This window comes from Oncorhynchus masou, chromosome 13, assembly GCF_036934945.1.
Source record: "Oncorhynchus masou masou isolate Uvic2021 chromosome 13, UVic_Omas_1.1, whole genome shotgun sequence".
NCBI classification, from domain to species: domain Eukaryota; kingdom Metazoa; phylum Chordata; class Actinopteri; order Salmoniformes; family Salmonidae; genus Oncorhynchus; species Oncorhynchus masou.
Window position 1 is genome coordinate 64,403,844 of NC_088224.1, and position 134,966 is coordinate 64,538,809.

General features: G+C 43.7%; 10 protein-coding genes, 1 non-coding gene and 1 pseudogene across 27 annotated transcripts in view; 6 read left to right on the plus strand and 6 right to left on the minus strand.

The window, feature by feature from the left end:
- Window positions 1–7,398: 7,398 nt before the first annotated feature.
- On the minus strand, window positions 7,399–11,757 carry ilkap (integrin-linked kinase-associated serine/threonine phosphatase). 2 transcript variants are annotated; one of them, XM_064982730.1, is made up of 10 exons: window positions 11,515–11,757; window positions 10,939–11,067; window positions 10,661–10,778; window positions 10,327–10,433; window positions 9,812–9,902; window positions 9,102–9,189; window positions 8,725–8,858; window positions 8,445–8,564; window positions 8,117–8,198; window positions 7,399–8,020 (listed from the first exon to the last, which is right to left on the minus strand). In XM_064982730.1, the coding sequence occupies exons 1-10, from the start codon at window positions 11,555–11,557 to the stop codon at window positions 7,880–7,882; spliced, it is 1,053 nt and encodes a 350-aa protein (XP_064838802.1). In that variant the 5' UTR covers window positions 11,558–11,757; the 3' UTR covers window positions 7,399–7,879. The 2 variants fall into 2 exon arrangements, with proteins under 2 accessions (XP_064838802.1, XP_064838801.1); XM_064982729.1 differs by having other exon boundaries at window positions 9,812–9,905; window positions 11,515–11,756.
- A 75-nt stretch (window positions 11,758–11,832) lies between these two features.
- Window positions 11,833–11,904, plus strand: trnag-ucc (transfer RNA glycine (anticodon UCC)). The gene has a single exon. It is a non-coding gene; the product is annotated as a tRNA-Gly (tRNA).
- An 8,611-nt stretch (window positions 11,905–20,515) lies between these two features.
- Window positions 20,516–23,029, minus strand: LOC135552823 (DNA-directed RNA polymerase II subunit RPB4). Its single transcript, XM_064984698.1, has 4 exons — window positions 22,714–23,029; window positions 22,076–22,256; window positions 21,844–21,939; window positions 20,516–20,924 (listed from the first exon to the last, which is right to left on the minus strand). The coding sequence occupies exons 1-4, from the start codon at window positions 22,787–22,789 to the stop codon at window positions 20,846–20,848; spliced, it is 432 nt and encodes a 143-aa protein (XP_064840770.1). The 5' UTR covers window positions 22,790–23,029; the 3' UTR covers window positions 20,516–20,845.
- A 526-nt stretch (window positions 23,030–23,555) lies between these two features.
- Window positions 23,556–31,327, plus strand: LOC135552825 (uncharacterized). Of its 4 annotated transcripts, none has more exons than XM_064984700.1 (5): window positions 23,556–23,829; window positions 25,430–25,550; window positions 28,603–29,494; window positions 29,605–29,860; window positions 30,109–31,327. In XM_064984700.1, the coding sequence occupies exons 3-5, from the start codon at window positions 28,632–28,634 to the stop codon at window positions 30,343–30,345; spliced, it is 1,356 nt and encodes a 451-aa protein (XP_064840772.1). In that variant the 5' UTR covers window positions 23,556–23,829; window positions 25,430–25,550; window positions 28,603–28,631; the 3' UTR covers window positions 30,346–31,327. The 4 variants fall into 4 exon arrangements, with proteins under 4 accessions (XP_064840772.1, XP_064840771.1, XP_064840773.1 ...); XM_064984701.1 differs by having other exon boundaries at window positions 23,558–23,829; window positions 29,177–29,494; XM_064984699.1 differs by lacking the exon at window positions 25,430–25,550 and having other exon boundaries at window positions 23,557–23,829.
- A 424-nt stretch (window positions 31,328–31,751) lies between these two features.
- Window positions 31,752–39,274, minus strand: LOC135552826 (PHD finger protein 13-like). Its single transcript, XM_064984704.1, has 4 exons — window positions 38,847–39,274; window positions 35,814–35,900; window positions 33,787–34,696; window positions 31,752–33,518 (listed from the first exon to the last, which is right to left on the minus strand). Exons 1-4 carry the CDS (start codon window positions 38,856–38,858, stop codon window positions 33,289–33,291), a joined length of 1,239 nt encoding a protein of 412 aa, XP_064840776.1. The 5' UTR covers window positions 38,859–39,274; the 3' UTR covers window positions 31,752–33,288.
- A 581-nt stretch (window positions 39,275–39,855) lies between these two features.
- Window positions 39,856–43,948, minus strand: LOC135553392 (kelch repeat and BTB domain-containing protein 3-like; annotated as a pseudogene).
- Window positions 43,949–47,146: 3,198 nt separating this feature from the next.
- LOC135553393 (solute carrier family 35 member F2-like) lies at window positions 47,147–51,196 on the minus strand. The gene is made up of 8 exons (XM_064985530.1): window positions 51,081–51,196; window positions 50,536–50,711; window positions 50,237–50,364; window positions 49,929–50,088; window positions 49,627–49,783; window positions 49,451–49,503; window positions 47,868–48,022; window positions 47,147–47,407 (listed from the first exon to the last, which is right to left on the minus strand). The coding sequence occupies exons 1-8, from the start codon at window positions 51,194–51,196 to the stop codon at window positions 47,147–47,149; spliced, it is 1,206 nt and encodes a 401-aa protein (XP_064841602.1).
- A 728-nt stretch (window positions 51,197–51,924) lies between these two features.
- LOC135552827 (cullin-5) lies at window positions 51,925–67,780 on the plus strand. The gene is made up of 19 exons (XM_064984705.1): window positions 51,925–51,973; window positions 53,053–53,162; window positions 53,270–53,369; window positions 53,590–53,766; window positions 53,962–54,103; window positions 54,222–54,367; window positions 54,453–54,533; window positions 54,644–54,737; window positions 54,838–54,968; window positions 56,771–56,878; window positions 60,678–60,742; window positions 61,051–61,183; window positions 61,419–61,550; window positions 61,689–61,812; window positions 61,936–62,111; window positions 62,252–62,413; window positions 62,585–62,703; window positions 63,164–63,287; window positions 63,489–67,780. The coding sequence occupies exons 1-19, from the start codon at window positions 51,950–51,952 to the stop codon at window positions 63,681–63,683; spliced, it is 2,343 nt and encodes a 780-aa protein (XP_064840777.1). The 5' UTR covers window positions 51,925–51,949; the 3' UTR covers window positions 63,684–67,780.
- Window positions 67,781–70,388: 2,608 nt separating this feature from the next.
- LOC135552828 (DCN1-like protein 5) lies at window positions 70,389–81,304 on the plus strand. Of its 12 annotated transcripts, none has more exons than XM_064984708.1 (11): window positions 70,393–70,663; window positions 73,284–73,354; window positions 73,566–73,608; window positions 73,734–73,836; window positions 75,001–75,092; window positions 78,046–78,116; window positions 78,212–78,303; window positions 78,809–78,917; window positions 80,330–80,434; window positions 80,570–80,672; window positions 80,771–81,304. In XM_064984708.1, the coding sequence occupies exons 4-11, from the start codon at window positions 73,766–73,768 to the stop codon at window positions 80,827–80,829; spliced, it is 702 nt and encodes a 233-aa protein (XP_064840780.1). In that variant the 5' UTR covers window positions 70,393–70,663; window positions 73,284–73,354; window positions 73,566–73,608; window positions 73,734–73,765; the 3' UTR covers window positions 80,830–81,304. The 12 variants fall into 12 exon arrangements, with proteins under 12 accessions (XP_064840779.1, XP_064840785.1, XP_064840786.1 ...); XM_064984710.1 differs by lacking the exon at window positions 70,393–70,663 and adding an exon at window positions 71,108–71,312; XM_064984714.1 differs by lacking the exon at window positions 75,001–75,092 and having other exon boundaries at window positions 70,392–70,663.
- Window positions 81,305–85,429: 4,125 nt separating this feature from the next.
- Window positions 85,430–112,281, plus strand: LOC135552830 (calpain-5-like). Of its 2 annotated transcripts, XM_064984719.1 has the most exons (13): window positions 85,430–85,892; window positions 92,528–92,687; window positions 99,009–99,140; window positions 105,054–105,262; window positions 105,396–105,588; window positions 105,676–105,869; window positions 109,366–109,443; window positions 109,582–109,777; window positions 109,864–109,986; window positions 110,086–110,282; window positions 110,389–110,510; window positions 110,627–110,763; window positions 110,888–112,281. In XM_064984719.1, exons 2-13 carry the CDS (start codon window positions 92,532–92,534, stop codon window positions 111,065–111,067), a joined length of 1,917 nt encoding a protein of 638 aa, XP_064840791.1. In that variant the 5' UTR covers window positions 85,430–85,892; window positions 92,528–92,531; the 3' UTR covers window positions 111,068–112,281. The 2 variants fall into 2 exon arrangements, with proteins under 2 accessions (XP_064840791.1, XP_064840792.1); XM_064984720.1 differs by lacking the exons at window positions 85,430–85,892; window positions 92,528–92,687; window positions 99,009–99,140 and adding an exon at window positions 100,194–100,309.
- On the minus strand, window positions 101,136–104,519 carry LOC135552831 (olfactory marker protein-like). The gene is made up of 2 exons (XM_064984721.1): window positions 104,267–104,519; window positions 101,136–102,657 (listed from the first exon to the last, which is right to left on the minus strand). Exons 1-2 carry the CDS (start codon window positions 104,357–104,359, stop codon window positions 102,229–102,231), a joined length of 522 nt encoding a protein of 173 aa, XP_064840793.1. The 5' UTR covers window positions 104,360–104,519; the 3' UTR covers window positions 101,136–102,228.
- A 4,552-nt stretch (window positions 112,282–116,833) lies between the features above and the next one.
- The window catches only part of myo7aa (myosin VIIAa), a 62,764-nt gene continuing 44,631 nt past the window's right edge, over window positions 116,834–134,966 (plus strand). The window contains exon 1 of the mRNA XM_064984726.1: window positions 116,834–117,106. Coding sequence (XP_064840798.1) covers window positions 117,008–117,106 — 99 coding nt within the window. The 5' untranslated portion in view covers window positions 116,834–117,007. The remainder of the gene's footprint in view (window positions 117,107–134,966) is intronic.

Below are 134,966 nucleotides of genomic sequence, written 5' to 3' on the forward strand. Positions count from 1 at the left end.
CTCCAGCTCTCCTCTCCCTCTCCCTCCCCTCTCTCTCTCCCTCCATCCACTCCCTTCCTCAAGCCCTCCACTCCCTCAACTCTTCCTCTCCCTCCCTCATCTCCTCCCCTCCCTCCATCTCTACCTCCCTCCTGCCCTCCACTCATCCTCCCATCGTTCTCATCGTTCACTCCTAGGCCGTCATTGACAATAAGAATTTGTTCTTAACTCAAATCAAATCAAATTTAATTATATAGCCCTTCGTATATCAGCTGATATCTCAAAGTGCTGTATAGAAACCCAGCCTAAAACCCCAAACAGCAAGCAATGCAGGTGTAGAAGCATGGTGGCTAGAAAAAACTCCATAGAAAGGCCAAAACCTAGGAAGAAACCTAGAGAGGAACCAGGCTATGTGGGGTGGCCAGTCCTCTTCTGGCTGTGTCGGGTGGAGATTATAACAGAACATGGCCAAGATGTTCATAAATGACCAGCATGGTCAAATAATAATAATCACAGGCAGAACAGTTGAAACTGGAGCAGCAACACGGCCAGGTGGACTGGGGACAGCAAGGAGTCACCATGTCAGGTAGTCCTGAGGCATGGTCCTAGGGCTCAGGTCCTCCGAGAGAGAGAAAGAAAGAGAGAAAGCGAGAATTAGAGAGAGGATACTTAAATTCACACAGGACACCGGATAGGACAGGAGAAGTACTCCAGGTATAACAAACTGACCCTAGCTCCCCGACACATAAACTACTGCAGCATAAATACTGGAGGCTGAGACAGGAGGGGTCAGGAGACACTGTGGCCCCATCAGAGGACACCAAACAGGAAGGATATAACCCCACCCACTTTGTCAAAGCACAGCCCCCACACCACTAGAGGGATATCTTCAACCACCAACTTACCATCCTGAGACAAGGCCGAGCATAGCCCACAAATATCTCCGCCACGGCACAACCCAAGGGGGGCGCCAACCCAGACAGGAAGATCACATCAGTGACTCAACCCACTCAATTGACGCACCCCTCCTAGGGACGGTATGAAAGAGCCCTAGTAAGCCAGTGACTCAGCCCCTGTAATAGGGTTAGAGGCAGAGAATCCCAGTGGAATGAGGGGACCCGGCCAGGCAGAGACAGCAAGGGCGGTTCGTTGCTCCAGAGCCTTTCCGTTCACCTTCACACTCCTGGGCCAGACTACACTCAATCATATGACACACTGAAGAGATGAGTCTTCAGTAAAGACTTAAAGGTTGAGACCGAGTTTGCGTCTCTCACATGGGTAGGCAGACCATTCCATAAAAATGGAGCTCTATAGGAGAAAGCCCTGCCTCCAGCTGTTTGCTTAGAAATTCTAGGGACAATTAGGAGGCCTTCGTCTTGTGACCATAGCGTAAGTGTAGGTATGTACGGCAGGACCAAATCAGAGAGATACAGTGCCAATGTGCAAAACTGATAGAGACATACCCCAAGCGACTTACAGCTGTAATCGCAGCAAATGGTGGCGCTACAAAGTATTAACTTAAGGGGGCTGAATAATTTTGCACGCCCAATTTTTCAGTTTTTGATTTGTTAAAAAAGTTTGAAATATCCAATAAATGTCGTTCCACTTCATGACTGTGTCCCACTTGTTGTTGATTCTTCACAAAAAAATACAGTTTTATATCTTTATGTTTGAAGCCTGAAATGTGGCAAAAGGTCGCAAAGTTCAAGGGGGCCGAATACTTTCGCAAGGCACTGTAGGTAGGAGCAAGCCCATGTAATGCTTTGTAGGTTAGCAGTAAAACCTTGAAATCTGCCCTTGCCTTGACAGGAAGTCAGTGTAGGGAGGCTAGCACTGGAGTAATATGATCAAATTCTTTGGTTCTAGTCAGGATTCTAACAGCCGTATCTAGCACTAACTGAAGTTTATTTAGTGCTTTATCCGGGTAGCCGGAAAGTAGAGCATTGCAGTAGTCTAACCTAGAAGTGACAAAAGCATGGATTAATTTTTCTGCATCATTTTTGGACAGGAAGTTTCAGATTTCTGCAATGTTACGTAGATGGAAAAAAGCTGTCCTTGAAACAGTCTTGATATGTTCTTCAAAAGAGAGATCAGGGTCCAGAGTAACGCCGAGGTCCTTCACAGTTTTATTTGAGACGACTGTACAACCATTAAGATTAATTGTCAGATTCAACAGAAGATCTCTTTGTTTCTTGGGACCTAGAACAAGCATCTCTGTTTTGTCCGAGTTTAAAAGTAGAACGTTTGCAGCCATCCACTTCCTTATGTCTGAAACACATGCCTCTAGCGAGGGCAATTTTGGGGCTTCACCATGTTTCATTGAAATGTACAGCTGTGTGTCATCCGCATAGCAGTGAAAGTTAACATTATGTTTTCGAATGACATCCCCAAGAGGTAAAATATATAGTGAAAACAATAGTGGTCCTAAAACGGAACCTTGAGGAACACCAAAATTTACAGTTGATTTGTCAGAGGACAAACCATTCACAGAGACAAACTGATATCTTTCTGACAGATAAGATCTAAACCAGGCCAGAACTTGTCCATGTAGACCAATTTGGGTTTCCAAACTCTCCAAAAGAATGTGGTGATCAATGGTATCAAAAGCAGCACAAAGGTCTAGGAGCACTTAACTGACTTGCCTAGTGAAATAAAAGGAAAATAAATAATAAATAAATAAAGCATACTATTACTACCAGGCTATGTACCCGCATACTATTACTACCAGGCTATGTACCAGCATACTATTACTACCAGGCTATGTACCAGCATACTATTACTACCAGGCCATGCACCAGCATACTATTACTACCAGGATATGTACCAGCATACTATTACTACCAGGATATGTACCAGCATACTATTACTACCAGGCTATGTACCAGCATACTATTACTACCAGGCAGCATACTATTACTAATATTTTATGTTTACTACTGCAAGACATACAGTACTTTGTGGTGGTGAGATTATATATCTCTCTGTCTGCTATATCAGTCAGATTGTCTTAGTCAGGTTGGTCCCAATGATGTGTGACTCCTATTGGTTGTGTGATGCTGCACATTCTGATGGATTCTATATTATTGGATCAATTAGAAACCTCAGTGTTAGTTAGTCAACACAGCAGGAGTCAACCTTTCATATAACCAGGAATAGGGAGATAGAGAGGGGGGGTTGAGATAGAGAGATGGGAATCCTGCAGCCTGCTCTAACAGATGCAGCTCTCAGTTAGTCTGGCTGGCTGGTGATGATATAAGAGCAGAGTTATCTGAAGAATGATATGGTTATTTAATTCAACAGCCTGAGGCAAGCTATTAGAACATTCAGCGTCTTCCATAAACACAACACTGATTCAGGAGGAACACAGATAACAGAAAAAACAACTGTTCTGTCAGGATCTGTGCACAGAACAGTTTGGGTAGGGACGTCCCAAGGATCCCAGATAGCACAGAACATTCTGTCAGGGTACGCACCATGGATACACTGTCTGCAAACCTTGGATAACCTGTCTGCAAACCTACACATATTCGCAAATACTCTAAAATATGGAATAATTGCCAATGGGCTAACTGAACAGGCTATAGGTCTATAATACGACTGGGGGTGGCAAGAAGTGACCTGACTGTTGACTTGTTCCCCCCCTGGATCTGAACATTGTTTCCCCCTGCTCAACCCTTCATCTGGTCCGCAATCCTTCATCTGGGCCTCAAACCTTCATCTGGACCTCAAACCTTCATCTGGGACTCAAACCTTCATCTGGTCCTCAACCCTTCATCTGGGCCTCAAACCTTCATCTGGGACTCAAACCTTCATCTGGGCCTCAAACCTTCATCTGGGACTCAAACCTTCATCTGGGACTCAAACCTTCATCTGGGACTCAAACTTTCATTTCGGCCTCAGTATGAAGAGACGTGGACGGACGGGTGAGGAAGGTGCTCATGGGGAGTGGATCAGACACAGGATGTGACCTGTTGGTCTTGCACTTGCCTCTGTGGATGACCATGGAAGAATTGTCAATAGGCTAACGGAAATGTTTTGTTTTGTTGTTTTAAGAGCAACTCTGACATTCTTGCTATAATGAAAAGTGATATACAAGTTAAATATATCATTATTAGAATGACCGGTCATTCGTTCTATACCAAATAAATATTATGAACTCAATGTGGAGAAAAAGTAGAAGGCCTACATATATACTGAACAAAAATATAAACGCAACATGCAACAATTTCTAAGATTTTACTGAGCTACAGTTCATATAAGGAAATCAGTCAATTGAAACAAATTAATTATGCCCTAATCTATAGATTTCACATGAGTGGGAATACAGATATGCATCTGTTATTCACAGATACCTTAATAATGGATAATAAAACCAGTCAGTATCAGCGAGACACATCTCCTTTGCATAGAGTTGGTCGGGCTGTTGATTGTGGCCTGTGGAATGTTGTCCCACTCCTATTCAATGGTTGTGCAAATTTACTGGATATTGGCGGAAACTGGAACACGCTGTCGTACACGTCGATCCGGAGCATCTCAAACTTGCTCAATGGGTGACATGTCTGGTGAGTATGCAGGCCATGGAAGAACTGGGACATTTTCAGCTTCCAGGAGTTGTTTACAGATCCTTGCGACATGGGGTCGTGCAATATGCATTATGCTGAAACATGAGGTTGATGGCAGCAGATGAGTGGCATGACAATGGGCCTCAGGATCTCTTCACGGTATCTCTGTGCATTCCAATTCCATTGGTAAAATGCAATTTTATTCATTTTCCAAAGCTTAGAGTACCATAACCCCACCGCCACCATAGGGCACTCTGTTCACAACGTTGACAGCAAAACGCTCACCCACACAACCCATACACGTGGTCTGCTGTTGTAAGACTTGTTGGACATACTGCCAATTTTTCTAAAACGACATTGGAGGCAGCTTATGGTAGAGAAATTAACATTAAATTCACTGGCAACAGCTCCAGTGGACATTCCTGCAGTCTGCATGCCGACTGCACACTCCCTCAAAATCTGACATATCTGTGGCATTGCGTTGTGACAAAACTGCACATTTTAGAGTGGCCTTTTATTGTCCCCAGCACAAGGCTGTGTAATGATCATGCTGTTCCATCAGCTTCTTTTTGTGCCACACCTCTCAAGTGGATGGATTATCTTGGCAAATGAGAAATGCTCACTAAAAAGGGCTGTAAACAAATTTGTGCACAGAATTTGAGAGAAATAAGCTTTTTGTGCGTATGGAAAACTTCTGGGATCCTTTATTTCAGCTCGTGAAACATGGGACCAACACTTTACATGTTGCATTTATATTTTTTTGTCGTGTAAATCTCCTGAGGCATACCTACCAAGAGAAGCTGTAGATGTGTAACTCTGTCTGATAGCATGTCTGTCTCGCCCATTACAGGCCGTCATCATGAGTAAGGTTGAGAAACGGTGTGATAGCACCATCTAATGGCTTGATATGAACTTGTAGGAAACAGAAAGGGAAGGGACAGACATTCAGCACCAGTAAGAGGTTTGGACACACATACTCATTCTTTGGACACTGTGCTTACAAACCTCCAAACGAGCTTCAACGCCATGCAACACTCCTTCCATGGCCTCCAACTGCTTTTAAATGCTAGTAAAACTAAGTGCATGCTCTTCAACTGATTGCTGCCTGTACCCTCCCGCACGACGAGCATCACTACTCTGGACAGTTCTGACCTAGAATATGTGGAAAACTACAAATAACTAGGTGTCTGGTTAGACCTTAAACTCTCCTTCCAGACTCACATTAAGCATCTCCAATCCAAAATGAAATCTAGAATCGGTTTCCAACAAAGCATCCTTCACTCATGCTGCCAAACATACCCTCGTAAAACTAACTATCCTACCGATCCTTGACTTCGGCGATGTCATTTACAAAATAGCCTCCAACACGAATTGCAAAAACCCCTGAAGCTGGAGTCATATCTCCCTCTCTAACTTCAAGCATCCGCTTTCAGAGCAGTTTACCGATCACTGTACCTGTACACAGCCCATCTGTAAATAGCGCACCCAACCACCTCATCCCCATATTATTACTTACCCTCTTTTCTCTTTTGCACCCCAGTATCTCTACTTGCATATCGTCTGCACATCTATCACTCCACTGTTAATGCTAAATTGTAATTATTTCACTTCTATGGCCTATTTATTGCCCATCTCCCTACTCTTCTACATTTGCACACACTGTACACAGATTTTTCTATTGTGTTATTGACTGTACGTTTGTTTATGTGTAACTCTCTGTTGTTGTTTTTGTCACACTGCTTTGCTTTATCTTGGCCAGGTCGCAGTTGTAAATGAGAACTTGTTATCAACTGGCTTACCTGGTTAAATAAAGGTGAAATAAATTAAATAAAAATTAAATATGTTTTCTTTACTTTTTATATGTTCTATATTTTCTGTAGAATAATAGTGAATACATCAAAACTATACAATAACACATAGAGTCATGTAGTAACCAAAGGTGTTAAGCAAATCCAATCTATTTTATATTTAAGATTCTTCAAAGTAGCCACAAGAATGCATTTCAATTAACAGGTATGCCTTGTTAAAAGTTAATTTGTGGTATTTCTTTCCTTCTTAATGCATTTGGGCCATTCAGTTGTGTTGTGACAAGGTAGGGTTGGTATACAGAAGATAGCCCTATTTGGTAAAAGACCAAGTCCATATTATGGCAAGATTTGACCAAGGAGAGTGATGGAGTGCTGCATCAGATGATCTGTGATTTGGCCTCCACAATCACCCGACCTCAACCCAATTGAGATGGTTTGGGATGAGTTGGACCGCAGAGTGAAGGAAAACCAACAAGTGCTCAGCATATATGGGAACTCCTTCAGGACTGTTGGAAAAGTATTCTAGGTGACTACCTCATGAAGCTGGTTGAGAGAATGCCAAGAGTGTGCAAAGCTGTCATAGAGGCTGTCATGGGGTGGCAGGCAGCGTAGTGGTTAGTGTGTTGGGCCAGTAACCGGAAGGTTGCTATATCGAATCCCTGAGGTGACAAGGTAAAAATCTGTTGTTCTGTCCCTGAACAAGCTATTAACCCACTGTTCCTAGGCTGTCATTGTAAATAAGAATTTGTTCTTAACTGACTTGCGTAGTTAAATAAAGGTTAAGTTGAAAAAAGGCAGGTACTTCGAAGAATCTCAGACATATTTAACACTTTTTTGGTTACTACGTCATTCCATGTGTTATTTCATAGTTTTGATGTCTTCCCTATTATTCTACAATGTAGAACATAGCAAAAATAAAGAAAAACCCTTGAATGAGTAGGTGTGTCCAAACTTTTGACTGGTACTGTACATCTGTATTATCCAGGGGGAGTCGGCTTGGAGGAAGACATGAGTCCGTTAAATCTAGACCAGCTTCAGATTGGATCATACAGGGTTGTATACATTTTTTTTTTAATTCTGGGGGACAATCTCTGAAATTATGTTCTGAAATAGTTTCTTAAAAGTACATCAAAGAAAATGTAACATTGAGGGCAATAAAACAAATGAGATAAGACAAGGTATTGATCAGAAACCATAAAGACCATTTAAATCATTAGTAGTCATCAGGATAAGCAGTACAGGGCATTAAGCCTAATTTACACCCTATCCAAGTACACAACACAAGCCATTAGAAATTTTCGTTCTTGCATTGTGTGCATGCGTAGGGTATACAGTTCACATTGAGTTAGAGATTAGAACACCTCCTTTATAATGAACGGTTGACCAACATGTTTCTGATGTTCGTCTGTTGGTGGCAGCGGTGGGATGTGTTCATGTGTTTTTAGGTCTGGAGCCACAGTGGACATAGCACTCAGAGGCACTGAGGCACGCAATGAGACACATCAATGATGGGCCAGATCAGGTGTCTGTTCAGAAGCTAACAGACACCAGTATGACGGTAACATTGTCAGCACATCCTCTTCTCACTGCCTCGTTGGCCAGTCTCTGACATGCTGCTTCATAGTGGCCTTCTTCCTCAGTCTGTCCCTCCTTCCTCTCAACACTCCCATTCTGAAAATACCCGCAAAACAGTGTCACACACCGCAGCAAACACACATCATGAGACCTCTTTTATCCATAAACACACATTGTGAGCATGATGTATACCTGCAAGACGTTGAGAACGTATTTAACAGCATCCTCTGCAGAAAACACTTTAAACAGACCATCACAGCCCAGGATAATGAACCTGAGAGAGAGAGAAAAAAGAGAAAGAGAGAGAGTTCACCCATCAGTCAGCCAACAAATTCAATTAGCTTTTCCAAGCCCACATCATGTCAGTTCAGTGACTACTTCAAGGAAGGGAGTAAAAGAAAATGCATTTACAAAGTATTGGAACGGGGCTCGGCTGGGAGTACCTGGCATAGTGTTACCTGTCATTGGTTAAAACCGTACATGTCTTACTGATCATTGGTTGAAAGAGTCAGTGTCTTACCTGTCATTGGGTGTAAGCTGACAGCGTCTGAGGTCAGGTGTGGATATGACTCCAATGCGTTTGTACTGTCCATCTCCTATAGACCTGGACACTTCCAGCACCCCAAGAACTCTCCCATCCCTGCAGCAACATACACAGCAGCAACCATGGATAAAGAGTTGATTAAATAGTTATTCCTCCTCACAGAGCAGGTCAAGGACATCACCAGTACTTGTTGATGGTTTTTTCCAGGCACAGATTTACAGAGAAAAGATATGAAAGCCCAGTGAAAGCCCAGTACCTCACGGTGCCCCCCGCCCGCTGGATCCTCATGCGCTCCTCGTAGATGGTGGGGTTGTGTTCCTTACTCAGTGCCAGAGTGACACACTTCCTATCTCCGCCCAGCATTTCCTGTTCCATCCGACAAAGAACCGCCTACAGAAAGAACAGAGACACAATGTTACAGGTGAGGAAATGTACTACAACGCAACAGAATAAAAAAAGCCACTTCCTATGGCAATATCATCATAGATGATGGCTAAATAAACAGGTTAAAACTAAGGTTATGTATAAAATTGCACCCTATTCCCTAGTGCATTACTTTAGCCAAGGGTCAATAGGGCACTGGTCAAAAGTGGTGCACTATATACGGAATGTGTGAGCAGAGGAGCACCTTACCCTGCTGTCTCCCAGGTTGGCTACATACACCATGTCATCCACCACTAACATACAGGTGGCTGTAGAGCCATCCTTCCAGGCAGGCTTCCTGTGGGACCAGACCAAAAACACTGTACACATCACTTCATACATTCATTCATGTAGGACAGATTAGCTCATCAATTTATAAGGCTTTGAAAATACTCCCAAATGGCACCCTATCCCCTACATAGTGCACTACTTTTGATCAGGGCCCATTGGGAAACAAAGCTATATAAGGAATAGGTTGTAATTTGGTTGAATTTCGGACTCAACCATAGTAATGCACAGACATTCAAAGCACTTACTAGACATCCGTGTTGCCTCCCATAATGTTTCATTGTTCCGGCTTAACACGTCTGTACGTAATAAAATGTCAGTCTGGTAAAGAGGAACTCCGATCACTACCTACATCACTGCCTTATCCGCTTGAATAAAATACCAAATAGTAGAAAAAATTACAGAGATTTTTAATGAGTGCATTTTGCAAGTGGCTAGTTTACATCAACTACCAACTCACTGAAACCACAAATTTCGGTTTTGAATAAAGACGTTCTGGCATGTTTGCCTCGTGATTTGTTGGGAGAGTTGTCCGTCTTCCCTTATCGTAGTTACCAAGAGAGTGTGTCATATCTACCAGAACCTAGTCACTGCTGTTGCCTAGGGTCGGGTTTACAAGACTAAGCACTTACTGGCTGGAGGCTTTTTTCAGGAAGTCTTCATCTGTTTGTCGGAAGGTGTCTAGTAGGCACTTCTTCACGAGTTTGTCCAGGTTCTCAGTTTCTACTGTGGGAGGAGACACACAATATGCATTAGATATTGATGAATCTTCTAGAATATTGTGAAGAGATAATACCACTAGAAATGAAAGCCATGTTTATTGAGGATGAATAAGCATGTGATCTGAGTCATTTTTGAAATGATTTAACCAGGCAAGTCTGTTAAGAACACATTCTTATTTACCATGACAGCCTATCCCGGCCAAACCCAGACAATGCCGAGCCAAACACGGCTGGTTGTGATACAGCCTGGAATCGAACCAGGGTCTGTAGTGACGCCTCTAACACTGAGATGCAGTGCTGCGCCACTCAGGAGCCAAATCTCAAGAATTAACTCATATATATTGAATATGTGAAGAGATAACACAACAAATAAATCCGGCCCAGTATTTTGACAGTGAAGAGGAGATCTGAGTCTTTCCATTCACCTTTAGGGAACTTCAGGGCCAGAGTGTGGTGAAGATGTTCTGCAGCGAAGCGAGAGGCTCTAGCTCCTCCATGGCCGTCGAACACAGCGAAGTAGGCCAGACGAGACCTTCAACACAGACAGTAGTGTACGTCACTTCACTGGAGCACACCATCGCACCTTCCAGGTCCTAACAGACTGACACTCCCCTATGTTATAGAGAAGGGGGCTTAGGATGTCTCCCAAAAGACATTCTTACCTATATAGTGTACTACTTTTGGAGGGTCTGTTCAAAAGTAGGAAACTACATATGACTGGCAATAGGGTGCACTTTGGGACTCATCCTTGGGACTTACACTGTAGTTGGAAGGGTGGACAGGCAGGTTTTCATGTCAGATAGGAGAATGTGAGCGTCCTGCATCTCCTCTCTCTCTCCCCTCCGAGCGGCTACATACCCCTTCAGTATAGGCACACCTGGGGACACAGAGAGTGATCACTTTCACTCAGAGATTGATCATCTGGGGACACAGAGTGATCTCTCATAGCTAGTAGTAACTTTACACCCAGACACAGACAGACAAGACAAACATAAAATAAGTGGCATACTGCACATTCATGTGGAAATGTCGAAAACCTTTACAAACTTTCTTTTCTTCTAGTTTTTGTTCTTCCAACACCTCATTATCATCAGGTGCGTCTCTTTTCCTCTTGGACCCCCTGTCCTCCAGGGGTGATGGACATGTCTTCTGTACCGAGGCTTCACCTGATGCAGGACGAACCGGGACAGACAATGAAGGGAAAAGATAGCTATTCAGTCATCCACGACTAACTGTCAACTACCCAGTTTAGCAGTTCCAGCTTAGCTAACAAGTAACGTTTGATAGCTAGTCGGGAAGCCCACTGCACTGGGCCTATCAAATTAATGACTAGCTATTCTTATAAAAAATAAACTGTTAGGTGATATTTGTTCAAGTAACGTTAGCTCGATAGCTAGATTTGGTTGCTCTCTGTGTGCTACATAGCAGTTGACTTGCTAACCCAAACAAGGCTCGCTAACGTCACATAATTGACTAATGTAATGTTAGCAAACACGTTATAGTAGAGGCTGGTTTAGCATTAGCAAGCTAACGTTATTTGATTACGACACCTTGAAACATGTTAAATGTGTAATTCGTGAAACATGTTTAAAGTGACATATCAAGTTATCTACCTGCGGTTTGGGTTGGTTCTGGAAGATCGTCAAATAAATCCATATTGAAGAAGGCGCTTTCGCTGGTTTGCTGCTTCTGGCTTCATTCAGGGGCGCTCGCAAATAGTAGCTAATGAAAATGTAGCAAATGAACAACATTAGCACATCTGTATTATTTCATTGTGACGTATTTTCAAAAAGTTTTCCTATTTTCTATGAACATTTAGCTAATTGGCTAGTCCGATATGTATATGGTCTAATAAAAAATATAAATGAAACTTTTCGAATTACGGAAAACATCAGCTATTACTTCAAATATCAATATGATTCACTATGTCAGCGTTGGTGGTATAGTGGTGAGCATAGCTGCCTTCCAAGCAGTTGACCCGGGTTCGATTCCCGGCCAACGCAAATTTTTTTGTAATACTGTCTGATCTCGCATGCTTTGTGAAAATCATTTGGCTGTAAGCTATATACAAACCATTTTCTACATATTTTTCCCCAATCAATAACCGACACAAAAGTGCCAACAATGCAACATTGAATGAAGATGCTCAAAAAGGGTTGTGATATAGCCTTCAACCACCTGGCGACGCCCGACGATTTTGGTCTCTCGTCGAACTCGAAAGTTATGTCAAGCTTTGCTTTAATAGCATCACGGCAGCAAGGTTAAGACATCCGGTTTTCGTATTATGCCTTCAAAATAAATGTCCGCGGTGAAGACGCTATGTGTCTGATACAAAATCAATATTATTTGCAGATTTGCATAGTGTTCAAATTATATCAAAACAATGTATAACAACATGGGGCGAACATTTTTACCAAAGATAATTACTACATTATATACGACAAATAATATTATAAAGTGGAGTACATGGAGAAATGGTTGGAGATTAAGTAAATGAATGTAAAGAACATACAGTAGTAATAGCCTACCGGTAAAACAAATAATATAGGCCTAAAATGACCATTTTAAAAAATGTAACATTATTTTGATTGTATGATTATTGATCATTTATTGCTGCTATTGTTCAAGGTTGCAATTTAGAAATCTAATGTTTAAGGTCTTAGTTTATGTTTGTTGTGTTGCACAAACAAATTGCACATCACAGAAAACAGCAATGGCATAAATACTTTTTAAGGCTACTATTATATTATAAATAGTTCGGTGAGAACTTGGTTGATTAACAATATTGGTTTGTTAAACTGTTTGTTTTGTTATATAAATAATTGTGGGACACAAAAAAGGAAGTGTAGAACACCATTGCCCAAAATGCATTGCTCCAATAACTTTCAAAAGATTGTTCTGAAGCCAAAAAACGTATTTTCCTATGAATGAAGTCCACAAATCTTTTTATGTTTTCCTATTAATTTAGTTGCAAAAAAATGTGTGTATTTTCACACAAATTAAGCCACACAAAAACACATGAAATGTGCTGAAATACTTTTTTTTCTACATATTTGCAGGAATTGAGTGTGAGATTATGTTGAACATATATATAGCATTCTGTTGGTGGCAAGAATGTTGTATAATAATTTAAATAGAAAAACTGGAAGTGTTCAATCAAGTGTTTTCATATCAGTTCATACAGTGCCTTAAGAAAGTATTCAGGCCCCTTGACTTTTTATACATTTTGTTACGTTACAGCCTTATTCTAAAAACTATTAAATCATTTTTTCCCCCTCATCAATCTACACACAATACCCCATAATGATAAAGCAAAAACAGGTTTTTAGAAAGGTTTGGCACACCTGTATTTGGGGAGTTTCTCCCATTCTTCTCTGCCATTCCTCTCAATCTCTGTCAGGTTGGACGGGGAGCGTCACTGCACAGCTATTTTCAGGTCTCTCCAGAGATGTTCGATCGGGTTCAAGGTCAGGCTCTGGCTGGGCCACTCAAGGGCATTGAGAGACTTGTCCCGAAGCCATTCCTGCGTTGTCTTGGCTGTGTGCTTAGGGTCCTGTTGGAAGGGGAACCTTCACCCCAGTCTGAGGTCCTGAGTACTCTGGAGCAGGTTTTCATTAAAGAGCTCTCTGTACTTTGCTTTGTTCATCTTTGCCTCAATCCTGACTAGTCTCCCAGTCCCTGCAGCTGAAAAACTTCTCCACAGCATGATGCTGCCACCACAATGCTTCACTGTAAGGATGGTGCCATGTTTCTTCCAGACATGACTCTTGGCTTTCAGGCCAAAGAGCTCATTCTTGGCTACATCAGACCAGAAAATCTTGTTTCTCATATGGTCTGAGAGTCTTTAGGTGCCACACTGTGACGAGATAGCCGAGGCCTACGCTACTGCTGAAATGTGCTGAATTAATTAAGGAACATGATAACGCTCTGAATTTATGAATGGCCTGTTTTGCAATTCACAACAATGTCATTGGCGATCAAAGTTAGGACTAATCTATTATTACTTAATATCAGTGTCACTTTCCGTGAAATCTTGACATGATGGTGCAGCCTCAATGTGGCCCAGCGACAATCTTATTTTGGGAGAACCGTGACATATTTCCAGGGGATCTCTGGATAAATGGGAATTATTCCTGGTATTGAAACTTGGTACATTTTTGGGTAAATCTTCCAAAATGTACCATATAGTGTCCAGGCACCCCATTTTAAGCTGTTTGGCCACGGTAAAAGGCCAGCAACACACCGTACTATTCAGAGCCCCATGAAATGACACCACATTTTTTTCCCCTCACCTTTATTTAACCAGGTAGGCCACTTGAGAACAAGTTCTCATTTACAACCGCGACCTGGCTAAGATTAAGCAGTGTGACACAAAGAACACAGAGTTACACATGGGATCAATAAACACACAGTAAATAACACAATAGAAAAATCCATATACAGTGTGTGCAAATCTAGTAAGATTAGGGAGGTTAGGCAATAAATAGGGCATAGTCGCAAAATAATTACAATTTAGCAATAAAATTAAACACTGGATTGATAGATGTGCAGAAGAAGAATGTGCAAGTAGAGATACTGATGTGCAAAGGAGGAAAAAAAAGAACAATATGGGCATGAGGGAATGGGGTGGGCTATTTACAGATGGGCTATGTACAGGTGTAATGATCGGTAAGCTACACTGACAGCTGATGCTTGAAGTTAGTGAGGGAGATATAAGACTCCAGCTTCAGTGATTTTTGCAATTCGTTCCAGTCATTGGCAGCAGAGAACTGGAAGAAAAGGTGGCCAAACGAGGAGTTGGCTTTGGGGGTGACCAGTGAAATATACCTGCTGGAGTGTGTGCTACGGGTGGGTGCTGCTATGGTGACCAGTGAGCTGAGATAAGGCGGGGCTTTACCTAGCGAATACTTATAGATGACCTGGAGCCAGTGGGTTTGGCGACAAATATGAAGCGAGGGCCAGCCAACGAGAACATACAGGTCGCAGTGGGGGGTAGTATATGGGGCTTTGGTGACAAATGGATGACACTGTGATAAGACTACATCCAATTTGCTGAGTAGAGTGTTGGAGGCTGTTTTGTAAATGGCATCGCCGAAGTCGAGGATCGGTAGGATAGTCAGTTTTACGAGGGTATGTTTGGAAGCATGAGTGAAGGATGCTTTGCTGCGAAATATCAAGCCAATACTAGATTTCATTTTGGATTGGAGATGCTTATTGTGAGTCTGGAAGGAGAGTTTACAGTCTAACCAGACACCTAGGTATTTGTAGTTGTCCACATATTCTAAGTCAGAACCATCCAGAGCAGTAATGCTAGTTGGGCGGGCGGGTGCAGGCAGCGATCGGTTGAAAAGTATGCCTTTAGTTTTACTAGCATTTAAGAGCAGTTGGAGGCCACGGAATAAGTGTTGTATGGCATTGAAGCTCGTCTGGAGGTTTGTTACAAAGTGTCCAAAGAAGGGCCAGAAGTATACAGAATGGTGTCGTCTACGTAGAGAGAATCACCAGCAGCAAGAGCAAGATCATTGATGTATACAGAGAAAAGAGTCGGCCCGAGAATTGAACCCTGCGGCACACCCATAGAGACTGCCAGAGGTCTGGACAACAGTCCCTCCGATTTGACACACCGGACTCTATCTGAGATGTAGTTGGTGAACCAGGCGAGGCAGTCATTTGAATAACCAAGGCAGTTGAGTCTGCCGATAAGAATGCGATGATTGACAGAGTCGAAAGCCTTGGCCAGGTCGATGAATACGGCTGCACGGTATTGTCTTTTATTGATGGCGGTTATGATATTGTTTAGGACCTTGAGCGTGGGCTGAGGTGCACCCATGACCAGCTCGGAAACCAGATTGCATAGCGGAGAATGTACGGTGGGATTCGAAATGGCCGGTGATCTGTTTGTTAACTTGGCTTTTGAAGACTTTAGAAAGACAGGGTAGGATAGATATAGGTTTTTAACAGTTTAGGTCTAGAGTGTCTCCCCCTTTGAAGAGGGGGATGACCGCGGCAGGTTTCCAATCGTTTGAACAGGCTCGTAATAGGGCTTGCAACAATTGTGGCGGATAATTTTAGAAAGAGAGGGTCTAGAATGTTCAATTGAACATAAACGTTGCTATACTGAACAACCAGTTGGAGGGATTTGGTTGTGGGCAGATCACTTTTGTCAAGTCAGTGGTCACCGCCTTTCAAAGTGTGTTGCATTCTGGGGATAACATTTTTCCAGCTTGCCTACATGTCAACTGCTTGAACTTTACAAAAATCATGTGATCAAAGTTCATGAAGTTTTGACTGAGGTCAACTGCTAGTTTCTGTAGTTGCTTTTCACCAACATTATCCTGCTGCATTGTGGGAGGCTATTGTCAACAATCATTAGGATGTTTTAGTTTGATCCACGCGAACATGACCAAAACATGAACCAATTTGTTGTGATTCATGTGTACAGTGGATATACAGTATACCGATAAATGTGATATTTGAGACTCTCAGTAATTGATTGTACACTGTGTAGCCTACACATACACACATATTATTATATTATGATTTCAGTTTGTGAGTGTGTGATATGGGGGTTAGATATGCCTACATATTTATCTCGACATTATAAAGAAAACCTTTTATAATAAATTGGGAACATTGCCATGTTGATATGAGCCTTGCTGTTGGAAATCCACATTAGTGTCCGACTTTCAGCTGTCACAGATGCACTTCCCTCCACTTCACTCCTCGACTTTTGTCCACTGTCAGTTGCTTTGGCCTTACCACTCAAATGCGCTCATAGGTTGTGAGTTGGGGAATGCCATTAGCTTTCCAATGACCTTTAAAATACAGAATTAATTTCTTCAAGCCACACCTCGTCACACCCACCAAAAGGGAGCAAACGTACCTCAAAGTCTGTTCAAGAACGTACAACTACAGTTCATCCATGTAGTTATGGGCCTAGCTACATTTCTTATTCCCCCCTCTATACGTCCGGTTGAACATGCAACAAGGGAGAGTTTGTTGTTTTGAAAAGTTTGTGACAAAGTTTGCTGTTTTGGAAAGTTTTGAAAGTCTGGTTAATAGAAAGCTACCTTTTGAGTTTGGATCCGGCGATGCGGTTGGCATCAGTTGATGGAACCGCTACTATCTGTCCAGTGATCCTGCCGACCAATGCCGGGTATGAGGAGTTGCTTGTTGTAGCTGCTAGCTAGTTAGATGCCTATGAAGTGTGGTGGAATATTCTATTCAAGTGAGAGAGACTTTGTCATTTCTTCAAACAATCATCTTTATTCAATATCGACTAATTATTGCAATAATGAAACCATCGACCCAACAGTCTTGACATTTGGGCCGAGAGCCTTACTGATAATGATAAAACAGAGACCTTATATAGGACTTAAAAATGCTAAGTCAGACTGGTTTCAACTCCCATAAGCCACCGTGGTTGTCTACACAGGATGGTGATTCACTCCCAACCCGGCTTAGTTTCCCAGATGCCAGGTAGGTGAGACAATGAGGCATTGTTTTAAACTCTTCCAGGCTATCTCTATCTCGGGTCACACACCACATCTTGTCTACAGAATGCCAGCTTTTAGGTTTTTATCACCAAGCCATTGTCAGCTCAAGCTATCTCTAGCAGACTAACTGCAAGAAGCTAGAGTGGAAACCATCTCTTTACAGCAATACCGAATTAAACAGAACATAAATGTTCTATTTGTTAAGTATTAATTGCTAACTATTAATACCAAACTAAGCAGGTAAATAGGTCATTTTCCTATCACACAAGCTAGCTGAGTTTTCTTGAGGGCTTGAAAGCAGCCCGCGACAGGGTTAGCCATTGTGTCGAGGACCGCGGATTGTCCCAGGCTTGTGGCTGTCCAGATCTCTGCTGTTTGTTGTTGTTTCCAGGCTTCCGTGTGACATGTCATGTCTTGAACTGTGAGAAGTAACAGTGTAACCTACGTTGATACCATGACAAAGACCACAGGACTGGAAAACCCACCACAAGACCAGATGACAGGCCCAGGCAGATAGTGGTCAAGTTCCTGAGGTTCAAGGACTAGGTAGCTGTTCTGGAAAGAGCCAAGAACTTGAGAGGAATGTACGTCTTCCTGAACAAGGACTATCCTGAAGCTGTGCGCCAGAAGAGGAAATAACGTATCCCAGCCATGAAAGCTGGCAGAGTGTGTGGGGACATTGCTTACATCTGTTATGACAGGCTCATTGTCCACCCTCCCTCCCAAAAACCTGGAAGTGATAAGAGAGCCAAGCCTATGGGTTCGTAGCCTCAACACCGCAGCACACACACCAACTGATTAATGGACTCCAGAATGCATATGTTTTATCTAGCTTTGTTTGCTCTTTTCCATATGATGTCTATCTTTGATAAGCTACCCAGGAAAGAGCTGAAAATAGCCCATATTAATATACAGTTGAAGTCAGAAGTTTATATACACCTTGGCCAAATACATTTAAACTCAGTTTCACAATTCCTGACATTTAATCCTAGTAAAAATTCCCTGTCTTAGGTCAGTTACGATCACCACTTGATTTTAAGAATGTGAAATGTCAGAATAATAGTAGAGAGAATGATCTATTTCAGCTTTTATTTCTTTCATCACATTCCCAGTGGGTCAGACGTTTACATACACTCAGTTAGTGTTTGGTAGCATTGCTTTTAAATTGGTTAATTGTTTAACTTCCACAAGCTTCCCACAAGAAGTTGGGTGAATTTTGGCCCATTCCTCCTGACAGAACTGGTGTAACCGAGTCAGGTTTGTAGGCCTCCTTGCTCACACACACTTTTTCAGTTCTGCCCACACATTTTCTATAGGATTGAGATCAGGTCTTTGTGATGGCCACTCCAATACCTTGACTTTATTGTCCTTAAGCCATTTTGCCACAACTTTGGAAGTATGCTTGAGGTCATTGTCCAATTGGAAGACATTTGGAAGACATTTCCAACCAAGCCTAAACTTCCTGACTGATGTCATGAGATGTTGCTTCAATATATCCACATAATTTTCCATCCTCATGATGCCTTGTTTTGTGAAGTGCACCAGTCCCTCCTGCAGCAAAGCACCCCCACAACATGACGCAGTCACCCCCGTGCTCCACGGTTGGGATGGTGTTTTTTCGGCTTGCAAGCCTCCCCTTTTTCCCTCCAAACATAACAATAACAATGGTCATTATGGGTACAGTTCTATTTTTGTTTCATCAGACCAGAGGACATTTTTCCAAAAAGTACAATCTTTGTCCCCATGTGCTGTTGCAAACTGTAGTCTGGCTTTTTTATGGTGGTTTTGGAGCAGTGGCTTCTTCCTTGCTGAGTGGTCTTTCAGGTTATGTTGATATAGGTCTCCTTTTACTGTGGATATAGATACTTTTGTACCGGTTTCCTCCAGCATCTTCACAAGGTCCTTTGCTGTTGTTCTGGGATTGATTTGCACTTTTCACACCAAAGTACATTCATCTCTAGGAGACAGAACGCACATCTCCTTCCTGAGTGGTATGATGGCTGCGTGGTCCCATGGTGTTTATACTTGCATACTATCGTTTGTACAGATGAACGTGGTACCTTCAGGCATTTGGAAATTGCTCCCAAGGATGAACCAGACTTGTGGTCTACAATTATTTTTCTGAGGTCTTGGCAGATTTCTTTTGATTTTCCCATGATGTCAAGCAAAAAGGCACTGAGTTTAAAGGTAGGCCTTGAAATACATCCACAGGTGCACTCAGATTATGTCAATGAGCCTATCAGACGCTTCTCAAGCCATGACATAATTTCCTGGAATTTTCCAAGCTGTTTAAAGGCAGTCAATTTAGTGTATGTAAACTTCTGACCCACTGCAATTGTGATACAGTGAAATAATCTGTCTGTAAACAATTGTTCGAAAAATTACTTGTCATGCACAAAGTAGATCTCAAGTAGATCTCCTAAACGACTTGCCAAAACTCTTTGTTCACAAGAAATTTGTGGAGTGGTTGAAAAACAAGTTTTAATGACGCGTGTATGTAAGTGTATGTGTATGTAAACGTGTATGTAAACGTCCGACTTCAACTGTACAATAGCGCTTCATTTCTGGTAAGTCTAAGTCAAATCGCAATTACATAAAGATATTCACGTTTGTGCTGTACTTAACTAAAGACTTGTGTTTGCATCTTTTTACAATTGAATCTGGTTTCTCTGTTGCAGTGAGCCAGCCAGGAAGCGGTCAATGTCCATTTCCCATGTCAGTCTTCCAGATCACCCCGTCTTTGTGTCCGAGTGGTGTGGATGCAGTCTTCAAGCCCACCAGTCTCTCCAGGAGGAACATATATCTGATAGTCAGCACCACAGCAGAGCACCCTGGCTTCTGTACAGGGGGGGGGGGGGGGGCAGTGTCTCCAGGTACCTATTGTGGACCAGCCTCACGCCCTTTTGGCCTGACACTTCACTGTTGTCCCAGAGTGTATCCATAACCAGTCAGGTAGTACACTGGTCTAGTATACTGCAGGCTGGAGCAGTACTCCTACCCTAATATCATGGCTTACCGATGAGGTATGGGGGGGGGGGGGTAATCACTGCACCAGGCCCATGAGTAGGTCCTGAAATTGTATAGGAGCTAAATGAAAATAAAACAAATTGCTATGAAAAGTATTTCAGATGTTTATTTGAAAAGTATTTACATCTAGGAATGTATATATTCATCCTAGCTTGGTATGGCCATCAAAATGGATAATGAATGTACATCTGTGGTGCCTGATGCACATCTATAAACCCCCCCCCCACACACACACACACACAAAAATAAAAAGTCTGAGCTGGAGATACCCATCCTGGGGAGAACGGTCAAAAGCAGTGCACTATATAGTGAATAGGGTGTCATTTGGGACTCAATGTCCTTCTGGGTGAGTAGCGACGACCAGTATATTCTGACATAATGGGTTTAGGGTTAGAATAGGCCAGATGAGGAGGAATTGTCCTCAGTACTGGAAACTTCTCTTGGTCTGAATGTCATCAAGGATTTGCTGCAGCTCCTCATCCTCAAACCGCCCCTCCACACTGCAGAGAGAACAAGCAGGTTTCAGAACAAAACAGCACAACTCCAGTCACTAAATGTAACATTTATTTAACTAGGCAAATCAGTTAAGAACAAATTCTTATTTACAATGACGGCCTACCGGGGAGCACTGGGTTAACTGCCTTGTTCAGGGGTAGAACGACAGATTTTTACCTTGTCAGCTCTGGGATTTTATCAAGCCACTTCAGTTTCTGGCCAAATGTTCTAACCACGAGGCTACCTGCCACACAGTTTGGTTATACCAAACGCTTAAGCCCGATTTCCTGGTCAAGAGCCGACTGCTACCCAATATGAGACGAGGCTTAAGAGTCTAGGTTAGAGCAGGGGTTTCTAAAGTTTCTCACTCAGGCCCTCCTTCCAGCATTGTGGAACATCCCACGCCCCCCTGCATAAGCACCACATCTATTTCTATGGGCACAAGTTCTGTTCATGACACAAACGGTTCACAACCTACTTGTTGGCAGAGAGAACAAGGTTTAAAGCTTAATTCCTGCAATTGTACACATTTTGTCATGGGGTGCAGAGAATGTTGCTGTTTTAAAGTTAATCTTTTTCAAATTCTTTACATTTTGCCCTGTCTAATGTGTGTTGATGTGATATGAGTGACAAACATGATATTTAGGCAAATAAAAATAGCTTTAAAAAGTTAACTGACATGGGATAGTTGATCTGGACATTCTTGACAAGTTATAAATGGCTCTCTAAGGTATGCAATGACTGACAAGAGGAACTGACGATGCACTACCCAACTTCATAATGGCACCTTGTGCACTTTCTAGAGTAAGTTGAAAGCTGGACTGAAAGCTGGACTGACACCCCCCCCCCCAGGCAGTTTGGGAACCACTGGTTTAGAGGGCTGAGTATGGCGATAAGTGAGAAGACAGTAACAGCAGGTGTTACCTAGGGATGAGGGCTTTGGCCTCCTCCGCTGCTTCTGGACAAAGGTTGGCCAAACTGGCTAACTCAAACTTATGCAGCTTCTTCTGCAAGAGCAAGCTGTGGGATACAGGACAATAATTTCAGTCAACATGAAAAGTTAATGAAAACATTCACCACCAAATAAATGTACATGGACTTTTATAAGGTATTGACATATGTTTTTGGTTGTGATAGTGACAACAGTTACACTGACCTGCGAACACTGGCGATAGTTTCTCTGTTTTTGAAACGGCTGAAACGTGCAGTATAATTCAGAGTTTTCATGAAGACCTCAGATAGCTCTTGTTCGTCCTCTGCACTCTCGTTCTGCTGCTTGCGATGCTCCAGAAGCATGTGTACCTCAGAGTTTAGAAGTGTCTCCGCGTTCTCGAACTCTGAAGAATGAAGGGGAGGGTGGGTTTTAATTAAGCAATAATGCCTGAGGGGGGGTGGAATATGGCCAATATACCACGGCTGAGGGCAGTAAAAATGCCCCTACGTTGATAACCAGTTTATAATAGCAATAAGGCTCCTCTGGGTTGGTGATTTATGGCCAATTACCACGGCTTAAGGGCTGTGTACAGGCACTCCGCGTTGCGTCGGGATTAAGAACAACATTTAGCTGTGGTATATTGGCCATTAATCACGAACCTCTCGAGGAGCCTTACTGCTATTGTAAAAACAGGTTACCAAGGTAATTAGAGCAGTAAAAATACCAGTGGTATTCGGTCTGATATCCCAGAATTCAGGGCTCAAACCACCAAGTTTATAATGTGGAATATAGTTAGATAGGTACCTTAAGTGAATCGTTATATTCAATCTAGTTAACAAAAAATACATTTTGATACAAACCTTTGGGGAAAAGTAGCTGAGAAGCGTCCTCCTCAATATCTCCGACAGTTGTTGTTGAACCGCCACTGGACGCCATGCTGCTTGTCACACTGAATGAATGAGCCTTCCTAGCTGCGGGTAACAGTTAGAAAAATGAATCAAAAAAAGAAACAGCTGATATCCAGTTGCTTGCTCTGAACCAAAAATGCCGTATATCGGCGCCTTATAATTGTTTGCAGAATTGTTTCGGCATAACAAAAACACTAGCACGACGAATTTCCAAATTCATCAAGGAAGGAAGTTGCGTACCAATCAGCGTCTCGTCAGAAACACAAAAAAAGTACTTCTGGGTCACGGAGTTTCAGAGATTTTAAAAATAAAAGTCCCTCAACGTAATAGTAGAAAGATGTCAAAAAACTCTATTTGTTCATGATATATAACAAATAATTGTATAAACAATGACAATGATCAATATTTGTTCATATTTAAGTGACATTTGGGTTTTAAAACATGTTCAAATGTCAAATAAATGACCCCAATGCGAATCAATGTACATATATTACATACTGGTATATAGATTAAAAACTATTCTGGGTGCCACACAAAGTATTGCAGCGAATACTCCGTAGGGAGTATTCGCTCTGGATAAGAGCGTCTGCTAAATGACTTAAAAAAAAAATGTAAATGTAGGGTCTGTAGAATGTATAGGCTATTTTATCTCACTTGGTGCTTTCAAGACAACTTGGACTCAGAAAAAAACGAGGTCAAACAATGACTTTAGATAGTCGGAGCTCTAGAAAGATGGCAGAGTTTCTGACTTGGAACAAAAACAAACACACACACACACACACACACACACAGCAGCAGCAGCAGCAACCCAGCAGGATGAATCTGACGTGCTTGCCATGAGATAGTGTGTCACGTAGTCGGAGCTCGTTTTTTCCGAGTTCCCAGTTGACGTTAAGGCGGCTACGGACACTAGACATGTTCAGGACATGTCCGATACACAAAAACACAGACACACACAACGGCAGGAAGTCAACAGGATGAATCTGACTTGCTTGTCATGAGACAGTGAGTCACGTAGAACCAGTTTCACTTTCATACACAGCTCGAGACGAGACATAACTTCATCGGGTAAGCGACAAATATTTTGCGCAATACCATTATTGCCTGTAATTTAATAGGAAAGTAGAGTAGGACAATGATGTCCTTAGTTTATACGGCCGTATAGCCTATTGACATAGGTTTGCTGTATTCTTTCTAAAACTATTAGTTTGAAACGGCCAAAAACCTAAAAGGGTTCTTCGGCTGTCCCCATATGAGAACATTTTTGGTTCCAGGTAGAACCCTTTTGGGTTATATGTAGAACCCTTTCCACAGAGGGTTCTCCATGGAACCCAAAAGAGTTCTACCTGAAACCAAAAAGGGTTCTCCTATGGGGACAGCAGGAATAACCCTCTTGGAACCATTGTTTTTTTCTAATAGTGTAGGATTGCAGAAAATTAGCTTCTGGACCAGAGTCAGGAATATAAATATATAAGTATGTGAAGGGTGTGTATGGACAGTATGTGAATAGAAAATGTGTGTACAGCAGTAGTTGTATAGGATGAGCCATAGAATACATTACAGTTGAAGTCGGAAGTGTACATACACCTTAGCCAAATACATTGAAACTCAGTTTTTCACAATTCCCAACGTTTAATCTTAGTAAATATTACCTGTTTTAGGTCAGTTAGGATCACCACTATTTTAAGAATGTGAAATGTCAGAATAATAGTAGAGAGTGATTTATTTCAGCTTTTATTTATTTCATCACATTACCAGTGGGTCAGAAGTTTACATACACTCAATTAGTATTTGGTAGCATTGCCTTTAAATTGTTTAACTTGGGTCAATAAGTTGGGTGAATTTTGGCCCATTCCTCCTGCCAGAGCTGGTGTAACTGAGTCAGGTTTGTAGGCCTCCTTACTCACACACGCTTTTTCAGTTCTGCCCACAAATGTTCTATAGGGTTGAGGTCAGGGCTTTGTGAAGGCCACTCCAATACCTTGACTTTGTTGTCCTTTGGAAGTATGTTTGGGGTCATTGTCCATTTGGAAGACCCATTTGCGACCAAGCTTTAACTTCCTGACTGATGTCTTGAGATGTTGCTTCAATATATCCACGTAATTTTCCATCCTCATGATGCCATCTATTTTGTGAAGTGCACCAGTCCCTCCTGCAGCAAAGCACCCCCACAACATGATGCTGCCTCCCCCGTGCTTCACGGTTGGGATGGTGTTCTTCGGCTTGCAAGCCTCCGCTTTTTTCCTCCAAACATAACGATGGTCATTATGGCCAAACAGATCTATTTTTATTTCATCAGACCAGAGGACATTTCTCCAAAAAGAACGATCCAAAAAGAACGATCAGACTATGGTTTGCAACTCCCCATGTGCAGTTGCAAACCATAGTCTGGCTTTTTTATGGCGGTTTTGGAGCAGTGGCTTCTTCCTTGCTGAGCGGCCTTTCAGGTTATGTTGATACAGGACTCGTTTTACTGTGGATATAGATTATTTTGTATCTGTTTCCTCCAGCATCTTCACAAGGTCCTTTGCTGTTGTTCTGGGATTGATTTGCACTTTTCACACCAAAGTACGTTCATCTCTAGGAGACAGAACACGTCTCCTTCCTGAGCGGTATGATGGCTGCGTGGTCCCATGGTGTTTATACTTGCATACTATTGTTTGTACAGATGAACGTGATACCTTCAGGTGTTTGGAAATTTCAACCAAGGATGAACCAGACTTGTGGAGGTTGTGGCTGAATTCTTTTGATTTTCCCGCATTGTCAAGCAAAGCGGAGTGAGTTTGAAGGTAGGCCTTGAAATACATCCATAGGTACACCTCTAATTGACTCAAATTATGTCAATAGCCTATCAGAAGCTTTTAAAGCCATGACATAATTTTCTGTAATTTTCCAAGCTGTTTAAAGGCACTGTCAACTTGGTGTATGTAAACTTCTGACCCACTGAAATTGTGATAGAGTGAATTATAAGTGAAATAATCTGTCTGTAAACAATTGTTGGAAAAAACTACTTGTCATGCGCAAAGTAGATGTCCTACCCGACGTTGCCAAAACTTTAGTTTGTTAACAAGAAACTTGTGGAGTGGTTGAAAAACAAACTTCCAACTTCCACTGTATATACTTACAGTGCCATTCGGAAAGTATTCAGGCCCCTTGACTTTTTCCACATTTTGTTATAGCCTTATTCTAAAATGGATTAAATAAATCAATTTCCTCAGCAATCTACACACAATACCCAAAAGCAAAAGCAAAGCAAAAACAGGTAGAGAAATTTTAGCAGAAATACCTTATTTACATATGTATTCAGACCCTTTGCTATGAGACTCGAAATTGAGCTCAGGTGCATCGATTATCATTATACAACTTCATTGGAGTTCACCTGTGGTAAATTCAATCGATTGGACATGATTTGGAAAGGCACACACCAGTCTATATAAGGTCCCACAGTTGACAATGCATGTCAGAGCAAAAACCGAACTATGAGGTCGACGGAATTGTCCGTAGAGCTCAGAGACAGGATTGTGTCGAGGCACAGATCTGGGGAAGGATACCAAAGCATTGAAGGTCCCTAAGAACACAGTGGCTCCCATCATTCTTAAATGGAAGAAGTTTGGAACCACCAAAACTCTTCCTAGAGCTGGCCGCCCCCTGCTAAACTGAGCAATCAGGGGAGAAGGGCCTTGTTCACGGAAGTGACCAAGAACCCGAAGGTCACTCTGACAGAGCTAAAGAGTTCCTCTGTGAAGACGGGAAAACCTTCCAGAAGAACAACCATCTCTGCAGCACTCCCCCAATCAGGCCTTTATGATAGAGTGGTCAGACGTAAGCCACTCCTCAGTAAAGGGCACATGATAGCCTGCTTGGAGTTTGCCAAAAGGCACCTAAAGACTCTCAGACCATGAGAAACAAGAGTCTCTGGTCTGATGAAACCAAGATCGAACTCTTTGGCCTGAATGCCAAGCGCCACGTTTGGAGGAAACCTGGCACCATCCCTACGGTGAAGCATAGTGAGACAAGTCTCTGAATGTCCTTGAGTGGCAGAGCCAGAGCCCGGACTTGAACCCGATCATCCGTGGCTCGGGTGGCTGAGGTACCTGATAATCTTCTCAGCCTTCCTGTGACATCGGGTGCTGTAGATGTCATCAGCAAACTTGATGATTGATTTGGAGACGTGCGTGGTCACGCAGTCATGGGTGAACAGGGAGTACAGGAGGGGGCTGAGCATCCACCCCTGTGGGGCCCCCTGTTGAGGATCAGCATGGCAGAGGTGTTGTTGCCTACCTTCACCACCTGGGGTCGAACTGTCAGGAAGTCTAGGACACCGTTGGACAGGGAGGGGTTCAGACCCAGGGTCATGAGCTTAGTGATGAGCTTGAAGACTGAGCTGTAGTCAATGAACAGCATTCTTACATAGATATTCCTCTTGTCCAGGTGGGATAGGGCCGTGTGCAGTGCAATGGTGATTGCATCATCTGTAGATCTGTTGGGGCGGTATGCAAATTGTAGTGGGTCTAGGGTGTCGGGTAAGGTGGAGGTGATCCTTAACCATTCTCTTAAAGCACTTCATAATGACAGAAGTGAGTTCTAAGGAGCAATAGTAATTTAGTTCAGTTACCTTCGCTTTCTTGGGTACAGGCATAATGGTGGACATCTTGAAGCAAGCTGGGACAACATACTGGGATAAGGAGAGATTTAATATGTCCGTAAACACTCCAGCCAGCTGGTCTGCACATGCTATGATTATGCGGCACACAGTCCTTGTGAGCGGTGGGGGCTCACATCGGCGGCTCGGTGTTGTTTTCGTTGAAGTGGGCGATGAAAATGTTTAACTTGTCCGAGAGTGAAGCGTCACTGTCCCCGACTTGGCTGGCTTTCCCTAACACATGCGTCTCTTGTCCGAGCCGTTGAATTGCGACTCCACTTTTTCCATGTACTGACGTTTTTCCTCATTGATTGCCTTACGGAGGTCATAGCCTGTTTGTTTGTACATGTCTATGTCCCCAGTCACCTTTCCGTGGTTAAATACGGAGGTTTGTGCTTTCAGTTTTGCACGAATGCTGCCATTTTCCCATGATTTTTGGTTAGGATAAGTTCTAATCGTCACAGTAGGAACAGAACATTTCCCTGTTTGAGTGATCAAAATAGTCTTGAAGCTTCCTGCTTAAGTCTCTGCCTTTATGCGGGGAGGAGCAGCATGGAGGTGTGATCTGATTTGCCAAAGGGAGGGCCTTGTAGCCGCCCCGGAAGGGAAAGTAACAATGGTCAAGCATGTTCTCCCCGCGTGTAGCATAGAAGATTTTCCTCAGATTTTCTTTATTAACGTCCCCAGCTACAATAAATGTGGCCTCGTATATGCTGTTTCTAGTTTGCACAAAGTCCAGTGTGGTTCCTTGAGAGCCATCACAATGTCGGGCTTGGGGGGGAATATACACGACAAAAACCGAAGACAATTCTCTCGGGAGGTAATGCAGTGGGCATTTGATGTAAGATCTTGAGTGGATGGCTGAGCTGAGCTAGTCTGGAGAAAGAGAGAGTTGAGCTGACCAACAGCTCACACGGTTGTGTGTGTGGCAGCCAGCCTAATGCCGACATTCACATCATGTCGGGAACTCTTAAATGCGATCCACCTACTAGGAAACATGGGTATGATCTCTGGACCCTGATCTTTCCCACATGCTGAACTCAAGACTTCATACATCACTGAAAATTGCAACAAACATGGCAATTTACTACGAACAGTAAACCATGCCACACACAGCAGGTCCAGATTTAGGAATATGACATAGGAATGGTTTACATGCCACAGTATCTTACCTCCTCCTTTTTGTATTGAATTTACAGAATACTAACTTCTTGAAACTCACAGAACCATGAGTCCCAGAAAGACAAACAAAAATGTCTCTCACACTGACAGCTCAGCCTTAAAGAGCCCACCAAAACAAAGGCATATCAACAAAGGTTCCACCCTCAATCCCTCTAATGGCTCAGGGGACTCAGGAACCAGCAGAGCGACGGCCAGCCAGACCAGAGAAGCAGTAGCAAACACAGACATACGTTATGCCAAGAAGAACATCCCTACTGTCAGATATCATCCTGACATCGCACAGAAGAGACCTGAGGCCCATCAGCATAGTCATAGCCCTGACAAGCGCAGTCAGGTCAGGGGTAAGCCTGTGGTCTCTCCCCCCAGGACCAATCAGGATCAAATAAAATCTAGTAAAATCAGCAGAGCCACGGCTAGCCAGGCCAGGGGAGCAGGAGAAAAGACCACAGACACACGTTACGCCAAAAGGAACATCCCTACTGTCAGATATCATCCTGACATCGCAGAGAAGACAGCTGAGGCCCATCAGCATAGTCAAGGCCCTGACAAGAGCAGCCAGGTCAGGGGTAAGCCTGTGGTCTCTCCCCCCAGGACCAACCAAATTGGGGGGAGCTCCATGGTCTCTCCCCTCAGGCCCAAAGCACTGCCCCTGGGGTTATGTCAAAAAGTAGAGGTGGAGGCGGTGGAGCTCCAGACCCGGGGCCAGAGAGAGAACCCCAGCTGGTTCTCCTGGCGTCAGAACCGAATCACAGCCTCGGTCGCTCACCGACTCGCCCATAGCCGCTTCGTTACTGGCCAGAGCACGACCCCGCCGGCTTCCTACCTGGCCGCCATCACAGGCCGCGGCACCAACGTCAAGACCCGCGCCATGACCTGGGGCATTGAGCGAGAAGCCGAGGCCATGCGGAGGTACCATCTATGCATTTACTTTAATTGTTCTGCGATTGTTTTTAAATGTTGTATTGAATGTTGTATTCTGTGTCTGTAATAAAGTACAATCTCATCTCATTTTATCTCAGATATCAGAGCCTGAAGAGCAAGGCCCTGGGCCGGGCGGTGAGGGTGCAGGAGTGTGGCTTGTTCATCGACCCCCAGCGCCCCTGGCTAGCAGGCAGTCCTGATGGCATCGTAGAGGACCAAAGGACTGGCCAATGGCTGCTCTGCCTAGAGGTCAAGTGTCCCTACAAGCACCGTCAGAACACTGTAGCCCAGGCCTGTAGAGAGGACCCAGCCTTCTGCCTGACAATACAGGACCAGGGGGAGGAGGGGGGACAGGTTAGTTAAGACATGTTGTTTGTTGTATCATTGTACCCCCTGACTTGGGCTATACCAAGCTTTATTTTTTTATTTTTCAAGCATACTATCATCATAAAGGCATTTTAATTATATGAAGAGTGCTTTGCCTTGGTCCCCCTTGTTTTTGATGACCAGTTAACCCCTTAACCAAAGAGCACCTTCAATCTGTAAAGATCTACCTACTAGTGTATTCTAGCAGCACTTCCCTATTCTTCTTTTCTCTACAGGTGAGGTACCATCTGAAGCCAGACCACAGCTATTTCACCCAGATCCAGTGCCAGCTGGCGGTGACAGGGTTAACCCAGGCTGACCTAGTGGTGTTCACCCTGAAGGAAACAGCCATCGTCCCTGTGACCTTTGACCCTGTGTTCTGGGACGAAACCCTGGCCAAGCTGGAGATGTTCTACACCGATGCTGTCCTGCCCTACATCAGAGATGTACTAGATATGAGGCCGGAGGAGTAGCTAGCATGCCTGGACACTGTGGTAGAACCATGTGGCTAGCTTGTTTAGGATGAGACACGCTTGTTCAGGATCTCAGATATGGAAGTCCCGAGACAAACTGTAGTTGTGTCTGTGGTAAAGGACTGGTCTGGGTTGTGTCTGTGGTAAAGGATTGGTCTGGTGTGTGTCTGTGGTAAAGGACTGGTCTGGGTTGTGTCTGTGGTAAAGGACTGGTCTGGGGTGTGTCTGTGGTAAAAGGCTATGGCGACTGCAGGTTTAGAGATTTTAACCTATTACTTTACTGTCAAATATTTGAATGTAAATAAACCATGCCTGCCTTACGACATCTCAGATACCTGGAGCTGATTTCATGTGAGCAGAGATCAACCTATTACTGAACAAAAATATAAACACAACATGCAACAATTTAAAATATTTTACTGATTTCAAAGAAGGAAATCTGTCAATTTAAATAAATTATTAGGGCCAAATCTATGGATTTAACATGACTGGGCAGGGGCACTGCTATGGGTGGGCATAGACCCACCCACTTGGGAGTCAGGTCTACCCACTGGGCTGGCGTGGTTACACGTGGTCTGCAGTTTTGAGGCCAGTTGGACATACTGCCAAATTATCGAAAATGACTTTGGAGGCAGCTTATGGTAAATAAATGAACATTAATTTCTCTGGCAACAGCTCTGGTGGACATTCCTGCAGCCAGCATGCCAACTGCACGCTTCCTCAAAACTTGAGACATCTATGACATTGTGTTGTGTGACAAACCTCACATTTTAGTGGTCTTTTATTGTCCCCAGCACCTAGTGCACCTGTGTAATGATAATGCTGTTTAATCAGTTTCTTGATATGCCACACCTTTCAGGTGGACAGATTATCTTGGCAAAGGAGAAATGCTCACCAACAGGGATATGAACAAATGAGAGAAATAAGATTTTTGTGCATATGGAAAGTTTCTGGGATATTTTATTGAATCTCATGAAAACACTACATGTTGCATTTATATTTTTGTTCAGTATATATAGTGTGGCAGCTGACGGGAAGTTGTGCTGGAGATCAGTTGTTTAAATAGGCACAAAGAATACTTGCTTCATAATGGTGATGCTTTTTAAATTTATTTAACCTTTATTCAACTAGACAAGTCAGTTAAGAACAAATTCTCATTTACAATAACAGCCTACCCCGAACGACGCTGGGCCAACCCTATAAAACTCCCAATCACAGCTGGATGTGATGCAGCCTAAATTCAAACCAGGGACTGCAGTGATGCCTCTTGCACTGATATGCAGTGCCTTAGACTGCTGCGCCACTCGGGAGCCGTGCTCCATTAAAACCAGACCTGGTCTGGTGACTGATGTGTACGATACACTAAATAATATGTAATCAGTACAGAACACCATGAGACTAATGAGTTAGTCCTTTACCTTTATTACTGCATGTGTCACATATAAGATATAATAAACAACTCTAAAAAGCAGACTATTTACATCTTACTAAAGGTTTACCATCTGATATACACCGAGTGTACAAAACATTATGAACACCTGCTTTTTCCATGACAGACTGACCAGGTGAAAGCTATGATTCCTTATGGATGTCAACTCCACTTCAATCAGTGTAGATGAAGGGGAGGAGACAGGTTAAAGAAGGATTTTGAAAGCCTTGAGACAATTCAAACATGGATTGTGTATTTGTGTCATTCAGAGGGTGAATGGGCAAGGCAAAAGATTGAAGTGCCTTTGAACAGGGTATGGTCGTAGGTGCAATGCGCACCGGTTTGTGTCAAGAACTGCAAGCTGCTGAGTATCAGTCTGTATCAAGAATGGCCCACTACCCAAAGGACATCCAGCCAACTTCACACAACTGTGGGAAACATTGGAGTCAACGTGGGCCAGCGCTGTGGAATGCTTTCAACACCTTGTAGAGTCCATGTCCTGACTCGACTGTTGAGGGCAAAAGGGTGAGAGGGTGCAACTCAGTATTAGGAAGGTGTTCCTAATGCTTTGCACACTCAGTGTACATATATAGCATGTTTGGAAGAGAGGCAAGCATCCACTGGCAATGTATATACAGAGTCAGAAAGTTGAAGGCGTGACAATCTTATACATCAAATGGCAACAACTGTGGAAATAACTGAAAATCCATATTTGGAGAAAGTAGTCCCCAGAAACCTGTCCATGGGTCTCAAATGGCACCATATTCCCTACATAGTATTGTACTAAGTATGGACATTGTACTGTTCTGGGGAGAGTGATAGGATCTTACAATGCCTGGATAGGTATTAAGTATCAGCTAGCCACATCATGTCATAACAATCTGGTGCCCGATGGCACAGTTGATGTGGCACGCAACCATTGGTTGATGAATGTAACATCTGAGCAGGGGAACACAACCATAGACTCATGGCTTGGTTGCTGATGGCAGTGTCCAGGGTCATGTTCATTAGGCACAAAATGGAAGAAAAAGGACCGAAACAGGGAGGACTACCTGGACTTGTCCAATAACAGAAGTTAATTTACTTTTTCTGTGTCTTACTGAACACAACCCTGGTGGCGTTTTTTGCAGAGCGACAAAATGGACCAGCATAGAACTTGATGCTCACTAGTGGTCAACGTCCCAAATGGCAACCTATTCCCTACATCAAAAGTAGTTCACTATATACGATACCCAAGTCAGTTGTGCACAACTTAATGCACTCAAGCGAAATGTGTCTTCAGCATTTAACCCAACCCCTCTGAATCAGAGAGTTGCGGGGGGCTGCCTTAATCGACATCAACAGCGCCCGGGGAGCAGTTGTTGTTTGGGGTTGCTACATAGCTCAAGGGCAGAACAGCAGATTTTTCCACCTTTGGGATTCAAACCTTTCGGTTACTGGCACAAAGCTCTTAACCACTAGGCTACCTACTGCCAATTGGGACGCAACCAATGAACCAGCTGGTGCTATCTAGTCTAGTCGCTAAAGCGTTTGCGGGGGGCAATCCGCGCCCGGTTGGAGCGTCTGATGTTTGTCTTGGTATCTCGGCAGGGCTGGCAGATGAAGACTTCAGGAACATGGGTGCGGCGGATCTTAGCGCAGGACAGGTGCACCCAGGTGCCACACTCACTACACTCTATCATGGGCCGACCCGCAAATGGCTTCAGGCAGAAACAGGTGATCAGGTCCCACGAGTCGTCCTCATCTGAGAAAAGAGAGAAATAGGAGACGTTATATTAAACACAGTCTCTGTTTTAAACTATCAATGATGGTTGTAGATAGTGATGAGGTAATGAGTGAGTGTGTCCAAAACTGCCCCCTGTTCCCTATTACTTTTGACCAGAGCCCTACTAGGGTCCTGGTCAAAAGTAGTTCACTATATAAGGAAAATGGGCCCTGATTAAAATGTATACAAGAGGAGAGCGTGCCATTTGGGATAGTTCTTTAGTCTCAGGTGGGGTTCCTCTACTCACCCTCCATCTTGCGGTTGTCTGCAGATGTGTCCTCTCCATCGCTCCCTCCCTGGTCCGTCTGGTAGTTGCTCCCTCCATGGTCCCGGTCCTGGTCGGGGCTGCTTCCCTCCTCTGTGTGGTAGCCTGTCTCTTGGTCTTCAGCTAGCTGACCTCTGAACCTCCTGTCCATCACCATCCTTAGGATATCTGACCTCTGACCCCTGTCTATGCCTCCTTCACTCCCAGACCCCTCCCAGCTCTCCCGTGACCCCTTCTCTTCCTTTCTTCTCTTTTTTTCTCTGTCTCCCAGCCTGTGAGAACTACTCCTCTCCGTCTCACAGCTTGTCATTGTCATGTCAACTGGCTGCTCTGTCACTTCCTGTTCCAGTTCTTCACTTCCTTTCTTCTGAGGGAAAGCGTCGCTCGTCTTCCCAGCCGACCCATTGGGGTCTGGTGTGTCTGTCTGACCGTTGTTGGTCTTGTTCCTGTGGTCAGACAGAGAGCTGCTGTGGGTGGCTTCAGGGAAGAGTTGAGTCAGGAAAGATTGGGGAAGTTTACAGTCATGGTCACGTTCGGAAACCATCAGAGGATGTGTTTTGTTGTCAGTAGGACAGCTGTTGTGGTTGGTCCATCCAGACTGGGGCAGGTGCTGCTCATGGATCTCTGGCGTTTTGCTGACCGTTGATCTAGTGGCAGCCTGTTCCGTATTGGGAGACTTGGCACTTTCTCCTCTAGGCTTTTTCTCCCCCTGACCAGGCCCGACCGGCTTCTTGTCTGAGCTCCTCTTCACCTCCTTCCCTTCCTCCTTCTGGCCCCGAGCAGAGGAGCCACAGTCTGAGGTAGGAGAGGACTGGTAGGCCCATGGACTGGTACTCTGGCTGGTGCTGCAGGGGTTGCTGTCCCTGGGCTTGCTCTCACTACACCACCACTCCTACAGGGGGATACATCACCATGGAAACACAACAGCAGAACTAGAGACATCATTCAACAGAAATATACTGAACAAAAATATAAAAACGGAACATGCAACAATTTAAACGATTTTACGGAATTACAGTTCATATAAGGAAATCAGTCAATTGAAATAAATTCATTAGGCTCTAATCTATGGATTTCACATGACTGGGCATTGGTCACAGATACCTTAAAAAAAAGGTAAGGGTGTGGATCAGAAATCCAGTCAGTATCTGGTGATCACCCTTTGCCTCATGCAGCGCAACACATCTCCTTCACATAATTGATCAGGCTGTTGATTGTGGCCCATGGAATGTTGTCCCACTCTTTTTCAATGTCTGTGCAAAGTTGCTGGATATTGGTGGGAACTGGAACACTGTCATACACGTCGACCCAGATCATCCAAAACGTGATCAATGGGTGAGAATGCTAGCCATGGAAGAACTGGGATATTTTCAGCTTCCAGTAATTGTGTACAAATCCCTGCGACATGGGGCTGTGCATTATCATGCTGAAACAGGAGCTGATGGCGCCTGTTGGACTTACTGCCAAATTCCCTAAAACAACGTTGGAGGCGGCTTATGGTAGAGAAATGAACATCGAATTCTCTGGTAACAGCTCTGGTGGACATTCCTGCAGTCAGCAATTCTCTGGTAACAGCTCTGGTGGACATTCCTGCAGTCAGCATGCCAATTGCATGCTCCCTCAACTTGAGATGTGTGGCATTGTGTTGTATGACAAAACTGCTAATTTTAGAGTGGCCTTTCAATGTCTCCAGCACAAAGTGCACCTGTGTAATGATCATGCTGTTTAATCATCTTCTTGATATGCCACACCTGTCAGGTGGATTGGAATATCTTGGCAAAGGAGACATGCTCACGAACAGGGATATAAACAAATTTGCGTACAACATTTTGGGGATCTTTTATTTCAGCTATGAAACATGGCACCAACACTTTACATGTTTATACATGTTTATATATTGTTTTCAATGTAGAAACAATAAGACATCAATTAATTACAGGAGCAATTAGGTGTTAATAAGCTATATCTCAGTCTTACTTGAACAGGAGAAAACTGTTTTATCAACCTACCTCTGTTTGATAGGGGATGTATCCAGCATAGGCCAACACAAAGGTGCAAAACTGGTTGAAGTCTTCCACAGTGCGTTTTCTCTTTCTCTGCGGAAAAAAACAAACCTTGTTATTATAGACCATTAATAACCACATAACATGTGCCGAGTCCCTCCAATCCATGCAACTGACCCGTAGCGCCAGGTAGGCAGAGTGTGCACATTTGAGATCATTCCATTGAAAGCAAACTGTCTACTTGGGGCACCCAGCGAGCTGAAACAAACGCACCTAAGTGCAATAGTAAACTGCCGTGAGCCAAAGTGCAGGAGGCGGTCACACCGACCAACCAACCAGTTGTAGGCTAGCCTACCTCTTGTTTGGTCGACAACATCAAGACAGTGAAGTAACAGACAAACCCGCTGTGTGAAAGCAGGCATCATAGTAATGATACAACGATTGCCAACTGATTTAGAACATCAGGGCCCACGCCTTTTGAAATGTAAACGTTAATTACCTGGCTAGATGGTGGGCTCTTAGCTTGATCGGTTAAATAATTACTGTTTGTGGTATAGTTTACGCTAATTTATGCAAATGTTTATAGCTAATCAAGATTTTGTTACATTAAATGAGGATAGCCTGAACATTATAAAGTTGGTTTGGCGTGTCTAGCTTGAAAGGTTCAAGAGTTGCCGTTGGTGAGTTATTTTATGCTAATTTAGACATTTATGTAGCTATAGTTGATAAAGATTTAAGAATTTTAAATTAGGATAGCCTGACCATTTTAAAGTTGGTCTTATAGCTTAATTGGCAAAGGAGCAGGACCATTTTGAATAGCTACCTCTGTATTCCTATGGTTCTCATTCAAACCCATGTTAATTTATGCAAATCTTAAAATGGTTATAGGTGAAAAAGTATCAATATGAAACTAAAAATGTTTACAGTAAAAATGTAATGAAAACAAGAAAGGATATTTATTGCTGATTGTCGCCAGTACTCACATGAGGAACGCAACGGTATGGAGCATCAGTCTAGGAAAAAGTCATACTTTGTTTCAATCTGCACAATTTGTAGAGTTGTTTGGCAAAAATAGGTCCATTAAAAACCTTGAAATCTGCTCTTTCCGACAGGGTATAGCAATCAAAATGACTGACCTGCATGGACCTCTGTAGACTGAAATGGAAGTGCTATTTCATAAGCCCCGGCCCCTTCTTTTCCAATGCGCTGGTGCACTTGTCATCAGCCTCTTCATAATCAATTGATAACATTGTCACTCAGACTATTGGTAATTTAATATTTATTATTATAATATTTAAAATTAGTTTCAATATAGTTCAGGTGTAGTTTGGACAGGGTAGATGGGCAGTCAGCTGTTAGTCAGAAAATACACTATAATCTTATTGTAGTATTTACAGTCTATGCACTTTTGGATCAATCAATACATTTGTCTAATTACAATTTACATTTGGTGTCCTGAGGTTTCTTATGACCCATTTTAACAAAATAAATGCATTCATTTAGCAATGTATTGTTTATTATGGAATATTTACACAATTGAAATAACAACTGACTCGAGACCATTCTAGTAGTTATGGATTTCCAGAGCACTGACTTAATATTTTTTATTTATTTTACTAGGCAAGTCAGTTAAGAACAAAACCTTATTTTCAAAGACGGCCTAGGGTTAACTGCCTTTGTTCGGGGGCAGAACGACAGTTCTTTTTTCTTTTTTTACCTCGTCAACTTGGGGATTCGATCTCGCAACCTTTCGGTTTACCACCAGGCTACCTTCCGCCCCTTAGCAGTTTAAGCGCTAGAGCGAGTGGAATAATAATAACAATATGATTATATAAGACAGCTGGAGTTATGCTTTGAAACAACCCACAACTTTAGGCTAAGATTGTCAAAATAAACTTTCAAAGGGCCTGGCACCGGAAGGACAAAACGGACAGCCCTTCAAAAACGTGAAGCCAAATAGCCTACAACGCATGAAAAATGTAGCCTAGCCCAAGAAAGTCTCGCGAATATTGCATAGACCTGTGTTGATATACATAGGCTACTGCAACACTGTCGCAACTTGCGACTCGATTGATTATGTATAACTTAATAGCAACATTGTATAGAGTGTGTTACGCCGGGGCTAATGGGGGAGGGGAGGAAACGAGGGCTGAAACAGACTGTAGGTGCACCTAGAACAGAAACACTGACAACGAAGCCGGTCTCGATAGTTCCTCGGCGCGCCAAAGGGAGACTAGTCGTCATTTCAACAAGACAACTGTTCGTGTATAGGCTGGCTAGCCGTATTGTCATTATCATCCCATCCGGGATTTGACAGTCAGGAGGGGGACAACTTCATGTCTCTCTCTACACCGGGGTCGCCTGCATAGGAAGTGATCGACGCATAACGACACAAACACTGTTCCCAAAATCAATCAAATAATCCTCTACTCTCCTTAAGTAATTGTATCTAAAGATGGCGACGAAGATGTAATTTCATCATAACATGATTGCTGGGCGGTCACCAGAGAAACATGACAGTGGGTTAGACTGTTGAAGTAAGCTTGTAACATGTAACCTTCGCTTCTCCAAATAGTTTCTCTAAATTAGAGAGCTTGGTCAGATGGCATCCTAGTCTACTCAAGGACACATTTATTAATTTAAAGTTGCGATTGCAAATCAATGAGCGGAGTGCCAAATATTTCAGCGACACAATAGAATTCCTCCTGACAAGGCTTCTGTAGTCTAGCCTAGGCTAAACACACTCGATGCTGCGCAGGAAAAAAATAAGTTGTGTCAACGTTTTCTGGACACCCAATAAACTAGGTCACGTTTCACACGAAATACAAATGAAAGAGCATCCATCATTGTCGATGCTTTTTTCACTGACCATCATTTAAAGGTGTTTGATTCATTAGGCTACGCGGAAAGAACGTTGTCGTATCCAAGTCGCGCGCCCTGGACACGCCACAACAAGCTTGCAACCTACACGGAAACTTGTTTGTTCTTACCACTTTGGAAAACATTTACCAACCATGTAGGCTAATAAACCATACATACCTGGGTTAACATTGTTCTATGTCTCTAAATCAAATGCAAACAAAATGCTGAGGGTGAGGTCTTGTCCTCCTTGCTCTGCTGTAGCCTTGTCCTGATGATCTTCAATCGACGAAATTGGGTATTTTAGGAAAACAAATCTCGATGTTTTACTTACAGCAACACGTTCGTTACAACAGACAACATTCAGCTACTAGACATTCTAGCATTGTCAGCAACGATGTTGTTTGATTCACAAAATGTTTAATGATAAACCATGGAACAGCTGTCCTAGAATAAGAGCGAAAATTTTGCTGTTCTTTGGTAGTCTCTCTACAAACAATTGTCTTTGTCGCTGCCGCGCAAGCTGTCCTATGATATAAAAAGCAACGAAAAGTACACTGACTCCTGACGGTGGGAGATCCGCGAAACGATCACATTATATTAGTGACATCAGTCCACGGAGCAGGACAGGACCGCTTTAACTCAAAAGAGGAGGGAAACTCCCGTTTCGTAGATGGTTGAACGAATACTATCTAAAATAACTATTGGAGTATAAGAAATATGCGTTATAAATTGTAGCACAATATTATATAACACATTTGCATGACGCAACTAAAAACAAAACTTACTACATATAGCGTATCATTTGTGTAACACCCCTTTCCAGTCAGATAGTTGAGTCCGTCCGTCATCTAGTAAGACGCTGAACAGGAGGATATATTATCATATCTCCCGCGAAAAGTCGGCAACTGTTCATGGAGCACAGGTGCCCTCATTCAATTTGAACTGATTTGAAGTTGCATGTTTTTAACTTTGAGAAAGTCACTATGTGAGCCATGTAAAATGGTTAGCCTTCTGCGCAAGTATTTACAAATATTTCAAAATTACAACATGGTGTTTGGCTAGACAAGCCAACTCTGGCACAAAAACATTCCATAGTCTACCAGTAGAGGGTGTTGTAACACTTGTTACCTGGGACAGTAGGCTCTCACTGTCTCACTTTTAAATAGTGAAGGCAGGCCGAGCCCACTTACACTGAAAATAAAGACAGAGTTCTTTAATAGATACCATTCTAGAGTTATTTAATAGATCCTGCCCTCAATAGATGACATGTCAACTGCCTTGGTCAGGTGATCAGACATGTCCAGAAACAAACAAGGCAAGTCTGTGGGTCAGAAGACTCAGCAACCTCTACTGTTACTTTGAACCCAAATAGCATTCTTGAGAATATAAAATGTTTTAAATAAATACACTGCTCAAAAAAATAAAGGGAACACTTAAACAACACAATGTAACTCCAAGTCAATCACACTTCTGTGAAATCAAACTGTCCACTTAGGAAGCAACACTGATTGACAATACATTTCACATGCTGTTGTGCAAATGGAATAGACAACAGGTGGAAATTGTAGGTAATTAGCAAGACATCCCCAATAAAGGAGTGGTTCTGCAGGTGGGGACCACAGACAACTTCTCAGTTCCTATGCTTCCTGGCTGATGTTTTGGTCACTTTTGAATGCTGGCGGTGCTTTCACTCTAGTGGTAGCATGAGACAGAGTCTACAACCCACACAAGTGGCTCAGGTAGTGCAGCCCATCCAGGATAGCACATCAATGTGAGCTGTGGCAAGAAGGTTTGCGGTGTCTGTCAACATAGTGTCCAGAGCATGGAGGCACTACCAGGAGACAGGCCAGTACATCAGGAGACGTGGAGGAGGCCGTAGGAGGGCAACAACCCTAGCAGCAGGACCGCTACCTCCACCTTTGTGCAAGGAGGAGCACTGCCAAAATTACCTCCAGCAGGCCACAAATGTGCATGTGTCTGCTCAAACGGTCAGAAACAGACTCCATGAGGGTGGTATGAGGGCCCGACGTCCACAGGTGGGGGTTGTGCTTACAGCCCAACACCGTGCAGGACGTTTGGCATTTGCCAGAGAACACCAAGATTGGCAAATTCGCCACTGACGCCCTGTGCTCTTCACAGATGAAAGCAGGTTCACACTGAGCACATGTGACAGACGTGCCAGAGTCTGGAGACGCCGTGGAGAACGTTCTGCTGCCTGCAACATCCTCCAGCATGGCCGGTTTGGCGGTGGGTCAGTCATGGTGTTGGGTGGCATTTCTTTGGGGGCCGCACAGCCCTCCATGTGCTCGCCAGAGGTAGCCTGACTTTCATTAGGTACCGAGATGAGATCCTCAGACCCCTTTTGAGACCATATGCTGGTGCGGTTGGCCCTGGGTTCCTCCTAATGCAAGACAATGCTAGACCTCATGTGGCTGGAGTGTGTCAGCAGTTCCTGCAAGATGAAGGCATTGATGCTATGGACTGGCCCGCCCGTTCCCCAGACCTGAATCCAATTGAGCACATCTGGGACATCATGTCTCGCTCCATCCACCAACACCACGTTGCACCACATACTGTCCAGGTGTTGGCGGATGCTTTAGTCCAGGTCTGGGAGGTCTGGGAGGAGATCCCTCAGGAGACCATCCACCACCTCATCAGGAGCATGCCCAGGTGTTGTAGGGAGGTCATACAGGCACGTGGAGGCCACACACACTACTGAGCCTCATTTTGACTTGTTTTAAGGACATTACATCAAAGTTGGATCAGCCTGTAGTGTGGTTTTCCACTTTAATTTTGAGTGTGACTCCAAATCCAGACCTCCATGGGTTGATAAATTTGATTTCCATGGATTGTTTTTGTGTGATTTTGTTGTCAGCACATTCAACTATGTAAAGAAAAAAAGTATTTAATAAGAATATTTCATTCATTCAGATCTAGGATGTGTTATTTTAGTGTTCCCTTTAGTTTTTGAGCAGTGTATATAAACATAAAATGTGATAAAACTAATAAATAGTTGAGATGACTAAACATAATTTCTTTCATTGATGTGGAGTGCAACTTTTAGTCCCAGTGTGTGTGTGTGTGTGTGTGTATATATGTGTGTGTTATGTGTATATGAGGCCACATCGCGTATGCACTCGTGTGTGTGTTACGTGTCCCTCCCCAGGGGTCTCTGTATCTGCTGAAGCTTATGACCTGACAGTGAAATGCTGTCAGGGGGAGTGGCATTGGTGTCACTTCCCCAACCATTGTGGTACACTGACTTTATCAGTGATCTCATCAAGCGAGTAGTCTACTCCCAGGATGTAGAGTCGGTTGGCCATGCCCACGGCACCTGCGTTGAACCCGGTATACTCAAATGACCCCCCCCCTACACCTGCCCCACCCACACACACACACACACACACACACACGTCTCCGGGACATAAATTGTACACCTAGACAGAACACAGGAATCAGACTGGTCAGGTGTGGCGAGTTGGTGTTTCGTAGAATTGTTAAGTTTGTTTTAATGACAAAGTCCTTATGTCCTGTATCTATGCCAATAGGAACTGCCTGATTAAATGAAGGATAAATAAATACAAAGACTTATAGATGGAGACATCCATCAATCAAATACTCATTCATTCAATCAGTCAATCAACCAACAAGTCAGTCACCTTATACATAGATAAGTCACATAGGAGTAGTGTTGACAGACACAGCCTTGACCAAGGTGCCATGGAAAAACTGACCAAACTCTGCCACCAGGTGGCTCTACTGGTCAGAGACGACATCGTAGCGCAGGAAACAGTCCAGCGAAGGGTTGAAGGAGTCCGATATCGCCACTGATGACCCCAATGTGTAGATGATACAGCCGCACGCACTGGTTTCTGGGTAATATGAGGCCACGGGGAGGGTTAGAGGTATATGTGTGTGGGGGTTTCTGTATTTGTGTGCGTGTGTCTGTGTGTATTTGTGTGTGTGTGTTCTTTACCTGGGTAGTTGGGTAGTATATAGCTGTGGCAAAGGAATGACGGAGGTCCAGGTGATGACCTCACTACCATCTCCTCACTGGGCACTCTCAGACTGTCCGACCCCATACTAACCTCCAGCACACCCACCTGGGAGGACAGGAAGTAGATCGGTATTTCCCACCATTAGTATTTAAAAGCAATCCAATAATTTAAATCCTTCAGGGGGAGTGGACCCATGCACAATTTTACATGGCTCACATGAAGTGACTTTCTCAAAGCTAAAAGGAGTAACTATCTACTTCAGTATTTCCCAATGCTGGTCCTGGGGACCCAGAGGGGTGTATTTGTTCTAGCACTAACACACCTGATGCAACTTGATTTTATATGAGTTTATATGTTGATTCAGGTGTGCAAGTGCTAGGGCCCTTTTAATTCAATGAGTCTCAATAAATTACAATGGGAACCTATCATAGTGGCTCCCCACCGGCATATCCAGGAAGTCTGGAGTCATTGAGTGGGCGTGAAAGTTCTGAACTACAAACTCATTGGCCCGCTGGAGGAGGGAGGTGGAACCGTATCCCTTGGTGAGGGCCAATAGCATCAGGCAGTTCGAGAGCTCCAGGGTTTCAATCAGGAGCACAGAAACCTGGGAAACAGAACACTGGTCAATATATCAACATCACCTCTGAAGTTTCTGAATGGATTTGACATACAGTATGTATCTGACCCAGATCTAGGGTTTATTCCAAATGGCACCATATTCCCTTTATAGTGCAATACTTTTGACCATGGCCCATAGGGCTTTGGTCAAAAGTAGGGCATAGGGTAGGGTGTAATTTGGGTTACCCCTGATGGGTTACCCCTGATGTAGTGTACCTGTAGGAAAGAGATGAGCTGGAACAGCATGTCTATGTTTTCATTGGTGACGACTATCTCTCCAGAGTGAAATAAGTCCAGGTAGCAGCGTACGGCTGGTTACCCAGGGTACCATCCCATCCCCACACTCACGCATTTTCAACTCAAACATGGCCCTGCAGACAGAGAACCGTTAGAGCAAACGCACACATGCACGCACACACACACCAACCTGAAGGTGTTGCTGCAGGCTGCCAGGACACAGGGGAAGGTCTGTTCCTGGACTGTTACAGTGAAGTCAAACAGCAGGCCTCTCTCTCTGAACGATCTGAGCATGCCCAGTAACTGCTGGCTGTGAGCCTCTGACACACACAGCTCAGACCTGTGATCCAGAATATAGGGAATACTGTAGGGAACGTAGTCGGTTCCCTCGGACTGGGAGTTTGATCCCTCAGACCGTGGGTCCATGACAGCTCCAGAGCCCGGGACAGAATCACAAAAAATTTATTATCACTTTTATGTTCTAAGGTTGTATATTATGCAAACTAGGGGCATCAACTGAATGAGAAGAGGCGGACAGGAAAAGGATGATGAGGTGGAGGAGGAGAGAAGGAAGAGGAGAGGAGGAGAAGAAATGGCTTTGATAGTAGCAGTGAGTCTATTTAGCTATTAAGTGGGGATCTTTCAACGATCATTCTCACAATGGCACATTGGTAGTAGTCAGGGCTGGGTTTGATTAAAACCCTGCATAGCCGTAGATGAATCAACTGTCCAGTAGGAGGTTCTACCCAGCCTTAACCATGGAATCTCATATCTGAACTTTTATTTCCAAATACTGTATTTTCTAATAGTAATTGTTATTGTTTTTAAAACACAATGTGAAACCTATAAGAAAAACATTTATTTTTTAGAGGTTACACTCTCAGAACATAATTCATATATTTTGTCTCAAATATGTCTTAACATTTCTTTGTAGGAAATGCACCACAATCATGTATTCAATTGTCATATGTCATATAAGTAACACATATACAAATACAACACTGCCATATAAGGAAAAACATACAACATCTTACTAGATTCTTATTAGATTACTTAGATTTTTGGAAAAAACAATGTTCTTCTGCCATTCAAGATTCTTATTCGATTTTCATGATTATTTTCCATATGGGGCCGTGCAAGCTCTATAGCCTAGTAGTCTATCTATATATCATTCATGTGGAGCTGATTAGACCGTTTAGGATTCAGGGAGGGAGATGGAAGGTTGATTGACAGAGGGAGAGGGGTAAGAAAAACATTTGCATGCAGTCTACCTTATTATATCTCAACTGTCTGTGAACACACGGAGTTCGTGTCTACATGTCAGTTATTATTTGTCCCAAAGCAGATCAGTAGCATTGCTTCTGTGCCTTGTTTAGCATCATATATTGAGTGAATCACAAAGCAGACTATTAGTTCGCTAACTGTTTATAATAAAGTATTTGACGAGCACTACCTCGGGAAAAACAACGTTTTTTGTCCATAGATTTGACCAGCTGATCAGATCCGATGTTTGTAAACAATATTGTGCGCGTGCTACTAAAGGTTTCAGCACCACGGACAGCTCTCTACCCTACCGGAAGAGCGAAGCCACGCGAAGACATGAAGTGAAAAATACTCAACCTGCGACCTCATTCCAAGATTAAAGTATTTCAACTGTCTATGTTTTTTGTTTTGTTGTCTCAATGTATTATTATTTAATCAGGTGATGTTTCACGCATTGAGCCCTGCAGTTAATATAGAAAATGTCTATCTTCATGTGAAAATATCTTGCTTAAAATTGGGTTTATGTTTGATATCAATGAAGACTCACTCATTAAATTGACACACCCCACAATGAATGTGGAATAAAACATGTATTATTCCTCCTGCCAAGTTAACTAGTGGAGAAATATTACAACTAATACAAAACACATATACTGTACACACAGCCGAAGGAAATTTACATACACCTTAGCCAAATACATTTAAACTCAGTTTTTCACAGTCCATGTCTTAGGTCAGTTAGGATCAGCACTTTCTTTTAAGAAAGTGAAATGTCAGAATAATACGACAGAGAATTATTTCTTTCAGCTTTTATTTCTTTCATCACATTCCCAGTGGGTCACAAGTTTACATACACTCAATTAGTATTCTGTAGCATTGCCTTTAAATTGTTTAACTTGAGTCAAACATTTCGGGTAGCCTACCACAAGCTTCCCACAATAAGTTGGGTGAATTTTGGCCCATTCCTCCTGACAGAGCTGGTGTAACGTAGTCAGGTTTGTCGGCCTCCTTGATCGCACACGCTTTTTCAGTTCTGCCCACAAATTTCTATAGGATTGAAGTCAGGGCTTTGTGATGGCCACTCCAATACCTTGATTTTAAGCCAGTTTGCCACAACTTTGGAAGTATGCTTGGGGTCATTGTCCATTTGGAAGACCCATTTGCGACCAAGCTTAACTTCCTGACTGATGTCTTGAGATGTTGCTTCAATTTATTCACATCATTTTCCATCCTCATGATGCCATCTATTTTGTGAAGTGCACCAGTCCCTCCTGCAACAAAGCACCCCCACAACATGATGCTGCCACCCCCGTGCTTCACGGTTGGGATGGTGTTCTTTGACTTGCAAGCCTCCCCCTTTTTCCTCCAAACATAATGATGGTCATTATGGCCAAATAGATCTATTTTTGTTTCATCAGACCAGAGAACATTTCTCCAAAAAGTGCTATTTGTCCCCATGGCAGTTGCAAACCATAGTCTGGCTTTTTATGGCGGTTTTGGAGCAGTGGCTTCTTCCTTGCTGAGCGGCCTTTCAGGTTATGTCGATATAGGACTTGTTTTACTGTGGATATAGATACTTTTGTATCTGTTTCCTCCAGCATCTTCACAAGGTCCTTTGCAGTTGTTCTGGGATTGATTTGCACTTTTCACACCAAAGTGCGTTCATCTCTAGGAGACAGAACGTGTCTCCTTCCTGAGCGGTATGATGGCTGCTTGGTCCCATGGTGTTTATACTTGTGTGCTATTGTTTGTACAGATGAACGTGGTACCTTCAGGCGTTTGGAAATTGCTCCCAAGGATGAACCAGACTTGTGGAGGTCTACCATTTTTTCTGAGGTCTTGGCTGATTTCTTTTGATTTTCCCATGATGTCAAGCAAAGAGGCACTGAGCTGGAAGGTAGGCCTTGAAATACATCCACAGATTCAACTCCAATTTACTCAAATGATGTCAATTAGCCTATCAGATGCTTCTCAAGCCATAACATAATTTTCTGGAATTCTCCAAGCTGTTTAAAGGCACAGTCAACTTAGTGTATGTAAACATCTGACCCACTGGAATTGTGATACAGTGAATTATAAGTGAAATAATCTGTCTGTAAACAATTGTTGGAAAAATTACTTGTGTCATGCAGAAAGTAGATGTCCTAACCGACTTGCCAAAACTGTAGTTTGTTAACAAGAAATTTGTAGAGGGGTTGAAAAACAAGTTTTAATGACTTCAACCTAGTGTATGTAAACTTCCGACTTCAACTGTACACACCAGTGAATCTGTAGATCTATTAGAATGGTAAGAATGAAAGAAAGGAGACAAGGAGATGAACAGCTATAGACTCTTGGGAAGTGCTCGTCTAGTAGATCAGATCACATCGCTGGTACTTCCTCATACTGTGTTCTCTGATTCCACGATAACCCTGGGCATTCACCCTCTTCCTCTTCCTGCTCCTCCAAGACCTCCACCACTACTTCTTCATTGATGATGTCATCAGGGTTGTCATAGCCACCCTCTTTCCAGCCCACAGAGGGGGTGTTAGGGTCTGCAGGGTTAGGGGTCGTTGCCACAGCGTTGAAGGAGACAAAGCCCACCAGGATGATCACCAGAGACACAATATACAGACCTGAGAACTACACACACACACACACCAGATGAGCTATATGAGGCCATAGTAGATTACGCATTAACAACAGTCATCAATACACTGAACAGGGACACGGTGACCAGGGGATTTCTCTGCACGACTAAGATGTTTTAAGATAAGGTCAGCTGTGTCCTGTGATCAGGACAGCTCTACCTCTGTGTCTGGGTACCGATCTTATCACTACTGTCTCCTTGATCTCACAGAGATTAGATTCAACAAGTTTGGCAGAGATTACAGTGAGTACAGACATAGTTTAGCAGCAACGAATCAATCTATCATCCATCTATGGAGTCATCAAATCATTGATTAACTCATCTCTTTATCTGTTCAGAAACACAATCACTAACTGAACTGTCAAATAGCTCAACCTGCTGTACCCACTATTCTCAGTGTTTCTGCTGTGTGTGTGTGTGTGTGTGTGTATGTGTGTGTGTGTGTGTACTAACTGTGTATTGAAAGAGAAACAGGCCACAGAAGAGGCTGAGGAGGTCTGCAGTGAGCAGGGAGAGGTTGACTGCTGTAGCACTGGTCTTCCTGACCACTATGGGCATACAGCTGTACAGGGTGTACATACACAGGGCATAGCCAGCAAACAGCAGGCCTGGGGAGAGAAGAAGTATACATTATAAAATTAACATACTATACTATACATTGCTGATCCTTGTTTTCGCAGAGTATGACCGACAACAGGATTTCTAATATCTTTTACTTGGCTCTCTTATCACAGGTGCATCTGTCTTTTTAATATTTTATTATGTGTTATTATCTGAATATTATTGATCCTTGTCTTGCAACATTGATTATGCTTGTGGTGATTAAACAATTTCCCAAGTTGGAATCAACAGAGTACTACTAATCTATTCTCTCTCCTCATTTATACAGCTGTACTGGGTGTAGTCAGAGAACATTAGGCCTGAACAGAAAACACATGCAGTCATTATACAGGACAGAAAGTATTATTAACAAGGTAGATCAACTGTTGCAGCTCCCATAAAACCCAAGATAAAGAGCAGCAAAGAGCTGTAAGGTGGAAACTGTACTTCTGAAGGCTAACACAGCACACATTCTGTACTCTCTGTAACCTTGCCACCAAAACATCAGTAACCACCACCATGTCTGTAACCCTAAGAGAGAGGTAATAACCGGTGCCCTGGGGTGGTCTAGTCGTTTACACTACCGAATCTGCGGACCCACAACTACTTTGTAACTAACCCTCTACTTACTTTACTTTTTCTACACTGTCCTGTCTCTTTAATAATAAAATAATAAAATAAAATGTCAACAAATATACAGGTAACTGCCAAAATAAAGGAAATACCAACATAAAGTGTCTTAATAGGGCATTGGGTCACCACGAGTCGCCAGAACAGCTTCAGTGCACCAGGCATAGATTCTCCAAGTGTCTGGTACTATATTGGAGGGATATGACACCATTCTTCTATTAGAAATTCCATGATTTGGTGTTTTGTTGATGGTGGTGGAAAACGCTGTCTAAGCCACTCCAGAATCTCCCATAAGTGTTCAATTGTGTTGAGATCTGGTGACTGAGACACACACACACACACATATACACACACACACATATACACACACACACACACACACACAAGCATTTCGCTACACTCGCATTAACATCTGCTAACCATGTGTATGTGACAAATAAAATTTGATTCGATTTGACACACACACACACACACACACACACACACACACACACACACACACACACACACACACACACACACACACACACACACACACACACACCCTTTACACCCCCTATGCAACTTTGAGACCCCTCTTTTAAAGTCACTGAATTCTCTTTTTCCAGTCATGGTAGCCAAAATAATGTGCAACTGGGCATTCTTTACGTGACCCTAAGCATGATGGGATGTTAATTGCTTAATTAACTCAGGAACCACACCTGTGTGGAAGTACCTGCTTTCAATATACTATGAATCCCTCATTTACTCAAGAGTTTATTTTATTTAGCCAGTTACTTGTATATTTTGTTTTATGTGGTACTAACCGATTCTCCAGTCCCATTGGATGTTTGCCACATTGTTATGCTCCAGAACACCCCTGTAGGAACACAGCAGACCACTCAAATCAACCACATTCCCATTCTACTACCTCCTCACCGAACATGTACACTCAACACACATTCACACGCATGCGCACACACACGTAAACACACACACTTACAGCTGTATGCCACTGATGAGTGTTCCGAACAGGCCGACCATGCCTAGGAACTCTACACTGCTGAGGTGTTTGACGATGTACTCCTGACACAAGTTAGACACAGCATATAGACTGGCACTAAGCAGGACCAAGCCATCACCTAGCAGAACATCTGAGGCTAGGAGAGAGGGAGGAGAGGAGTGAGATAGGAGAGGAGGATGAGGAAAGAGGTGAGGTTAATATGTTACTATTTATTATGATATGAACTGAGAGATTGAATTAAATAATTAATGAATTAACGAATGAATGGAGAGGGTTCTTACTGGATCCCAAGTCTCGTCCAGCCAGTAGGTCAGCTCCCACCATGGCCCCCACCCCCAGCAGACAGACACACACAGATATGTAGTGGATGGGTCTGTAGCACGTCTTCAGGAACCAGCAGGAGAGTATCATCAACACAGGGATCACAAAACAGTCCAGCAGCTGGAAGACAGAGAGACACACCAGAATAGTCACATACATTGACATAACTCAGCACACACACACACATGCACACACACACATGCATGCCTGCAGGCATGCAAACTCGCACACACACAAAAACATACACACACCCTCTCATAGTTCTGACCTGTATACTGGTGAGTGTAGTGTACTGGTAAGCTTTAACCACTGTGTAGTTAGCCTCGACGTCCACCAAGCCTACTAGGAGATACTTCCACCACCTCTTCTTTAAAATCTGAAACATATTGCCATCCCCTACAGTACGTTAGGAGAGGGTAGCCTGGAGGTTATTGCACTGCTACACAATTATAACATTTTATAGAGTTCACAACTGCACTATTCTGATGAGGAGCGGGGTGGTGTGTGTGAGAGAGAGACTACCTGTTCTTCAGAACAGCATGTTGGTGTGCGTGAGTGTGTGTGTACCTGTTCTGAACAGCAGAGTGGTGGTGTAGGTGATGCAGAGCAGTGCATAGCTCATAAAGCTCTGGAGCATGGGCGCGTCCACGTGGTAGTCTGAAGCCAGGTACTGGGATGTTACTGCTGTGCCACACATGAGAACAGCCAAACCCTGACCCATGGCTACTGTCTTCACCAGCTGCCTGTTAGGACAATGCATAAGTGAAGCAGAAATTTAGCAACTCTGGAAGACAGTAGACGTTGATAAAACTGGGTCTTTATTGGTAAAACCAATAGTCTTCATAAGGGTTTTATCACAACTCAGTCCAGGCATCTGTATGGTCCCCGCCAGCGATATTCATAACTACTGGACAGTGGACACCCTCCATTCTTAGACATTGATAGATCTCCACTATGTCACTATCTGTCCGACATGGCACCGTATTCCCTATATAGTGCTCTACTTTCGATCAGAGCCCACAGGGAGCTGGTTAAAAGTAGTGCAATATATAAAGTATAGGTTGCCAGATGGGATGCAGATAATCACCCCCCCCCCCCCCCCCCAGACTCACCATGTAAAAACTTGTTTAGGGTTGAACTTCAGAAGCTTCTGGATAATAAGGCATTTTCTTTCATAATTATTTCTGGGGTCTGTAGCTATAATCCCATCTGGGTCCATCTCAGCCATGTTGTATCTCTGTAACAGTGGGATCCTATGATGGGGATACACTGCTGTGTGCTGCCTGTCCTGGGGCTTTTAAATGTCTACTGTGCTGCCTGGGCTGAATGATTAACAGTGTTCTCTAATCAAAGTGCAAAGACTACTTAGTTTTTCAGATAGGTGTAGTGATGAAAGTGTGTGGTACAAAGTGGGTGAAAATGGGTGTGTGTGAAACTGTGGGAGGGGGTTGGGGGGTATTTAGATCAGTGATTACTTCATTTCAGCCAGGTAATTACTCCACCCAAGGAAGGAAAATGGGAGGAAAGGCTTGAATGAATAAAGGAAGGAAAAAAAGAGGAAGGAGGAAGGCTGTGTTGCTTCGAACAGGGCGCATATCCCTAAACTATGTTACTTGCTTGTCTCCAAGTCACATAGCTACTGTACATACCATGCACTGACCATTAATAGAACTCAGCGGTTCCATGGCAGTCAAGTCCACGGCAGCTAAGTTTAGCACTGGCCCAGCCCAGTCAACTGTGGCCTACTGTATTTACCTTCCAACACCTGCAATATTCTAGTTGGTGCAGTGCCTTATGTGCATTTAGTAGACAAAGAGCAGCACATAAAAAGGGCAGTGAAAATGTCATGACACAATACTGTAAAATTTACAAATATCTAGCCTTTATCTCTGTTTATTTTTAAGTCAGAAGCTACGTTACCCAATTCCCTCCAACCATACTCTCGCGAGACTGCGCGAGGAGGGCACAAGTTGGAGGAAACATGGCGACGTCTAATTTGTTAAAGGTAAGAGCCTCTTCACTTCAACATTTTACCTGGATTTGAACACGTAATTATGCTCCCAATGCCCATAGTCTGGATGTAAATAAGTTCATGAATGAGTTAAAAACAAACCTGACCACGAACACTGTGTGACAGTTTTTTGTTGTTGTTGCATTTAAGGCAACAGAAAGGTCTCTCTTGCTAGTTAGCTAGCAAGGGATGCTAAGATAATTTAGCTAGCCAGCCATCTGGCTAACGTACAATACAGTTGTCACCGGCATAAACATTTCGTCTTTTAAATTGATAGTTAATCAATAATATAATTCACAGTTCATTGTAGTAACGGTTGTCTGTCCACATCAAACTGTAAGAGAATATGCAAAGGCTTGTGCAGGTGGTGGAATAATCAGCTGAATTGGCAAGCTAACATTACATTAGTTCTGTTTGTCAGTTCTCCAGCACAGCAAACTGCACATACAGTCTTGACTGCTACAGATTGATCAAAGTTGGGTGCAACTACACTGTTGACAATGTAGTCTGTAGCTAAGGTTTTAGTTGAAGCTGGCTTTATTTTAGCGAACTAAACCATTGTAACGTTATGTTTTAAAAGAATATAATATAAAACTACTATTAAACATACAATTTGATTCAGAACAGCGTCAGTAGCAAATTACTGGGTAATGGGTTAGTATGTAGGAACAGTGTTGTTCGCGTCTCTCTCCAGAATGAATGGCTCTAGATACTGGGTCGTGAGTGGTGTCATCTCTCTGCAGAGTGAAGGCACTCTGTAGTCTGAGATACTAAGTAACAGGTGGTAAAAGTAATTGTTTCAGTTTCTTTCCAGAATAATGTCCCATTGCAGTTTGACAGTAGTTCTAGTGAGTCCTGGGTCATATTCACTAGGCACAAAATATAAGCAAACAGGCCGAAACAGAGAGTGACTACTTTAAATTGAGAGTGACTACTTTAAATTGTCCAAATAGAAATGCTTGTTTTCATTTTCTGTTGCCAAACATTTTCCACCGTGTGTACTAATGAATACAACCCTGAGTAGTAACAGTATAGTTGTAGTGAGTAGTAACGGTAGTATCATCTCTCTCCAGAATAAAGGCTCCTTGCAGTTTGAGGACAAGTGGGATTTGATGAGGCCCATTGTTCTCAAGCTGCTGAGACAGGAGGCTGTCACCAAGCAGCAGTGGTTTGACCTCTTCTCGTAAGATACACACACTGCATCACACCACACCAAATGCACAGAAGACACACACACATACTGCAACCGCACACACACACAAACCCTGCGCTTGTTATTTTGTGTTGCAGAGACGTCCATGCTGTGTGTCTGTGGGATGATAAGGGCCCAGCTAAGATCCACCAGGCCCTCAAAGAAGACATCCTAGACTTCATCAAACAAGCTCAGAACGTAAGTGGGACAGTGGGTTACAGGGGAAGGGTTTCGGTAATGGTTGAAATCCAATTTGAGGTTGGAATGTGCCATTCTTCGCACACACACACACACACACCTTTCCAGTACAGTGATAACAGTTGTATGTAGGCAAGAGGCTGACCCTTAAACCTCTGAATCCTAACCTCTACCTATGCAAGCTGTCTCTGACCTAACCTCTGACCTGTTTCCATGGCAGCGTGTGTTGAGTCACCAGGATGACACAGCGTTGCTGAAGGCCTACATTGTGGAGTGGCGAAAGTTCTTCACACAGTGTGACATCCTGCCCAAACCCTTCTGTCAGCTGGAGATCACACTGATGGGGAAGCAGGGCAGCAACAAGAAGTCTAACGTTGAGGACAGCATCGTACGCAAGGTGAGGAGAGGAGAATGAGGGAGAGGAGGAAGGAGAGAGGCAGGGCAGCAACAATGAGTCTAATGTAGACTACAGCATCGTACGTAGGGAGGGGAGAGATGGACAATGCTCTTCTTTTTGATGGTATTCATCAACTGTCTTGTCCTGCTTTTTCTCTCTCTTATATATATATATATATATCTGCCTCTCCTGTAGTTGATGTTGGACACATGGAACGAGTCAATCTTCTCCAACATAAAGAGCCGTCTTCAGGACAGTGCTATGAAGCTGGTTCATGCTGAGAGGCTGGGAGAGGCTTTTGACTCCCAGCTGGTTATAGGAGTACGAGAATCATACGGTAGGACATATACACCCTGAGTGGCTAATATCCACACATTTTATATGGGAAGTTTTTGTGAAGTATGGTATGTTTTCGGTATTTTGACAAAGTGTGTGTGTGTGCTTGCGTTTTGTAGTCAACCTGTGCTCTAACCCTGAAGACAAGCTCCAGATCTACAGAGATAACTTTGAGAAGGCCTACCTGGACTCAACTGAGAGGTTCTACAGAACACAGGCCCCATCATACCTACAGCAGAACGGAGTCCAGAACTACATGAAATATGTAAGGACTGCGCTCTGTGTGTATGTTGTGACAATGTCTCTCAGTGAGTGTGTATACATTCACTGACTGTGTGTGTGTCTTGCAGGCAGACACAAAGCTAAGAGAAGAGGAGAAGAGGGCAGTTCGATACCTTGAGACTCGTCGTGAATGTAACTCTGTCCAAGCTGTGAGTAGACGGTTTACCCATGAGGCTGTATAGACTGGTTTAAACTCATATTCACAGTCGAGATGATGATGTCATGTAGACCAATGTTAGTCTCTGTTGTCTCTCTCCAGCTGATGGAATGTTGTGTGAACGCTCTGGTGACGTCGTTTAAAGAAACCATCCTGGCTGAATGTCCCGGCATGATCAAACGCAACGAGACAGACAGTGAGTAACATGTTGCATTACCACTGTTACCTACCAACCTTGGGACCGGTTATAGAAGAGGGTCCTTCTTTGTGTGACGTTAATGTCCTTCACCCTGCAGAGCTCCACCTGATGTTTTCCCTGATGGATAAGGTTCCTAGTGGGATAGAGCCCATGCTGAAAGATCTGGAGGATCACATCATGAACGCTGGGCTGGCTGATATGGTGGCTGCTGCAGAGACTATCACTTCTGTATGTACACACACACAGAGCCATGTCTTACTATACTTGTAAGGACTTTTTGGGGACCAACAATTGATTATCATTTAAAATCCTATTTTCCTTAAACCCTAACTCCTAAACCTAACCATAACACCTAACCCTAATTTTAACCCTAAGCCTAAAATGTCCTCACTTCTCTGAATTTTAGTTGGTTTACTATTTTTGTGAGGACTTCTGGTACTAGTATGTGTAGTAAAACATGTACAGTGGGGCAAAAAAGTATTTAGTCAGCCACCAATTGTGCAAGTTCTCCCACTTAAAAAGATGAGAGGCCTGTAATTTTCATCGTAGGTACACTTCAACTATGACAGACAAAATGAGGGGGAAAAATCCAGAAAATCACATTGTATCACATTTATTTGCAAATTATGGTGGAAAATAAGTATTTGGTCACCTACAAACAAGCAATATTTCTGGCTCTCACAGACCTGTAACTTCTTCTTTAAGAGGCTCCTCTGTCCTCCACTCGTTACCTGTATTAATGGCACCTGTTTGAACTTGTTATCAGTATAAAAGACACCTGTCCACAACCTCAAACAGTCACACTCCAAACTCCACTATGACCAAGACCAAAGAGCTGTCAAAGGACACCAGAAAATAAATTGTAGACCTGCACCAGGCTAGGAAGACTGAATCTGCAATAGGTGAGCAGCTTGGTTTGAAGAAATCAACTGTGGGAGCAATTATTAGGAAATGGAAGACATACAAGACTACTGATAATCTCCCTCGATCTGGGGCTCCACGCAAGATCTCACCCCGTGGGGTCAAAGTGATCACAAGAACGGTGAGCAAAAATCCCAGAACCACACGGGGGGACCTAGTGAATGACCTGCAGAGAGCTGGGACCAAAGTAACAAAGCCTACCATCAGTAACACTACGCCGCCAGGGACTCAAATCCTGCCGTGCCAGACGTGTCCCCCTGCTTAAGCCAGTACATGTCCAGGCCTGTCTGAAGTTTGCTAGAGAGCATTTGGATGAGAAGATTGGGAGAATGTCATATGGTCAGATGAAACCAAAATATAACTTTTTGGTAAAAACTCAACTCGTTGTGTTTGGAGGGCAAAGAATGCTGAGTTGCATCCAAAGAACACCATACCTACTGTGAAGCATGGGGGTGGAAACATCATGCTTTGGAGCTGTTTTTCTGCAAAGGGACCAGGACGACTGATCCGTGTAAAGGAAAGAATGAATGGGGCCATGTGTCGTGAGATTTTGAGTGAAACCTCCTTCCATCAGCAAGGGCATTGAAGATGAAACGTGGCTGGGTCTTTCAGCATGACAATGATCCAAAACACACCTCCCGGGCAACGAAGGAGTGGCTTCGTAAGAAGCATTTCAAGGTCCTGGAGTGGCCTCGCCAGTCTCCAGATCTCAACCCCATAGAAAATCTTTGGAGGGAGTTGAAAGTCCGTGTTGCCCAGCAACAGCCCCAAAACATCACTGCTCTAGAGGAGATCTGCATGGAGGAATGGGCCAAAATACCAGCAACAGTGTGTGAAAACCTTGTGAAGATTTACAGAAAACGTTTGACCTCTGTCATTGCCAACAAAGGGTATATAACAAAGTATTGAGATAAACTGTCTGTCATAGTTGAAGTGTACCTATGATGAAAATTACAGGCCTCTCTCATCTTTTTAAGTGGAAGAACTTGCCCAATTGGTGGCTGACTAAATACTTTTTGCACCACTGTATATACACACACACACTCACTCAAAATGTATCTGTAACATACAGTATATCTGTATGTTTCTCTTTTTATGCCGGTGTGTAGGACTCTGAGAAGTACGTGGAGCAGCTGCTGACATTGTTTAACCGTTTCAGTAAACTGGTGAAGGAGGCTTTTCAGGATGACCCTCGATTCCTCACCGCCAGAGACAAGGTACACACATACACATACACATACAGCACCAGTCAAAGGTTTGGACACACCTACTCATTCGAGTTTTTCTTTATTTTTACTGTTTTCTACATTATAGACTAATAGTGAAGACATCAAAACTATGAAATAGCACATGTAGTAACCAAAGAAGTGTTAAACAAATCAAAATATATTTATATTTGAGATTCTTCAAAGTAGCCACCCTTTGGCTTCATGACAGCTTTGCACACTCTTGGCATTCTCTCAATCAGCTTCACCTGGAATGCTTTTCTAACAATCTTGAAGGAATTCCCAATTATACTGAATACTTATTGCTGCTTTTCTTCACTCTGCGGTCCAACACTTCCCAAACCATCTCAATTGGGTTGAGGTCAGGTCATCTGATGCAGCACTCCATCACTCTCCTTCTTGGTTAAATAGCCTTGAATTCTAAATAAATCACTGACAGTGTCACCAGCAAAGCACCATCACACCACCACCTCCATGCTTCTTGGTGGGAACTACACATGCGGAGATCATCCGTTCACCTACTCTGCATCTCAGAAAGACACTGCGGTTGCAACCAAAAATCTCCAATTTGGACTCATCAGACCAAAGGACAGATTTCCACCAGTCTAATGTCCATTGCTCGTGTTCCTTGAGCCAAGCAAGTCTCTTCTTTTTATTGGTGTCTTTTAGTATTGGTTTCTTTGCAGCAATTTGACCATGAAGCCTGATTTATGCAGTATCCTCTGAACAGTTGATGTTGAGATGTGTCTGTTACCTGAACTCTGTGAAGTATTTATTTGGGCTGGTTTGATTTGGATCTCTTTTAGTCCCCATTTGGACTAATCTTCCAAGAGTCCTTAAACATTAAAATACAATTTATAATACAAACACACTTTCACATATAACACACTATTACAAACATGCATAATGACCCAATAAATACTCAATCTAAAAAATATTGATTCTTCATCTACTATAATCCCACAACATTTCTATATACTATATTTAAAAAAAAAAAAATATATATATATAAATGTATATATTGAAAGGTTTCTAGTTTGCTCAGTTAATTTATTCCATTTCTGTATTGCTCTAAATCGAAATGCCTATTTCTCTTTTCTGTCTGGATAACGCATAGATGGTGGACAATCCATTCCTAGTATTTACGGAATGTCTGTCTCTTACCAACTGAATACCGTTGTGAATTGAACTTGGGCGTTTTAAATTATGTATATTATAAAATAAGCATGTTTTTTTCAATTTCCTTGTCGATTGATGACCAACCAAGGACACTGCACATGACTGTAACAGAAGAACCATATCTTCACCTTAAAACAATCCTTGCTGCTTTATTCTGTGCATTCTGCAGTCTCCTAACTTCACTTGATAATGCATTTCCCCAGACCACTGAACAGTAGTTCACCTGACTCTCAATTAATGCTTGTGTTATTTGCTGAAGAATTTTTCCTGGTAAATATTTAGCAATCCTTCTGATTATGCGTGCTGTTCTAATATTTTTTTTTTTTACATAGATTAGTTATTTGAGCCGACCATGATAAGCAGTTGTCTAGCTGCACTGCCAATAGTTTGGTTTCTGCCACTTCTTCAATTTGTACTCCTCCCATACTTAATTGTATCCCATGCTGTTTTGGCCTTTTCCTAGTTGAACAGACCAACATAACTTTGGTTTTCTTGGTGTTTAAAACAAGTTTGTTTTGGCAAACCCACTTCCTGATATTCTCCAAATCTCCTTGTAAAGCCTCTTGAACCGATTGTCTTGCTGCATAAATTGTAGTATCATCTGCAAATATAGTAGATTGAGTTTCAACCAAGGCATAGGGTTGTTGGTATATATTAAATAAAGAAGTGGCCCAAGGCAGCTGCCCTGCGGTATTCCACAGTTTAACACATTAGGAGAAGAAAATGAACCATTGATATAGGTGGACTGTTTCCTGTCAGTTAGATATGACTGTACCCAATTCAATGCTACCTCCTTAAAACCACAATGCGTTAATTGTGTCAATTATTTCATGATCCACTAAATCAAATGCTGCATTGAAGTCTAAAAATAGTACACCTACAAATTTGCCATTATCCATAGCATTGAGCCACTGATCATTCATGTCAAGCAATGTAGTGGAATGGTTTTTGTGATAAGCATGCTGATTGGCTGTAATCAGATCATTATTTTCCATGTACTCCCACATTTGTCTACTCACAATATCTTACTGAGTGTAGGGAGTAGACTAATTGGTCGACTATTAGCAAGAGTAATGGGTTCTTTGCTGTCTTTCGGAATAGGACACAGTTTCGGATGCTTCCATACATTTGCAAACATCCCCTTTTCCAGTGACCAATTAAATATGTATCTCAATGGAACTGCAATCTGGGGAGCAGCACAGTGAAGCAAAAAATTGTCCATAAGACCATAACCTGTAGATTTACCATCAGGTAATGACTTCAATAGGTTTAACACCTCCTCCACTGGCTGGTAACTCTAATGAACTTCTCTGCTTCTCTGTAGCAGAGCTAACTCTGGGTCTTCTTTTCCTGTGGCGGTCCTCATGTGAGCCAGTTTCATCATAGTGCTTCAAGGTTTTTGCGACAGCACTTGAAGAAACTTTCAAAGTTCTTGAAATATCACGGATTGACTGACCTTCATGTCCTAAAGTAATGATGGGCTGTCATTTCTCTTTACCTATTTAAGCGCTTCTTGCCATAATATGGATTTGGACTTTTACCAAATAAGGCTATCTTCTGTATACCACCCCTACCTTGTCACAACACAACTGATTGGCTCTGTTAGGTTCTAAATATCAGAGTAAGAAATCAATAGACACTATGAAAGCTCCAACCAATTTTATTCACCCATTGGGTCAATACAGCTACATAAGACAAAGACGTGGTTCCACCAGTGGTGGTATATATACACCCCAATTTGGGGTGGAGTCTCCTCCTTCTCGCTAAACATTACATATTTGTTGTTAGGCAGGGAATTAAGTGATACTGGCAATAAACTGTTCCTTCTCCCTTAATCTGACCTGGCTCCCTTCCTCACTAATCCACAGCTCTCCACCCTTATCAATGCCTGCCAACATGTGATCGTCTTTCTGTCACTCAGTACATTCCAAGCTTAACTACATCTACCATATCCATTCCTCCTACAGATACCCATTAACGTCTGGTGTAGACCCTAGACTATGGCACCCCTTATGTCTCTAGTATAACTGATGACTAATAATATTCAAAGTTTAGGAATCCGAAACCATCAGTTCAAATGCATTAAGACGGACAGAAATTCCACAAAATTCACATTTAACAAGGCACACCTGTTAATTGAAATGCATTCCAGGTGACAACCTCATGAAGCTGGTTGAGAGAATGCCAAGAGTGTGCAAAGCTGTCATTAAGGTAAAGGGTGGCTACTTTAAGAATATAAAATATATTTTGATTTGTTGAACACTTTTTTGGTTACTACATGATTCCAAGTGTGTTATTTCATTGTTTTGATGTCTTCACTATTATTCTACAATGTAGAAAAAATTAAAAAAACCTTGAAAGAGCAGGTGTGTCCAAATGTTTGACTGGTACTGTACATGCATACAGCGAGACAAAAGGGGGTGAAGGGAGGAGATGGAGAGAAGAGGGGATGGGGGAGAAAAAAGGGGGATGAGGGCAGAGACATTAAGCAAGAGTAAAGGGTTGAAGAGAGCAGATGTAATGGAGGGGTGGAGAGAGAAGGGGGATGGACAGAGGAGGAGAAAAAAGGGAGGGATAGCGGGAGGTTTGACAGTTCTGTGTTTCTCTTCAGGCCTACAAAGCTGTGGTGAACGATGCCACCATTTTTAAACTGGAGCTGCCCCTCAAACAGAAAGGGTGAGACAAACCTGGGTTGTATGTTTATATTATATTCCTTGGTTATGGGTCAATATGGCTGCTAGTCCACCCATCACAGAATATGAGCTGCATCCTGATTCTTTACCCTTTTCCTGAGGGGTGCATTTTCACACTCCACATCATGGATTTAAAAGCATATGATTTGTGTAACCATTGGCTGGAGGAAAGTGTGCACATGTAGACTTCAGAAACAGGGTGGAGAATTGGGACACAGACTTGAATGTGGAGGCCTGTTCTAGTAATTAGATTTCTATGTGTACTATTAATCTGTGTGTGTGTCTTTACAGGGTAGGTCTGAAGACCCAGCCAGAGTCAAAATGTCCAGAGCTGCTAGCTAACTACTGTGACATGCTGCTGAGGAAAACAACCCTGAGCAAGAAACTCACATCAGAGGAGATAGAACTCAAACTCAAAGAAGTGGTGAGACTCTCCCCTAGTACTGTAGAATGAGCCCTGATTCTCAAGCATTGGATTGGTGTAAGCATTGGCTGTTGTGAAATCCATGACGGGAAGTGTGCACTTTCAGAGAAGGGCGTAGAAATTGGATACATCCATAGTCTTCTATTCCCCCCTCCACCACCACCTATTCTAGTTGCTTGTGTTGAAGAAGGTTCAGAATAAGGATGTGTTCTCGCTCCCTCCCTTCTCTCTCTAGTTGCTGGTATTGAAGTATGTTCAGAATAAGGATGTGTTTATGAGGTACCATAAAGCCCACCTGACCAGAAGACTGATCCTGGACATCTCAGCCGACAGCGAAATAGAAGAGAACATGGTGGAGTGGCTCAGGGTAAGAACACACACACACACTTTCTCCCCCCTCTCTCTCTCTCTCTCTCTCTCTCTCTCTCTCTCTCTCTCTCTCTTTCTATATATATATCCCCTTTTGATTGAGTTTTTTCCGCTGGGTCTGTGTGTGTGCGTGTAGGAGGTGGGGATGCCTGCAGACTATGTGAATAAGCTGGCGAGGATGTTCCAGGACATTAAAGTATCGGATGATCTCAACCAGGTCTTCAAGGAGATGCACAAACACAACAAGCTGGCTTTACCAGGTAAAACACAAACACAGCTACAATACTCCACCAGCTGGTGTACCATAGTAATACACAAATTCTCTCTCTCTCTCTCTCTGTGCCTCTGCCTCTTTTTCTCTGTTTCTGTCTCTCTCGCTCCAGCTGACAGTGTGAATATAAAGATCCTGAATGCGGGTGCTTGGTCGAGGAGCAGTGAGAAGGTGTTTGTGTCTCTGCCTACTGAGCTGGAGGATCTGATCCCAGAGGTAGAAGACTTCTACAAGAGGAACCACAGCGGAAGGAAACTACACTGGCACCACCTCATGTCCAATGGCATCGTGAGTGGGAGATGCGCACACACACACAGCAAACGCACACACTCAGTAGTTTTTCCTTGGATTATATTACTATCACCTCATGTCCAACGGCATAGGGATCCCCCTCTCCCCTGTGTGTGCCTGTGTGTGTGTGTGTTTAGATCACCTTCAAGAACGAAATGGGTCATTATGACCTGGAGGTCACAACCTTTCAGCTGGCTGTCCTATTTGCCTGGAACCAGCGGCCGCGGGAGCGAATCAGCTTCGAGAACCTTAAATTGGCCACCGAGCTTCCCGATGCTGAGCTACGACGCACACTCTGGGTAACACACATACACAAACAGACTCTGGGTACTTTATACACACACACTCACACTCTCTGGGATTGAAAAATGTAAGCACACATGCCAATATAAACACAATTCATACACAGAGCAGAAACGAATGACCTCTCCTTTTTTTCTCCCTCTCTGCTGTCTCCTCTCTGTCTCTAGTCTCTGGTAGCGTTCCCTAAGCTGAAGAGACAGGTGTTGTCCTATGAGCCTTCAGTCTCCTCCCCTAAAGACTTCACAGACAGCACCTTGTTCTATGTAAACCAGGACTTCTCTCTCATGTATGTAGCTTTGAACCCACAACATTGTGTTAGCCCCCTGACCTTAATAAAGGCATTGAATGCACCTGGGGTTGATAAACTCTGGTATCTTTCCCCAAATTCTCACATTTTCAAAGAAGTACTAATTGGAGCATTCCAGAGTTTCCTGCTTATTCCATCCTGAATCCAGGAATATTCCCACAGGGATTTCTTGAAAACCTGGGATTTTTGGGAAAGATGGCAATGTTTTGCAACCTTAATTGCACCTCACTTCAACAGCTTTTGGCTTACCATGTTGATTCATGCTCTCTTTAGTTAATGTAACTGTATGTATTCTCACTCATTATTCATTTTGGGGAAGTTTCAATGTTGATGAAAGCTTTGTTGTCATGGTTTCCTACTGAGGACCAGGATGGAATGTTGAGCAGTTTCAGGTGTGATGGCTGATCGGATGTTGATTTCTTTTGTCTCTGTTTCTCAGTAAAAACTCCAAGGTCCAAAAAAGGGGCAAGATTAATCTGATTGGTCGATTGCAGCTGACCACAGAGCGAATGAGAGAGGAGGAGAATGAGGGCATCGTCCAGCTGAGAATATTAAGAACCCAGGTAACTTTACACATTGAAAGGTCCAACTTGAGGAATCTGAAGTTTCAGCACTTTTCTTCCCCCCAAATACTTTAATGGAGCACTACTGCCTTCCACCCTGCAAGGTTTTATCAATCATAACAATACCAGTTGAATGTGTGCCTCAACATTGAGTAAAGATATAATGCTGTACGTTGTTTGACCCACCCACCCCCCCTCCAGGAGGCCATCATCCAGATTATGAAGATGAGGAAGAGGATCAGTAACGCTCAGCTACAGACAGAACTGGTGGAGATCCTCAAGAACATGTTCCTGCCCCAGAAGAAGATGATCAAGGAACAGATTGAGTGGCTCATCGAACACAAATACATCAAACGGGACGAGACAGACATCAACACCTTTATCTACATGGCATAGAACCCCTTTACCTGAATTGGAACCACCTACCTACCGCTTGACCTGGCTGGGCCCTCGCTGCAGCAGGAGGAAGAAGAAATGCAGTAAGAGGAGGAGGGAGGAGTGGTTGTTTCAGAAGAAGAGGAAGGAGAATATCTCTGCGGCCCGGGGGGTGGGTGGTTGGTTGGTTGGCTGGCTGTATGAGATAGATGGTGTAGTCTTCAGACTGTGGTGCCCCTCGGGGTCCAGGAGGAGAAGGACAGGAGGACAGTGGGGCTAACTGACAGTCTCAGTATCACAGTAGAGACATTATTAAATAAATAAACTCTCCCTGCCTTACCCTCCTTACGCAGTCCGCACAGAGACAGACAGGAGGACTAGTGGTCTATATCATTATGGAGTAGACACAGAGAGGAGTGTATTTTGCCAAATGTACTGTGTGTGTCTATGTATATGTGTCTGCACCTTGACAGCTTGTTGCTCTGTGGAAGTCTTGCAATCATCTGAGCACCCATCACACGTGCGTGTGTGCGTATCTCACTCCCCCCCCCCCCCACCCCCCACCCTCCCAACTGCCACACCCCTCAGAGAGGATCATGACTCCTCACATATCAGCCAGTCGCTGGGTGAGAACAAACGAGAACATCAGCACTTTTCTGTGTTTCAGTGTGTCTGAATGGCTTTATATATCAATTTCATTCTACTTTTCAATGCTCATCATTATTTTTATGAACACTTGTGTGTTGTGTCTCTCGCTTGTTAAATGCTGCACAGCGTCATCCAATCGATCGAAGTCACAAAGCTCTCTAGCGATCTTTGATTCTTCTCTCTCCCCCACCTATAGCCAGTGCAGGACAGGACATGACAGGTGTGTTATTGTCAGACCATGAGGGGGTGTCATGACTGGTCATGACCCAGGTTTCTTCCCAAATGCCACCCTATTCCCTAGGTACTGCATTACTTTTGACCAGAGCTCTATGGGTTAGAAAAGTAGCTTATGTTCCCTATATACACTGCTCAAAAAAATAAAGGGAACACTAAAATAACACATCCTAGATCTGAATGAATGAAATATTCTTATGAAATACTTTTTTCTTTACGTAGTTAAATGTGCTGACAACAAAATCACACATTATCAATGGAAATCAAATTTGTCAACCCATGGAGGTCTGGATTTGGAGTCACACTGAAAATAAAAGTAGAAAACCACACTACAGGCTGATCCAACTTTGATGTAATGTCCTTAAAACAAGTCAAAATGAGCCTCAGTAGTGTGTGTGGCCTCCACGTGCCTGTATGACCTCCCTACAACGCCTGGACATGCTCCTGAGGGATCTCCCAGACCTGGACTAAAGCATCCGCCAACTCCTGGACAGTCTGTGGTGCAACGTGGCGTTGGTGGATGGAGCGAGACATGATGTCCCAGATGTGCTCAATTGGATTCAGGTCTAGGGAACGAGCGGGCCAGTCCATAGCATCAATGCCTTCCTCTTGCAGGAACTGCTGACTCACTGCCGCCACATGAGGTCTAGCATTGTCTTGCATTAGGAGGAACCCAGGGCCAACAGCACCAGCATATGGTCTCACAAGGGGTCTGAGGATCTCATCTCGGTACCTGATGGCAGTCAGGCTATCTCTGGCGAGCACATGAAGGGCTGTGCGGCCCCCCAAAGAAATACCACCCCACACCATGACTGACCCACCGCCAAACCGGCCATGCTGGAGGATGTTGCAGGCAGCAGAACGTTCTCCACGGCGTCTCCAGACTCTGTCACGTCTGTCACGTGCTCAGTGTGAACCTGCTTTCATCTGTGAAGAGCACAGGGCGCCAGTGGCAAATTTGCCAATCTTGGTGTTCTCTGGCAAATGCCAAACGTCCTGCACGGTGTTGGGCTGTAAGCACAACCCCCACCTGTGGACGTCGGGCCCCTCATACCACCCTCATGGAGTCTGTTTCTGACCGTTTGAGCAGACACATGTACATTTGTGGCCTGCTGGAGGTCATTTTGCAGGGCTCTGGCAGTGCTCCTCCTGCTCCTCCTTGCACAAAGGCGGAGGTAGCGGTCCTGCTGCTGGGTTGTTGCCCTCCTATGGCCTCTTCCACGTCTCCTGATGTACTGTCAGTCAGTGTTGCTTCCTAAGTGGACAGTTTGATTTCACAGAAGTGTGATTGACTTGGAGTTACATTGTGTTAAGTGTTCCCTTTATTTTTTTGAGCAGTGTAGGAAAATATATATATATTCCCTACTAAGGGAAAAATATTTGATATCCTATATATGGAATAGGGTGCCCCAGTAAAATCCCTCCAGTGCAATAGCTAGACAGCCCCTCCTACTAGAGCACTTCCTGTGATGAGGTCATGTTGCTAAAGCAACAGCACTGCAGCGTTGCTATTAATGTACCCTAACCACAACCTTTTACAGAAGACTGTGTGTTGCAGTATGATATGAGTGGGGAGGGTGATGATAGAAGGAAAAAAAATGTGTTGCTGTCGAGTGTTTGTATGCGAGTGTTTGATAAATAGGTTCGGTCTGTAGCGGGCTACTAGGTGTACATAGCCACTTATTGATTTGGAGTAATGTTACATGATTAAATGTATGAGATGACACTATCCCGCTTTTACTCTTTTTAGTTTGAGTTTTACTTTTGGCATTGGGATAATGTTGTACTGTGGGATATTACATTGCACCCCAAATGGCATCCTATTCCCTATATAGTGCACCACTTTTGACCAGGACCTATAGGGCTCTGGTCACAAGTTGTGCACTATGTAGGGAATATGGTGCCATTTGGGACGCAACCTAGGTGTCAATATCCTCTTTTCTCTCACTCTGATTTTAATGCAACCACATTGGAATCAATTTAGACACCTCAAGACAAATTGATTGTCAGATGATGGAAACATTACTTGGGATTTAGCAGTTATGAATTGTTTGATCATGACGTCATGGCTTTATTTCACACACACTACATACCTACACAGCACCGTATAGTCCACCATTCTACAGTGGAGGACACCTATGAGAAACATACGTACACACAATGACTATTGACAAAACAGTTAATAGTTTATTCTACCGGGTAATGTCATGTGTGGATAACTACTACCTGTCAACTGGCAATAAGAGGCTCTCCACATGAGCTAGTTACATTTCTCAACTGACTGACTAGTTCAACTTTAGAACAGTTACTCTGAAGGATATCTGTCTTTGTGAATAAAAAGTGTGTGTTTATCATTATTGACAGTTTTATGCGGTGATATCGTCCACTGAATGAGATTGTGTCCAGCAGGCCCAGGTTTTAGTAACGTTGTTCTTTTTCATGTCTTCCTTACCTGGTATCTGACATTAATGGTTACGCATCACTGCTGTAGTTGTTGCATCAAAACAACCTAGAGAATAAGTCTTTATCCCAAATGACACCCTATTTGCTATTTAGTGCGCTACTTTTGAACAAGGCCCATAGGGCTCTGGTCAAAAGTAGTGCACTATATAAGGAATAAGGTGTCATTTGGAGACGTAGGCAAAGTGTTATTACATTTTAGTAATTTAGCACACTCAATTAGCGCATTCTTAAGATATGTTATCAGAGTAATGTACTTAATGTAACTCCGTCTGATACACTTAGCTATAGATTTTAGCCATGTTCAACAATGTTTTAAGATGACACAACTTAGGTCACTTTATGAGTAACAACAAATAAACAGTATTAAACAATGACATACACAATTTTTGTTGTAACAATTCATGTTTTTCTCTGCACAGAAATTTCAGCTAGAGCAACTCTTGTGTTATGAGACTGACATCTTGCTTCAGTTTGTGATGATGGTAAACAGATGGGTAATCATAAGACACGTATCTCTTCTTCCCTACTTGCATATCTGGAGCCTTGAGTGGAAACTTAAACTAAGTTTTATCGATCATAACATTACCAGATGAATGTGACCCTACTTTGAGTAAAGATATAATGCTGTACATTGTTTAAATGGGAGTATTCTGGCTGTTGGGCTCAACTACTTAGATGTGCTGCATTATTATAATTTTTTGGTTTGTAACTTTGACTTTGAGCTATTTTTTGTATAATTTATTTCCTGGCAAATAAAAACTACTGTAAAGAGTCATCTCCACTGCTCTTGGTTTCCTTTGTCTGATGTTTTTCTATAGACAGAGATGTACTTATCTATAGACATGTGTAGGACAGGCACAATTCAAAATGTTGTTCTTCCTCTCAGTGTACTTTGATAGTAGCCCTCCTGAATGGTAGCATACCAATGCCTCTTTTAAGAAGTCAGAAACTTTATGGAACAGAAGATAGTGTGATGATTGCCCATTGATATATATATATATTTAAAGTTTAATTTGCCTGCTATGTATGGAACGCTGTTTGGGTCGTTGTGTGTCAAAAAATATACACAAGTAACACAGTTCTATTATAGAATGTTGGGTGTTCTGAATTTGCACATGCAAGCCAAGCGCCACCACTACTATAAGTAGCACTGTCAAAGCTGTACAAAAAAAGTCTGCAAACAAGCAAACACCGGCCACGAACGATGTGTTTACAATACCGCGTTGGTAATAAAGCATTACTTGTTCAACCGCAACTTCTGGGCTAGCTAGCTAGCTTTAGCTTGGTACCTAGCTAGCACCATACAACCAGCCTGAAAACAATGAACAGTAGAAACTGCAGTCATTTTCATTATTCTTAGCAATGATTTAGGAATCCTTGTGATTTAGTATTAGCTAGGTTGTTGTTGTTCGCCTATTGAAATTGAACTTAAATTCATAAAAATAAATAGCGAGCCAGCTACTTAACCCTGTTGCCCAACGCTAACGTTATAAGCAACCAGCTAACTTCATCTGGCTCGACTGGACCGGGTTATGTGTTGTGAAGCTAGCCACAATAAGGATTAGGCACAATCATGGAATTTGCAGTTTGCCTTCAAAATAAAAGTACCTGTGAAAGTGATTCAGACGGTTACAATTGGAGGAATCATGCCATATTTAGACTAGATAATGTTATCAGTGTTGGAATGTGAAGAAATGAAATGGCGTACCAGTCTACTAAGTGACACCCACAGAACACAACTGTGTCGAGTTTACGCAAACATTAGCGTTGTAGCTCTTATCGCGGGACTGTGACTGTGTGAAATCACCTCCCCAGTCAGCCTATTGTGTGTATTAACATTCATATTGCACTGTACAGCTTTACCTAAGGATTGGGGATCAATTAAATGGGTTATCAATCTACTCAATACCCAATACATTTATTTCCCAATGCCCTCTTCTGAGTTATCAGACTCCAAAACATCCACGCAGTATTGTTTTTCCTTGGCAATAGTGTTCAATACACATAGGTTGACAATAAATGTGGTTCAATTCACAGTTGTTTCAGAGTCCCACAATAAGAGCTCCGACGCTAATGTTCTCTGGGTGTCACTGAGTAGACTGATACCCCATGTCATTGATCCACAATCCATAGGTAAGGCTGCACAGTGAAATAATTATGCCCCCAATGCAATTCTAAAGTATAACACATCCAGTGTGATTTAAACTGATTTTTGTCAAATTAACAAATTATCATTTTATGATGATTTTATATAACAACATTCCAACCTCGTTTAGCATGATCTATTCAATTATGGCATAATTCTACTATTTGTGTTAATTTGCATCACTGTCAATTACATACTTTTATTTTGAAGGCTAACCGCAAAGTCCACTATTGTGGCTAGCTTCACATAGATTGGTCCGACCACCATTAATCTAATAAAAACTGCTTTATAAATTCGGGTTATTTTAGATGATGACACCTAGCTATATAGTTAGCTAGCTAACTATAGCTACTGAATTGAGATTATGTCGTTTTGCTGTATTTTTGGGGAAGAACATTGTTTGAGTCCATGAGCTGGCTAGCTTTCTTTTATGTCCAGCGCTATAGGTGCGCGAGACAACTTTACTAGCCACATAGCATACGTATCGATGAATCAAATCAAAATGTATTGGTCACATACACATGGTTAGCAGATGTTAATGCGAGTGTAGCGAAAAGCTTATGCCCTCTAGTTCCGACCATGCAGTAATATTTCACAACAACTACCTTTTACACACAAGTGTAAAGGAATTAACAAGATAATGTACATATAAATATATGGATGAGCGATGGCCGAACGGCATAGGCAAGATGCAGTAGATGGTATAGAGTACAGTATATACATATGCGATGAGTAATGTATGGTATGTAAACATTATATAAAGTGGCATTGTTTAAAGTGACTAGTGATACATTTATTACATCCAATTTGTAATTATTAAAGTGGCTAGAGATTTGAGTCAGTATGTTGGCAGCACTCAATGTTAGTGATGGCTGTTTATTAAGTCTGATGGCCTTGAGATAGAAGCTGTTTTTCAGTCTCGGTCCCAGCTTTGAATCGTTGTGACATGTGAAATACGAGTGATAGTGTAAATAATGTGTAATAACTACGAACAAAAAATAATGAACGGGTCAAATTATTATGTGACGTGCAGTCATATTCAGGTCATGACTGGTCAACAACCTTATTTGACACGTTAAAAATAGTGTTATTTGACGTCTGGTTTGACAGGCAAAGATACTTCACACTGTAGGGACATGTGGGAAAAAGAGATAAACTGAGAAACAGGCAGACCTGAGGTATTCGTCATTTCTGGTAGAGGGAGGAAGGGGGCGTTTTATTTATACATAATCGTTAGTTATTTTATATTTCTTACCAATTTCATGCGTTCGATATTATTTTTAATCAAGTACGGTAAAATACATATTCGAATAATTCAACCTGCAATTTCCATAGCAAGTACGACTCGATCGCGCACCCATTGAAATCATGTGGTACGTTCCATAGCTCTCTGTTGCCCCGGAAGAAAGCAGTTCGCTTTACCACTTGGAAAGTGATCAGCTCGCGAGGTTGCAACCGTGAAAGTACATGATCTACTCGCATAAAAGAAACACAACTCTTGGAATCCAAGGTTTGCATAAAATATTCACATACTTTTAATATCCAAAACGGTGTTGTATATCCCCCTTGGATGGATGCACTGACGTAAACATGTGGCAAATATTTGGCTAGCTACGTTAGCCAACAACGGTTACATATGTTTTCTGACTAGTTGAGAAACTAAGTTTAGCATTCCAGCTAATCGTTTCCATTGTTTTGGCCGAATTCGATTGATCTCTTTACCCAGTGTATTCTAGCTAGACATGCTAGTTAAATGCAGCCTTCTTTGCCGGTTCCACGCATTCGACTGTTGGCTTTTGAACGTCATTGTGACAGAAATAACCTGCGAACTGGCTAGCTAAAGTATCTGACTGTTAGCTACCCGCGTTAGTTGGCTAGCTAGCTAATTAGCTTAAATTTTTAGTTAACTCGAACTAGCTAGCTGTCTTTCTTGACAACAACAAAAAAGCAACGCCCCAGTGTGTGTATTGGCGTAATCTTTATGCAGATAATTCATTTTGTGGTCAAGATGATTAATCACATGTATAGTCCTGATTCAGCCAGAACAACATAACGTTGTTTGCTTCACTAAGCTAACTTACTAACGTTAGTAGGTAATTGATTGCCAAATAACATTGATCCAGTAATTTTACATTTGAAACCCTGCATCGTTGGGAAAGGTTCGTAAACAAGTATTTCGCTGTAAAGTCTACACCTGTTGTATTTGGCTCATGTGATGAATTACATTTTATTTCGAAAAGCAATGCATGTTGTAAGCTACCTGTCTAGTTAGCCTTTGCAATCGCAGTTAAGTTGGCTAGCTGCTAGCTAACATTAGTATTTCGTCCAGTATTTCGTACAATATTTCGTATGACAGGTCTAGCCTATCTTTTTTTTAAAATTGGATTTGATAACAACCGGTATAACGTACTTTGGCATTGTATTATAGTTAATATTTAGACTATCTAGCTAGTTACCCAGTGCAGTGGGTTTCTGAATGTTTCGCATCGTTCGGCATTACGGTGACGCAGTTATTCTGACCAGCGTTGTTTAACGTTAGTTAGCACCTACAACAATAACTGGGAGATACTCCTGCATGTGTGTCGATGCATATCGTTATTTGTTGTAGTTCTGTGTGCGTTAACTGGGTGACTAACGTTAACTATTAGAATAGCGATCATTGATATGTCTGCTGTCTGTACATTAAAGAATCCGGTAGAAATGTAACTTTAGATAACTAGACTATCAAAGTAACTTGGATGAAATCTATCCGCTAGCTCTGATTTTACAATATCCAGTTATTTCACGTTTGTTTATCAGCTTCAAACAGAAAGGTCCACAGGTCTCGAGAACCCAAGGGGGGTATACCCATCTACCCAGTGGTGTCGTGGGGGCTATGTGCAGTATACTCACTTTTTTCCAGTGGGCATTGCCCACATTTTTCCCCCCAGACCTAAAATAAAATAGTCTCCTGATGTGGTTTAAGCGTTGTTGTGAACTTAGACCATTCCATTTTGTCTGGTCAGTTCTCCCTTCCAGTCACTAGAGCTTTGTTACCCTTTGGATGGTGGACCATTTTTGATACAAACAGGAAACTGTTGAGCGTGAAAACCCCAGCAGTGGGGGCAGTGTATACAAACCAGTGCACCTGAAACCTACTAAAATACCCCGTTCAAAGGCACTTAAAATCTTTTGTCTTGCCCATTCACTCTTTGAATGACACATACACAATCCATGTCTCAGTTGTCTCAAGGCTTTAAAAAATCTTCTTTAATTATCCTGTGACATCAATAAGGGATCATAGCCTGGATTCACTTGGTCAGTCATGGAAAGAGCAGGTGTTCTTACTATTTTGTTCACTCAATGTATTCACATGTCCGCTGCACACAGCCTAGTTTCAGCAAGAGACTGGTTGTCGCATGGAGCATCTCACAAAATAACGACATCAGTAGCTGGTAGGTAGGAAAGACGTTTCAATTCAATGATTTGTATCAATCGGGAGGGCATTTGTTTTGCAAACTCTTACATCGCATGTACTGTACTGTAGGCCTACATTGTATGTACAGGAACACCGCTAGCCAAATGGTCCCTTGCTTGGTGTACAATTTAATTAAAGGGAAACTACATCCTCCTCCAAAATATGATTTGATATTCCCAGACCTCATAAATGGTCTCCTGGTGTGGTTTAAGCATTGTTGTAGACTAGGAACATCCAATTTTTGTTGTTTTTCTATCAAGAATTGTGATTTTGAGAGTGAAACTCAAACTATTGGAGAACATTGAATTTTCAGCACAGTGCGCCTCTCCTTTTAGATAATTAGAGAGTATACCCACTTCTCCAGACACCACTGCAGCTACTGTCTATTGAATGGGCTACGGTCCACATAACTTATGGACCAGATAACAGCCAGCCAATTATTAACAACACATGCATTGGATGAGATCTGTTTGTTTAGACGAGGTAGCTGCTTCGATATACAGCCAACTGGCTAACATTAAACATAGGAGTTATCTGATTTGTGGTTTACGCCTTGTCTGGTGCACAACCCCGAAAACCACTTACACAAGACGAAGCTAGCTTGCCAGTATATTAGATACTATGTCATCTCACCTCTCCCTCCTGCTCGCTCTCTCTCTGTCTGTCGCTGTAGGATAGTACACAGTGTTCGTACTGGCTGAGGAGACAGACCTACAGACGGTATCACAGACACTGGACAGATTTGTAAGTTAACAGACTCATGAGTGAACTATTGGGATAACCCAGTACTGTAGCTAGATAGCTAGTTGAGCCACTGACAGAGCAGGGGCATTCTGAGAGTTGATTAGCTATGTGATGTGACCATACTGTCTTGTCTTTATGTATGCTTTATAATGTTATGGTACTATGTAGTTTATCACCTCAAGTCTCACTGTAAACTGTGTTTTTATTATAGAATCTTATAGATTTGAATGGACAAGGAGACCAGAAATACATAGGTACTTCTCCTATATACTATCTGTAAATAGTATACTGTTTATGGTATGGCTCTCAGCTCGGTGAGCTGACAGACTCGGTGTGTGTGTGTGTGTGTGTGTGTGTGTGTGTGTGTGTGTGGACCCAGCCCAGCTAGTTAACCCGTGTGGAAACTCTGCAATGCCTGTGAAGAAAAAGAGGAAGTCTTCAGGGTCAGATGACCCGGGACTCAGGAAGTGTAAAATCACCTGGTGAGGAACCCTTCCTCACCGACTACCCGTCACCTCTCCTGCTTCTCACCTTTCCTGCGTCTCACCTCTCCTGCTCCTCACCACTTCTTCCACCATCCTTCACTATTGGATGTTTGGTCTTTTTCCTCCACACACCCCATTTCATGATTCCCACCACTTAAAAACCTGCTGTGTTTAGAGCTGTAGTGGAACTCTGCCTCACCCAACCGTTCTACTGTAGACCTTCCTTCTCCTCACCCATTCCATGTGTGTGTGTTGCAGCTGCTGCTTGCTGGCTTTGCTCTGTGCAGTGAGCCTTGCTGCTTGACTGGGGAACTCAACACTCAGCACATATTTGTCCCATTATGCAGCACAGACCTCAGTCAGTCCACAGGAAAGGAAAGAGGGAGGAGTGTGTGTGTGACACTGAATATCCTAAGAACTCCTCTCATGCATGTGTCTGAGTCTGTTTATGACCATGTTCTATCCTGTGGTGTCATTTCTGACTGTTCTGTCCCGTGTGCTGTAGTTTCTGACTGTTCTGTCCCGTGTGCTGTAGTTTCTGACTGTTCTGTCCCGTGTGCTGTAGTTTCTGACTGTTCTGTCCCGTGTGCTGTAGTTTCTGACTGTTCTGTCCCATGTGGTGTAGTTTCTGACTGTTCTGTCCCATGTGGTGTAGTTTCTGACTGTTCTATCCCGTGTGCTGTAGTTTCTGACTGTTCTGTCCCGTGTGCTGTAGTTTCTGACTGTTCTGTCCCGTGTGGTGTAGTTTCTGACTGTGTTCTGTCCCGTGTGGTGTAGTTTCTAACTGTGTTCTGTCCCGTGTGGTGTAGTTTCTGACTGTGTTCTGTCCCGTGTGGTGTAGTTTCTGACTGTGTTCTGTCCCGTGTGGTGTAGTTTCTGACTGTGTTCTGTCCCGTGTGGTGTAGTTTCTGACTGTGTTCTGTCCCGTGTGGTGCAGTTTCTGACTGTGTTCTGTCCCGTGTGGTGTAGTTTCTGACTGTGTTCTGTCCCGTGTGGTGTAGTTTCTGACTGTGTTCTGTCCCGTGTGGTGCAGTTTCTGACTGTGTTCTGTCCCGTGTGGTGCAGTTTCTGACTGTGTTCTGTCCCGTGTGGTGCAGTTTCTGACTGTGTTCTGTCCCGTGTGGTGTAGTTTCTGACTGTGTTCTGTCCTGTGTGTTGTAGTTTCTGCAGACCTCAGGCTCCAGGCCGGTTGATCAGCCCAGAGGACCAGTTCTCCAATAAGAAATGTCTGGCCTGGTTCTACGAGTACACAGGTACAGTGCCTTCAGAAAGTATCCATGCCTAGTTAAAGGTTAAATACAAATTCCACATTTTATGTTACTGCCTGAATTCAAAATTGAATAACTATATATTTTTCTCACCCATCTGTATTGAAAATTAAATGTCTCATTTACATAAGTATTCACACCCCTGAGTCAAGTACATGTTAGACAATCACCTTTGGCAGCGATTACAGCTATGAGCAATGTTCTCTCTCCATGTAGGCTATTGTTGCTATTTGATCATAATGTAGGCCTATCAGTGGTCTACCATAGAAAACAATGTAGAAAATACATCCCATAACATGTTTACATGGAAATAGCTGTTCCTTCATTCAGCCGACTGTAGCAGACAATGTGTGGTGTTCAATGTAGGCCTACATTCCATAAAACTTAAATAAAATAAACAACTTTTAAGGATCGACATTAACCTGTTTATCCACTTGTCCTTCAGACAAGGTGACTGAAAATGTTGTGGTGTTTGATGCAAGAAACCATTATTCCCTTACCATTATTACAGAGAATCAGACAAATTATGCTACCCTCTGCCTATTTGCTACTTAGCATATTCAAGCCTGTCTCAAAATACGACACTGCCCCTTTAAAAAAAAGAAGCTCTTTATGCGACTTGCTTTTGAAAGATGTCTAGAAAAGCACAGGTTTTGTGCTCTTACAGGAAGCAACCACTCCCTCACTGCTGACTAGAAATAACTGGGCTAAAACTGACTTACTAAAAAAATGTACACATCTGGCTACATGCAGCTCTTGCTTTGATCTCAAAACAAGCGCATCTACTCCCGACCACTGTAAACACAGTTCAAAGTGAATGGAACAGCTCCATATATGGCAACGGTCTATTTGCATATAGGGATACTGCAACTCTGATTGGCTATGGCGCACCGGTCTGTGTAGAGAATGGGCCTGAGTCATGCTTGTCAATGCAATAGAATCCTACTCTGTGCTCTACCTACAAGAAAATGTCTTACATAGTTTGTTTTGTTTCAGTATATTGCGTTGATTCGATCACAATTCGCACAGTAGAGGGAAACGTTGAAATAGTTAACTAAAGGGGAAAATTTCAATCTCGTGCTTCTCTGCGTGGGGGGAGCTGCGAGTGCACGCAGTTTAAAGGGAACATTGTCTGTGAGTCTTTCTGGTTAAGTCTCTAAACGTTTTGCACACCTGGATTGTACAGTATTTGCACATTCTATTTTAAATTCTTAAAACTTTGTCAAGTTGGTTGTTAATTATTGCGAGACAGCCATTTTCAAATCTTGCCATAGATTGAGCCAATTTAAGTCAAAACTAACCAGGCCACTCTGGAACATTCAATGTCGTCTTGGTAAGCAGCTCCAGTGTATATTTGGCATTGTGTTTTAGGTTATTGTCCTTCTGAAATGTGTGTTTTTCTCCCAGTGTCTGTTGGAAAGCAAACTGAACCAGATTTTCCTCAAGGCTTTTGCCTGTGCTTAGCTCTATTCTGTTTCTTTTTATCAACAAAAAAACCTCCCTCGTCCTTGACGATGACAAGCAGTACTACATAGAGCCATGGCTACATGGAACTCTATTCCACATCAAATAACTGACGCAAGCAGTAAAATTAGATATTGAAAAAACACCTTATGGAACAGCAGGGACTGTGAAGCAACACAGACACACATGCACATGGATTTACTACTGTAGATATGTGGTAGTGGTGGAGTAGGGCCCCGAGGGCACACATTGTGTTGTGAAATCTGTCAATGTATTGTAATGTTTTTTTAAATTGTATAAACTGCCTTATTTTTCTGGACCCCAGGAAGAGTAGGTGCTGCCTTGGCAGTAACTAATGTGGATCCATAATAAATACAAATACCCATAACATGATGCAGCCACCACCATGCTTACATATATGAAGACTGGTACTCAGTGATGTGTTGGATTTGCACCACACATAATGCTTTGTATTCAGGACATAGTTTATTTCTTTGCCAAATTATTTGCAGTTTTACTTTCGTTCCTTATTGCAAACAGGATGCATGTTTTGGAATATTTTTAATTCTGTACATTTTTCCTTATTTTTCCTTGTCATTTAGGTTAGTATTGTGGAGTAACTACAATGTTGTTGATTCATCCTCAGTTTTCTCCTATCACAGCCATTAAACTCTGTAACTGTTTTAAAGTCACCCTTGGCCTCATGGTGAAATCCCTGAGCGATTTCCTTCCTCTCCGGCAACTGAGTTGGGAAGGATGCCTGTATCTTTGTAGTGACTGGGTGTGTTGATACACCATTCAACGTGTCATTAATAACGTCACCATTCTCAAAAGGGATATTCAATGTCTGCTTTAGTTTAACCCATCTACCAATAGGTGCCCTTCTTTGAGAGGCATTGGAAAACGTCCTTGGTCTTTGTGGTTGAATCTATTTTAAATTTAGTGCTCGACTATGGGACTTTACAGGTAATTATATGTGTAAGGTACAGAGATGAGGTGGTCATTCAAAAGTAATGTTAAACACTATTATTGCACAAAGAGTGAGTCCATGCAACCTATTATGTGACTTATTAAGGATATTTGTACTTCTGAACTTTATTTAGGCTTGCCATAACAAAGGGGTTGAATACTAATTGACTCGAGACAATTCAGCTTTTTATTCATTTGTAAAAATGTCTAAACATAATTCCACTTTGACATTATGGGATATTGTGTGTAGGCCAGTGACATATCTCAATTAAATCGATTTTAAATTCAGTCTGTAACACAACAAAATGTGGGAAAAAGTCAAGGGGTGCGAATACTTTCTGAAGGCACTGTATGTCATGATGATCATAGATGGCCTATTAACTTGGCTGCACACTCAGAACTCTTTTTAAATTGCAAGGAACTCTGAAGCTGATTATTGGTCACTAAGTATTGAGTAATTTATACCATTTTGTGTGTGTTTTTGTACCTGCTTCCTGTGTACCAGGTCCAGATGAGGTGTTGGGTCCAGAGGGGATGGAGAAGTTCTGTGAAGACATTGGAGTGGAACCAGAAAACGTTAGTCTTCCTCGTCTTTTCTCTTCATCCATCCATCGTTGATAATTATGATGTATGTTCTCTCCCTCCCCGCTCTCCATCTTTCTCTTTTTCAGATAATTATGTTAGTTATAGCCTGGAAACTAGAAGCCCCAAATATGGGATTTTTCACTAAGGAGGAGTGGCTTAAGGGAATGACTTTACTACAGTGAGTAACCCTGATTTACCACATCGCATGTCTATGTTCCTGATGCTTCTCACTCTATAGGTGTGACTGGGAAACCATGTGTGTTAGTGACACTACACCCCCCCTATAGGTGTGACTGGGAAACTGTGTGTGTTAGTGACACTACACCCCCCTCCCTATAGGTGTGACTGGGAAACCATGTGTGTTAGTGACACTACACCCCCCCTATAGGTGTGACTGGGAAACTGTGTGTGTTAGTGACACTACACCCCCCTCCCTATAGGTGTGACTGGGAAACCGTGTGTGTTAGTGACACTACACCCCCCCCCTGTAGGTGTGACTAGGAAACCATGTTTGTTTGTGACCCCCCCTCCCCCCATAGGTGTGACTGGGAAACCATGTTTGTTAGTGACACTACACCCCCCTATAGGTGTGACTGGGAAACCGTGTGTGTTAGTGACACTACACCCCCCCCCCCCTATAGGTGTGACTGGGAAACCATGTTTGTTTGTGACCCCCCCTATAGGTGTGACTGCATAGAGAGGTTACAGGGGAAACTGGACTACCTTCGCAATCATCTCAACGACACGGTCATCTTTAAAAACATCTACAGATACGCCTTTGACTTTGCCAGGGTGAGTCCTCGTTCACTGGTTCACAGTCAGGAGTCAGGAAATGGTTTGACCTAAGAAGAGAGTAGAGGGTCTGGTTGCATTTGGAAAGTATTCAGACCCCTTTTTCCACATTTTGTTACGTTACAGCCTTATCTTTAAATGGATTAACTCGCCCCCCCCCCTCTCATCAATACACACACAATACCCTATGAAGACCAAGAAAAAAAATGGATTTTTGGAAATGTTTACAAATGTATAAAATATTAAAAAAACTGGAATCACATTTACATAAGTACTTTGATGGTCCTGAGCGCTCTAGAGCAGGTTTTCATCAAGGATCTCTGTACTTTGCCCCATTCATCTTTCCCTCGATCCTGACTAGTCTCCCAGTCCTTGCTGATGAAAAACATCCCCATAGCATAGCATGCTTCACCGTAGGGATGGTGCCACGTTTCCTCCAGACGTGACGCTTGGCATTCAGGCCAAAGAGTAAAATCTTGGTTTCATCAGACCAGAGAATCTTGTTTATCATGGTCTGAGAGTCCTTTAGGTGCCCTTTGGGAAACTCCAAGTGTGCTGTTATGTTCCTTTACTGAGGAGTGGCTTCCTTCTGGCCACTACCATAAAGGCCTAATTGGTGGAGTGCTAGTTGTCCTTCTGGTAAGGTTCTCCCATCTCCACAGAGGAACACTGGAACTATGTCAGAGTGACCATCAGGTTCTTGGTCACCTACCTGACCTTGGCCCTTCTCCCCCGGTTGCTCAGTTTGGCCGGGCAGCCAGTCCTGGGGTCTGAGTCTCTTCACGGGGCCTCTGGGTGTCCAGGGGGCTGGCAGTGGCAGCAGTCATGATGGTGTTGCAGACAGCTCTAGGAAGAGTCTTGGTGGTTCCTAACTTCTTCCATTTAATAATGATTGAGGCCACTGTGCTATTGGGGACCTTCAATCCTGCAGACATGTTTTGGTACCAGATCTGTGCCTCGACACAATCCTGTCTCGGAGCTCGACGGACAATTCCTTCAACCTCATAGCTTGGTTTTTGCTCTCTTGTAGAGCCTTTCCTAATCATGTCCAGTCAATTGAATTTACCACAGGTGGACTCCATCAAGTTGTAAAAACATCTCAAGGATGATCAATGGAAACAGGATGCACCTGAGCTCAATTTCAAATCTCATAGCAAAGGGCTGAATACTTATTATGTAAGTTATCTGTTTTTTATTTTTAATACATTTGCAAAAAATGAAAAAGCCTGTTTTCCCTTTGTCATGGGGTATTGTGTGTAGATTGATGAGGAAAAAACATAATGTAATCAAAAGGCTGTAACGTAACAAAATGTGGAAAAGGTCTGAATGCATACATTACCTCTTCCTCTTTATCATCTCTCTTACCCCTCCCCCTGACTCTCTGTTCTCTCCCCTTCTCCTCCCTCCCCCAGGATAAGGACCAGAGGAGTCTGGACATGGACACAGCTAAGTCCATGCTAGGGTTGCTACTGGGGAGAACATGGCCACTCTTCCCTGTCTTCAACCAGTTTCTGGAGGTAACACACACACCCTATGCTGAACACAAATGTGTTGTCCCTGCACTGACTCCCTCCTAATATCGATCTCCTTTCTCTTCCCCCTATCCCCGCTCCTCTATTGTCTCTTCCTCTATTTTCTCTCGTCCCCTGCAGCAGTCCAAGTACAAGGTGATGAATAAGGACCAGTGGTATAACGTCTTAGAGTTCAGTCGTACAGTCAGCACAGACCTCAGTAACTATGACGAGGATGGAGCCTGTGAGTACGTACACACACACTAAAGCATACAAAAACACACAAAAAAACACACACACACAGTCCGTCTAACACTACGCTCTCTCTCTCTCTCTCTGCAGGGCCGGTGTTATTGGATGAGTTTGTGGAGTGGCAGAAAGCTCGGCTGGCAGCGTTATAGCTGAGGACACACTCGCCAAACCGCAGAAGAGGAGAAAGAGAGAAGCTCACATGAAGATGTTCTCCCTCCGTTTGAAATATACAGAAACGGCACACACACTATAGAGAGATGGCACACACACACCTTCCATGGACTGTGTACACACACACACACACACCCATACGGTGTCACGGCGTGCAGATACACTTCCAGTGACGGCCTCTGCTTAGTGGGCCAAACAGTGAAGTCCTCTCTCTCTGAAGATAGTTTGTCAGTGTTAATTTAAGAAAGTTCAACAAGGAGAAAAAAAACAAGAAACGAAAGGGGGAACTATTTTTCATATATTGCATCTGTGGCCACAGTTCACTAGCCATTGTTGTGAAGCTCGACTGGGGAATTTTTCGGTTTCCTTGAACATTTTTTCCCTTAATTTTTGAGTCTTACCTTGTTTATAGTATGTTTTCAGAACAAGAATAAAGAATGGAATTCAACCAAATATACTGGGCTGTGATTGGTACGACCAAATGAATCTTGTTTACCATACACTTGCTTGATGCTCATTGGGTCTGGTGGATCAACATGTCCAACATGGCCTTCGTTAAAGATCTAACGCAGACGTTTTTATATCCATATCAAATATTTTCTTGTTAACAATTAAGTACCTTAATGTGATTGTTTTAAATTAAAATGCTCAAAAAGAAACAGAACTTAGCAAATACCAATTTCTCAAGCAAGAATTTTGCTAGGTCTGTCTGGAAGTGGTCTGAGTGGGGAGAAGAGAACTATGTTAGTAACTATGTTACTATGTCAATTTGTCGTCGGGCATGGACTCTACAAGGTGTTGAAAGCATTCCAAAGGGATTGCTGGCTCATGTTGACTCCAATGTTTCCCACAGTTGTGTGAAGTTGGCTGGATTCCCTTTGGGAGGTGGACCCATTCTTGATGCACACAGGAAACTGTTGAGCGTGGAAAAACCCAGCAGTGTTAGTTCTTGACAATTAAACTGGTGCGCCTGGCACCTACTACCATGTTTTGTCTTGCCCATTCACCCTCTGAATAGCACACATACACAATCCATGTCTCAAGGCTTAAAAATCCTTCTTTAACCTGTCTCCTCCCATTCATCTACACTGATTTGAAGTGAATTTAACAAGTGACATCAATAAGGGATCATAGTTTTTACCTGGTCAATGTTTTGTACACTCAGTGTCTATAGAACACAGGGAAATCATGTTTTTTTAACTGCCCTGGGCCTTTTAACCCAATAGAAAGAACACGAAAAAGTCCCGAGCCAATAGCCATCGGCTTTATATTTAATCGATCACTTCCCTCTGAACACTTCCTCACATATTGTGTACCTCTAATTTGGAGCCCTGTCTTGCAGTCGTGTGATTCGCTAAACTCAAATAATGATGAAATAAATCCTATTTTTTTTGGTCACTCTTACATAGGCCTGACTATAGATGTTATTCCAGGCTTAGAGTTTTGCACAATTATAACCTTGGGTCAAGGTTAGAACCGTATACACTGGGATTAACAACACAATCATCCAAAGTTAACATGTATTTTTTATGTTTTATTTCCAATTACTTTAACAAAATATTAATGGAATCTGCTGGATTTGATGACAAGTCAAAATCTTAAATTTGTCTGTGAATTTGTGATTGAGTAAATGTTTTACAATGGAGTGAATTGGCAAGGCACTATCTGTTAAAGTTGTCCAGTAAGAAACTAATTTTTTTCTGTTCCAAACTATTTTGGTATGGTGTGTCTGTATGCCCTATTGAACATGACCCTGATCTTTCTGTTTAGGGGCTGCATCTATATCAAGACTAGGAGGGCTGACCTAGAAACAGTTTTGCGTTTTAATTCGTAATGATTAAGATTTATATGAACCGGCCAGGATGGGACCATTTATCAGCTGCCATACTGAGACGCTTTATGAATACTGTCACATCTCCAGTTGAAAGACTGGTTTCTCCTGGCCCTGGGATGGACTGGCTGTATCCCTTTCGTCAGGGTCTGAGTCTCTCCCCGGGAGCTCTGGGTGTCGAGGGGGCTGGCGCTGGCAGCAGCCATGATGGTGTTGAGCCTGGTGAGGGACAGCGAGCACTGCTTGGGCGGGGGACAAGTACTGTTCACTTCATGACATTTGCTCCTGAAGCTTCTCTGAGTTTTGGCCGGTGGAGATGGGCTGACTTTATCCATGATAATGCTTGTCGTCGAGGCAGAGTTATCCTCATCCTCTTGTTCCACATCCTGCCGGAATGCCACGATGACTGTTTCACCATGGTTACGATGTCCCTGTCCTAGTGACCGCTCCCAATTCACACCTTAGGAGTGCTGGTAAAATGTATCTGTATTTAATGTTGATGATGTTTAAATGAGGGAGGTAAAGAGTGAATGCATGTGTGAGTCCCAAATGGCAACCTATTATATAGTGCATGTCTTATTAACACAACATGGATGCCTTACAACAGTACTTACAGCTGGTAGGATGAGTGTAGTTTGTCCTCCGGTCAGTAGGAGGCAGTAGTACAGGCTGCTGTGGTGAGGAGAGGCAATGTGGATCCGCAGGCTACCATCTCGTTGCATAGTAACCAACATCTTTCTGGTTGGCATGAAGACTGCTGTTCAGGACCTGACCAAATGGGGTCTGCCAGTACTGAACTGCTCCTACACACACACCAGTATAACAGGTGTATGGGGACATTCCAAAAAGGTAGTCTTTTTTTGTGTGCATTATCTCACTTGCATGTGTTGTGTTCATGCAGGGCAGTGTGAGGCTCCTCCCTTTGTGAACTCTGACCCTGGAGGTGTAGCTTAGGGTTTGACTGACCACGCCCATACAGAGTGCTGAGCCAATCAGTAGATACCCCGGAATTCTCCCCATCCCCACCACTACACACACACACACACACACACACACACACAGAGTAAGGATAATGTTTCCCAGAGGACCCATGTTGAGTAACATGTTTTTATATTCCACAGAGAAATAATAAAGCAATCAACCGATCAATAAATTAACCAATCAAATATCTGACATGGGTTCTCTTGGTATACTCCTTAATTAAAACACACAGGGTGAATAAGTAATAGCCTTGTGTGAAAAATTATATTTCAATACATTACTCCTCATCATAATATCATTATGACTTACTGTGTAGTTTGTTCTAAGTGTATCTCCTTAAACAAAAAAACGTCTTCATTTAAACTAACACGTTAGATGTTTCATGTCCATCTCTCCCGTTGTCTGATGTGAATGTTGTCTTTCTTCAGTTCAGTAAAGTGCAGTTTCTCACATGACTCCGGTGACTCCAGTCCCTTAGTGTTAAACATGAATGACACAACGCGACAGACAGACACTTCACCACCTCGGTCACGGCCACTGGCAGTACATTACGCTGCGGTCCTTTTACCCGGTGGCCACAGGTGGGCGCTGCAGTACTGTAAATAGCAGAGACGTGAAAAACGTGTTGTTTCTACACAAACTGTAACCGTATGCCGATTAAATCAAATTGTATTGGTGACATACACATGGTTAGCAGATGTTATTGCGAGAGACTGTTTGCCCCCCGGTGATGCGTTGTGCAGACTGCACCACCCTCTGGAGAGCCCTGCGGTTGTGGGTGGTACAGTTGCCATACCAGGAGGTGATACAGCCCGACAGGATGCTCTCAATTGTCAAAGAACAGCATTCTTACATATGTATTCCTCTTGTCCAGATGGGATAGGGCAGTGTGACGGCAATTGCATCGTCTGTGGACCTATTGGGGCGGTATGCAAATTGCAGTGGGTCTCGGGTTACAGGTAAGGTGGAGGTGATATGATCCTTGACCAGTCTCTAAAAGCACTTCATGATGACAGAAGTGAGTGCTACGAGACGATTGTCATTCAGTTCAATTACCTTTGCCTTCTTGGGTACGGGAACAATGGTGGCCATCTTGAAGCATGTGGGGACAGCAGACTGGGATAGGGAAAGTGTTACATTGTTTCCAGACTGGCAAATTGATTGATCTGCTGCATACTGGCTGCAATTTGATTTGTTCACACAGGCAGTCCACTAATTTCCACTAATTCTTCTTTTGACCGATCACATCAGATCTTTTCACAATAGAGCTTTTTCAGATCTGATTGGCCAAGAGACCAATTAGTGAAAAAGATCAGAATTGGGCTGCCTGTGTGAACCCAGCCTAAACGCATGCCACTGTGCCATCAGGCATACATCTTCAAAAACATTGTACAGCAACATTCTATCTTTCTTTGTGCGTTCTGAAACGAATTAGACCTAATTCTGGAGAAAAATAAAATATTGAGTTTGCGAAGTTGCTTTAATTACAATGCTTTATGAAGAGTAAGGTGGGGAGTTTTGCCCAGAATCAAAAGATAATTATAAACTGGATGATTCAAGCCCTGAATGCTGAATGGCTGCCAGCCGTGATATATCATACCATATACCATTTATTGTTATGATTTAATTACGTTGGTAACCAGTTTATAACAGCAATAAGGCACCTGGAGGGTTTGTGATATATGGCCAATATACCAAGGCTATGGGCTGAATCCAGGCACTCCGCGTAGCAAGTAAGAACAGCCCATGGTATATTGGCCATATACCACACCCACTTGTGCCTTATTGCTTTAACATCACACTTTTTTTAATGACAAGGCAGAAATAGATTATGGTTTGGAAATTAGCCGAAATAGGCACTTTCCCAAAGAGAAGTGGATTTATTCTCAAATGGTTTATGTGAAAAGCAGTAGGCTCCAATTAATATTTTCAAGAGCTTTGATTCAACTTGATCATGTCATTGGAGCAGTAGGTCTAGTCGACACTAAAATGGACCACATGATGATTCTGATCAACATGGTCAGGGAACAGGAGTAGCCAGAGCTCAGCTCCCGCCGTAAGACTCAGCCCTCCCCTGTGTGTGAGAGAGAAAGAGTCAGCAAGCGAGCCTTGGGGAGCTCGTGCATCAGAAGAGCAGCCTCCAGGAGCGAACCAGGGGTCTCACCGACTGAAGCCCCAGTAGTACCGGAGATAAACGAATACGTCACCGAGGGAGTCAACTCTTCCAAGGTAAACTAGCCCAAACTAAAGCAGCCAGTCGGTTTTACGGAAATGAATGATGATGAATGAACTTATTTAATCTTTTGTAGAGAATAGCCATCAGCAATTATGCATATGTTTGTCTCTGTGTGAATGTATTTCAACTTTTTTAGAGCATACGATTTTACCAACTGCTAGCCAAGTTAAATTATATTCCACGATGTAGACCATCAACGGAGTTGAGCGAAGACGCGAGTGGGCGGACTGGAGCTCGGAAGTTACATATATATATATATATATATATATTTATTTATTTTAAATTTAAAAACGATGTATTTCAACAACCCCAAAAATAGCCCACATTTACACAGGACAAAAGCATTATTTTAGAAAAATACAAAAATATGCATTTTATGTGATGTCGAAGTCCACACTGGATGTAGCGCAACTCCATTGATGTGAAGTACAGTACATCGTTGAGTTGTGTTTTACTTGGCTACCAACTGCTGTGTCTTCAGCAAGTATAAAACAAACACGTTTTGACGTTAGTTCAGTTCAATAGTCTACTATCTATTTGTGGGTGTGGTTGATATGCTTAGTTCACTCGCAGGAAAGCAGAACAGACACTTTCTTCCCCCCAGCAGCTGCAGTCTGTAAAATGTGTTTAGACTTACTGAGCAGAGCTACTACCTTTGCCCCAGGCTGTGGAGGTCTGTTATGAATCCTGACTTTCTCTCTCCATCCCCAACTCATTTCTCCCCTGTAGAAGTTCTAAAGCCTGATGAGTCATGTAGGACTCAACTATTCTTTTCAGTCCTATACTCTTGAGTATGTTAAATGGGGACTGAACTGTGAACAAAGAGACGGTTGTAGTATAGCTTGTGTCTGCCATTTCAGTCTGTACCATGTCTTTCGGTGTTTATTGCCTGAGAACACCCTCACACCATGCCAGTCACACCCTCCGCTAACATTGGGTTGGTGTTGTGGTTCGAGTAGCTAGCTGATTGTTACAGACTAATGTGACGCTTGCTCCATTATTTATTTATTTATTTAACTAGGCAAGTCAGTTAAGAACAAATTCTTATTTACAATGACGGCCTGGCAAAAGGCCTCCTGCGGGGACAGGTGTTGGGATTAAAAACATAGGACAAAACACACATCACGACAAGAGAGATAACACTACATAAAGAGAGACCTAGACAACAACATAGCATGGCAGCAACACATGACAACAACATGGTAGCAACACAACATGGCAGCAGCACATGGTAGCAGCACAAAACAGTGTACAAACATTATTGGGCACAGATAACATCACAAAGGGCAAAAAGGTAGAGACAACAATACAGCCGTGGGCTCCCGAGTGGCGCAGCAGTCACTACAGACCCTGGTTCGATTCCAGGCTGCATCAAAACCAGCTGTGATTGGGAGTCCCATAGGGCAGCCCACAATTGGCCCAGCGTAGTCCAGGTTAGGCCTTCATTGTAAATAAGAATTTGTTCTTAACTAATTTGCCTAGTTAAATAAAAATTAAATAAGTGTGCAAAGCTGTCATCAAGGCAAAGGGTGGCTACTTTGAAGAATCTAAAATATATTTTGATTTGTTTAACACTTTTGGTTACTACATGATTTCATATGTGTTATTTAATAGTTTTGATGTCTTCACTATTATTCTATAATGTAGAAAATAGTAAAAATAAAGAAAAACCCTTGAATGAGTAGGTGTGTCAACTTTTGACTGGTACTGTAAGTGCTTTACACCACTGCCTAAAGGACTCTCAGAACATGATTAACAAGATTCTCTGGTCTGATGAAACCAAGATTGAACTGTTTGGCCTGAATGCCAAGCGTCACGTCTGGAGGAAACCTTGCACCATTCCTACGGTGAAGCATGGTGGTGGCAGCATACTGTGGAGATGTTTTTCAGTGGCAGGGACTGGGAGACTAGTCGGGATCAAGGGTAAGATGAATGGAGCAAAGTACAAAGAGATCCTTGATGAAAACCTGCTCCAGAGCATTCAGGACCTCAGACTGGGGGCGAAGGTTCACCTTCCAACAGGACAATGACCCTAATCACAGCCAAGACAAACACAGGAGTGGCTTCAGGACAACTCTCTGAATGTCCTTGAGTGGCTTAGCCAGAGCCCGGACTCGAACCCGATCTCACATCTCTGGAGAAACCTGAAAATAGCTCTGCAGCGACGCTCCCCGTCCAACCTGACAGAGCTTGAGAGGACCTGCAGAGAAGAATGTGAGAATCTCACCAAATACAGGTGTGCCAAGCTTGTAGCGTCATACCCAAGAAGACACAAGGCTGTAATCTCTGTCAAAGGTGCTTCAACAAAGTACTTGGTAAAGGGTCTGAATATGTATGTAGATGTGATATTTCTCTTTATTTTTTATTTTTTTATAAACCTGTGTTTGTTTTGTCATTATTGGGTATTGGGTGTAGATTGAGGGGGAAAAAACAACAACAATTTAATACATTTTAGAATAAGGCTGAAATGTAATAAAATGTTATGTCAAGGGGTCTGAATACTTTCCAAATGCACTGTACAAAGAGTGAGAGAGTGATCCACGATGAGTGTGGAATAGAACAAAGGGTAGTATGGAGAAGTGAGACAGAATTAAAACAAACAGGCAGAGCAAATGAGCAAATGAGATGAAGTGTATGTGAAAGAGGGGAGAGAATGAGAGAGAATGAGAGCGATAGAGATGAATATGGAGGGGACCTCTGTACTGGTAGTGATTTTGACATGTGGAGATAATGTTTCCTGTCAGGACAGAACCCAATAGTCCCCTTCTTAGACAGAACCCACAGCTAGGCTGGCCACATTCCATTCATACCCCTAGTCCCCTTCCCTAGTTCCTACTCCCTCAGATCTGCAAGGAATATATACACTGCTCAAAGAAAAATAAAGGGAACACTAAAATAACACATCCTAGATCTGAATTAATTAAATATTCTTATTAAATACTTTTTTCTTTACATAGTTGAATGTGCTGACAACAAAATCACACAAAAATGATCAATAGAAATCAAATTTATCAACCCATGGAGGTCTGGATTTGGAGTCACACTCAAAATTAAAGTGGAAAACCACACCACAGGCTGATCCAACTTTGATGTAATGTCCTTAAAACAAGTCAAAATGAGGCTCAGTAGTGTGTGTGGCCTCCACATGCCTGCATGACCTCCCTACAATGCCTGGGCATGCTCCTGATGAGGTGGCGGATGGTCTCCTGAGGGATCTCCTCCCAGACCCGGACTAAAGCATCCGCCAACACCTGGACAGTCTGTGGTGCAACGTGGCGTTGGTGGATGGAGCGAGACATGATGTCCCAGATGTGCTCAATTGGATTCAGGTCTGGGGAACGGACGGGCCAGTCCATAGAATCAATGCCTGCCTCTTGCAGGAACTGCTGACACACTCTAGCCACATGAGGTCTAGCATTGTCTTGCATTAGGAAGAACCCAGGAGGAACCCAGGGCCAAGTCTCACAAGGGGTCTGAGGATCTCCTCTCGGTACCTAATGGCAGTCAGGCTACCTCTGGCGAGCCCTCCATGTGCCCCCCAAAGAAATGCCACCCCACACCATGACTGACCCACCGCCAAACCGGTCATGCAGGAGGATGTTGCAGGCAGCAGAACGTTCTCCACGGCTTCTCCAGACTCTGTCACGTGCTCAGTGTGAACCTGCTTTCATCTGTGAAGAGCACAGGGCGCCAGTGGCGAATTTGCCAATCTTGGTGTTCTCTGGCAAATGCCAAACGTCCTGCACGGTGTTGGGCTGTAAGCACAACCCCCACCTGTGGACGTCGGGCCCTCATACCACCCTCATGGAGTCTGTTTCTGACCATTTGAGCAGACACATGCACATTTGCGGCCTGCTGGAGGTCATTTTGCAGGGCTCTGGCAGTGCTCCTCCTTGCACAAAGGCGGAGGTAGCAGTCCTGCTGCTGGGTTGTTGCCCTCCTACGGCCTCTTCCACGTCTCCTGATGTACTGGCCTGTCTCCTGGTAGTGCCTCCATGCTCTGGACTTTACGCTGACAGACACAGCAAACCTTCTTGCCACAGCTCGCATTGATGTTTCATCCTGGATGAGCTGCACTACCTGAGCCACTTGTGTGGGTTGTAGACTCAGTCTCATGCTACCACTAGAGTGAAAGCACCGCCAGCATTCAAAAGTGACCAAAACATCAACCAGGAAGCATAGGAATTGAGAAGTGGTCTGTGGTCCCCACCTGCAGAACCACTCCTTTATTGGGGGTGTCTTGCTAATTGCCTATAATTTTCACCTGTTGTCTATTCCATTTGCACAACAGCATGTGAAATTTATTGTCAATCAGTGTTGCTTCCTAAGTGGACAGTTTGATTTCACAGAAGTGTGATTGACTTGGAGTTACATTGTGTTGTTTAAGTGTTTATTTGTTTGAACAGTGTAGTTGAAGGTAGTACCGTGACAGCTCCATCTAGACCTCCAGTAGACTAAGTCCAACCAGTAGCGGTGGTTGACTGAACTGCATACAGTATTCCTGTAGTGAGTGAATGAATTATATTTTATTTTTGTGTCAAATCACCAGTTGGCAAACCCAATGCTTATGGGATTAATTGACACAGAAACAAACTTTACAATGATTGACAGTGATAATTCTTCTTCCTGTAGTCTCTGCAGTGTGCATCACATAAAAAGTAAAAAGTAAATAACAATACAATTCTATACATAATAATAATAAAGTTTATCCAAACAAGTAGTGTTTACTGAATAAAAATATAGACGCAACATGCAACATTTTCAAAGATTTTACTGGATGTGGAGGTCCTGGTCTGGCACAGTTACGCGTGGTCTGTGGTTGTGAGGCCGGTTGAACGTACTGCCAAATTCTCTAAAGCGCCATTGGAGTTGGCTTATGGTAGAGAAATGAACATAAGATTCTCTGGCGATGCCTCTGGTGGACACTTCTGCAGTCAGCATGCCAATTGCAACCTCCCTCAAAACTTGAGACATCTGTTGCATTGTGCTGTGTGACAAAGCTGCACCTGTGTAATGAATCAGCTTCTTGATATGCCACACCTGTCAGGTGGATGGATTATCTTGGCAACTGAGAAATGCTCACTTAGAGGGATGTAAACAAATTTTATTTCAGCTCATGAAACATGGGACCAACACTTTAGATGTTGCATTTATATTTTTGTTCAGTGTAGTTAGTACTTTTAGCTGTTGTGAACCGACTACTCCCTTCACCTTTCTACTTGTCTATGGTAAACTCTGTGTGTGTGTTCTGTCTCTAATAGGGTTGTCAAACACTAACATGATTACACTACCTAGCTACATCCCATATGCATCTCCATGACTACAAGAGAGTCCTGCTGACTGTCTGACCAGTGAACAGCAGCAATTTGTGTATTTAGCAGACAGACAATGGTAAAAAACTTCAGACTGTAAAAGCCCACTATGCTAAAAGGTCTGGTAACCTCTGATCTAACATTGGAGTTGGGAGCTGGTTTCTCCCAGTGATCCATTGGTAAACTAGGAGTGTCTGTTGTGTGTATGTGTCACGTGACTGGAGACTTATGTTGTTATGGTGTAACGTGCTGTGTGTGTTGAAAAAGAGGATATCCTCTACTTTCAATGGGAGGAGTCAGTGTAGAATGTAGATAATGGGTATCTGTCACTCTCACACACCACACACACACACACACACACACACACACACACACACACACACACACACACACACACACACACACACACACACACTTTTCTTGTTTGCACTCTTCTGGGCATAAATCTGATAGACTCCCCACCAGAAAAATGTAGCCTTTAAGTTACGGTAACCACCATTCACAGGCTGCTGAGAGGAGGACAGCTCATAATAATGGCCTGAACGGAGCGAATTAAATGGCACCAAACACATGGAAACCATGTTTAATCTATTTGATAACATTCTCCTCCAGCTATGACCACGCGCCCATCCTCCCCAATTAAGGTGCCACCAACCTCCTGTGCTACCATTATCAATATCAGGTTTTTAAATATCAAGTGGCTTATGTGATCGGCGTGGCAATGGGCGCGCAGGCCCCCATCTTGGCGCTGTAATTTTGTCATGGGAGCTGAGAGAAAATGTTGCAGTTTGAAGCTAATATCCAGCCATTCTATGCATTTTCCCACGACTAATTCAGCGTTCTTTTGTTCAGACATAATAGCAAAATCAATACTGCCAAATTCATTGTTTTTATTCTCCCTGATTACCTAGCTTTTATGAAGGGGACTGTTAGTTCTCTCTTATTTATATACATATATGTGATAGGTCCCTTATCATTTCTACATGCTTTGTCTGGTATTAGTTGTTTAAGTTTACACAAAGTGTTTTTCCTTCCAGAAAATATAATTGTTTACACTGTTTGGACTTGTTTGTCTGTAACTGTGTGTGTTCCAGGGAGATGGTTGTGTCTTATGAGAACCAGTGTTTTGCTGCTGTGTGTGTGACAGTGTATGTGTGTGTGTTCCAGGGAGATGGTTGTGTCGTATGAAAACCAGTGTTTTGCTGCTGTGTGTGTGACAGTGTATGTGTGTTTGTTCCAGGGAGATGGTTGTGTCGTATGAGAACCAGTGTTTTGCTGCTGTGTGTGTGACAGTGTATGTGTGTGTGTTCCTGCAGGGTGATGGTGGTGCCATTTGAAGGACAGGGCTATTCCTCCCTGCGTAAGAAGTGCCAGCAGCATCGGGTCCTGTTTGAAGACTCTGTGTTTCCGGCTACAGACCAGTCTCTGTTCTACAAGACGAACAGCATAGGAACCATCACCTGGAAGAGACCTAAGGTATCACACACTGACGGGAGGGGTGTGTGTGGGGGGGGGAGTTAAAGGGCAATTCCGCCACTTTTCAACCTCATATTCATCCTCTTCAGCACCAAACCGGTGTCAACATGATGTGAAACCAGTGTGTTTACTATGATCTGTGGTTAAAAAGAGAAGAAAGGTTCCTAAGATAAAAGCTGTCACCACTTGGTAGGATTAAAAGTCAAAAACAGTGATGTTCAAAACAAAGAGTTTCTAACCACAGGGAGGGTATTTTCTTGTTCCCCACATCACAGTGAATTCTCATAGTGTTTGAAAATCACAGTTTTGAAGAGTCCATGTTATCGCAGAAATGGACTCAACCGCACGATTGCCAGGCCATCCCGTCTACAGTGAGCGGTTCATTATTTTATTTGTACGTAATTCTCTTTGCATGACTGTCTTCATCCATAACTGTCGGTTACACGGTTATACAGTAATTGTGCCAGCCCTAGAGTTAAGGTGTTTGAATAAGCATCTGACTGAGAGTTTGTTTATTATCTCACACATTTTCAGATAGATTGGGGGGGTGTAAGACAGAAAATGTGTCAGGGAAGGAATAGAGGATGAAATGGAAGAAATGTTCCTCTCTATGAACCCTTCAAATGGTGTGTGGGTACATTAATATCAGGTGACCAGTAGGAGAGGAAGTAGTTAATATCAGGTGACCAGTAGGAGAGGTAGTAGTTAATATCAGGTGACCAGTAGGAGAGGTAGTAGCTAATATCAGGTGACCAGTAGGTGAGGTACTAGTTAATACCAGGTGACCAGTAGGAGAGGTACTAGTTCATATCAGGTGACCAGTAGGAGAGGTAGTAGTTAATATCAGGTGACCAGTAGAAGAGGAAGTTGTTAATATCAGGTGACCAGTAGGAGAGGTACTAGTTAATATCAGGTGACCAGTATGTTATCACTGCTGATAGATAGAAACACTATTGCAAACACACACACACGTCCTGGTTGCGCAGCACTGAGCTGTATCAGGAGCTAACGCAGCGTTGACTGTCTGAACACAGGAGGAGAGAGAGAGAGCAGTCCGTCCAGTTGGAGAGGGATAAAACAAACAGCAACACTGTGGTGACAACCTACAGTACCTTCTGTCTGTTCTGCTTCACATCCGTGTGTGTCTACTGTTCCGATATTCATCTGTTACAGTACATGCCGCTCCCATGATATGTTCTACTTTCTTTATACTCTGCTATTATTCTACAGCTGTGGTTACAGTCCAGATAAGGGAGGGTGTAACAGCAGGACTGGTTGGACCAGTAAATAAAGCCTTGGTGTAAAGGTATTACTCATAGATAATATATCTATTGTATTCATGTTTTTCCTCCAGCCTTGCTCCAACACCGCAGCTCATCAAGCCCAAGGCAAAAGGTTACTTCTCACACAGTGAGATTCCTCAGGAGGGCCCCCTGGCTCAGAGAAAGCGCGGGTAGGGTGTGGCGGTGTGTGGTTAGAGCAGCGAACCATGGAAAGGGTTGAGAAAAGAGCCACTCTACAGTGTGTTAGATTTACTGATCTTCTTTGGGAGTGTACCAGAGGTTTTTATCCCCAATGTCTTTCACAAGACCTCTGATCCCCCTGTTAACCTCTAGTTATAGTAGTGTCTAGTACAGTCCCAAAGAGTAGCTTAGTGTGGTCAGGCCTGCTTCTCCTCTTCCTCCTCCTCCTCTGGTCCTGCTCCAGGGCCTATATCACCACCCCAGCCTGGTACTGTCCTCCTAGGGCTGGGCAGTGTACCGTATTTTACGATATACCGGTTTTGATGCACGGACGGGTTTGGGTTTTTACTTTACCTTCTATAACGGTATTTGAATGTTTGGTTTGTTAAATGTGATAAGCCTGGTGTACCATTTTCATGGTTTACTTTGCTACTTGAGTCATATCTCTCCTCTCTCTCTCTCTCTCTCTCCATGCCACTTTCCACACAGATCTAGCCCCGCCCTCTGTCACTCAAGGAGCACATTTCTTGTTCCTCAACCACGAGACACTTGCGTTCAGTCTGCATGATCAATGCAGCACATGCAACAATGTTGATGACAACGATGCTATTTTCACTTAGCTTCTTATTATAAATCAACTAGCGTTCTATAATTACACTCTTAGTTTGTGTTTCTTACATCTGCCAACAGCTAGTTTGCATTTTCTTAGCAAGTTGGGCCTAAATCTTGTTAGTCGCTAATGCAAATCACTAGCTAGCCAATAAATACTGTACTGAGTCAGAGCAAACGTAATTAGCAATACAGCCTGATAATACCAGTGATGGTGTAGACCTAATCAGCATGTACAGTGCCTTGCGAAAGTATTCAGCCTCCTTGAACTTTGCAACCTTTTGCCACATTTCAGGCTTCAAACATAAAGATATAAAACTGTATTTTTTTGTGAAGAATCAACAACAAGTGGGACACAATCATGAAGTGGAACGACATTTATTGGATATTTCAAACCTTTTTAACAAATCAAAAACTGAAAAATTGGGCGTGCAAAATTATTCAGCCCCCTTAAGTTAATACTTTGTAGTGCCACCTTTTGCTGCGATTACAGCTGTAAGTTGCTTGGGGTATGTCTCTATCAGTTTTGCACATTGAGAGACTGAATTTTTTTCCCATTACTCCTCGCAAAACAGCTCTAGCTCAGTGAGGTTGGATGGAGAGCATTTGTGAACAGCAGTTTTTAGTTCTTTCCACAGATTCTCGATTGGATTCAGGTCTGAACTTTGACTTGGCCATTCTAACACCTGGATATGTTTATTTTTGAACCATTCCATTGTAGATTTTGCTTTATGTTTTGGATCATTGTCTTGTTGGAAGACAAATCTCCATCCCAGTCTCAGGTCTTTTGCAGACTTCATCAGGTTTTCTTCCAGAATGGTCCTGTATTTGGCTCCATCCATCTTCCCATCAATTTTAACCATCTTCCCTGTCCCTGCTGAAGAAAAGCAGGCCCAAACCATGATGCTGCCACCACCATGTTTGACAGTGGGGATGGTGTGTTCAGGGTGATGAGCTGTGTTGCTTTTACGCCAAACATAACGTTTTGCATTGTTGCCAAAAAGTTCAATTTTGGTTTCATCTGACCAGAGCACCTTCTTCCACATGTTTGGTGTGTCTCCCAGGTGGCTTGTGGCAAACTTTAAACAACACTTTTTATGGACATCTTTAAGAAATTGCTTTCTTCTTGCCACTCTTCCATAAAGGCCAGATTTGTGCAATATACGACTGATTTTTGTCCTATGGACAGAGTCTCCCACCTCAGCTGTAGATCTCTGCAGTTCATCCAGAGTGATCATGGGCCTCTTGGCTGCATCTCTGATCAGTCTTCTCCTTGTATGAGCTGAAAGTTTAGAGGGACGGCCAGGTCTTGGTAGATTTGCAGTGGTCTGATACTCCTTCCATTTCAATATTATCGCTTGCACAGTGCTCCTTGGGATGTTTAAAGCTTGGGAAATCTTTTTGTATCCAAATCAGGCTTTAAACTTCTTCACAACAGTATCTCGGACCTGCCTGGTGTGTTCCTTGTTCTTCATGATGCTCTCTGCGCTTTTAACGGACCTCTGAGACTATCACAGTGCAGGTGCATTTATACGGAGACTTGATTACACACAGGTGGATTGTATTTATCATCATTAGTCATTTAGGTCAACATTGGATCATTCAGAGATCCTCACTGAACTTCTGGAGAGAGTTTGCTGCACTGAAAGTAAAGGGGCTGAATAATTTTGCACGCCCAACTTTTCAGTTTTTGATTTGTTAAAAAAGTTTGAAATATCCAATACATGTCGTTCCACTTCATGATTGTGTCCCACTTGTTGTTGATTCTTCACAAAAAATACAGTTTTATATCTTTATGTTTGAAGCCTGAAATGTGGCAAAAGGTCGCAAAGTTCAAGGGGGCCGAATACTTTCGCAAGGCACTGTATCTTCTAAATCAAAGAGGAATACGCAAAGCAAGAATTTTAGCTATATGAAGTAGCTAAGAGAAAACATTTCATGTAGCTAAAGATTATAGGGTCCCCTAGGAAACACTTATTAACACTTTGGTTCCTTGCCTGTCACAGTAACACCTTCCGGGCATTTTCATTTGATTTCATGTCAAACAACACTGTATTCAAAGTTCCCACTATTATATTCTAACTATAGAATTAGAATAATCATTATTTCCATGATTCCAACAGTTCACCCAAGTGTTTTGCTGTAAATCGCAGGTCTAGATTGTTTGCCCATATCGTGCAGCCCTGTGTCGCAGTGTGGAAATGATCTCAAATGAGTGCCGGAAATGGATGAAAATGCAGAAAATTATTCTTGATTCAATTGAACAGTATAAAATAATCAGAATGGAGAAAGACCCGTTGAAATCACTTAGAATATATGTGTTGCCACCCTAGGATCACTCACTACTCATAAAGCCTTCTAGGATCACTCACTACTCATAAAGCCTTCTAGGATCACTCACTACTCATAAAGCCTTCTAGGATCACTCACTACTCATAAAGCACCGTAGGATCACTCACTACTCATAAAGCCTTCTAGGATCACTCACTACTCATAAAGCCTTCTCGGATCACTCCCTACTCATAAAGCCTTCTAGGATCACTCCCTACTCATAAAGCACATTAGGATCACTCACTAGTCATAAAGCCTTCTAGGATCACTCACTACTCATAAAGCACCCTAGGATCACTCACTACTCATAAAGCACCCTAGGATCTCTCACTACTCATAAAGCACATTAGGATCACTCACTACTCATAAAGCACCCTAGGATCACTCACTACTCATAAAGCCTTCTAGGATCACTCACTACTCATAAAGCACATTAGGATCACTCACTAGTCATAAAGCCTTCTAGGATCACTCACTACTCATAAAGCACTGTAGGATCACTCACTACTTATAAAGCCTTCTAGGATCACTCACTACTCATAAAGCACCCTAGGATTACTCACTACTCATAAAGCACCCTAGGATCACTCACTACTCATAAAGCCTTCTAGGATCACTCACTACTTATAAAGCACATTAGGATCACTCACTACTCATAAAGCACCCTAGGATCACTCACTACTCATAAAGCACCCTAGGATCACTCACTACTCATAAAGCACCCTAGGATCACTCACTACTCATAAAGCACATTAGGATCACTCACTACTCATAAAGCACCCTAGGATCACTCACTACTCACAAAGCAAATGTACAACTTTTATTATTCAAAAACATAAAATACAGTCCAAAAAATAAATACTGTTTATATGATATTTTGGCCATATCGCCCTGCCCTAGGTCCTACCACACGTTGCCTAGAGAGGCTGCTCTCTGCTGGGGCTGAGGGAAGGAGTGGATGGAAAAGGGGCTTAATGATCTGTGGTTCTAGGTGACACTTGGGACCTCTGTTCCCATTTGGGCCCTGGTCGTAGTTAGCGCACTATATAGGGTGCAAGTTGAGACGCACCCAGACTGTTGGGAAACCCTCCCTCCCTCCTGCCATTAGTGGTCAGCTCAGAGAGAGCAGCACAGCCACATAAAACAGTCTCTGAGTGTCATTAATTAACAAGGATAAAGTGATGGATGGATGGATGGACGGAGGAGAGGAAGAGATCTTTATCACTAATGGTTCTCTTGGCTTCTACTCAGCTGCATCTCAGAAACTTGTTCTTTTGACTGTTGATTTAGAATTTAATTTTAATTGGGGAAAGGGGTGGTTAGCCTAATATCCTGTCTCATTTCTCTTGTTTGCACCCCCCCCCTCTTTCTCTGTCTTCTGTCCCTCTCTCTCTCCCACCCCCCTCCTCTTTCTCTGTCTTCTGTCCCTCTCTCTCTCCCACCCTCCCCTCTGTGTGTTAATCCCATGTTGTCCCGTCCTCCCTTTATCATTTCATTTAAATATACAATTTGATACAAATGCACATAGTCAGACTGCACTGAACTCTAATTCACATGAGACATTCCTTAGTATTGTAAATCTAGCTTTAACCCCATGTTGTCTCTTCTCTATAGGAGCTGTGTGATAACCCCATGTTGTCTCTTTTCTATAGGAGCTGTGTGATAACCCCATGTTGTCTCTTCTCTATAGGAGCTGTGTGATAACCCCATGTTGTCTCTTCTCTATAGGAGCTGTGTGATAACCCCATGTTGTCTCTTCTCTATAGGAGCTGTGTGATAACCCCATGTTGTCTCTTCTCTATAGGAGCTGTGTGATAACCCCATGTTGTCTCTTCTCTATAGGAGCTGTGTGATAACCCCATGTTGTCTCTTCTCTATAGGAGCTGTGTGATAACCCCATGTTGTCTCTTCTCTATAGGAGCTGTGTGATAACCCCAAGTTGTTTGTGGATGGTATCAGTGCTCATGACCTCCTCCAGGGCCAGCTGGGGAACTGTTGGTTCGTAGCGGCCTGCTCCTCCCTGGCATCCAGAGAAACTCTGTGGCAAAAGGTAAGGCTCCCTGACCGTCTGCATGTAGTGTGTTTGTTTGCCTTGGGTGTGTGACAAGCATGCACACACACCCACAGAATGACTTGGAGTTTATTATCATTTCTGACTCCTATTTGGAGGAGTGGCTTGTTTGTTTTTGTGTTCGTGTGTGTGTGGTGGTGTGGCCCTTCTGAGATGGCAGTGTGTGTTTTTTCCACTGAGTTCACAGTGAATCATTAGCATTGGTCCCACTGGTCTCAACGTTTTGTGTTCAACTTTCCACCACTTTTCACCAGCTCCTTACCCCTGGCTCCTTACCCCTGGCTCCTTACCCCTGGCTCCATACCCCTGGCTCCATACCCCTGGCTCCTTACCCCTGGCTCCTTACCCCTGGCTCCTTACCCCTGGCTCCTTACCCCTGGCTCCTTACCCCTGGCTCCATACACCTGGCTCCATACCCCTGGCTCCTTACCCCTGGCTCCTTACCCCTGGCTCCTTACCCCTGTCTCCATACCCCTGTCTCCTTAACCCTGTCTCCTTATCCCTGGCTCCATACCCCTGGCTCCTTACCCCTGGCTCCTTACCCCTGTCTCCTTACCCCTGGCTCCTTACCCCTGGCTCCATACCCCTGGCTCCTTACCCCTGTCTCCTTACCCCTGGCTCCTTACACCTGTCTCCTTACCCCTGGCTCCTAGTGTGAAGGACGTCACAACAGGTTCACCTTCTCCATTGTGCCTGTCCGTGCAATGGCTCAGAATAGTAGTCCTTCGCTTCACATGCACACATGACTGCCCTGCTTGACAATGAAAAAGTACCAATTGGGCAGCGCCATTGGTGGTATTTTAAGCTGTGGACTGATGTTACTGGCATGATATAACTCCGTACCCCTACCTCACTAAACCATCACATCACAGAGAGGGCTCTGATATTTCATCTGAAACAATTGAGCAGGTTTATTATGTTTCTCCATTTCCTGAACAACAGAGGATCACTGAGAAAACAGCTGCTGTTGGGTTGGAGAGCGTATTTCACTCCACAGACAGAGCTGGCAGGAGAGCGCTAAACGGACCGGTCTGATGAAGAGATCTAAGCATTTTCTGTTCATTTCCCGGATGATTCTACATGTTGAAGTGCGACTGTTAGTCGACAGCCAGAAGGTGGTCTACTGCACACAACCAACGTTCATTATGGTGGGTCTTCCTCTTAACACAGGCTCTCTGCCCTCGAGCTGGGACTGTTTCCCAACCTAGTCACCGGTACTTTGTTAGTCCGCTGAGCTGAAGCCTCAGGCGAGGTCACTTGTCCTAACTAAACTACTTCTGTTACATCTGCACCATCATGACTGTTATTTTTAGCTCCCAGGGAATACATTATTGTTGTTATGAGTAGTGGTGTGTGTGTGTGTGTGTGTATGTTTGGATTAATTAATGGTTGTTTAGTCCCGGTGTTTAACGACATGTTCTATCAAGAGTCAGTAACGATGTGTTCTAGAAGCAGCTCGTTAACACAGAGATGGTGTTATTAATTGGACCAAACTGTACTTTCCTACTGTCCCCTCTACCCCAACACACACACACACACACTTAGTAATCCACTGGGAGGGTGCTGCTATAATAATGTGCTCCGGATCACTCTCATTAACTCTGTCAGTCTGTCTCTCTCTCTCTGTGTCTGTCTGTCTGTCTGCCTGTCTGCCTGTCTGCCTGTCTGCCTGTCTGCCTGTCTATCTCTCTCTCTCTGTGTCTGTCTGCCTGTCTGTCTCTGTCTCTGTCTCTCTCTCTCTAAAGTGTTACATTTGCCTTCTGGTATGTAGTCTACCACTTGTGTGTGTGTGTGAGAGAGAGAGGGAGGGAAAGTGTGTGTATTGATTTCCCTATGAATGAACAGCAACCGTAGCTACTGTAGCCTGAGGCTAAGCCATGTCTGTCCTGTTCCCTGTCCTGACCATCAACACAAACACAGCAGGACAGAGTACCTACAGCTCTTTATTGGACAGCAGTAGATGACATGGCCAGTTTAGAGTATATTGTTGTGATATTTCATGCAAAGTGAATATGGTTGAAGTTACATTGAAGCATTGGTTCTCTAATATACGCTATAAAGAAGGATCAGAACAAGCTATTCATATCATTCAGGTTTTCAATATAAATATACAGCTAACTGCCAAAATAAAATAAACACTTGGGTAATAAGGGATACAAAGTATATTGAGAGCAGCTGCTTCCACACAGGCGTGATTGCTGAGTTAATTAAGCAATTAAGTATAAATATACTTAAATAAATTAAGTATAAATTATGTATAAATTCTGGAGTGGCTGAGACAGGGTTTTCCACCACCATCAACAAAACTTCTCTTGGAATTTCTCTTGGAAGAATGGTGTTGCATCCCTCCAATATAGTACCAGACACTTGGAGAATCTATGCCTGGTGCACTGAAGCTGTTCTGGCAGCTCGTGGTGACCCAATGCCCTATTAAGACACTTTATGTTGGTGTTTCCTTTATTTTGGCAGTTACCTGTATCTATAGTTTGGATCTGCAGCCTACTGTGAAACTACTTTACCTTCAAAACATGGTTTCTAGCCGCTTGTTGACTGACATGCATAGATAGATAGCTAGATAGATACTCAGGAAGGAATTACACACACACACGCACACACAGATGAGAGATGGGACTCAGTGTGTGTGGGCAGGGGGTGTAAAGAGAAGGATAGGAGTGTAGACTGGTCCAACCTAGACTGGCTGTAGTAGAAGGCATTCCCTTAGAATGGAGAGAGGGAGACTAGAGGAGTAGAAGGAAGTGGAAGCAGTTAAAGGGATACTTCAGGGTTTTGGAAATGAGGTCCTTTATCTACTTCCCCAGAGTTGGATGAACTTGTGGTTACAATTGTTATGTCTCTGTGTTCAGTATGAAGGAAGATAAATGTAGTTTCACGAGCCAGTGCTAACTGGCGTTACCCATAGACTTCCAGTCATTGCCCGAAAGCAAGTTAGCATCGGCTCGCAAAACTACCTCTATCTTCCTTCATACTGGACACAGAAAAGTACACACTTTGGTATCCAGAGGGCCTCATTGCCAAAATCCAGAAGTATCCCTTTAAGGTTTGTAGGTCAGGCCTGATTGAACTCCATGGAGATGCTGACCTTGTCAGCCTCCGCCCCCTCCTTGAAGGCAAGCAGGAAGTACATGACCTTGCGGACCTTTGCCAGCTCCGCGATTCGCTCCCCAAACTCCTGGATGTCCGCCTCCAGGCACTTGAGGGGCGTGTCCTCCGGGTCACCAGCGTTCCGCCAGAATGTTCCGACGGGTTCAAGAAGCTGCCGGGTCATCAGGTGTGTGAGGTCAGGGGTCCAGAGCTGGGAGATCCCTGTGATGGTCACTCTGCCATGACCAATCAGAGACACCGACCAGTGGACGAACGTCAGCTTCTGATTGGAGAAGTCCAGACGGTAAACAGCCTCGTGGGGGAGGAGCAACCGCTCCCCGTCCTGTCGCTTCTGACCGCTCCGCTGCAGGGACTGGACACGCAGCCGCATTACCTAGTAACAATAATAACTATATTAATAATGTAATCATAATACTATAATATAACTGCACTTCTGACCGCTCCGCTGCAGGGACTGGACATGCAGCCGCATTACCTAGTAACAATAATAACTATATTAATAATGTAATCATAATACTATAATATAACTGCACTTCTGACCGCTCCGCTGCAGGGACTGGACACGCAGCCGCATTACCTAGTAACAATAATAACTATATTAATAATGTAATCATAATACTATAATATAACTGCACTTCTGACCGCTCCGCTGCAGGGACTGGACACGCAGCCGCATTACCTAGTAACAATAATAACTATATTAATAATGTAATCATAATACTATAATATAACTGCACTTCTGACCGCTCCGCTGCAGGGACTGGACACGCAGCCGCATTACCTACTAACAATAATAACTATATTAATAATGTAATCATAATACTATAATATAACTGCACTTCTGACCGCTCCGCTGCAGGGACTGGACACGCAGCCGCATTACCTAGTAACAATAATAACTATATTAATAATGTAATCATAATACTATAATATAACTGCACTTCTGACCGCTCCGCTGCAGGGACTGGACATGCAGCCGCATTACCTAGTAACAATAATAACTATATTAACAATGTAATCATAATACTATAATATAACTACACTTCTGACCGCTCCGCTGCAGGGACTGGACACGCAGCTGCATTACCTAGTAACAATAATAACTATATTAACAATGTAATCATATTATAGTAATACTATAATATAACTGCACTTTTGAAAACTCTGCTGCAGAGACTGGACACACCTGCGAATCACATTGTAGAATAATAATACTTTTAGAATAGTATAACTCTAATATGCTGGACGTACTGGATACTCAGATACCATTCAGTACAAGTCGACTCCTGAAAACCGTCCGTTTCTCAGTAAATAGGATACTTTGTTTTTGTTTTTTTACCTGCTTTTCTCCCCAATTTTGTGGAAGCCAATTGGTAGTTAGTCTTGTCTCATCTCTGCAACTCCCGTACGGACTCGGGGGAGGCGACAGTCTAGAGCCGTGCGTCCCCCGAAACACGAACCCAACCAAGCCACACTGCTTCTTGACACAATGCCCGCTTAATCTGGAAGCCAGCCGCAAAAATGTGTCTGAGCAAACACCGTGCACCTGGCAACCGTGTCAGCGTGCACTGCGCCCGGCCCACCACAGGAGTTGCTAGTGCGCGATGGGACAAGGTCATCCCTGCCAGCCAAACCCTCCCCTAACTCGGACGACGCTGGGCCAACTGTGCGCCGCCCCATGGGTCTCCTGGTCACGGCTGGCTGCAACAGAGCCTGGACTCGAACCCAAAATCTCTAGTGGCACAGCTTCACTGTGATGCAGTTAGACCACTGTGCCACTCAGGAGGCCCCAGATAAGCACATACCAAACTACTACACATAGCAGAAGCAATATTTTGAATTTTGCATGTCTACTTGAATATACTTTTTTCTAAAGGGACTTACAGTGAAGGCATTATTACATCACTACTAAGTATATCTGACCCATGCATCTTAACCACAACCTCATCTTAACCACATCTCAACCAAGTGAACAGTCTTACCTCAGTGAGGGAAGTGTCCTCTGCAAGGCGTAGCTCCATGGCTGAGCCGGACAAGGGGGCCGCGGCCGGGTCTGTGCCTGTCTGAGAGCTCATCTTTCTCTGCTGGGGAGGGAACGAGGCCTGCCTGTCTGTCTGTGTGTGTGCCTGTGTCTGCAGATAGTTTCTCTCTGTTCCTCTCCGTCTCTGTCTCTTATGCCACCTCTTTCCCAGAGGGTAACATGGTTGAGTTGGTTCTCTGGTTGGGACTATTGATTGTGTGGCATGTACAGTGAGGGAGGGATGGAGAGCAGGAGGGGGAGGGGGAGGAGGGAGTGTGTGGTGGCGCTAGGCAACAGGAAGTGATGACATCAGAAGAGGAACCAGGGATTTTCCTGATGGCTTCTGGGAGCTGGTTGGTCATAGCTGGATGGGCTGGTTATTAATATACCCAAATGCTGGCAGGCTGTGTGTGTGTGTGTGTGTGTGTGTGTGTGTGTGTGTGTGTGTGTGTGTGTGTGTGTGTGTGCGCGCCAATGTCTGTTTGTGGTGTGTACATTTTGGTTTGGTTGTTATGATGCACTAGGTGGTTGCTTGTTTAAGTTAGCTGTGATTTTTCCGATTTGTATTGAGCAGATAGTGAGAGAGACTGGTAGTGGGGAAAGTTAGAGAGCGATTGTATCAAAGGGCAGTAGGCTGGATTTGAACCCATGACCATACTAAAGACGTGTGCCGGAGGCTACAGCATTACCTCTAGACCAGCCAGGCCATGCAGCTGTGATGTGTTCTGAGCATCTTATCTGTCTCCCAGGTGATCCCGGACCATAAGGACCAGGAATGGGATGAGGACAAGCCGGAGTCTTACGCCGGAATTTTCCACTTCCGCTTCTGGCGCTTTGGAGAATGGGTGGATGTTGTCATCGACGACCGGTTGCCCACTTCGAACGGCAACTTGGTGTATTGTCACTCCAATGACAGCAACGAGTTCTGGAGCGCTCTGGCGGAGAAGGCCTACGCCAAGTTAGTACTATAGATGGACTGTTGTGTTTGTGTAGGATGTGTTGCTTTTGCTAAGTGTGTGTGTGTGTGTAGGATGTGTTTCTTTTGCTAAGTGTGTGTGTGTGTGTGTGTGTGTGTGTGTGTGTGTGTGTAGGATGTATGGGTGTTACGAGGCATTGGACGGAGGAAACACAGCGGATGCGTTGGTGGATTTTACGGGTGGCGTCTCGGAGCCCTTGGACCTACTGGAGGAAGGGTTGAGTACAGACAAGGAGAAACGCTCAACGCTGTTCGACAGAGTCCTCAAGGTCCACAACAGAGGAGGCCTCATCAGCGCCTCCATACGGGTATAACACACACAGATGCATGTGCGCACACACACACACACATACACACATACACCGAGAATTCTGACCCTTCACCCCTCCCTGCAGGCGGCCAGTTCAGCAGAGATGGAGGCTCGTCTGGCCTGTGGTCTGGTGAAGGGTCATGCCTACGCTGTGACAGACGTTAGAAAAGTCCGGCTGGGCCACGGCCTCATGGCTTACTTCAAGTCCGACAAACTCACAATGATACGACTCCGAAACCCCTGGGGAGAGAAAGAGTGGAATGGTGCCTGGAGCGACAGGTAGGTTTTAAAATGTTATTTACCTTTAGTTATACAACAAGTCCTATTGAGGTCAGAAAACCTCTTTCACAAGGAAGACCTGGCCTGGTAGTGGGGGAGAAGAGTGTGTGCAGAGGTGTCAATTGGGAATGACAGTCGCCATATCCTAGCTAGCTCAACACCAACAATTTAAAATAGGCTACGAAAATCATTCAAATCCCGAATTGAAAGGCAAATGCAAATTTAGTGGCGTTAACCTTCTGACTTTAGGACCATGTGGATACCTGGGAATGGGAGGGAACGCTATTTGTATGGCTGGCTGGCATTATGGAGAGCAGAAGGCAGACATTTTACGTGCCCCCAACCGATTGTTTTTTATGTTTTTTATCTGCGTTGTATTTTTTTTACTCATTTTGTACATAATGGTGCCATTACCGTCTCTTATGACTGAAAGAACTTCTAGACATCAGGACTGCGATTACTCACCATGGACTAGCAGAATCCTTTTTCTTCTTTCACGACTCTGACGAGCCCGCGGCAGAGGATATACGGCTCCCTCAGGAACAGGCCTCGACCCCCTTGATCTGCGTGAAGAGGAGGCAGAGAAAGAGAGGTAGGAGAGCGGGCTGCCTTCCTAGAATTCGAAGGCGATTGAATAAACCACTTCCCTCAATTCTGCTAGCAAACGTGTCATCTTTGGACAATAAAATCAACAAGTTACTGGGAAGATTAAACTACCAACGGGACATAAAACTGTCTTATGCTTTATAGAGTCATTGCTGAACAACAACAATATCAACATACAGCTGGCTGGTTTTACGATGTACCGGCATGATAGAACAGTGGCGTCTGGTAAGACAAGGGGTGGCGGACTATGTATTTTTGTACAATAACAGCTGGTGCATTATATCTAAGAAAGTCTCAAGCTATTGCTACCCTGAGGTTGAGTATATCATGACAAGCTGTAGACCACACTACCTCTCATCTGTATTCTTCGTAAATGTTTACATACCACCTCAGTCAGAGGTTGGCACTAAGATAGCATTGAATGAGCTGTATTCCGTCATAAGCAAACAAGAAAACTTGCAGAAAACTTGTGGTCCCCGGCTCCTAGTAGCCCCGGCTCCTTAAATCAGTTTTACGAAATTTCTATCAGCATGTTAAATGTACAACCAGAGGGAAAAGAACTCTGGACCACCTATACTCCATACACAGAGATGCATACAAAGCTCTCCCTCGCCCTCAATTTTGCAAATCTGACCATAATTCCATCCTCCTGATTCCTGCTTACAAGCCAAAATTAAAGCACGCAGCACCAGTGACTCGATCAATAAAAAAGTGGTCAGATAGTACATACCCCAACCAGAAGCCATGGATTACAGGCAACATCCGCACTGAGCTAAAGTCTAGAGCTGCCGCTTTCAAGGAGCGGGACTATAACCCTGAAGCTTGTAAGAAAAATCCCGCTATGCCCTCCGACGAACCATCAAACAGGCAAAGTGTTAATACAGGACTAAGATCAAGTCATACTTCACCGGCTCTGACGCTCATCGGATGTGGTAGGGCTTGCAAACCATTAGACTACAAAGGGAAGCACAGCCGAGAGCTGCCCAGTGACACAAGCCTACCAGACGAGCTAAACTACTTCTATGCTCGCTTCGAGGCAAATAACACTGAAACATGCATGAGAGCATCAACTGTACAAGAATACTGTGTGATCACGCTCTCCGCAGCCTATTTGAGTAAGATCTTTAGACAGGTCAATATTCACAAGGCCGCAGTGCCAGAATGATTACCAGGACGTGTATCGCGATAATGCGCTGACCAACTAGCAAGTGTCTTCACATTTTCAAAAACTCTCCCTGTCTGAGTCTGTAAAACCAACATGTTTTAAGCAGACCACCATAGTGCCTGTGCACAAGAACACAAAGGTAACCTGCCTAAATGACTACCACTCCGTAGCACTCACATCTGTAGCCATGAAGTGCTTTGAAAGGCTGGTCAGGGCTCACATCAACACCATCATCCCAGAAACCCAAGGACACTCCAATTTGCATACCGCCCTAACAGATCCACAGATGATGCAATCTCTATTGCACTCCACACTTTCCCACCTGGACAAAATGAACACCTATGTGAGAATGTTATTAGTTGACTACAGCTCAGCGTTCAACACCATAGTACCCTCAAAGCTCATCACTACGCTAAGGACCCTGGGACTAAAGACCTCCCTCTGCAACTGGATCCTGGACTTCCTGACGGGCCGCCCCCAGGTGGTAAGGGTAGGTAACAACACATCCGCCACGCTGATCCTCAACACAGGGGCCCCTCAGGGGTGTGTGCTCAGCCCCCTCCTGTACTCCCTGTTCACTCATGACTGCACGACTCCAACACCATCATTCAATTTGCAGATGACACAACAGTGGTAGGCCTGATCACCAACAACAAGACAGCCTATAGGGAAGAGGTCAGAGACCTGGCCATGTGGTGCCAGGACAACAACCTCTCCCTCAAAGTGATCAAGACAAAGGAGATGATTGTGGACTACAGGAAAAGGAGGACCGAGCGCGCCCTCATTCTCATCGATGGGGCTGCAGTGGAGCAGGTGGAGAAGTGGAGAAGCTTCTAAACAGCTTCTACCCCCAAGCCATAAGACTCCTGAACATCTAGTCAAATGGCTATCCAGACAATTTGAATTGCCCCCCTCCACTCTCCACACCACTGCACTCTCTTGTCATCTATGCATAGTCACTTTATTAACTCTACCTACATGTACATACTACCTCAACTAACCGGTTGACTCTGTACAGGCACCCCCTGTATATATTGTTATTTTTTACTGCTGCTCTTTAATTACTTTGCGAGAATGAAACCTCTCACTTTGCCTCTTTCTCTCTGTGGAAAGCACATCGATGCATTTGCAGGGAACAGCGTGACTTTATTCAACACAGAACAGCTGTAATAGATGGCTTTGGCTCGGTAACTGCTGTCTGACTTGACATGAAACTAAACGAGAGTTGTAATCCTGGTACTGAGCTAGTGCGTAGCAGGCATCTAATACTGGAATAAATTGAGCTTTTTTTTGCTGCTCTCCAAATAGAATGTTACCGTTTTAAATAGTTTAGAAATCAGTAAATGAGCTTCGATATATCGTTTTTTTAAATAACCCCAGATGGGGGTGTCTTGATCAGTTCCTGACTCACTGCTCCCTCTGCTGGTTGGCCAACAGGGAAACAGATCTTTAGCACAGATTGATGTGATGGTTCATTCCTCTTAGAATGTTTGTTTTATTTATATCCTGTATCATAGGAAAATTCCAAAAATGGATCTCGGCACCAAAAGGTCTTGGGGAAACTCTCCATCTGAGCCTCTGATATTCATGTCTCAGAACCTTGAGTCCCCTACTCTATCAGTTCTGTTCTGGTAGCATTATTTCACACAGAACACCCTTCAGAGAAACACTGTGAGCGATAGAGAACCTCTCTGCAACAACTTCTCTCTTTCCTCTCTCTCTCAGCTCAGAGGAGTGGGGGAAGGTGAGTAAGAGTGAAAGAGAGAAGATCGGAGTGATTGTGCAGGACGATGGAGAATTTTGGTGAGTTCTAACCCTTAACCTATGACATCTAGCCATGACCCCTAACCTTTCCTCCGCACGGCTGGGAAAATGGATGGCCATAGGATGAAGCTTGATGACTTCCCTTTTCCTGCCCCCCCCCCTTCAATCCCCACCCAGGATGACATTTGATGACTTCTGTCAGTACTTCAGTGATTTGATCATGTGTCGTCTGATCAACACGTCCTACCTGTCTCTTCACAAGACCTGGGAGGAGGGCTCTCTAAAGGGCGCCTGGCGGAACCATGACGACCCACTCAGCAACCGCGCCGGGGGCTGCACCAACAACAAACACACCTTCCTACAGAACCCACAGGTAGGGGTAGGGATGAGGGGAGGGCGCGCGCGTGTGTGTATTAATTTATAGGACTGGTGTGTGTGCGTGTGTGTCTCTCCCTGCAGTATGTGTTCAACGTCAAGAAGCCAGAGGATGAGGTGCTGGTATGTCTACAGCAGACAGACAAGAGAGCCAGACCTAAAGAGGGGAAGGGAGAAAACCTGGCTATAGGCTTCGAGATACACCGGGTGAGAAGTGTGTGTGAGAGTGTTATTAATGTGGTCATTAAAATGAATGTGTGTGAAAGACTTATTAATGTGGTCAGTAAAATGATTGTGTGTGTGTAGGTGGAGTTGAACAGGCAGTACCGTATGCACACTAGGCAGCAGAAGGTGTGTGGGAGTGTGTACATCAACTCCAGGTGTGTGTTCCTACGCTGTTCGCTGAAGGAGGGTCGTTACATTGTCATACCCACAACCTTTGATCCCGCTCTGGAAGGAGACCTCCTGTTACGCATCTTCACTGACGTCCCCGCTGACTGCAGGTACACTCACTCACTCACTCACTCACTCACTCACTCACTCACTCACTCACTCACTCACTCACTCACTCACTCTCCTCATTATCTTGCCCTCTCTCTCCCCCCATAGAGAGTTAACCCTAGATCAGCCAGCCCAGACGTGTTGGTCAGGACTGTGTGGCTTTCCTTCCCTGGTCACTCAGATTCATGTCCACAGAGCAGATGGACTGGCTGGACAAGACTCTGATGGAGGTATACAAACCTTTCTTCTCTCCCTTCTCCGTCCGTTCCCCTTTCTTCTCTGGCCTGGTCCTTTTCATATCTTCTCCTCTCTTCTCCTACTGACAGTCTGTGTGTGTGTGTTGCAGCGTCAGACCCATATGTGATCATTCGTTGTGAGGGGGAAAAGGTTCGTTCCCCGGTCTATAAAAACACCCGCAGCCCAACCTTTGACACCAAGGCTCTATTCTACAGGAAGAGAACTAACCAGCCTATACTGATAGAGGTGAGGAGACTGGCGTGGAGTTAAAGTAGGTGTAGTTAAAGTAGAGTGAACATCACAATTTGGGTTGTTTCAATAAGTAACTGTTCTCTCAATTAAAGTCAGTACAACTTTATTCATCCTCCAGGTGTATAACCACAACGTGTTGATGGATTCCTTCCTGGGTCAGGTCAGTTTGACCTCTGACCCAGGCGACCCCCAGCAGGTTACCGTCCACCTGAGGGACAAGGGTAATCACCAAGACAACGACCTCCCAGGCACGCTCACCGTCTCCATGGTGACCAGCAACATTCTCACTAACGTCTGACTAACCACCAATCAATCACCAATCTATCAATCAGTGCCTTACTCCCTCCGTCCAATATGAGAGAAGAGCGAAACAGGTGCCAGTAACAGAGTATATGATTGGTCAAGAGGTCCCTTCTGTTTCCATATGTGCTGGAATTGGCAGTATACATGATTACACTGTTCAATATGAACATCATCACTATATGTACTGTATATACTAACTATATGTTTACAGTTTATGTATCTTTAAAGTTGTATTGTTTTGCCAAAGATTTGATCATAAATATCAATTAATTTGCCATTAACCTTATCTGTTGAGGGACCAAAATTCGGATTCCAGTCTGTATTGTGTTGGTTTTTACTGACTGTAGTACTAGCCCTGACCACATGGGGGCAACAGAGGACATTTAATCTCCTAGTTCTCCTTTCTCATCTAATAACCACTTTAACTTGTGCATTACAGATATATAAATACTTGTTGAGTATTTCAGCTGTATATGTTGTCCTGTTTACATTTATTTACATGGTTTAGTTTTACATTTCAGTCATCTTTGTACTAGTCTCTTTAAAGTAGCTGAGTCGGTTCTGGGTGCTGAGAGTAGCTACGGACATTTTTATTCTTTAGGGGAGACATTGTTCAAGTTATTTTTGTTAATAACTTTATAATTAAACTTTTACATTTAAAAACAAAGATTTCTGTCGGTTGCTCTACTTTTATATCATGTTGTTTTTCCAGTGGGAGGCCCAATACAGTAGACAGACTAGATTCACTAGAGGAGAAGAGAGATTAAGCTACAGTTTCTAGCGAACACTGTCACTCTTACATTCGACTCTTTACTCAAACACTCCTCCCTTCATTCCCTTCTTTCTCATTCCTATTGTACTCTTATCATGTTGTATTACCTCCAGTTACTACAGTGCCATGTAGATCATGTTTCAAATCATATCACATAACATTCTCGTCATCATGAGGACTTCCTAACACTGCCATAAGTGTCATAAACAGTCATAATGCCAGTCTCTCATGGTGGTGAGTCCTTGTTAGAGAAGGACTGGTTCATCTGAGCAGGCTTGTTTCTTATCTTTATAAGTAAAGGTTTATGATATTTTAATGTACCGCAGGGTGATTTAAAGGCTATTTAATGATTTAGTGTTATACTTCTCTGTTTATTTCTCTTTAAAACTGTTGGCTGGTTTCAATCAAATGTATACTGTAATAAATAGTTAAAACACTGTCTGTCTGGTGCCGGGTCATTCTGTGTCCCTTCCTCCATTTGATCTAGTGTGTGTGGTCCCATTACTCAGCAGAACTCTCTCTTGATAGAGTCAGTCCACTATCAACCATGCTGTGTAGAGCGAGAGAGAGTGTGTGACTGTGTGTGCTGTTAGGTTCAGTGAGGTGTGAGGAACACCGATCAATGTGTCTTTCAGAACAGCCTGACCTTTATTACAGCAACACCAATAGAAGCGATATGTGCTCTCTGTTTCTGTATGTGAAGCAATGCATTCTCTCTGTGTGCATGTTGAATGGTTGTGTGTGTGTGTGTGTGTGACCTCCACTACGTTGTGCCTCACTGCCCCCCACTGGGTTTCCTGCCCCCCCCCCCCCTGTCTCTCCCTCCCTCTATCGCTCTCTCCCCAGTAACTCTAATTGGGATCAGTGGCAGTGAATGAGCTGGTGTGTCACAGCTAAAACCTTGAGAGAGAGAGAGCAGGAGCAAGGGAGTCACTAGTACCTCTACAGTGCAGCAGGTGTCTGACCACCCACTAAGAGAGAGAGAGATTCAGGAAGCCCCTCTCTTTCTCTGTCCTGCCTTCATCCATCCACCCCACTGCATTCTGTGGACTTGTCTGAGTGAACATAGATCTGGGACAATCATCTGGAACGAGAGAGAGAGGGGTATAGAAAGAGGACTGTACACAGTGGTAAGAATATACATAGTCAGGAGGCTTAAAGAAGCATGGAGGCTTTGGCTCTTAAAGATACTTTTTAAAGCTACTTTTTGCTAACGTCTCCCTCGTGTGTGTGTGTGTGTGTGTGTGTGTGTGTGTGTGTGTGTGTGTGTGTGTGTGTGTGTGTGTGTGTGTGTGTGTGTTACAAGGTTTATTGGTGTTGTTTGTCCAGATAACATGTGGGAGAGTGTTAGTACAATATGTTTGCTCTATATCTGACAGTCTAGTCCTAGTATGTGGTTTCAGGGTGTTCACATGGAGAAACATTAATGATTAACTAACCATTGAATCATAGGCATACCTGCCTTGTGTGTGTGTAAGCAGAGCTGATCGAGCCCTCTTTAGCTACACCCTGTATGTACTGTATCTCATTTAGAGATGTGGATACTGACTAGTTGCAGAGAGACCCTCTACCATCTCTCCTGTCCATCCTTCGACTCGCACAGCTCGTGTTGTATTATCAGCTGTAGAATTTTTATTTTATTTTTAATTGCTCTTGGTGCAGCTTAGATGAATGTTCACATGACATTCATATAACATGTAATGTGCTTATAGGCTCTGCTGTTTCTACCGTCAATTAACTACAGTTACATTACTTACTACCTTTCCTAGAGGGTTAACTCGACTGGCACAGTGCAGTGGGTACTGTATCTGCCTAAGAATTCAGTAACACTTCTCACTTTGGTGATATGTAGCAACAGGAAGCCTTTATATTCATGACATAAAGAATATATTCTACACGAATGCAACATATCACTACTCTAAGTAAGATGTTACTGTTACCTCTATTGGCACAGTGGGTAGCGAGCCTTGGTAAGACGTTATTAAGAAATTCTGAGTTAATTAGCCCCAAACTTAGCTACAGGAGTTTAAATCAGTTCAAATCAGAGGCTTTACATCGCCATAAAGTCATTCCATTAGTCTTATTGTGAGCAGATCCTGGCTAGTCATTATACACCCTTTATACATCTCTGTCTCTCTATCTCGCTCTCTTCTATCAGTTGATTGGTTTATCAGTCTGACAGTTTTGGTGTTGCGTGAGAGTGTTGATTAGAATGTAGTTTTAATGGGGGCAATGGGGGTTAGCCTAATATCCTGTATCCTTTTTCTTGCTGTGCATCTCTCTCTCTCTCTCTCTCTCTCTCCTCCTCTCTCTCTCTCTCTCTCTCTCTGTCTCTGTCTCTCTCTCTCTCTCTCTCTCTCCCTCTCTCTGTCTCTCTCTCTCTCTCTCTCTCTCTCTCTCTCTCTCTCTCTCTCTCTCTCTCTCTCTCTCTGTCTCTGTCTCTCTGTCTCTGTCTCTCTCTCTCTCTCCCTCTCTCTGTCTCTCTCTCTCTCTCTCTCTGTCTCTGTCTCTGTCTCTCTCTCTCTCTCTGTCTCTCTCTCTCTCTCTCTTTCTCTCTCTCTCTCTCCCTCTCTCTGTCTCTCTCTCTCTCTCTCTCTCTGTCTCTGTCTCTGTCTCTGTCTCTCTCCCTCCCTGTTGGCTTATTTCAGGATGTATAGGGTCTTAGGGTGGCAGTATGTACAGCTGAGGGCGGGTTCAATGTACTTTTATAATGGTTTTCTGGAATGTATATTGCATTGTATTATACTGTGCAATGTGATTGGGTTTGGCGGTATCCACTAGTGGGTGGGATGGGGTAATGTGGTGTTTTAGTGTACTGACGAGGTCCCAGAGTCAGTCTCTTTGTCTCTCTTCCCCTCTGACCTATAAAACTATAAAAGTCTGTGTCCTCGCTAGTGGAGGCGATGGAATTACAGACAGGCTGTTTCTCAGAAGCCCACACTCAGGTGATCAACAACAATGACTGGCGTCGCCCAGAGAATGAAGGGAATGGATTATATCTCCTTCTTTCCTTCTGCCTCTCCTTCTGTGTCTCTAATTTTCTTTTCATCTCTGTCTTTCTCTCCTCCCTCTCTTTCTCTCTCTGTTCTGTTCTCTCTCTCCCTCTCTGTTCTGTTCTCTCTCTGTGTGTGTGTGTGTGTGTGTGTGTGTGTGTGTGTGTGTGTGTGTGTGTGTGTGTGTGTGTGTGTGTGTGTGTGTGTGTGTGTGTGTGTGTGTACATGAAGAAGTATATATTCATGTTTTCCAGAATTGCTGTTCTATATCTGTGTTTTCATATTCAAACACGTTCATACACACAACTTACGGTAGGTCTCCCTGGATGCAACCTTTGTCCCAGACCTCTGCTGTGGTAATTAGATGCTAAAATATTGATGGAGAGTCGTTACCCTTCCTAATCCTACCGCACATGTTTGTGTGTTTGTTTATGTGTGTGTTCTCATCAATGGTTTAATCAGAGAGGCTTGGGGGCACAGAGCTGACATCTATTTACTGCAGGAAATTAACCAATAAATGGCCAAACATCCCTCCCCTCCCCTTAAACCTCACTCTCTCTCTCCCCCAACTTTCCCTATGTCCCCCAAACATCCCTCCCTCTCCCCAACCCAACTCTTCCCGTCTCACCCCTCCCCCTAAACCTTCCTCTCTCCCCCTAACCCTCATTGTCTCCCCCAAAATCCCCTCCCCCCAACTCACTGTCTCCTCCTACTGTGTGTGTGTAGCAGGAAGGGTGTGACAAAACCTTAAACTGAAGTATAATTAGGAGGATGAATCATTGACTAGGTCTAAAACACAGTGGCAGAGTTGGGAATGAGGTTAGGACACTGGTCGGTCATGGGGGACCTGTGAGGGGTGTGTGTAAGTGGATGAAGGATGTGGTGGTGTGTGTGTTTTATGCAGTGAGAATGTACATTTAATTTGTGTGAGTGGCCAACTTAAATACAAAGGCAGTTTTAAGGCAGTTTTAATTTGAATTAATATGCAAATGAGAATGTTGTTGGTCATTTTCCAGAGCAGCCGACTGACTGGCTGACTGTGTCTCAAATGACACCCTATTCCCTATAAATTGAACTACCTTTGACCAGAACCCTATGGGCCCTGGTCAAAAGTATTGCACAGTATAGGTGTCATTTGGGACACAGCCACTGTTACTCACTTTGTCATTATGACTTGATGGCTGCCTGAGTTGCTAGCTGCTAACCAGATCCTTTCTCTCTGTCTCTCCTCTCTCTCTGTCTCCCCCTCTCTCTGTCTCCTCTCTCTCTATGTCTCCCCTCTCTCCTCTCTCTCTGTCCCTGTCTCTCCTCTCTCTCTGTCTCCCCTCTCTCTCTGTCCCTGTCTCTCCTCTCTCTCTCTGTCCCTGTCTCTCCTCTCTCTCTGTTCTGTCTCCCCTCTCTCTCTCTGTCCCTGTCTCTCCTCTCTCTCTGTCCCTGTCTCTCCTCTCTCTCTGTCTCAGGGTAGACACGTGGAGACGTCAGATGTCCAGGCATAGGCTCAGAAACCAGAGTCATGGTCATTCTGCAGCAGGTAAAAACACACACACACACACACACACACACACACACACACACACACACACACACACACACACACACACACACACACACACACACACACACACACACACACAATCTTTCTGGTATGTTTCTGAGGGAAACAACGCAGACGCTTTCCCGCTCCATTACAGGAGTGTCAGGTGTGTGTGTGTGTGTGAATGTGTGTGTGTGTGTGTGTGTGTCTCGGTCTTCTTGATGTCCAGTAAATGTGGTGTTCGACTCGTCAGCCTTTCTGATCGTCTAATCACCCCTGACAATGGCTTCTCTTCAGCTGAACAGGCCCCTTCACATGCACACACACACAGACACACACACACACAACTCTCAGCAGAGAACCAGAGAGAGAGAGAAAGAGAGTGAGAAAGAGAGAAGGGGTGGGGAGCCAGGGGCAGTGGGAAGGAGAGGGGTCTGTGGAGAAAATTGTGCAGGTCTACAGAGGGTTGGGAGATTCTCAGACAGGCAGAAGCCCAGAAGAAGGAGCTAAAATTGTCTAACAGTGAAGTACTGAGAATCTTGTGAAGAGATCAACAGGAGGCCACACTAGCAGCCAGAGGAATGTTGCTGAGAGAGGGACAGATGGAACACACACACAGCCTGATATGAGTTTACCATGGCGCGATTAGCGATAACTTCAGCAGAGCCTTGGCCAACCGAAGGCTGGGACAGCAGTGTCCGTCGCCTCAGCTACATATGCCCCACCCTCATACAGGTAACCATAACTACCCTCATGTAGGTACTGTTAACATGGACACAGTAGCCATCAGACCTGGGTCAAGCACTGTGAAAAACTGGCAGAGTTAGCACTCTTGTGACTATTCAAGCTAAACCAAGCTCAGCTAGTCACAACTTAATGGTGCCAGGTGTAGTTTATGTTGTAGTTTATGGTGATAGTGTGTTGTCACCATGATAACAGTGTGCTTGTTCAGTGATGTTGTTGTTGTCGTGTTCTGCTCACATTCTTCCCTGATGAGAGACTGGCATCCATTCATCTCTCTCTCATGACCAAACACAATAGAGAGGACAGGGGGGAGGAGGAGGAGGAGGAGTGTGTGTGTGTGTGTGTGTGTGTGTGTGTGTGTGTGTGTGTGTGTGTGTGTGTGTGTGTGTGTGTGTGTGTACGTGCATGCATGTGTATGTGTGGCTGGTAACTAATGAGTGTGAGAAAGATCACTCTGTACAGGGGTTGTTGGGGGGCTTACACATGAGTATGGTATCTGTATTGAGAGAGGGTGTGTGTGTGTGTGTGTGTGTGTGTGTGTGTGTGTGTGTGTGTGTGTTAGACTGACAATAAAAGTGTTAGAAGTGTGTGCTGGATGTCTTGTTGAGTGTTTTTAGTTGATTTATGCTATGTTAATTGTTAATTGAAGCAGAAAACAGAGGGCTGGCTGGATTTATTGACCAGTGTTGATTGGTGTCAAGTGTCTGTTCAATCAGCCAATCAATAGCTTTCGCTGTGACCTTTGACTATCTAAATGCAAATGAGCTGAAGTCTCATTGCCTGCGTAAATCAGCTATTATCGTGACATCACACGGGTTGCATTCCAAATAGCACCCTATCCCTTTACTGTGCGCTATTCTATACTGAACTATTCTATACTGAACTATTCTATACTGAACTATTCTATACTGAACAAAAAATGTCATGCAACATGTAAGTTGCTGGTCGCATGTTAATGAGCTGAAATAAAAGATCCCAGAAATTGTCCATACTCACAAAAAGCTTATTCGTCTCAAATTTTCTGCACACGTGTTTACATCCCTGTTAGTAAGCAATTTATCCTTTGTCAAGATAATCCATCCACCTGACAGGTGTGGCATATCAAGTAGCTGATTAAACAGCATGATCATTACACAGGTGCAGCTTTGTCACAGAGCACAATGCAACAGATGTCTCAAGTTTTGAGGGAGTGTGCAATTGGCATGCTGACTGCAGAAATGTCCACCAGAGCTGTTGCCAGATCATTTAATGTTCAATTCTCTACCATAAGCAGCCTCAAACGTTGTTTTAGAGAATTTGACAGTACGTCCAACCGGCCTCACAACCACAGACAACCACGCTAGCCCAGGACCACATCTGGCTTCTTCACCTGCGGGGTCACCAGGGGGGAGCTGAGGAGTATTTATGTCTGTAATAAAGCCCTTTTGTGGGGGCTGATTTCCTTATATGAACTGTAACTCAGCAAAATCTTTGAAATTGTTGCATGTTGCGTTTATATTTTTGTTCAGTATAATTTTGACTGGAGCCCCTATGGGAACTGGTCAAAAGTAGTACACTTGGGAATATGGTATTACTACCTCTGAGGGTTTAGAGCTTGAGGTCGTCACCTCATACAAGTACTTGGGAGTATGGCTAGACAGTACACTATCCTTCTGTCAGCACATATCAAAGCTGCAGGCTAAAGTTAAATCTAGACTTGGTTTCCTCTATCGTAATCGCTCCTCTTTCACCCCAGCTGCCAAACTAACCCTGATTCAGATGACCATCCTACCCATGCTAGATCGGCAGGTAAGGGTGCTCTCGAACAACTAGATGTTCTTCACCATTCGGCCATCAGATTTGCCACCAATGCTCCTTATAGGACACATCACAGCACTCTATACTCCCCTCTGTAAACTGGTCATCTCTGTATACCCGTCGCAAGACCCACTGGTTGTTGCTTACTTATTAAACCCTCTTAGGCCTCACTCCCCTCTATCTGAGATACCTACTGCGGCCCTCATCCTTCACATACAACACATGTTCTGCCAGTCACATTCTGTTAAAAGTCCCCAAAGCACACACATCCCTGGGTCGCTCCTCTTTCCAGTTAACTGCAGCTAGCGAATGGAACGAGCTGCAAAAAACACTCAAACTGGACAGTTTTATCTCCATCTCTTCATTCAACGACTCAATCATGGACACTCTTACTGATGGTTGTGGCTGCTTTGCGTGATGGATTGTTGTCTCTACCTTCTTGCCCTTTGTGCTCTTGTCTGTACCATGTATTGTGTCGCTACCATGTTGGTTTCTCTTTATGTAGTGTTGTAGTAGTGTTTTTTCTAATCTCAGCCCCCGTCCCCGCAGGAGGCCTTTTGCCTTTTGGTAGGCTATCATTGTAAATAAGAATGTGTTCTTAACTGACTTGCCTAGTTAAATAAATGTTCAATTAGAAAAATAAAAAAATTATCATAGTCATATGAGCTGTGGTTTGTGGTGTAATACTTACTGAAAACCACTGGAGGCCAGGATGGTACCTGGTCTTCTCTGGAGGGTGGGTCTGTCAGGGGTAGGAAAGGGTTATGTGTCTCCTCTCCTCCCCTTGTGTGTTTGTCTGTGTTTGTTATGGTTAGTATGTGTCTCTAATAACAGCAGCCACATCTCTCAGTGAATTATTGACTGGACTGGAGAGAAGGGGGTAGCTGCAGCTCAATATGGCTACCGGAGTATTTGCGAGTGGGTGTGTCAAAAGGAAAGTAGTAGGCGTGTGGAAAGGAGTGGGTGTGTCAAAAGGAAAGTAGTAGGCGTGTGGAAAGGAGTGGGTGTGTCAAAAGGAAAGTAGTAGGCGTGTGGAAAGGAGTGGGTGTGTCAAAAGGAAAGTAGTAGGCGTGTGGAAAGGAGTGGGTGTGTCAAAAGGAAAGTAGTAGGCGTGTGGAAAGAAGTGGGTGTGTCAAAAGGAAAGTAGTAGGCGTGTGGAAAGGAGTGGGTGTGTCAAAAGGAAAGTAGTAGGCGTGTGGAAAGGAGTGGGTGTGTCAAAAGGAAAGTAGTAGGCGTGTGGAAAGGAGTGGGTGTGTCAAAAGGAAAGTAGTAGGCGTGTGGAAAGGAGTGGGTGTGTCTAAAGGAAGATAGTGGGCATGTGGGAAGGAGTGGGTGTGTCTAAAGGAAGATAGTGACCGTATAGAAAAGAGTGGGTGCGTCTAAAGGAAGATAGTGACTGTGTGGAAAGGAGTGGGTGTGTCTAAAGGAAGATAGTGACTGTGTGGAAAGGAGTGGGTGTGTCTAAAGGAAGATAGTGACTGTGTGGAAAGGAGTGGGTGTGTCTAAAGGAAGATAGTGACTGTGTGGAAAGGAGTGGGTGTGTCTAAAGCGCTCTGCTATAGGTTACATGTTTTTTATTGAACAGTGTTTTTTTTCTCTTCCATTTCTCACCTCGTAACTACCGTACTTTGAGTTACCATACCACGAAAGTTTGAACTTCTATTTTAAAGCTGATGATAGTGTCAAGATCGTTTGTAGAATTAACGGATCAAGGTGCAGCATACGTAGAGATCCACACGTTTATTAAATGAAACTCACAAAACAATAAACAGCAAACGAAACGTGCAGCAAATGCAGTGCTCCCAGGCAACTACACAAAAACAAGATCCCACAAAAACCCAGTGGGAAAAGGCTGCCTAAATATGATCCCCAATTAGAGACAACGATAGACAGCTGCCTCTGATTGGGAACCATACCAGGCCAACATAGAAATACAAAAACTAGAGTACCCACCCTAGTCACACCCCGACCTAACCAAATTAGGGAATACAAGGCTCTCTAAGGTCAGGGTGTGACAGATAGTTTATTTTTTATCAAAAGTACTGATGATGGGTGTACTGTTGCTTCATACGTTGTATGCCTGTGCTTACTGTGACTGTCACCCTGATACTAGGCTTCTATTGTACTTCCCACGTCATTGCCGGACAGTAGTGCTTGTCAAGCTGGAGCGAAGGGCACAATGTCCTGGTGTTGTTGCTCTTCATGCCCTCCCCATTGAGAGTAGTGTGTGCATGTATCAAGGTGACATCTAGATGGTTATCAATATTAGTTCATGTAGGACGCTATCCTACTTGAAATAAAATCATGGGATGGGAAAAAATCCATTATTCCTACTGTGTATCATGGTCAGGTCTAACGGCTCGATCACACCGACAGAGTCATGGCGCAAAGTGGTATACAGCATCATCTGGATATGTGTGCAACAAAAGTTCCACATTCACCTTCTGCTACCATTTCTGTCAAGCCGTCTACGCATACAGTTTGATTCATCCGTAAACACGGGCACCCTCATAGATATCATCCTAAACAACCTGCCCTCCAAATACACCTCTGCTTTCTTCAACTAGGATCTCAGCGATCACTGCCTCATTGCCTGCGTCCGAAATGGGTCTGCGGTCAAATGACTACCCCTCCTCACTGTCAAATGCTCCCTAAAACACTTAAGCGAGCAGGCCTTTCTAATCGACCTGGCCTGGGTATCCTGGAAGGGTATTGACCTCATTCTGTCAGTAGAGGATACCTGGTTATTCTTTAAAAGTGCTTTCCTCACCATCTTAAATAAGCATGCCCGATTCAAAAAATGTAGTGCCAGGAACAGATTTAGCCCTTGGTTCTCTCCAGACCTGTCTGCCCTTGACCAGCACAAATACATCCTGTGGCGTACTGCATTAGCATCGAATAGCCCCGGCGATATGCAGATTTTCAGGGAAGTTAGGAACCAATATACAGAGGCAGTTAGGAAAGCAAAGGTTAGCTTTTTCAAACATACATTTGCATCCTGTAGCACCAACTCCAAAAAGTTCTGAGACACTGTAAAGTCCATGGAGAATAAGAAACACTGTCAACACCGATAAATACACGATATTTGAGAATTTCAATAAGCATTTTTCTACAGATGGCCATGCTTTCCACCTGGCTACCCCTAACCCGGTCAACAGCCCTGCACTCCCCACAGCAACTTTCCCAAGCCTCCCCCATTTCTCCTTCACCCAAATCGAGATTGCTGATGTTCTGAAAGAGCTGCAAAATCTGGACAACTACAAATAAGCCAGGCTAGACAATCTGGACCCTCTCTTTCTAAAATTATCCACTGCAATTGTTGCAACCCCTATTACAAGCATGTTCAACCTCTCTTTCATATCATCTGAGATCCCCAAAGGGGGAGGCACTCTAGACCTAAACTGTTACAGACCTATATCTATCCTACCCTGATTTTCCAAGGTCTTCCAAAGCCAAGTTAACAAACAGATCACCGACCATTTCGAAGCTCACCTTACCTTCTCCGCTATGCAATCTGGTTTCCGAGCTGGTCATGGGTGCACTTCAACCACGCTCAAGGTCCTAAACGATATCATAACCGCCATCGATAAGAGACAATACTATGCAGCTGTCCTCATCGACCTGGCCAAGGCTTTCGACTCTGTCAATCACCACATTCTTATCGGCAGACTCAACAGCCTTGGTTTCTCAAATGACTGCCTCACCTGGTTCACCAACTACTTCTCTGATAGAGTTCAGTGTGTCAACTCGGAGGGCATGTTGTCCGGACCTCTGGCAGTCTCTATGGGGGTGCCACAGGGTTCAATTCTCTGGCCGACTCTCTTCTCTGTATACATCAATGATGTCTCTCTTGCTGCTGGTTTATTCTCTTCTTTGGACACTGTGTTAACTAACCTCCAGACGAGCTTCAATGCCATACAACTCTTCTTCCGTGGCCTCGAACTGCTCTTAAATGCAAGTAAAACTAAATGCATGCTCTTCAACCGATTGCTGCCCGCACCTGCCCTCCTGAGAAGAATCACTAGTCTGGACGGTTCTGACTTAGAATATGTGGACAACTACAAATACCTAGGTGTCTGGTTAGACTGTAAACTCTCCTTCCAGACTCACATTAAGCATCTCCAATCCAAAATTAAATCTAGAATCGGCTTCCTATTTCGCAACAAAGCATCCTTCACTCATGCTGCCAAACATACCCTCGTAAAACTGACCATCCTACCGATCCTTGACTTCGGCAATGTCATTTACAAAACAGCCTCCAACACTCCAACACTCTATTCAGCAAATTGAATGCAGTCTATCACAGTGCCATCCATTTGTCACCAAAGCCCCATATCTTGTTACGGCGAGGGTTTCCCCCCAGGGAACCCCCTGTTCAGCTGAAAAGGTGGCGCAGGGAATGCAAAAATATTCTTTAGAATTATTTAACCTCCACACATTAACAAGTCCAATACCTCAAATGAAAGATAAACACCTTGTTCATCTACCCAGCGTGTCAGATTTTTTAATGTTTTACGGCGAAAACACAACATATATTTATGTTAGACCACCACCAAACCAAAGAAAAAACGTAGCCATTTTTTCCAGCAAAAGATAAAAATCACAAAAGCAGGATTTAAAAATAAATCAATCACTAACCTCTTGAAAATCTTCATCAGATGACAGTTACACAGTACATTTATGTTTTGTTCGATAATATGCATTTTATATCCATAAATCTCGGTTTACATTGACGCCATGTTCAGAAAATCCTCCAAAATATCCGGAGGAATTATAGAAAGCTACGCCACATAACAGAAATACTCATCATAAACTTTGAAAAAAGATACATGTTCTACATATAATTAAAGATACACTGGTTCTTAATGCAACCGCTGTGTTACATTTTTTTTAACATTACGGAAAAAGCCTAACATTGCAATAATCTGAGACGGCGCTCAGACGTAACAATATTTCTCTGCCATGTTGGAGTCAACAGAAATACAAAATTACAACATAAATATTCCCTTACCTTTGATGATCTTTCATCAGAATGTAGTGCAAGGAGTTCAACAATAAATCGTTTTGTTTCATCATGTTCAATTCTAGTGTCCAAGTAGCATCATTTGCTATCACTTTCAGCTCACATGACTTCTGGTCCAGGATAACTTTGCATGAAAACTTCCAAAACTTCCAAAAGACATATTACAGGTCGAAGAAACTGGTCAAACTAAGTGCAGAATCAATCTTCAGGATGTTATAATCATATATATCCAATAACATTCCAACCGGATCATTCATTTTCATCTGGGGCTGATTGGAACAGCCATAGCACTCAACGACAAATGCGCCACAACAAAATGGATGGCATTCTCTTGCGACACCGACTACTTTCCTTCCCATTAGGTCAAAGTTCACAGCAAATGCTCCATTACACTTTTTACTGAATAAGGACATCTAGTGGAAGACGTAGGAAGTGTTTCCAGATCCATAACTTGTTGGGAAGGGAGGGGGCGATGACGTCAAAGTTGCCCCAACTTTCAGGATTTCAAAACTAGTTTGGAAGATTGCCTGCCCTGTGAGTTCTGTTATACTCACAGACATAATTCAAACGGTTTTAGAAACTTCAGAGTGTTTTCTATCCAATACCAATAATAATATTCATATATTAGCAATTTAGGACAGATTTTGATGCAGTTCACTATGGGCACGCAATTCATCCAACGTGGAAATACTGCCCCCTATCTCTAACTGGAACTACCCGCCACTGTGACCTGTATGCTCTTGTTGGCTGGCCCTCGCTTCATATTCATTGCCAAACCTACTGGCTCCAGGTCATCTATAAGTCTTTGCTAGGTAAAGCCCCGCCTTATCTCAGCTCACTGGTCACCATAGCAGCACCAACCCATAGCACGTGCTCTAGCAGGTATATTTCACTGGTGATCCCCCAAAGCCAAAACCTGCTTTGGCCGCCTTTTCTTCCAGTTCTCTGCTGCCAATGACTGGAACGAATTGCAAAAATCACTGAAGCTGGAGACACATATCTCCCTCTCTAACTTCAAGCACCAGCTGTCAGAGCAGCTCATAGATCACTGCACCTGTACATAGCCCATCTGTAAATAGCCCATCCAAGTACCTCATCCCATACTGTTCTTTTTTGTTTTTGCTCCCTTGCACCCCAGTATCTCTACTTGCATGTTCATCTTCTGCACATCTATCACTCTGGTGTTAATTGCTAAATTGTAATGATTTCGCCACCATGGCCTATTTATTGCCTTACCTCCCTTATCTTACCTCATTTGCACACACTGTATATAGACTTTCTATTGTGTTATTGACTGTATGTTTGTTTATTCCATGTGTAACTCTGTGTTGTTGTTTGTGTCGCACTGCTGTGCTTTAACTTGGCCAGGTCGCAGTTTTAAATGAGAACTTGTTCTCAACTGGCCTACCTGGTTAAATTAAGGTGAAATAAAATAAAAAATAAATACGTTCGATAAATCCAATTTATGCACCACACAGAATACACTGCAACTGCCTCTGCATATCGCAATGCTGCAAGGCTAACGCAGCGTTCCATTGGAAATGAATGTAATTCTGGTGCACCAAAATGCAATGACACTCTCATTATGATCGAGGACTACAGGAGAAGGAGGGCCGAACAGGCCACAATTAACATCGACGGGGCTGTAGTGGTACCCGTCGAGAGCTTCAAGTTCCTTGGTGTCCACATCACCAACAAACTATCAAGAGGGCATGACAACAGCTTTTCCCCCTCAGGAGCCAGAAAAGATTTGGCATTGGTCCTCAGATCCTCAAAAAGTTTTGCAGCTGCACCATCGAGAGCATGGTACCACTATAGCCCCGGTTGCAACACCTCTTGGTGAGTGTAGCTACAGGGGGTAGTGTGTACGGCCCCATACATATCTGGGGCCAAGATTCCTGCCATCCAGGACCTATATACTAGGCAATGTCAGAGGAGTGCCCAAAAAATTGTAAAAGACTTCAGTCACTCAAGTCATAGACTGTTCTCTCTGCAATCGCAACGCAAGCGGTACCGTAGCGCCAAGTCTAGGTCCCAAAAATGTCTTTCCTTTCTCTAATAATTCCTGTGAAACGACAGGATTACCGGGACAGAGCACTGGAAGGACTCTGTCTGTGACTTAGTGCACCGATCCTCAAACACACGGCATTTACAATCATAAAGGGACCTGGTGGATCAGCACATTTTGCGGAAGCCTGGCAGTGTTCAAGTGGAACCGTTCACGGGCCAGGCCCAGAGGGCAAACAGTTCTGGGTGAGGAGGAACTATCTCCCTGCACTCTAGGCACAGTAGGTCCCAATGCAAAGGGAGGAACCACGGTTGGCCACATAGTAGTTAATTAAGTGATCTCTGCTAGCCAGTGTTTTTCCGGCCAATGCTGCGCTACGCTTCCACTCCCATCGGTGCATCCCAATGCCTCAGGGAAAAGAACAGTGGACACTGTGTATTCTCCATCGATGCATAACGATCCACTGCAGGAATTCCGAAGTGCATCCAAACCTGATTGGCTACCTCACGATGGAGTTTCCACTCCCCATATAGAGGGTTTCCCCTGGAGAGTAAATCTGCCCCCGGATTCAGCACTCCTGGTGCATGAGTAGCTCTCAGTGACTGGAGATGCACACTGTGCCAGTGTGTGTAAGTGAGAGGATTGCAGTCCCCCTTGTCTGTCTGTTTATGTAAGCCACAATGGTGGTAATGGTCTGTTTTGACTAGAACATGACGACCCTCCAGAAATGGGAGTAACAACTTTAATGCTAAGGACACTGCAAGGAGTTTGAGGCGGTATATGTGAGTAGAACAGAGATGGGGTCCCCGCATCCTGTTCACCATTCTGCCCTCATAGGTCGCACCCCAACCTGAGAGAGATACATCCGTAGTGATAATTGTTCTGGCTTAAACAGTGCCCATCCAGACACCCTGTGACAGAAATGTTGGGTGTCTCCAGGAGTGCAGTGCCACCGTGCAATCTATGGAGATCAGGTCAACAGATACGAACCAATCGCCTGGGCGCACAGAATGTAGCAGAGCAGTGTGTGTCAATATTCTGAACGTGTACTTTCTCATGTACATGTTCAAGATCTAGGATCGGGCATATGCCGCCCTCCTTTTTTGGAACCAGGAAAAATCTTGAGTAAAAACAGTTTTGTTCGGGAGGAACAATTCTTATTGCCTGTTGCCAATTATCGGTGTGATTTCCTCCCGGAGGACCATCGCTGATTCCCCCTGAGCCTGAGTATGTTTGATTATTTTGAATCGAGGCGGCGTGACAGCAAATTGTAGTCTGTATCTCTTGTCTATCGTGCCCTGTAACCAATGTGAAACTGTATGCCCGCCAGTTCTCTCTCCTCTCCGAGAGAGGGATGGGGAGGCTTCCCCCTACAGATTGTGCAGCATCACCCTCTGTTGGGGGGAGGGTGTACGGCAGTCCTCGACTCACTGCGCATGCTCAGCTGGCCCCACAGGGAAAGTGCTCATGTGGCCTATCACCACAGAAGGAGTGGTTGTTCCCTGTGGTGGCTTTATAGGGAGGCACCCTGTTTGTTTTGATTTTGTGAGAAACAACATGTCTGACTGCACCCTTGGCCTGTAGCCTGGTTGTGCTAGTGGTAACATTTTGTAATATGAACTGACATTTGGGAGTGTTTGTGAGACAAGAGGTAGGAGCATCAACCTGAACATTGTCTCTTCTCCTCTTTGGGCTGCACTCTGTGACCATCGACTTGGGCCTGGTATGCCAGAAAGAATACTGGGGTGCCTAGGAACTTGCACCCTGGAACAGGATTGGTGGAGGAGATGGAACGGCGCTTGGAGGAAGCCTGTTATCTCCTCTCTGGTTATGGGGACATCGCTAGGCTATCCGCTTCTTCCTCATTACCCACTGGGTGGGTTTAGGGACCGAATGGCTCCTTGGGCCATGGGTGGGAAGGGAGGCTTCTTAGACCAGGGTCCTTTAGGGTCCAAAGTTCTCTGCTGCGCTGGGCTAGCAGACTGAGGGGGCTGGGTGTCTGGGGATCTTAAAGGTTGAGGGGGTTTGAACTGATGCACCCTTGGCCTGTAGCCTGGTTGTGCTAGTGGTAACATTTTGTAATATGAACTGACATTTGGGAGTGTTTGTGAGACAAGAGGTAGGAGCATCAACCTGAACATTGTCTCTTCTCCTCTTTGGGCTGTACACTGTGACCATCGACTTGGGCCTGGTATGCCAGAAAGAATACTGGGGTGCCTAGGAACTTGCACCCTGGAACAGGATTGGTGGAGGAGATGGAACGGCGCTTGGAGGAAGCCTGTTATCTCCTCTCTGGTTATGGGGACATCGCTAGGCTATCCGCTTCTTCCTCATTACCCACTGGGTGGGTTTAGGGACCGAATGGCTCCTTGGGCCATGGGTGGGAAGGGAGGCTTCTTAGACCAGGGTCCTTTAGGGTCCAAAGTTCTCTGCTGCGCTGGGCTAGCAGACTGAGGGGGCTGGGCGTCTGGGGATCTTAAAGGTTGAGGGGGTTTGAACTGATGCAGGTTTGGTGAACTGATGCAGGTTGGGCGAACTGATGCAGGTTGGGCGAAGGTGCGGCGAGGCACTGGGGAGGCACTGGGCTGTATCTTCCTGGGAAGACAGAGTTGGAGGACTTCACCCTCCCTCTTCTTCTCCTCGCACCGTTTCTGCATCTTCTCAACGGTGGGACTGAAAATACCTTTAGGGTCTACTGGAGCATCCAGGATCTTCAGTTTCTCACTGTCAGACACCGTGGATAGACTGAACCATTGCGCCCTCTCCTGGGATATCAAGAGCCCCACTGCTCTTCCTGACGCCTGGACAATGGCTTTAAGCAGATGCAGGTTGAGGTCTGTATCAATGCAGATCTCATCCCATAGACCCAGCTCTGGTGTGACCTCTAGCTCCTCCTGTAGCTCAGCTTGGTATGCCGAGAGCATGGAGTCAGTGCTGAGAGACCTCATCGCTGTGGCGACCAACCTGTAGACCTTCTCTGTTACGGAAGACAGTAAGCACTTGTAATTGGTTGGTAAAGTGGTGTCAGTCGAGGTCATGGAGGACTTCTGGTTGGGGTGTAGATGGGAAGCTACCATGGTTCGATGGGGTTCATGTGGGCAAGCCCAATCCCTTCCATGTCAACACAGTCCAACACCGACCCACCTTGGACAGGGTTGTTGGAGGAGAAATGTGTACTCCAGGTATGGGTAACCTCATCTAGGAATTCTGGGAAGACTGCTAGTAATTGCATGGCTGCCCATATGGCTTTGGGTAGCCTCCTACCCTCGTTTCGGGATGTAGTGGTCTCTGCATTGGGCCAGGGAATCACCAATTTATCCGCAGCAATTTATCCGCAGCACATTTGCACACGTCCTACAGGTCCAAACCGACAGCTGGTGGGGATGGCGCCCTGCCTGCATCTCTGGTTTTGGATTCCCCGGCAGGAGGCTTGTTGGCCTGGTCTGAGGGGATGAAGGAGTCTTCGTCTCCGTACATTGATTCCGGAAGGAGGCTGTCGGAAAACCCATGGAGTCGTTGTCGTCTCCTATCAGGAAACCCGGCAGGGAGGTCGTTGCTGGAGTCCTCCAACAGCGGGGCAATGGCGTCGAGCCGGTCACCCCAGCTAGCGCAAGCCGTTGCTCCAGGAGACTCTGTGGGGAAATCCACCTCTGATTAGCCATTTTGGATGTCAGCCCCGTGTTAGAATTCTGTTCTCAGGCTAGCTTGGCATGCTAGCTTGCAACGGAGACTCTTCACAATGAAGAGGGCACAGTGTGGACAGGAGCTGGGGAGGCTTACGATTCCTAAACATGTTGCAGCCCAAGGCAAGTGGATCACGCTGAGTGGGTGTCCTTGGCTGATATCTTGTTTCCACAGGAGAAGATTAATGCCGGTAGCTTCTCCTTGTTTAGAGTGGGAGATGTTTTTGTCGCCATGGCTTGGATGCTATTGTCAAAAAAATTCTACATAGAGACACTCAAAGTCAATCTTAAATGAATCATCCTTCATTATCAATGCGCTGAAGAGGTTTGTGGTGGATTTCTAAAGAAGAGAGAGACTGTACTTCTAAAAACAACTTTATTATAAGTTTTGCAAAAATGGAGCAATCAACAATCACTCAAATAGAGTTGGCTTTCAGCTTTTATAAATCAAATCAAATCAAATCAATTTATAAATTCCTTCTTACACCAGCTGATATCTCAAAGTGCTGTACAGAAACCCAGCCTAAAACCCCAAACAGCAAGCAATGAATGTGTAGAAGCCCGGTGGCTTGAAAAAACTCCCTACCTAGGAAGAAACCTAGAAAGGAACCAGGCTATGAGGGGTGGCCAGTCCTCTTCTGGCTGTGCCGGGTGGAGATTATAACAGAACATGGCCAAGATGTTCAAATGTTCATAGATGACCAGCAGGATTAAACAATAATAATCACAGTAGTTGTTCAGGGTGCAACAGGTCAGCACCTCAGGAGTAAATATCAGTTAGCTTTTCATAGCCGATCATTCAGAGTATCTCTACCGCTCCTTTTTTCTCTAGAGAGTTGAAAATAGCAGGTCTGGGACAGGTAGCACGTCCGGTGAACAGGTCAGTGTTCCATAGCCGCAGGCAGAACAGTTGAAACTGGAGCAGCAGCATGGCCAGTTGGACTGGGGACAGCAAGGAGTCATCAGGTCAGGTAGTCCTGAGGCATGGTCCTAGGGCTCAGGTCCTCCGAGAGAGAGAAAGAAAGAAAGAAAGAGAGAGAGAGAAAGAGAATTAGAGAGAGCATACTTAAATTCACACAGGACACCAGATAAGAAATACTCCAGATATAACAGACTGACCCTAGCCCCCCGACACACAGACAGTCGGGGTCGGGAGACACTGTGGCCCCATCCGACGATACCCATGGACAGGGCCAAACAGGCAGGATATATCCCAAACCCAGCACTGGAATAATATGATCAAATCTTTTGGTTCTCGTCAAGATTCTAGCAGCCGCGTTTAGAACTAACTTAAGTTTATTTAATGCTTTACCTGGGTAGCCTGAAAGTAGAGCATTGAAGTAGTCTAACCTAGATGTTACAAAAGCCTGGATACATTTTTCTGCATAATTTTTGGACAGAAAGTTTTGATATGTTCGTCAAAAGAGAGATCAGGGTCCAGAACAACACTGAGTACCTTCACAGTTTTATTTGAGACGACTGTACAGCCATCAAGATTAATTGTCAGATTCAACAGAATATCTCTTTGTTTCTTGGGACCTAGAACAAGCATCTCTGTTTTGTCCAAGTTTAAAAGTAGAAGAATTGCAGCCATCCACTTCCTTATGTCTGAAACACAGGCTTCCAGCGAGGGCAATTTTGGGGCTTCACCATGTTTCATCGAAATGTACAGCTGTGTGTCATCCGCATAGCAGTGAAAGTTAACATTATGTTACCGAATCACCAAGACATCACCAAGACGTAAAATATATAGTGAAAACAATAGTGGTCCGAAAACTGAACCTTGAGGAACACCAAAATGTACAGTTGATTTGAGGACAATTCATCCACAGAGACAAACTGATATCTTTCCGACAGATATGATCTAAACCAGGCCAGAACTTGTCCGTGTAGAACAATTTGGGTTTCCAATCTCTCTAAAAGAATGTGGTGATCGATGGTATCAAAAGCAGCACTAAGGTCTAGGAGGACGAGGACAGATGCAGAGCCTCGGTCTGACGCCATTAAAATTTACCACCTTCACAAGTGCAGTCTGTGTTATGATGGGGTCTAAAACCAGACTGAAGCGTTTAGAAAAACATTGTTAGTCTTCAGCAAGGGAGTGAGTTCCTGCGCAACAGCCTTTTACATTTCTTTTGAGAGGAATGGGAGATTCGATATAGGCTGATAGTTTAAATATTTTCTGGGTCAAGGTTTTACTTTTCAAGAGAGGCTTTATTACTGCCACTTTTAGTGAGTTTGGTACACATCCGGTGGATAGAGAGCTGTTTACTATGTTCAACATAGGGGTTCCAAGAACAGGAAGCAGCTCTTTCAGTAGTTTAGTTGGAATAGGGTCCAGTATGCAGCTTGAAGGTTTAGAGGCCATGATTATTTTCATCATTGTGTCAACATATATAGTACTAAAACACTTGAGTGTCTCCCTTGATCCTAGGTCCTGGCAGAGTTGTGCAGATTCAGGACAACTGAGCTTTGGAGGAATACGCAGATTTAAAGAGGAGTCCGTAATTCGCTTTCTTATGATCATGATCTTTTCCTCAAAGAAGTTCATGAATTTATCACTGCTGAAGTGAAAGCAATCCTCTCTTGGGAAATGCTGCTTTTTAGTTAGCCTTGCGACAGTACATTTTGTGTTGTTCTTATTTTCCTCAATTAAGTTGGAAAAATAGGATGATTTTATAGAAAGTACAACCTCTTTTGTCTATGTGGCAGTTTAGTGTGTTGAAATGTGTTGAAACAGGGGTGAAACATGGTGTATAAAGGTGATTAGCTTGTCTGTGCAGATTAAGAATGCTGACATTTCCATGATTGTCTGTTTCTTCTTGCAAGTTTCCACACAGCTAAATTCCTGTAGATTGTGACAACAGGATGTCACATACTGCGGTCGCACCCAAACGTCTCTTATCTGTACGCCCAGACTTGACTGTCACACAAGCCTGCATCAGCTAAAAAACACTAACATATAACAATGGACAATTCTCTCAGTAAAAACAGCATAGTATGTCTAAATGTAATTAATTTTCCACCATAGGTTCCAACTAACTCAATGCACCAAGTATACATGTCGATCAGGAGCTCCACCCGGGGCAGTCCTGTTTGTTCTCTTATATACAGACAAGTTACATTTTCTTCCTACATGTGACCGACCAATACTGGGTCATGAATGTGACAGACCAATACCTCACAAGGCTTCTTCTCGCTAACCTGAGACTTTGAAACTGAGATATCCCTTTCTCAAAACAAGGTTGTGGGCGTACTGCTAAATTGCAGATACTGATAGTGAGGATTCACTCAGTCAGTCACTTGCATAAACACAAAATTGGTTGTTAGAAAAGCACATGAGTAGAACACATATATTGGTTATTAGAAAAGCACTAACATAAAAATGTCCATCGGAAAAAATAGTAGTTATCGGAAAAAATAGCCAACAATTAGTGGGTTATCTCCGAAAATAGCACTCGATGTGATGGCCGGATACCGTAACTGAAAAGACAGATTATAAAAGATAGCTTGGTGTAGCGTAAAAAACTTTTCTTGTCGAAGTAAAACCACAAAACTTGGCTAGCGTGGTGGCTAGCGTGGTGGCTAGCGTGGTGGCTAGCGTGGTGGCTAGCGTGGTGGCTAGCTTGGTGGCTAGCTTGCTGACATCTAGTCACTGTTTTGATACATTGGTCATGACACAAGTTAGCCGTGTCACATCTCTACCCGTTTCTCCCTCAAATAATTTCCCTCTTACTATGGTGATGGAAAAGTCAACTTGCCATCACTGCACACTGAGTGAGTTGTAAGCTCACGTCTGTGGACATTTTAGCTAATTTCGGAATTTCATTTTTTATTTTATTTCACCTTTATTTAACAAGGTAGGCCAGTTGAGAACAAGTTCTCATTTACAACTGCGACCTGGCCAAGATAAAGGAAAGCAGTGTGACACAAACAACAACACAGAGTTACACATGTGATAAACAAACGTACATTCAATAACACAATGTCACGCCCTGGTCTATATTTATTATGTTATCTTCATTTATTGAGTCAGGCCAGGGTGTGACATGGTTTTATTTGTAGTGTGTTTCATCTTGGGGTTGTGTGGGGTGTATAGATTAGTCTATGGCTGCCTGAGGCGGTTCTCAATCAGAGTCAGGTGATTATCGTTGTCTCTGATTGGGAACCATATTTAGGTAGCCTGGGTTTCACTGTGTGTTTGTGGGTGATTGTTCCTGTCTCTAGGTTTGTTACACCAGTCAGGGCTGTTTCGGTTTTCGACGTTTGTTGTTTTGTATTGTTTGTGTTTTTTTCATCATTAAAGATGTATCGAACGAATCACGCTGCATTTTGGTCCGATCCTTATTCCACCTCTTCGTCAGAGAAGGAGGTAGAAGAAACCCGTTACACACAATAGAAAATCTATATACAGTGTGTGCAAATGTAGTAAGATTAGGGAGGTAAGGCAATAAATAGGCCATAGTGGTGAAATAATTACAATTTAGCATTAACACTGGAGTGATAAATGTGCAGATGATGATGTGCAAGTAGAGATACTGGGGTGCAAAATAAATAACAATATGGGGATGAGGTACTTCGTGGGTTATTTACAGATGGGCTGTGTACAGGTACAGTGATCTGTCAGCTGCTTTGACAGTTGGTGCTTGTAGTTATTAAGGGAGATATAAGTCTCCAGCTTCAGTGACTTTACAATTTGTTCCAGTCATTGACAGCAGCAGAGAACTGGATTGAAAGGCGGCCAAAGCAGGTGTTGGCTTTGGGGATGTTGGCTTTGGGCTGTGAAATATACCTGCTGGAGCACGTGCTACGGGTGGGTGTTGCTATGGTAACCAGTGAGCTAAGATAAGGCAGGGCTTTACCTCGCAAAGACTTATAGATGACCTGGAGCCAGTGGGTTTGGCGACGGATATGTATTGAGGGCCAGCCAACGAGAGCATATTTTGTAAATGACATCGCCGAAGTCAAGGATCGGTAGGATAGTCAGTTTTACGAGGGTATGTTTGGCAGCATGAGCGAAGGAGGCTTTGTTGCGAAATAGGAAGCCAATTCTAGATTTAATTTTTCATTGGAGATGCTTAATGTGAGTCTGGAAGGAGAATTTACAGTCTAAGCAGACACCTAGGTATTTGTGGTTGTCCACATATTCTAAGTCAGAACCATCCAGACTAGTGATTCTAGTCAGGAGGGCGGGTGCGGGCAGCAATCGATTGAAGAGCATGCATTTAGTTTTACTAGCATTTAAGAGCAGTTGGAGGCAAAATGCAGTCGTGTGGAGGTAAGCTTTCTGATGAAAAGCGAAAAGAGGTGTTTGAATGACTCAGAGATCCTGCTTTTATA

Excerpts from the sequence above, each read along its gene's own strand:
- ilkap (XM_064982729.1), bottom strand. The coding sequence starts at position 11,557 with ATGGATTTATTTGACGATCTTCCAGAACCAACCCAAACCGCAG. Across the intron at positions 8,859-9,101 it reads CCAACCTGGGAGACAGCAGG|GCGGTTCTTTGTCGGATGGA; the intron begins GTAAGGTGCTCC and ends TTCTTTCTGTAG. Across the intron at positions 8,199-8,444 it reads CAGCTTACACCCAATGACAG|GTTCATTATCCTGGGCTGTG; the intron begins GTAAGACACTGA and ends TCTCTCTCTCAG.
- LOC135552823 (XM_064984698.1), bottom strand. The coding sequence starts at position 22,789 with ATGGCGTCCAGTGGCGGTTCAACAACAACTGTCGGAGATATTGAGGAG. Across the intron at positions 22,257-22,713 it reads TCAGCTACTTTTCCCCAAAG|AGTTCGAGAACGCGGAGACA; the intron begins GTTTGTATCAAA and ends TTCATTCTTCAG. Across the intron at positions 20,925-21,843 it reads GCCAAAGCCCTCATCCCTAG|TGTGGAGGGGCGGTTTGAGG; the intron begins GTAACACCTGCT and ends TTCTCTCTGCAG.
- LOC135552825 (XM_064984700.1), top strand. The coding sequence starts at position 28,632 with ATGAGTCCCAGAAAGACAAACAAAAATGTCTCTCACACTGACAGCTCA. Across the intron at positions 29,495-29,604 it reads GAAGCCGAGGCCATGCGGAG|ATATCAGAGCCTGAAGAGCA; the intron begins GTACCATCTATG and ends ATTTTATCTCAG. Across the intron at positions 29,861-30,108 it reads AGGGGGAGGAGGGGGGACAG|GTGAGGTACCATCTGAAGCC; the intron begins GTTAGTTAAGAC and ends TTTTCTCTACAG.
- LOC135552826 (XM_064984704.1), bottom strand. Across the intron at positions 34,697-35,813 it reads ACATCCCCTATCAAACAGAG|GAGTGGTGGTGTAGTGAGAG; the intron begins GTAGGTTGATAA and ends ATCCCCCTGTAG. Across the intron at positions 33,519-33,786 it reads AGACAACCGCAAGATGGAGG|ATGAGGACGACTCGTGGGAC; the intron begins GTGAGTAGAGGA and ends CTCTTTTCTCAG.
- LOC135553393 (XM_064985530.1), bottom strand. The coding sequence starts at position 51,196 with ATGGCTGAGATGGACCCAGATGGGATTATAGCTACAGACCCCAGAAAT. Across the intron at positions 50,089-50,236 it reads CTACACTCACCAGTATACAG|CTGCTGGACTGTTTTGTGAT; the intron begins GTCAGAACTATG and ends TCTGTCTTCCAG. Across the intron at positions 49,784-49,928 it reads TGGACGAGACTTGGGATCCA|CCTCAGATGTTCTGCTAGGT; the intron begins GTAAGAACCCTC and ends CCTCTCTCCTAG.
- LOC135552827 (XM_064984705.1), top strand. The coding sequence starts at position 51,950 with ATGGCGACGTCTAATTTGTTAAAG. Across the intron at positions 61,551-61,688 it reads ACATGGTGGAGTGGCTCAGG|GAGGTGGGGATGCCTGCAGA; the intron begins GTAAGAACACAC and ends GTGTGCGTGTAG. Across the intron at positions 62,112-62,251 it reads ACCTCATGTCCAATGGCATC|ATCACCTTCAAGAACGAAAT; the intron begins GTGAGTGGGAGA and ends GTGTGTGTTTAG.
- LOC135552828 (XM_064984706.1), top strand. The coding sequence starts at position 70,621 with ATGATCTACTCGCATAAAAGAAACACAACTCTTGGAATCCAAG. Across the intron at positions 73,837-75,000 it reads AGGAAGTGTAAAATCACCTG|TTTCTGCAGACCTCAGGCTC; the intron begins GTGAGGAACCCT and ends TGTGTGTTGTAG. Across the intron at positions 80,435-80,569 it reads TCTTCAACCAGTTTCTGGAG|CAGTCCAAGTACAAGGTGAT; the intron begins GTAACACACACA and ends CGTCCCCTGCAG.
- LOC135552830 (XM_064984719.1), top strand. The coding sequence starts at position 92,532 with ATGGTGGTGCCATTTGAAGGACAGGGCTATTCCTCCCTGCGTAAGAAG. Across the intron at positions 105,589-105,675 it reads TCATCAGCGCCTCCATACGG|GCGGCCAGTTCAGCAGAGAT; the intron begins GTATAACACACA and ends CCCTCCCTGCAG. Across the intron at positions 110,283-110,388 it reads GACGTCCCCGCTGACTGCAG|AGAGTTAACCCTAGATCAGC; the intron begins GTACACTCACTC and ends CTCCCCCCATAG.
- LOC135552831 (XM_064984721.1), bottom strand. The coding sequence starts at position 104,359 with ATGAGCTCTCAGACAGGCACAGACCCGGCCGCGGCCCCCTTGTCCGGC. Across the intron at positions 102,658-104,266 it reads AGGACACTTCCCTCACTGAG|GTAATGCGGCTGCGTGTCCA; the intron begins GTAAGACTGTTC and ends TATTGTTACTAG.